Source organism: Pristis pectinata, chromosome 7 (genome assembly GCF_009764475.1).
Source record: "Pristis pectinata isolate sPriPec2 chromosome 7, sPriPec2.1.pri, whole genome shotgun sequence".
In the NCBI taxonomy this organism is placed as follows: Eukaryota; Metazoa; Chordata; class Chondrichthyes; order Rhinopristiformes; family Pristidae; genus Pristis; species Pristis pectinata.
In genome coordinates, this window is record NC_067411.1 from 7,184,323 (window position 1) to 7,328,501 (window position 144,179).

A 144,179-nucleotide genomic window follows, 5' to 3' on the forward strand; every position below is an offset into this window, starting at 1 on the left:
AGCGTATGCTGCAAGAACAGAGCAGTAAGAATAAGCTCATGTACCACTCTTTGAATTAATTTAAATATTATTAAGATTTACTTGTTTTGAACCTTTAAATCTTAATTAAATCCTTTTTCAGCACTTTATTTTTAATAACTTTTGAATATATTTTGAATGTCATTGGCAATCAGAAACATCCCTGATTTTCAGAGGTTTGACAGCTGGCTAAGCTGGAAGGGAATGAGAGGACAAGAAGGAAAGACTTGGCTTTTAAACTGGTGTCTATCGGACCCCCATTTGTAGTGGAGCCAGGCACACTGTAACCGCAAACTCAGTCTCTGTAGAACTTCATGACCTGTAGCATGTTTCACTCTCTCAGCTCAGAATCCCCACAGGAACTCAATACCCATAGTGTGAAAAGAGCTCTTAATCCATATCTCTCTCGCTGGGAGCCTGCTGACTTTTGGAATTATCCCTGTTAATTTTCTACATATGCCAAATGACGGTAATGTACACCCATAAAAGGAGATTTTTGCTTATAGGCACCTGACCGACTTATAGGGTCATAGAGTCATAGCAGTGGAGGGAAATGGACAGTCGACGTTTTGGATCAAGACCCTTCATCTGGACTCGACCCAAAATGTCGACTGACCATTTCCCTCCAAAGGTCCTGCCTGACCCGCTGAGCTCCTCCAACATCTTGCTTTTTGCTCCAGATTCCAGCATCTGAGGTGTCTTCCGTGAAAGGAAGCTGACTGTGAGGTGTATCTCAGTGCCCTCTTGGTTTGGCCTTCCATCTTTCAAGTAAGAGGTCAGCTCATCCATTTAATTATTCTTTCATTGAGTGTAGCTTTCAGGCAATTCCACCATTAACTGTCCATCTCTAACAGCCTTTGAACTTGAGGAAGCAGTTAAGAGTCAACCGCATTGGAGGGTCTGGAGTTCCATGTGGGCCAGGGTGGGTGAGGATGGCAGATGTTCTTCCCTGAAAGATTGTAAGATAAGATATCTTTATTAGTCACATGTACATCGAAACACACAGTGAAATACATCTTTTGCGTAGAGTGTCCTGGGGGCAGCCCGCAACTGTCACAATGCTTCCGGCGCCAATGTAGCATGCCCACAACTTCCTAACCCATACGTCTTTGGAATGTGGAAGGAAACCAGAGCACCCGGAGGAAACCCACGCAGACACGGGGAGAATGTACAAACTCCTTACAGACAGCGGCCGGAATTGAACCCGGGTTGCTGGTACTGTAATAGCGTTACGCTAACTGCTACACTGATGACAATCCACTAGTTTCATCATAACCTGGATAGAGTGGATGTGGAGAAGACGTTTCCAGTAGTGGGAGAATCTAGGATCTGAGGGCACAGCCTCAGAATAAGAGGTCCCTTTAGAACTGAGATGAGGAGGAATTTCTTCAGCCAGAGGGTGGTGAATCTGTGGAATTCATTGCCACTGACGGCAGTGGAGGCCAAGTCATTGGTGTACAAGGCAGAGATTGATAGGTTCTTGATTGGTAAGGGGGTTAAGGGTTACGGGGAGAAGGTGGGAGAATGAGGTTGAAATAAAACCAGCCATAATTGAATGGCAGGACAGACGATGGGCCGAATGGCCTGATTCTGCTCCTATATCGTATGGTCATTTTTGGAAAAAAAAGTATTTCAAACTTATTTAATAGCTTGAGTTTAGATTCCCCAGTTGTCATAGTGGGAGTCAAGTTGGGGTGGCTTAGTGGTTGTCCCACAGCCTCAGAGACCCGGGTTCAATCCCGACCTCGGGTGCTGTCCACGTGGAGTTTGCACGTTCTCCCTGTGACTGCTGGAATTTCCTCTGGGTGCTCTGGTTTCCTCCCACGTCTCAAAAACATGTGGTTTGGTAGGTTGGTTGGCCACTGTGTATTAGTGTGTAGGTGAGGGGTAGAATCTGGGTGGAGTTGATGAGAATGTGGGGAGAATAAAATGGGATTATTATAGAATTAGTGTAAATGACCAGCTTCAACTTGGTCATCTGAAGGCCCTGTTCCCCTGCTGTCTCTAAGACCCATGACTCTGAGTTTGTATCTCTGGATCTGTAGTCCAGAGCTTCAGGCCCAGTAACTTAACCACTAATCTACCCTACCCATGTACTGTATCTCACATGTCCTGCTCACCTGTCACCCATATACTCACTGACCTCTTGACACCTAGGACGATATGACCTTTTAAACCTTAAAACTGCAGTGGAAACTACTGCTGTAAATAATGTGCTTTTAAGCCATTTAAATGAATTAAGCAATCCTAGGAGCCTGAGACAGAGCCGACAGACTCGGCCGAACAGACCACCCGGAAGGCAAGCACACAGCATCTGGAAACATCGGGGAGGTCTCCACGGTGTCAGGAAACGTGGTCGCCGAGGAGGACTTAAGGCAAGACTGAAGCGTTGGGTCCTAAGGCCCCTCCCTCCCGAGCATCCTTTTGGCCAATGCCAGAATCAGATTCAGATTTATTATCACTGACTTATATGATGTGAAATTTGCAGAAATTTGTTTTGCAGCAGCAGTACAGTGCAAAGACATAAAATTACTATAAATTACAAAATAAATAAACGGTGCCAAAAAAAAGGAATAATAAGGTTCATGGATCGTTCAGAAATCTGATGGCGGTGGAGAGGAAGCTGTTCCTAAATCATTGAGTGTGGGTCTTCAGGCTCCTGTACGTCCTCCCTGATGGTAGTAATGAGAAGAGGGCACGTCCCAGATGGTGAGGGTCCTTGGTGATGGATGCCGCCTTCTTGAGGCACCGCCTCTTGAAGATGTTCTCGGTGGCGGGGAGGGTTGTGCCTGTGATAGAGCTGGCTGAGTCTACAACCCTCTGCAGCCTCTTGCAATCCTGTGCATTGGAGCCTCCAATGATTGTGTCCTCTACAATCATTAGAAAACAAGATTGAGGATCTCAGAGCAAAATTGCTTTATCAGAGGGAGATGAGGGACTGCTGTGCACTCTGTTTCACAGAGACATGGCTCACCCCCAACTCTCCTGACACAGTGCTCCAGCCCGAGAGGTTTATGATCCCCTGCATGGATTGGACATCAATGTCAGGTAAGAGAAAAGGTGGTGGCGTCTGCTTCATGACAAACTCGTTGTGGTGCGTGGACGTGGTGGTCTTCTCCCATTCCTGTTCCCCCAACCTGGAACACCTGGCAGTGAAGTGCCGACTGTTCTACCTACCACGAGAGTTCTCCGCTGTCATCCTGACTGCAGTCTACATCTCACCTCAGGCAGGTGGGGCAGGCACGGTGGTGTAGCGGTTTGCGTAACACTATTACAGCGCCAGCGATCCAGGTTCAATTCCGGCCGCTGTCTGTAAGGAGTTTGTACGTTCTCCCCGTGTCTGCGTGGGTTTCCTCCGGATGCTCCAGTTTCTTCCCACATTCCACAAACGTACGGGTTAGGAAGTTGTGGGCATGCTATGTTGGTGCCGGAAGCGTGGCGACACTTGCGAGCTGCCCCCAGAACGCTCTACACAAAAGATGCATTTCACCATGTGTTTCGATGTACATGCGACTAATGAAATCTTCTTATCAAGCTGGTATTCGAGGATCTAAGTGCTGTAATCAACGAGTGAAGCAACGTACCCCGATGCCTGTCACATTGTGGTGGGAGACTTTAATCAGGCGAGCTTGAATAAGTCTCTGCCTCACTATTACCAACACATCACCTGCAATACTAGAGGACCCAACACACTCGACCACTGCTGTACCACCAGTCTGACGTCCATTTCTCGCCCGCACTTTGGTAAATCCAACCACCTGGCTGTGCTCCTTCTGCCTGCGTACAGATGGAGACTGAAGAGCGCAGCACCAGTGAAGAGGACAATGAAGAACTGGACAGCAGAGGCGGAGGAGCGACTTAGGTATTGCTTCGAGTCAGTGGACTGGACCACATTCGTGGATCATCAGCAGACCTAAATGAATATGCCACGGTCGTCACCGACTTCATAAGGACATGCATGGATGAGTGTGGACCCACTAAAACTTCCCCAACCAGAAGCCCTGGATGAACCAGAAGATTCGTAATCTGCTGAGGGCTGGATTTGTAGTATTTAGGGCTGGCGACCCAGAGTCAAATAAGAAGTCCAGGTACGACCTCCGGAAGGCCATCGCAAACGCAAAGAGACAATTTCGGACTAAACTGGAATCACAGATGGATGCTCGACAGCTGTGGCAGGGTTTGCACAATATTACTTCCTACAAGACAAGATCGGGCAGCGTAAGTGGCAGCGACCCATCACTCCCGGATGAGCTCAATGCCTTTTACGTGCGCTTTGATAAGGAGAACTATGACACACCCACACGAGCCCCTACATCTCTGGATGACCCTGCAATCTCCGTCTCTGAGGTTGACATCCGGGCATCCATCAAGAGGGTGAACCCACGAAAGGCGTCTGGTTCAGACGGTGTACCTGGCTGAGTACTAAAGATCTGTGCGGACCAACTGGCTGGAGTATTTACGGACATATTCAATCTCTCACTTCTGCGGTCTGAGGTTCCCACCTGCTTCACAAAGGCATCCATTGTACCAGTGCCCAAGAAGAGCGTGATGACCTGCCTCAATGACTACAGTCCGGTAGTGCTTACATCAACCGTAATGAGTGTTTAGAGAGATTGGTTATGGCGCGAACCAACTCTTGCATCAGAGATGACCTAGATCCGCTCCAATTTGCCTACCGCCACAACAGGTCAGCAGATACGATTTCTCTGGCTCCTCACTCTGCTCTGGACCATCTGGACAACAGGAACTCATTATCAGGCTGCTGTTCATTGGCCACAGCTCAGTGTTCAACACAGTCACCCCATTCAAACTCATCATCAAGCTTCGAGACCTGGGCCTCTGTACCTCCTCCCTGTGCAATTCGATCCTTGACTTCCTCACTGGCAGACCTCAAATTCGTGAGGATCAGTAACAACATCTCCTCGCTGACCATCAACACGGGTGCACCTCAAGGCTGCGTGCTGAGCCCCCTGCTCTGCTCTCTGTACACACATGACTGTGTGGCTGAGCACAGCTCCAATCCATGTACTAGTTCGCTGACAACACTACTGTTGTTGGACAAATCACAGGTGATGATGAGTCAGTGTACAGGAGCAAGAGAGGACACCTGGGTGAGTGGTGGTGCAACAATGACCTCTCACTCAAAATCAGTAAAACTAAAGAGCTAATTGTTGACTTCAGGAAGGGGAAAGAGGGTGAATATGCACCAGTCTGCATTGGGGATTGGTCGTGGAGAGAGTCAGCAGCTTGAAATTCATGGGCGTTAACATATCGGACGACCTGTCCTGGGCCCAGCACACAGATGCAATCTCAAGGAAGGTGCTCCGGTATCTTTCCTTTCTTAGGTTAAGGAGGTTCAGCTTGTCATCGATCACTCTAACAAACTTCTACAGATGTACTGTTGAAAGTATCCTGACTGGTTGCTTCATGGTCTGGACAGCAATTCGAATGCACAGGAACGTAAGAAGCTGCAGAGAATGGTGGACTCAGCCCAACACATCACCGGCACATCCCTCCCCACCATTGGTAGTATCTACAGGAGACGCTGCCTCAGGACGGCAACATCTATCACCAAAGATCCCCACCATCTGAGCCATGCCATCTTCTCGCAGCTGCCATTGGGCAGGAGGTACAGAAGCCTAAAGTCCCACACCAGCAGGTTCAGGAACAGCTACTTCCCTTCAACCATTCGGTTCTTGAACCAACCAGCACAACCCTAATCACTACCTCAGTACAGCAACGCTATGATCACTGTGACCACTTTGCACTACAATGGAGTTTATTTTTTGTTCTAATTGTGTTCTTTCTTGTATAATTTATGTTTAATTTATGTTTTTCTTGTGAATGTTGTGTATGTAATGCTATGTGCCTGTGATACTGCTGCATGTTTTTCATTGCACCTGTGCATACACGTGCTTATGCTTAGGACAATAATCTCTACTGTGACTTTACTTCGACTCTGACTAATTTAAATTTATGTTAACTTTTGTTTGTCGTGTTTGTAATGTACTGTGCTACTGCTGCAAAAAGCGAATCTTCATGGCATTTACGCCCTGGGTATTTATGCCTATGACAATAAACCTGAACTTGAACTTCTGAAAAAATTGAATTGTATTTTACACAGTACTGTAGTAGGCAGGCACGGTTGTGTAGCGGTTAGCGTAACGCTATTAAGGTAAGATAAGATAACTTTATCTTTATTATCTTTATTAGTCACATGTACATCGAAACGCACAGTGAAATGCATCTTTTGCATAGAATGTTCTGGGGGCAGTCCGCAAGTGTCGCCATGCTTCCGGCGTCAACATAGCATGCCCACAACTTCCTAACCTGTACGTCTTTGGAATGTGGGAGGAAACCGGAGCACCCGGAGGAAACCCATGCAGACACAGGGAGAACGTACAAACTCCTTACAGACAGTGGCCGGAATTGAACCTGGGTCACTGGCGCTGTAATAGCGTTACACTAACAACCTGGGTTCAATTCTGGCCGCTGTCTACGTTTTCCCCGTGACTGTGTAGATTTCCTCCAGGTGCTCCGCTTTCCTCCCACTTTCCAAAGACGTACGGGTTAGGAAATTGTGGGCATGCTATGTTGGCACTGGAATCGTGGCGACACTTGTGAGCTGCCCCCAGAACACTCTACACAAAAGATGCATTTCACTCTGTTTCGATGTACATGTGACTAATATAGATATCTTTGATCTTAATCTTAAAGGAAAAAGCTCACATCTCTTTTCCCTCAAAACATTGACCTCAGACATCAGAAGTCTACTGGTTTTTAATAGAAAGATGAAGCCAGCCCTTTAGATTTGAAGAACTCAAATAATTATGAATTGTAAAATCTTGTCCAATTTTTTTTATGATGTGTTTGAAGTGTATGATATTGCAGTGTTAAATTTTAAAGCATGGAAAACCTGTTGTTCCAAAGATAATATATGGCATAAATTGAAAGATGACTGAAAAATTAAATGGTGAGAAGTTACTATGCATACATACCAACGATGGTGGTGTGTATTTAACTTGTAGTCACGCCAACAAGCTTCCAGGCAATAATGGTGTATAAGGCAATGTCCTTCCATTTGACATTCCACCTCTTTGATTAAGGGTTGGGTCTCTCTTTTGTGTCCTGTCTATCTTATTTAATGATGGCTCTGTGAAGGACTGAGGGACATAGTCTGCATTAAATGTGATTTGTTTCTGCTGATGCGTCACTGGCCAGTCACAAGGCTTTCAGAAGCTTCCTATCCTGCTTATCAGATGACATATCACTCCAAAGGTGAATGGGATAGTTCTGATGTTGACTTATCTCAAACGGTGGCCATTTTCCTTGCTGTTTAGTTAATGATCAATGCCACTATTGACTGCAGGACACAAACTCCAGTAGAACTTCAGTCGTAGCGGTGTTGAGGTAATTTTGGCGAGGGGTGGGGACGAAGTGAGGTCAAATAACCATTTAATGTTTGGATGTTAGAAGTTTACATCAGCGTGAGGCTAAACAAGCGCCGATCTGTGTCCAGGGCACCATGCTGGTACTCTACCCAGTGGTCCTTGTCTGCTGCTCTCTTGTAGGTGGAATGGCAAAGCAGGTACGTTTGCTTTTGTCCTGTAGCAGGCTTGCAAAGAGTTAAGCACCCTTGGCCAGTTAAAGCTGCACATCGTGAGGGCCCGGCTTTTAGTGGCCTTTTGGCTGCACAGGTTGACAGGGCGGTAAAGAAGGCATATGGCATTCTTGCCTTTATTTGTCGAGGCACTGTGTTCAAGAGTCAGGAAGTTACGTTGCAGCTGTATAAAACTCTGGTTAGGCCGCACCTGGAGTATTGCATTCAGTTCTGGTCACCCCATTACAGGAAGGACGAGGAGGCTTTGGAGAGGGTGCAGAAGAGGTTCACCAGGATGCTGCCTGGATTAGAGGGTTATCTAGTTCTTAGAACAGTACAACACAGTACAGGCCCTTCAGCCCGCGATGTTGTGCCAACCTGTATAAACCTACTCCATGATCAACCTAACCCTTCCTTCCTACACTGCCCATAACCCTCCATCTTTCTTACATCCATGTGCCTATCTAAGAGTCTTTTACATGTCCCTATCAGTCTCTACCACCACCCCCGGCAGTGCATTCCAGGCACACAACACTCTCTGTATATTCCCCACCTGACTCCATCTGCCAATCACCCCTCCCCATCTGGATCCATGTATCGCTTGACAGTGTTTGCCCCACCCCCTCCCCCTCACCTCTTTATACTGACTGTCTCCCCTCTACTCTCAGTCCAGATGAAGGGTCTCAACCCGAATCGTTGACTGTCCATATCCCTCCACAGATGCTGCCTGACCCGCTGAATTCCTCCAGCCACTCATTTTAACTTAGACTTATTAACTTAGTCTTTAGCTATAAGGAGAGGTTAGAGAGTGAAAAACTTGTCTTGCACACCGTTCATACAGATCAATTCATTACACAGTGCATTGAGGTAGTACAAGGAAAAAGCAGTAACAGAATGCAGAGTAAAGTGTAACAGTTATAGAGAAAGTGCAGTGTAGGTAGACAATAAAGTGCAAGGCCATAGTGAGGTAGATTGTGAGGTCAAGAGTCCATCTTAGTCTACTCTCAGTCCAGATGGGTGTCTGGAACGTGCAGCCAGTGGAGGTGGTGGAGGTAGACACGATACTAATGGTTAAGAGGCTTTGAGACAGACACAGGAACAGGCAGACAAAGGAGGGATTTGGACCATGTGCAGGCAATGAAATTAGTTCAAACTGGCATTATGTTCGGCACAGACATTGTGGGTCGAGGGGCCTGTTCCTGTGCCGTACTGTTCTGCGTTCTATGTTCTAAGTAACATCCCTCACAAACCCAGGACATCTCAGTCTGCTTTACAGCCAATGAACAGGGGCCACTGTTGTAGGGAGTGTGGTAGCTAATCTATGCACAGCAAGATCTCACAGGTCACTTGCTATATTGTCTGTTGTCACTTGCTCTGTTGTAAAGACTGCTGATGGATAAATATTGGCCTGGATTCCTCTGAAAACCTCCCCTAACCCCAACTCTACTTCTTCTCAATGGTAACTGTGATATCTGGAACGCGCTGCCTGAGGGGGTAATGGAGGCAGAGACTCTCACAACATTTACGAGCACTTGAATGGCCAAGGCATCGAAATCTATGCACCACGTGCTGGTAAATGGGATTAGTGTTTATGGGTGGTTGATAGCATGGATGTGATGGGCTGAAGGGCCTGTTTCTGTGCCATGTGATGCTACCTTTCTTGAGATATTAAGTTCTGTGTGCCAGAAGATCCGTTCAAAGGAGATAACTTTTGGGAGTGGTGCTGGGTGTGTACTGGGAGAGAGTAAAAGATTTTTCTCATACCAAGGCTGGATTGTGGGACATGTTACAGCTGGGGGCTGGCAGAGCTCAATAAATCTTAGAAATATTCAACATTAGGGGGATTGGACACAGATGGACAAGGAGTGAGATCAGAATTGGTAGCACTGATGTAAATTATTAAGTGTTAAGGCAGAGGTAGTTGTTCGGTCTATCAAGTCATTACTGAGCAATCCTATCATCCTTTAAGAGTCTAAATAACTTCTATGTTACTGCACTACTAATCTAGAGACCTGGGGTAATACTCCCAAATCATAAGTTCCAACCATACCATGGCAAGTGTGACAAATTATTCCTCCTAAACTTTTCCTGTGGCTGTAAGATCTGCTACACAATGGCACGAAAGCCATGATCTTAACCAACCGTTCATAACAGACCCAATCTCAGTGCAAGGGGCTGTCCAAGTGTCTTTTAAATGCTGTAATTGTACCTGCCTGAACCAATTCCTCTGGTGGCTCGTTCCATACACCCACCACCCTCTGTGAAGAAGTTGCCCCTCAGGTCCCTTTTAAATCTTTCACCTCTCACCTTAAACCTATGCCCTCTAGTATCTAATTCCCTATCCCCGGGAAAAACACTGTGTGTATTCACCCTATCTATGCCCCTCATGACTTTATACACCTCTATAAGGTTCCCCCATCCACATTCTCAAAGGTCCTGTTTCGGATCTTCATTGTCAGTGTCAGACCTTTGTTATACAGTGGAGGAAGGTTGGTAGAGGATGTTTTGTGGGTGTTGAGTGTAAGACCCCTCCTCTCGCACCCTTCAGGGAACAAGTTAACAATGGCTTGGAGCTTGGGTTCCAAACATGTGCCACATGTGCACCGCGGGTTGATAACTGAAGATGGGGTGTCCTTCTTTCTGGAGTAGACACAATGTAGATTGAATAATTTCCTCTTTGTCCTTTAGATTAGCTGCACTCCAGCAGGAAGCTTGTTGGAGATGAGGAATAAGAATGTGGTGAGCAAGGTTGAAGAAAGTGTTCAGGTGATGACTTGGAGACACAAGAGATTCTGCAGATGCTGGGATCTGGAGCAACCCACACAAAATGCTAGAGGAACTCAGCAGGTCAGGCAGCATCTATGGAGGGGAATAAACAGTTGACGTTTTGGGTCCAGATGAAGGGTCTCGACCCGAAACGTCGACTGTTTATTTCCCTCCATAGCTGCTGCCTGACCTGCTGAGTTTCTCCAGCACTTTGTGTGTGATGCTTGTTTGACACCAGGCTGCACTGAGATTGGATAAAATCAAAACAGAAAATGCTGGAAATACTCAGCAGGTCAGGCAGCGTGTGTGGGAAGAGAAACAGAGTTAACAATGAAGACCCTACATCAGACCCTTGCACTGAGATTGGGTCTGTTATGAACTGTTGGTTAAGATCATGGCTTGCGTGCCATTGTGTAGCAAATCTTACAGCCATGAAATTTCTTTTGTAGTTCAGTCACGGTTTTAGCATGGGGAGACCAGCAACCAATCTATACACAGAAGGTCTCACAAGCACTGTGATGATGAGGTGCGGGACAGTGGTGCTGAATAATGAGGGTCGGCTCTGTGATGTGGAGATTCAGCTGGATGAAGCAGGAAGTGACTGGGACCTGGGTTTGGAGGGTTAGCTATCTGGGTCACCGGAAGCCAAGTTGGACAGGCTGCGGAGTTACTGGAAGGAAATAAGATATCTTTATTAGTCACATGTACATTGAAACACACGGCGAAATGCATCTTTTGCGTCCAGTGTTCTGGGGGCAGCTCACAAGTGTCGCCACGCTTCCGGCGCCAACATAGCATGCCCACAACTTCCTAACCCATATGTCTTTAGAATGTGGGAGGAAATCAGAGCACCCGGAGGAAACCCACGCAGACACGGGGAGAACGTACAAACTCCTTACAGACAGCGGCTGGAATTGAACCCAAGTCGCTGGCGCTGTAATAGCATTACACTAACTGCTACACTACCGTGCCTGCCCCTCAGGACTACCAGGCCAGGACTCCAGGAATCAGGACAAAATCAGACCCTTGGACTTCTAGTTCAGGACTGTCCCGACCAAATAAAGATGGGTGGTTGCTCGCTCTGAAGGCGCAGCTCCCCTTTACCCATCTGATGAGCCTTGGTCCCACTCCGAATTTTTTTTCATTGCACCTGTGCATACATGTACTTGTGCATATGACACTAAACTCGACTTTGACTTTGAATATCACCACCTCAACAGGATCGAGTCACACTTCTGCTGTCTTCCACGCCAATAATTTTACATAGAACATAGAACACTACAGCACAGTATGTGCCCTTCGGCCCACAGTGTTGTGCCGACATTTTATCCTGCTCTAAGATCTATCTAACACTTCCCTCCCACATAGCCCCCTATTTTTCTATCATTTATGTGTCTATCTAAGCGTCTTTTATATGACCCTAAAGTATCTGCACCCACAACCTCTGCCGGCAGTGCATTCCACACACCCACCACTCTCTGTGTAAAAAACTTACCCCGACATCCCCCTTATACCTTCCTCCAATCACCTTAAAATTATGTCCCCTCATGTTAGCCATTGTCGCCCTGGGAAAAGGTCTCTGACTGTCCACTCCATCTATGCCTCTTATCATCTTGTACACCTCTATCAAGTCACCTCTCATTCTCCTCCTCTCCAAAGAGAAAAGCCCCAGCTCACTCAACCTATCCTCATAAGACATGCTCTCCAATCCAGGCAGCATCCTGGTAAACCTCCTATGCACCCTCTCTAAATCTAAAACATGCTTCCTATGAGGCGACCAGAGCTGAACACAATACTCCAAGTGTGGTCTGACCAGAGTTCTATAGAGTTGCAACATCACCTTGTGGCTCTTGAACTCAATACCCTGACTAATGAAGGTTAACACTCCATACGTCTTCTTAACAACCCTATCAACCTGCGCAGCAACCTTGAGGGATCTATGGACGTGGACCCCAAGATCCCCCTGTTCCTCCACACTGCTAGGAGTCCTGCCATTAACCTTGTATTCTGCCTTCGAATTTTCAGCACCAGGTGTGTAGTTTCTAGAATTATTAAATTGTTATGGCATTTAAGGAGGCCATTTATCCCTTCAGCCTATGCTAGTTGCTTGTGGAGCACTTCCTTTCTCCTGCTCTTTCCCCACACAGCGAATAATGTCCTCTCAAGTGAATGCACAGTCGTTTTCCTTGAATGCACGCAGTCTTTTTCCCAGGGAAAGGGAACCAAAAACGAGAGGGCATAAGTTTACAGTGAGAGGGGAAAGATTTAAAAAGGACTTGAGGGGCAACTTCTTCACACAGAGGCTGGTGCGTACATGGAATGAGCTGCCGGAGAAAGTAGATGAGGCAGGTGCAGAAACTAGTTGAGAGCAATTCATAATCCTGGCAGATGATCTTAATGGACTGTTTCTTTATATTCTCCATGACATAATATTACAACTTCTGCAAAAAACAAACTGCTGGAAGAACTCAACAGGTCAAGCAGCATCTATTGGTATTGGTTTATTATTGTCACATGTACCAAGGTGCAGTGAAAAACTTGTCTTGCATACCGATCGTACAGGTCAATTCATTACACAGTGCAGTTACATTGGGTTAGTACATTGAAGTAGTACAGGTAAAAACAATAACAGTACAGAGTAAAGTGTCACAGCTGCAGGGAAGTGCAGTGCAATAAGTGCAAGGTCACAAGGTAGATCATGAGGTCAGAGTCCATCTCATCGTATAATGGAACTGTTCAATAGTCTTATCGCAGTGGGATAGAAGCTGTCCTTAAGCCTGGTGGTACGTGCCCTCAGGCTCCTGTATCTTCTACCTGATGGAAGAGGAGAGAAGAGAGAATGACCTGGGTGGGTGGGGTCTTTGATTATGCTGGCTGCTTCGCCAAGGCAGCGAGAGGTAAAGACAGAGTCCAAGGAAGGGATGCTGGTTTCCGTGACGCACTGGGCTGTGTCCACAGATCTCTGCAGTTTCTTGCGGTCTCAGGCAGAGCAGTTGCCATACCAAGCCGTGATGCATCCAGATAGGATGCTTTCTATGGTGCATCGATAAAAGTTGGTGAGTCTCGCCCATCTATCTGCCTCTGCTAATCGTATGATTGCCTTTGTTACATTAATGGCCAAACGATCCATTTTGCTTAAATGGAAGGATCCAATACCCCCTACTACTTTTCAATGGCTCTCTCAAACTATATCATGTTTAAACATGGAAAAATTAGGAGTGGTACTGTTGATCCTTCGCTTAAATTTGAGGAAGTTTGGAGTCCATTTATTCAATATTTTCACATGATGTAGATCCCCTTATAATAACCTTTCAATTTAGAGGAACGGAGTTGATGACATAATATTGCTCTGTTTCTATTTGAGAAATTTTAGCCCAGTTTTTAAAAATTTTTTTTTCTTTAGCTTAGTTTGGTTTGATATATTGTTTATAATTTTTCTTATTGTTTTGGGGATTTTTTTTCTTTTATATTTTATAATAAATCTTTTTCTTTTATATTATATTCATTCATGAACAGATCATTGGATCTACAGTTTTTTTAATACTTTATTGTTCTTTATGATTATCCATGTCATGATTGTTCTCCTGATCTCTTTGTATTACATGTATAAACATTGATATATTAATCTTTATTAATTTGAAAACTAATAAAAAGATTGAAAAAGAAAAGTTGATGAGTCTCAAAGGGGACACTCCAAATTTCTTTAGTCTCCTGAGGAAGTAGAGGTACTGGTGAGCTTTCTTGGCCATGGCATCTATGTGGTTGGACCAGGACAGGCTATTGGTGATGTTCATTCCTAGGAACTTGAAGCTGTCAACCATCTCGACCTCAGCACCATTGATTTTGACAGGTGCATGTACACCGCCCCCTTTCCTGAAGTCAATGACCAGCTCTTTTGTTTTGTTGACATTGAGGGAAAGGTTGTTGTCATAACACCACGCCACTAAGCTCCCTATCTCCTTCCTGTACTCCGACTCATCTTTGTTTGAGATTTGGCCTACTATGGTGGTATCATCTGCAAACTTGTCGATGGAACATCTGTGGAGGGAAATGGACAGTCAATGTTTCAAGTTGAGACCCTTCATCTAGACTCATGAAGAATAATAATAATATTTATTTATTAGTCACATGTACATCGAAACACATCTTTTTGCGTTAGTGAGAATGTGCTGGGGGGCAGCCTGTAAGTGTCGCCACTCTTCCGGCGCCAACATAGCATGCCCACAACTTCCTAACCCGTATATCTTTGGAATGTGGGAGGAAACCGGAGCATCCGGAGGAAACCCACGCAGACATGGGGAGAACGTACAAACTCCTTACAGACAGTGGCCGGAATTGAACCCGGGTCGCTGGCGTGGTAGTAGCGTTACGCTAACCGCTACACCATCGTGGCACCCACACATGTCCAGATGAAGGGTCTCGACCCGAAACATCGACTGTCCATTTCCCCCCACAGATGCTGCCTGACCCGCTGAGTTCCTCCAGCGGTTTTTTGCTCCAGATTCCAGCCTCTCTTGTGTCTCCAAGTTACAGGGGGATATAGTTTATAATCTCTGGAGCCTGTGTGCAGACCTGAGAATGTGAGTACCAACTTCCAACACCTTTTGTATTTGGATTCACAGGGTGCAGTATCTTCCAAATCAGGGGTTCCCAGGGATGGGCATGAGGATCAAGGCCCCCCGCACCTCTTGCGACACCACCGCACAGGTAAAAATTCAGGGCTACCTTCAACCTGAGGTTTGTTCTATGGTCACTCTGTGTACTGAGATATGTGGTGGTTGGTGGGAGGAGGGAGAAGCTGGGGATGGAATGGAGAGTGTGAAGTTCCAAATAGCCATAGGGTGGTGACTCTTTGCAAGATACTCTCAGCAGGTCTATTTATTATAATCATTATTAAATCTAAATTCTATGTCTAAGAATTCCTCATCATGGACATTTCCACTGTACCGTCCTCCATCTGCCTATCACCCCTCCTCACCTGGATCCACTTGTCAGCTCTTGGTCCACTCCTGCCCCTCACCTCTTTATATTGGCTATGGAGCCCTCCTACCCCAGTCATTCTCTCTTCTCCTCCCTTCCACCATCGTGGACCTCAAGAGGCGGCGCCTCAAGAAGGCGGCATCCATCATTAAGGCCCCTCACCATCCGGGACATGCCCTCTTCGCATTACCACCATCGGGGAGGAGGTACAGGAGCCTGAAGACCCACACTCAATGATTCAGGAACAGATTCTTCCCCTCCGCCATCAGATTTCTGAACGGCCCATGAATCCGTGAACACTACCTCATTATTCATTTCTTTTTGCACTATTTAATTATTTTGTAATTTAATAGTAATTTTTATGTCTTTACACTGTACTGCTGCTGCAAAACAACAAATTTCATGACATATAAGACAGTGATAATAAGCCCAATTCTGATTCCATCAGGCAGAAGGTACAAAAGCTTGAGAACACACAGCACCAGGCTCAAGGACAGCTTCTATCCCGCTGTTATAAGACTCTTGAAAGAACCTCTTATATGATAAAAATGATCTCTCAATCTATCTCGTCATGGCCCTTGCACCTCATTGTCTGCCTGCACTGCACTTTCTCTGCAACTGTAACACTTTATTCTGCATTCTGTTATTGCTTTTCCCTTTGTACTGCCTCGTTGTACTTACAGTTTGTGTGGAGTGATCTGTCTGGATTGCATGCAAGCAAAGCTTTTCACTGTATCTCAGTGCATGTGACAAAAATAAACCGATTACCAATTACCAAGTTCGGATAAGACCATAAGACATAGGAGCAGAATTAGGCCACTCAGCCCATCGAGTCTGCTCTGCCATTTGATCATGGCTGATTTATTTTTCCCTCTCAACCCCATTCTCCTGCCTTCTCCCAATAACGAACCTATCAACCTCCACTTGAATATACCCAATGACTTGGCCTCCGTAGCCGTCTGTGGCAATGAATTCCACAGACTCACTGCCTTCTGGCTAAAGAAATTCCTCCTCATCTCTGTTCTAAAGGGACATTCTTCTATTCTGAGGCTGTACCCTCTGGTCCTAGACTTTCCCACTAGTGGAAACATCCTCTCCACATCCACTCTATCCAGGCCTTTCAATATTCGGTAGGTTTCAATGAGATCCCCCCTCATCCTTCTAAACTCCAGTGAGTACAGGCCCAGAGCCATCAAACACTCCTCATACGTTAACCCTTTCATCCCTGGGATCATTCTCTTAAACCTCCTCTGGACTGTCTCCAATGCCAGCACATCCTTCCTTAGACATGGGGCCCGAAACTGCACACAATACTCCAAATGTGGTCTGACCAATGCCTTATAAACCCTCAGCATTAAATCCTTGCTTTTATATTCTAGTCCTCTTGAAGTTAATGCTGAGATTGCATTTGCCTTCCTTACTACTGACTCAACCTGCAAGTTAACCTTTAGGGAATCCTGCACTAGGACTCCCAAGTCCCTTTGCCCCTCCGATTTCTGAATTCGCTCTCCATTTAGAAAATAGTCTACACCTTTATTCCTTCTACCAAAGTGCATGACTGAACACTTCCCTACGCTCTATTCCATCTGCCACTTCTTTGCCCATTCTCCCAACCCGTCCAAGTCCTTCTGCAGACTCCCTGCTTCCTCAGCACTACCTGCCTATCATTGTATCTACTTATCATTGTATCATCCGCAAACTTGGCCACAAAGCCATCAATTCCATCATCCAGATCATTAACATATAATTTGAAAAGTAGCGGACTCAACTTCAACCTCTGAGGTCACTGAGCGCCACTCGTCCCTGGCAGCCAACCAGGAAAGGCCCCCTTTATTCCCACTCTTTGCCTTCTGCCAGTCAGCCAATCTATCCATGTTAGCACCTTTCCTGTAATACCATGGGCTCCTATCTTGTTTAGCAGCCTCACTGGCAGCACCTTGTCAAAGGCCTTCTGAAAATCAAAGTGAACAATATCCACTGACTCTCCTTTGTCTGTCCTGCTTGTTACTTCCTCAAAGAATTCCAACAGATTTGTCAGGCAAGATCTCCCCTTAAGGAAACCATGCTGACTTCGGCCCATTTTATCATGAGATTCCACATACCCTGAAACCTCATCCTTAATAATGGACTGTAACATCTTACCAACCACTGAAGTCGGGCTAACTAGCCTCCCTCCCTCCCTTCTTAAAGAGTGGAGTGACATTTGTGATTTTCCAGTCCTCTGGAACCACTCCTGACTCTAGTGATTCTTGAAGGATCACAACTAATGCCTCCAGAGGGTGAGGGGGAGTGGGGGAAATGGGACAAGTGATGGGAAATGGGCTGTTTCTTAAGAAGGGCTTCAGTTGTACGGAGAAATTGTGCAGATTTCCTTCGAGCAACCTGAGAAAGGAGAAACTGGCTTTGGGTGGGCGCAGCTTCGCCAGAAATGGTACCAGTGGGTCAACTGATCTTAGGATAGTAGAAGGTTTATAATGCAGGAGACCATCCTGTTCACCATATCTGCTCTGGTCAAAGAAGAGCTACCCAACCTAATCCCTCCTTCCAGCATTGGGTCCGTGGCCCTGTGGGTCACAGCTATTCAAATACACATTCAAGTACTTTTTGAACATCCACCTCCATCTGCCCATCACACACTGGGTCCCCTCCCCCACCGTTCCCCTCTGCCCTCCCCATCCTCCCTTATTTTGTTCCTCGCTCCACCTTCCTCTCTGACAGCCCTTTGTCACCTCCACCCGTCACTCTCCCCTCCTCCATCTGCCTCTCACCCCTCCTCACCTGGATCCACCTATCCCCTGCCAGCTCTCGCTCCACCTCTGCATTCTGACTACCTCCCCTGTACCTTTCAGTCCAGATGAAGGGTCTCAACCTGAAAGGTCGACTGTCCATTTCCCTCCACAGATGCTGCCTGACCCGCTGAGTTCCTCCAGCAGTTTGTTTTTTGCTCCAGATTCCAACAGCTGCAGTCTCCTGTGTCTCCACTTTTTGAATGTGATAGTTTCTTCCATTCCACCCTTCCAAGCAGTGGGTTCCAGACCCCTACCTCGCTCCCTCATCTCCCCTCTATTCCTACCAATTACACTAATGCTCCCTAGTTTTTGACCCATCAAGGAGATTAGGCCCCTTCCAATTTACACTAACAAGAACACTCATGTATTTACATACCTCCACAGACCTCCACAGGAGTTCAGTCTCCTCTGTTCCAAAGAATACAACCCTAGCTTTTCAAGAAACTGCAGTTTTCCACCCCAGGGTTTCTCATTCTCAGGCCAATACTTATCCCTAATCAACATCACTAAAAACCAATACATATTTGTGGGATCTTGCTGTGCACACATTGGTGCCACATTTCCTACATTGCAAGAGTGTCTTCGCTTCAAACTTAATTCATTGGCCATTAAGCACCCTGATGTTGTGAGAGATACCGTCTACATTTGTTACAGACGGCAATCTCTTGCCCAGACAAGGGGCAAGATCATGGCTCATCGGTGGTGTGATGTGTGATTGAATGCCAGTAAAAATGCAAGGGTTGGGAGCAAGCTGATCGAGAGGCTGCAGTCAGAGGTTCTCAGTGAAACCTTGAAGACTCGAACCCTCAATGATGATCAAACCATGTATGTGTCTCCCCCTGGTGGTCTAGCTGCCTGAAGTGCAGAGATCAGACCTGGGACAACAAACAATCTGCTGGAAGAATTCAGCATGTCAAGCAGCACCTGTGGGAGAAAGGGAATTGTCGACATTTTGAGTCAAAATGTCGACAATTCCTTTCCTCACTGCTTGACCCGCCGAGTTCCAGATTCCAGTATCTGCAGTCTCTTGTGTCTCCAGAGACCAGACCTACACCAGCTCCAGCCTGGCTGGCTGATCTCAGCCGGGGCCAAGCTCTAATTGATCTCAGGATCCTCAGAGTTGAGCATTTCCTGCTCTCCATTCAGCCGTACCTGGAGGAAGCACATTCCCAAGAAGATTCTCTCACATCAACCCACCTGCCTCTGTCTCCCAACTCCACCACTCCCCCTCCCCTACCTGACTCGACCTGCCCGTCATCCTCCACCCCTCCTCAGTCCGCCAATCACCTCAGGCTCCCGTCTCACCACTCCCCTTCCCCTCTGTATACCGGCCATCTCCCCTCTCCATTCTCAGTCCTGATGCAGGGTTTCGACCCGAAACGTTGACAACTCTTTCCCCCCCCTCCCAACAGATGCTGCTCAGCTCACTGAGTTCCTCCAGTAGATTGTTTGGTCCTCCACTAGTTACCTCCCACCAGTCTGAAAAGGACACATTTATCCCAACTCTCTCTTTTCTATGAGACAGCCACTTTTCAATCCATTCTAACATACTTCTTTGATACCATGGGCTTTTAATTTACGCACCAGCCTCCTATGTGGCATCTAGTCAAATAACTTTTGGAAACCTAAATACATTATATCTACAGGTTCCCCTCTATCAACTCTCCCTGTTACACCCTCAAAAGTTCAAGCAAATTTGTCAAACATGATTTACCTTTCATAAAACTACGTTGACAAGGTTTAATTACATTCAGCTTTCCTAAATGATTAGCTATTTCCTCTTTGATTATTGACTCCAGAGTCTTGCCAATAGTAGCTGTTAAACTCACTGCCCCGCAGTTCCCTGCCTTTATTGAACAAGGGAGTCACACCGGCTGTTTCCCCGTTCCTCTCCTAGTGCCTCACAGCTTCAGGGACCCAGGTTCGATCCCGGCCACTGATGCTGCCGGTGTGGAGTTTGCAAGTTCTCTCCATGACTGCACTGGGTTTCCCCAGGTCTCCAGTTTCCTCCCACATCCCAAGGACTTGCTGGTTGGTAAATTGGCTGTTGTGAACTCCCTCCTTGAAGAGGTTAATGAGAAGAAGAGTTAGTGGGCACGTGAGCGAGGATAAGTTGCAGGGATACGGGGAAATATGGGGAGCGGGTGTGGGACTAATGGGACTGATTCCCTGGGAGACAACATGGACCCAATAGGCCAGGTGACATCCTTAGAACATAGAACATGGAACAGTACAGCACAGGAACAGGCCCTTCGGCCCACGATGTCTGTGCCAATCTAAATTAGTCCCATCTGCCTGTGCATGGTCCATATCCCCCAATTCCCTGTCTGTTCATGTGTCTGTCTAAATGCCTCTTAAATGTCACTGTCATATCTGCTTGCATCACCTCCCCTGGCAGCGTGTTCCAGGCACCCACCACTCTCTGTGTGAAACAAAAACTTGCCATGTAGATCTCCTTTAAACATTCCTCTAGTGTTTGAAATTTCCACCCCGGAAAGAATCTTCCCTATCTATTCTTCTCATAATCTTATATACTTCTGTGCTATGCTGCTTAATATAGGATAATGCTGAAACCTGTGATTATAGATTTATATTTAACTTACTCATTCACAGACTTGCTGGTATACCTGGCTATTATTGTCTGTACCTAATGACCCCTTAGCTGAGGAGGTAGCTAGGAGTCTGGAGTCAAGTATAGGCCAGACTGGGTAAGGACGGCGGATTTCCTTTCCTGAAGGCCATCAGCGATCCAAGTGGACAGTCCAGCAGCTCTTGGAATTGGAATTGGTTTATTATTGTCACACGTACCGAGATCAGACAAGACAAGATTTCTTTATTAGTCACATGTACATCGAAACACACAGTGAAATGCAACTTTTGCGTAGAGTGTTCTGGGGGCAGCCCGCAAGTGTCGCTGCGCTTCTGACGCCAACATAGCACGCCCACAACTTCCTAACCCGTACATCTTTGGAATATGGGAGGAAACCGGAGCACCCGGAGGAAACCCATGCAGACGTGGGGAGAACGTACAAACTCCTTACAGACAGTGGCCGGAATTGAACCCGGGTTGCTGGTGGTGTAATAGCGTTACGCTAACCGCTACACTACCATGCCGTGCTGATACAGTGAGAAACTTTTGTTTGCATGCCTTTCAGCCAGATCATGCCCTGCATAATTACATCGAGGTAGTAAAAAGAAAACAGAATGCAGAATATAGTGTTACAGTTACAGAGAAAGTGCAGATAGACAAGTAAAGGTCAAGAGCCTTGACAAGGTAGATTGACAGATCAAGCGTTTTTCTTTGGTGAATGAGATGTCCGTTCAAGACTCTGATAACAGTGAGATAGAAGCTGTCCTTGAGCCTGGTGGTACATGCTTTTGGATCTTCTGTCCAACAGGGAAGGGGAGAAGAGAGAATGACTGGCAAAACCTCATCATTCAAGGAGTGCGGAGTGTAGAAGCTACAGCGAAAGTGCAGTGCAGCCAACTTGCTGATGCTGGCTTTATTTTTAAAGAAAATTCCACATCTATTTAATATCTTGGATTTGAAGCTGCTCACCTACCAAGGTGGGATTTGCGCACACGTCTCTAGGTAAATGGGCAAGGTATCAGGATAGAGACACAAGAGACTGCAGGGGCTGGAATCTGGAGCAACAGACACGGTAGTGTAGCGGTTAGCGTAACGCTTTACAGCACCAGTGACCTGGGTTCAATTCCGGCCGCTGTCTGTAAGGAGTTTGTACGTTCTCCCCGTGTCTGTGTGGGTCTCCTCCGGGTGCTCGGGTTTCCTCCCACATTCAAAAGACGTATGGGTTAGGAAGTTGTGGGCGTGTTATGTTGGCACTGGAAGCGTGGTGACCTTTGTGGGCTGCCCCCAGAACACTCTACGCAAAAGATGTATTTCACTGTGTGTTTCAATGTACATGTGACTAATAAAATATCTTATCTTATCCACCTCTTTATACTGGCTATCTCCCCTCTACCTTTCAGTCCAGAGGAAGGGTCTCGACCCAAAATATCGACTGTCTATTTCCCTCCTTGGACCCGCAGAGATCCTCTAGCTTTTTGTGTGTTGCTCAAGGTACCAGGATAGGTGCAGCCAGCCGGTGTCAGGGGAGACTGTACTGGGCCATGAGTGTGTTGACCTGCCAATCTGGATTTTACGCTGACTTGAATCTAACCTGTTCAGTCTTCACAGAAAGCGGGTCGATCTGCACCTTTCCCTTCCGGTATGGAGGCAAACTGTATCGGACTTGTGTGCTGAGCAAGCAGACGGGTAAAAAATGGTGAGTGCAAACTCCCTCTGCCTTTGGTCTGTCTGCTGGCAGGATAATGGGCTCAGGAAAATCTTGTTGGAATCTGTGTCAAGTTGCCCCTTTAATTGAATCATCGAGTAATACAGCACAGAAACAGGCCCTTCGGCTCAACTGGTCCATGCTGACCAAGATGCCCATCTAAGCTCATCTCATTTGCCTGCACTTGGCCAATATCCCTCTCAGCCATCCCTATCCATGTACCTGTCCAGGTACCTTTTAAATGTTGTCGATGTACCTGCCTCAACCACTTCCTCTGGCAGCTCATGATACACACCACTCTCTGTGTGAGGAGGTTGCCACCCAGGTCCAGAATTCATGCTCACCTTGCTGTACCTCTTGGTGTTGGAGGCCCCTACAAGAATGCTTAAAGAGCATCCTAGCACTATGCGCATCCCAGAGGAGACATTTCCATGTTGACATGCTTGATGATCCATTGAAGGGGTCATCAAACAGCATCCCAGAACATAGGCTGAGAGTTTCTTACCTCTCTCAGCGACACTCTACCAGCAGGGCTGTACAGTCAGGCATCTGAAAGTTTAAAAAAATCTGCAGATTTTGAAAAGCTGAAATAAAAACAGAAATGCTGAAAATTCTCAGCAGGTCAGGCAGCATCTGTAAGAGAGAGAGAGAGAAAGAGAGATTAACATTTAGATCAATGATCTTAACATTAAAACAGCCCTGTTATAAAAGATCACTGCCCTGAAACATTAGTAATAAAAACAGAAAATGCTTGAAATACTCAGCAGGTCAGGCAGCATCTGTGGAGAGAGAAATATAATCAATGTTTCAGGGTAGAAAATCTGGAAATGCTCAGCAGGTCGGGCAGACCTGGATGGAGAAGCAGAGTTAACGTTTCAGGTCAAAGGCCTTTCATGTTTTAATTATTACAAATATAGAACATAGAACATAGAACATAGAACACTACAGCACAGTACAGGCCCTTCAGCCCACAATGTTGCGCCGACATTTTATCCTGCTTTAAGATCTATCTAACTCTTCCCTCCCACATAGCCCCCTATTTTTCTATCATTCATGTGTCTATCTAAGAGTTTCTTAAATGTCCCTAATGTATCTGCCCCCACAACCTCTGCCGGCAGTGCGTTCCACATACCCACCACTCTGTGTAAAGAACTTACCCCTGACATCCCCCTTATATCTTCCTCCAATCACCTTAAAGTTATGTCCCCCTCCTGTTAGCCATTGTCACCCCGGGAAAAAGTCTCTGACTGTCCACTCGATCTATGCCTCTTATCATGTACACCTCTATCAAGTCACCTCTCATCCTCCTTCTCTCCAAAGAGAAAAGCCCTAGCTCGCTCAATAATCAATAATAAAAACAGAAGACCAGAAAGATTAACTCTGTTTCTCTCTCCACAGATGCTGCCCGACCTGCTGGGTATTCCCAGCATCGCCTGTTTTTATTTCTGTGCAACCAATGCTTTTGTTCTATTTCAGGTGTGCCACCACCCCTAATTACAACAAGGACAAGCAATGGGGCTATTGTGAAGGAATCCAGCCTCTAGCACACGGTACAGTTCCCTCTCTCGTATGAATGGAGGTGATTTCAATGCAAGAGAGAATTGGGCAGCCTGGAAAAAATTGCTGCTGAGTTTAGACTTGAGTTGGAGGCAGTCCAGAGAAAGTTCACTGGGTTCATTCTGAGAAGAAGTGGTTGTCGAATGAGGCAAGGTTGAGCAGGTTGGGACTATTCTCAGTGGAGTTTAGAAGAACGAGGTGAACGTGAAGCATTCTGAGGGGCTCAAGAAGATAGATGGTGAGACAGCGTTTCCTTCTGATGGGGAAATCCAGAGCTACTGATCTGAATCTCAGGATAAAGGTGCAAGAAGGAAAGGAAACAGGACATGGAAGGATGCTGAGAGGTGTGCAGGAACAGAGGGACCCTGGAAGGTTGTGTGACAGGCCAATAAGTTGGTTAAAAATGTACATGAATCATGGAGCCATGGAGTTATAAAGCACAGACACAGGCCCTTCAGCACCGCTTGTACGTGCTGACCATAATGTCTGTCCGAGTTAGTCCCATTTGCCTGTGTTTGGCCTATATCCCACTGAACCTTTCCTCAGAGTCACAGAGTCATACAACACAAAAGCAGGCCCTCCGGCCCAGCTGGTCCGCGCCAACCAAGATTCCCATCTAAGCTAGCCCCATTTGCCTGCATTTGGCCCATATCCCGCTAAGCCTTCCCCATCCATGTACCTGTCAAAGTACCTTTCAAATGTTGTTATTGTACCTGCCTCAACCATTTCCTCTGGCAGCTCGTTCCATATGCTAACCACCCTCTGGGTGAAAAAGTTGCCCCTCAGTTTCCCATCAAATCTCTTCCCCCTCACCTAGTCCTTGATTCCCCAACCCTGGGAAAAAGACTGTGCGCATTGATCCTATCTATACTGGAGATGGGATTCGGTGGGGTGTCTCTTTTTAGACTACAGACGCAATGTGCCAAATGGTTTCCTTCTGTGTCATTAATTTTAGATTAGATTGGATAAGATTTCTTTATTAGTCATATGTACATCGAAACACACAGTGCAATGCATCTTTTGTGTAGAGTGTTCTGGGGGCAGCCCGCAAGTGTTGCCACGCTTCCGGCGCCAACATAATATGCCCACAACTTCCTAACCTGTACGTCTTTGGAATGTGGGAGGAAACCGGAGCACACGGAGGAAACCCACACAGGCACGGGGAGAATGTACAAACTCCTTACAGAAAGCTAGGGCAGGGCTGAGTGGCTGTGGAGCCTAATTATGCTCCTGCTTCCTGAAGTTCCTGTTTTAATTGAGTGCATTGTGATTTTAAATTAGTGTTTAGGACTAGAAGGGCCGAATGGCCTGTCTTCTGTGCTGTAGTGTTCTATGGTTCTAATGTTGTAGGCAAATATGCTGTTTATTGTAAGAACGTCAAGTGACTTAAGTAAACTGCTTTAAGTATCATTGTTTTGCAGTCTAACCAATTTAGTATTCATTTGACAGATTATTGTCAGGACCATGCTTGCTGGCATGGAGGTGTCTGTGTTAATAATCCCAGCAACCAGAACTATACGTGTATATGCACCGATCCGTTCACAGGAGAGTTCTGTGAGAAAGGTGAGTCATAAGAACATTCTCACTGCTAAAAGCTTTGAACACAAGAAAATAGGAGCCACCAAGCCCCTCAGGCCTGCCCCACCATTCAATATAATTGTGGCTGATCTGACCCAGGCCTCGACTCCTCCTGCGCCAGTTCCCCATCGTCCTCAATCCCCCTGATCTTTCAAACATTTATCCACCTTCTTGTGAGCTAGCCTCCACAACCCCTGGGACAAAGATCTCCAGAGATTCACCATCCCCTGTGAGAAGAGACTTTGGTCCAGAACAATCTTGAAGAACGTGGCAGGGAGGAGACAGTCAGGTCCTGCTGTCCGTGGTACCTTCTGGTAACCCTGAATCCCATTGTCCGGAAGGAAGTTATCGAGTTTCTCTGGAAGCTCAGATCAGCCATGAGTTGATTAGATGGTTACCACTGACCAGAAACTGAACAGGAGTAGCCATGTACACAGTGTGGCTACAAGAGCAGGTCAGAGGCTGGGAATCCTGTGGTGACTAACTCACCTCCAATCTCCCCAAAACCTGTCCACCATCTGCAAGACTCAAGTCAGGAGTGCGATGGGACACTCTCCACTTGCCTGGATGAGAGCAGCTACAACAACACAAGAAGCTCAACACCATACAGGACGTGGCAGCCCATTTGACAGGCACCCCCTCCACACCCACTCACTCACTCCACCACTGATGCACAGTAGCAGCAGTGTGTACCATCTACAGGATGCACTGCAGCAACTCACTGAGACTCCTCAGACAGCACCTTCCAAACCCACCACCTCTACCAGCGAGAAGGACAAAGGCAGCAAACACACGGGGAACACTACCCCCTGGGAGTTGCCCTCCAAGCCACACACCATCCTGACTCACCCGTTCCTTCAGCGTCCCCAGGTCAAAATCCTGGAACTCCCTCCCTAATGGCACTGTGGGTGCCCCCACACCTCAAGGACTGCAGCGTTCAAGACGGCAGCTCATCACCACCTTCTCAAGGGGAGCTAAGGAAGGGTAATTAAATACTGGCTCAGCCTGCGAAGCCCACACCCCTTGAATGAACACATAAAGAAAGCACCTTGCTCTTGCTTCTATGTTCTTGTTGATGAAGCATGTCAGAGCATTGAATGGTCTCACGCCACACAAAAGCTTTTCACTGTATCGCAGTACATGTCACAATAATAAACCAATACCAATACCAATACATAGAGACACACACACACACACACACACACACACCCACACACACACACTCACAGACAGACACACACACCCACACACACACTCACAGACAGACACACACACCCACACACACACTCACAGACAGACAGACAGACACACACACACTCACACACACACACACACACACACACACACACACTCACAGACACACACACACACTCACACTCACAGACACTCACACTCACACACACAAACACACACACTCACACACACACTCACAGACACACACACACACTCACAGGCACACACTCACAGACAGACACACAGACACTCACATATACACACGCACACACGCACACACACATCCAAGGCCTCTGAAGTGGCTGTACCACATCCATCTCTTCTCCAAAGATCTCTTGCCAGTCATCAACCCAAGGGCATGCCCAGGAGCCCCTCGAGCCGCTGTGTCCCCCCTCCTATACAAGGTTTAGCCTGATATTTTCTCCCAGGTTTTCACTCAGTGTTAGTCACTGTTACACTCAACACCACTTCAAATGCCACTGGGCAAGGTGGAGTCCTTGTTCGGGGACCAGGTGGAGAGAGGGGTTTGGTTGTGGGTGGAGTCTTCCATAAAGTCATAGGAGGGGATTAGCTGGGTTTCTCCTTACTCTGTGAGTTGGTATGAAGTTGTACTTTGATGGAGCATTAATCTGTATATCAAACCAGCAGAAATGAACAGACATTAGAATCTGCTGTGGCTTCTAGCATTTATCCCTTCTGATCCAAACCACCCAACTGCCCACTGGGTGCACGGAGACACATCTGGGAAGAGGAACCGTGAGCGATCATTGGCTGTTTCTCGGACCTCCGGGAGACTTGCAGTGTTGTTCCCACAGATTCCCCAAAGGACTAGAACATAGAACAGTACAGCACAGGAACAGGCCCTTCGGCCCACCATGTCTGTGCCGACCATGGTGCCAGTCCAACTAATCTGCCCTCATGTGGTCTGTATCCCTCCATTCCCTGCCTGTTCATGTGTTCTGTTAAAATGCCTCTTAAGCATTGCTATCATATCTGCTTCCACCACTTCCCCTGGCAGTGCATTCCACACACCTACCCCTCTGCAAAAAAACTACTGATTTTGATAAAAGTTAATGGCCCAGAATTTCCATGTTAATGGGCTGCTTACACGATCCACAAGGAAAGATCATACTTACCTAGTGCGGACCTGGGCGGTGGAAAAAGATTCGATATGAAGCCAAAGGGATGAAAAACACGATGATGCTGGAGGAACTCAGCAGGCCAGGCAGCCTCTGTGGAGAAAAGCAGGCGGTCAACGTTTCGGGTCAGGACCCTTCTTCACGACTGAAGATAGGAAGAGGGGAAGCCCAATATATGGGAGGGAAAAGCAGAGCAGTGATAGGTGGACAAAAGAGGGGAGGAGGGGTGGGCACAGGGAGGTGATAGGTAGATGCAGGTAAGAGATAGTGATGGGCAGGTGTGGGGGGGGAGGGGAGAGCAGATCCACCGGGGGATGGGTCAAAGGTAAGGAGAGAGAGGAAAAAAAGGTAGAAAAAAAGAGGCTAGGAAAGGGAAGAAGAAGCGAAGAAGCACAGTGGTGGGGGGGGGGGGTGGTGTTGTGGAGAAGGGGGGTGGGGATTACTTAAAGTGGGAGAATTCAATGTTCATGCCATTAGGCTGCAAGGTTCCAAGATGGATAATGAGGTGCTGTTCCTCCAGTTTGCACTTGGAATTCTCCTGGCAGTGGAGGAGGCCGAGGACTGACATATTAGTGATGGCCGAACGGGATCTACCTATCACCACCCTGTGCCCACCCCCCCTCCCCTCTTTTGTCCACCTATCACTGCTCTGCTTTTCCCTCCTATATATTGGGCTTCCCCTTTTCCTATGTGAAGAAGGGTCCTGTCCCGAAACGTTGACCGCCTGCTTTTCTCCACGGATGCTGCCCGCCTGCTCAGTTCTGCCAGCATCATCGTGTATTTCATCTAGATTCCAGTATCTGCAGTCCTTTGTTTCTCTGAAACCAAAGGGAATTGGATAAATATTTACAGGAATGTGGGAAAGAGCAGGAAATGGGACTAAGAGGATTGCTCCTTGAAAGAGCCAGCATGAACTCAACGTGCAGAATTGCCTTTGGGGTGTACTATTTTAAAATTCTGTGAAGAATGACCACTTTCCTTTATATTTAGAGAAGTGTTTTGAAAGACGACATCTGAGGTATTACAACATTGGAGAAACATGGACTCGAATCCTTCACAATGACGTCGAAAGATGTTCCTGTACTGAAGATGGGATTCATTCGCAAGTCTTGAACTCAAAAGGTTTCTGGAAAGAAGTTTATAAAATGTAGAGCACAGTGTGCAATTACCGTTGGGACGGATAAACAGGAAGGGGACACAAGAATTCCTGGGCTTTGTGTAAGAACAGCAGGCTACACTTGAAGGTTACAGGTAGTGGGGTGGGCAGATTCTTTGGTACTTTTACTCAGTATTTATTGTAAACATTGCCAGATAATCTGTTTTACTTTTACCAATTAAGGGAAATATGTTGATCAAGATGGGGCTTAAATGAGAGGGAATGAAAGGTGGGACATTGATTGGATGGGTACCAGACTGGACGAGATTGATTGGATGGAGTCAAGTCCTTGTTAGGGGAAGAGGGCTGGGGGACTGGATTGGTTGGTGAGGTGAGTTTTATTAGGGGAGGGGGCTGTGGGATGTGATTGGTGGGAAAGAATGGAGTCCTTGTTGGGGAAGAGATAGAGTGGACGTGGAGAGGATGTTTCCATCAGTGGGAGAGTCTAGGATCTGAGGGCACAGCCTCAGAATAAAGGGACGTCCCTTTAGAATTGAGACGAGGAGGAATTTCTTCAGCCAGAGGGCGGTGAATCTGTGGAATTTGTTGCCACGGAGGACTGTGGAGGCCAAGTCACTGGGTGTATTTAAGGCAGAGATTGATAGGTTCTTGATTGGTGAGGGGGTTAAGGTGGGGAGGAGAATGGGGTTTAGAAAAGAAATCAGTTGATCGAATGGTGGAGCAGACTCGATGGGCCGAATGGCCTAATTCTGCTCCGATATCTTATGAAGAGGGCTGGGGGAAGGGATTGGTTGGTGGGGTGAATCTTTGTGTGAGGAGAGGGCTGTGGGAGGTGGTTGGCTGGGTGAGATCAAATTCTTGTTAGGAGACCAGGCGGAGAGAGGGGTTTGGTTGTGGGTGGGGTCTTGCTTAGGGAACAAGGTTGTGGGAGGGGATTAGCCTGGCTTCTTACTCTGTGAGTTTGTATGAAGTTGTACTTTGATGGAGTGTTAACCTGTATATCAAACCAGCAGAAATGAACACACATTAGAATCCCAGTGGGCACCAATGCGCCCACTGTGGATACTGACACTTTCCCAGTGATCCAATCCACATGACCACCCACTCTCTCTGTTATGCCTTAGAGGCTCCCATGGGCAAAGGCACCAGTGAGCAGTCCAGGGGTGATGCCTACAGTCTGACTAAAAAAAAGTTTCAAAGTCAAGTTTATTGTTATAAACACAAGTGCATGCACAGGTGCAATGAAAAACTTACTTGCAGCAGAATCAGATTCAGAGTATCGTTATCACTGGCATATAATGTGGAATTTGTTGTTTTGCGGCAGTAGTACAGTGCAAAGACATAAAATCTATAAACTACAAAAATAAATAAATAGTGCAAAAAAAAGGAATAATGAGGTAATGTTCATGGGTTCATGGATGTTCAGAAATCTGATAGTGGAGGGGAAGAAGCTGTTCCTGAATCGTTGAGTGTGGGTCTTCAGGCTCCTTACTACTCCCCAACGGTAGTAACGAGAAGAGGGCATATCCCGGATGGTGAGGGTTCTTATTGATAGATGCCACCTTTTTGAGGCACCATCTCTTGAAGATGTCCTCGATGGCGGGGAGGGTTGTGCCCATGATGGAGCTGGCTGAGTCTACAACCCTCTGCAGCCTCTTGCGATCCTGTGCATTGGAGCCTCCATACCAGGCTGTGATGCAACCAGTCAGGATGCTCTCCACCGTACATCTAGAAAAATTTCTAAGAGCCTTTGGTGACATAACGAATCTCCTCAAACTCCTAACAAGGTAGAGCCGCTGGCGTGCCTTCTTCATGATTGCATCAATGCGTTGGGCCCAGGATAGATCCTCCTCACTGTTGATGCCCAGGAACTTGAATCTGCTCACCCTTTCCACCGTTGATCCCTCAATGAGGACTGGCATGTGATTTCCCAACTTCCCCTTCCTGAAGTCCACAATCAGTACCTTGGTCTTGCTGACGTTGAGTGTGAGGTTGTCGTTGTGACACCACTCAACCAGCTGATCTACCTCACTCCTGTACGCCTCCTCGTCGCCATCTGAGATTCTGCCAGCAACAGTGGTGTCATCAGTGAATTATAGATGGATAGATGATATACAGTAGATGGTATGTACAGATTTATAAATAGATAGCAGCATAACAGGCACAGAGCATCAGGTATACAACATTCACAAGAAAAAAAATGTTAGTTATACAAAACTATACAAGAAAGAACACAATTAGAACAAAAATCAAAGTCACCCATTTTAGTGCAAAGTGATCAAAGGGGTCATAGTGTTGCTGTACTGAGCTAGTGATTAGGGTTGTGCAGGTTGGTTCAAGAACCGAATAGTTGAAGGGAAGCAGCTGTTCCTGAACCTGGTGGTGTGGGACTTCAGGCTTCTGTACCTCCTGCCCGATGGGAGCTGCGAGAACATGGCTTGGCCCGGATGGTGGGGACCTTTGATGAGGGATGTTGCCTTCCTGAGGCAGCGCCTGTAGATACTTCCGATGGTGGGGAGGGATGCGCCCCTGATGTATTGAATGGCTGAGGAAAGAGGATTGAGAACAGGGCAGATTCACCAGCCAACTGATTCCCATTGAGAGTCGCAGCCGGTTTGCTGAGGAACTGATGCAGTATCTCAGACAGTAACTCTTCCTTCTGATTCACAGACTGTGGGACAAACCCATGCCTCAACGGTGGAATGTGCCGGGAAATTCAGGCCACTGGGGAGAGAGTGTGCTCCTGTAGTGATGGCCATGCGGGGAAGAAGTGCGAAATAGGTAAAGTCATGCCACAGTAGTGCATGGTTATTTCAGCCAAGCATTCACAACTCGTGTCACGGTGCAGAGCGCCTCGACTTTCAACTTCTCTTGACTTGACCCTTTAACCCTTTGGTCCTGTTAGACCTGACCTGACCTGAAGATCCTCAGTGAGATACTGCCCTCTTCCTGGGCTAGTATTGAAAATGTTTTTACTGAGAGACCTCCTTATAAGTCAGGCAGAATTGGAGGCAAGACTGTGTTACAGGGCACGGATGGGGATCCGGTGGGTGAGATGCATGGGTCATTGCTGGATGGAACCAGGAGGGCGAGGGGTGAAGATGGATGATGGGGGACTGGGGGGAGGGTGTTTGGGAACAAAGACGAGAGGACTGGAGGTGGATCAGAAGGAAAGGGAGGAAGGAACATAGAAGATAAAGGTGACCTGAAATTGGAAAATTTGGTGTTCACAGCATTGGGTTGTAGACTACCCAGACGAAATACGAGGAGTTGTTCTTGCCGTCGACAATTCTTTCTCCCCCACAGATGCTGCTCGACCTGTTGAGGTCCTCCAGCAGATTGTTTGTTGCTCCAGATTCCAGCGTCTGCAGTCTCTTGTCACTCTCTCTGTCTCTCCCCCTCCCTCTCTCTCTCTTTCTCTCTCCCTCCCTCTCTCCCTCTCTCTCCCTCTCCCTCTTTCTCTCTCCCTCTCTCCCCTCCCTCTCCCTCTCCCTCTATCTCCCTCTCCCTCTTTCTCTCTCTCTCTCTCTCTCTTTTCCCCCCTTTCTTTCTCTGTCTCTTTCTGTCTGTCTCTCACTCTCACTCCCTCCCTCTTCCTCATATATCCACACAGACCAACAATCCCAGAGGGTCAGCTATGTTGGGGAATAAACTTCCAGAATTAACTCTTTGTTATTTAACATCTGCAATGTTTGATGTCCAGATTCTGCCTCTGACTGCTACAAAGACAATGGGAGCTCCTACCGAGGGACGGCAAAGCAGACTGCCTCAGGGACCGACTGCCTGCATTGGTCGTCCAACTTCATAAGCCTGGAGTTTGACCTCAGAAGCCTGGAGGACCCTCTCAGCTTGGGTGTGGCTGACCACCCTTACTGCAGGTCTGAGAAATACACCTTAGAAGAGCAACATAACCATGAGCATGGCTCGCAGTCGGCAGGGACAGAGTAGTTCCCCAGCTCCGTCCTTCCTTTTCCTGATGGAGGCAGATATTGTGGTCCTTTGGTTCCTCACACAGCTAGTCACTCCATATCATAGGAATAGCTCCCTTCGGCCCACTTCATCTGTGCTATCCATGATGCCTAGCCACGTTAATCCCATTTGCCCGCATGAGGCCCATACCCTTTGATGCCTTTCCTTTCCAAGTACCTGTCTGAATGTCTTTTAAGTGTTGTAGTTGTACCCACTTCTACCATCTCCTTTGGCAGCTTCTTCCATTAACACACCATCCTCTGTGTGAAAAACTTACCCCTCAGATCTCACCTGTGCCCTGTCAGTACAGACTCCCCTGCCCTAGGGGAAAGGACTATTCCCCTCATAACTTTATAAACCTCTATAAGGCCCTCCTAAGCCTCCTATGCTCCAGTGAGAATAAACCCAGCCTCAGTCTCCCAGAAACCAGCCCATAATAAACCCAGCCTGTCCGATCCCTCCTCATAACTACAGCCCTCCATTCCAAGCAATGTTTGAGTGAGTCTCTTCTGCACTCTCTCTATTGCTACCACATCCTTTGTTGGTGACCAGAACTGTACACAATACTCTAACTCTAACCAATGTTTTGCACAGCTGCAACATGATGTATTGGTATTGGTTTCTTATTGTCGCTTGTACCGAGGTACAGTGAAAAACTTGTCTTGCATACCGATCGTACAGGTCAATTCATTACACAGTGCAGTTACATTGGGTTAGTACAGAGTGCATTGAGGTAGTACAGGTAAAAGCAATAACAGTACAGAGTAAAGTGTCACAGCTACAGAGAAAGTGCAGTGCAATAAGGTGCAAGGTCACAACAAGGTAGATCATAGTCCATCTCCCAACATTTACACTCAATTCCTCGGCTTACCAAGGCAGGCACACCAAATATGTGAACCTTGGCAGAAAGTACCAACACCCTCCGGCCAGCTCCAAATCCTGTGCTCTCTCTTAACTTCACTTAGTTCAAAACACTGTTGTTCCTTTCCTGGCTCCAATAAATAATAACGCATGCTCTACTTGAAGAGTTGCTGGGAAGCTATCTCGCAGAACACATAAAGTTTCCATTCACTTTCCATTCACGTTGTTGTTTGTTGGATATTGGCATAGAGTGACTGCTTCAGTAAAGCAGTTCTCCAGGTATCCAGGTGAATCTCTTCTGCACTCTCTCTGGTGCTACCACATCCTTCCTGTAGTGTGGCGTAATTCCAGGACCTGGATGTACTGGGGTAATAACAGCGAAACTGTCAGAAGTATCCAGTGTAGCTCAACTCAAGTTTCGGATTTCTCCGCACGGGTAATCGAGCCAGGGAAATCTGAAAGTTGCTTTGTGTCATGTGCTGATGTTGCTCTAGTGTTGAACTCCTGATGAAATTCACTGTGGGATTAGGAAGTGCAGGTAACTTCTCTTAACCAGGGTGAGAGTAATAACTGTCTTACCACTTTGGTGGTATTGCTAACATTTACCCCACTGACCCTCACCAACTTTTATCGATGCACCATAGAAAGCATCCTATTCAATGCATCACAGCTTAGTATGGCAACTGCTCTACCCAAAACTGCAAGAAACTGCAGAGAGTTCAGTGGACACAGATCAGCACATCACAGAAACCAGCCTCCCCTCCACGGACTCTACTTCTCGCTGCCTCGGTAAAGCAGCCAGCATAATCAAAGACCGCCCCTACCCCAGACATTTTTTCTTCTCCCCCCTCCCATCAGGCAGAAGAGACAAAAGCCTGAAAGCATGTACCACCAGGCTCAAGGACAGCTTCTATCCCACTGTTATAAGACTATTGAACAGACCTTTTATACGTTAAGATGGACTCTTGACCTCACAATCTACCTTGTTATGACCTTGCACCTTATTGTCTGCCTGCACTGCACTTTCTCTGTAACTGTAACACTGTACTGTAATTTCATAACATCAGTGCATCGAGGTAATGCTTCTGTTGTGATGTGGTGAAATGATCTGTGTGGATAGCATGCAAAACAAAGTTTTTCACTGTACCTCAGTACGTGTGACAATAATAAACCAGTTACCAATCACCACACCACAGTGGTCCATGTTGGCTTACTCACAGCTCTCCCTTTGCCAATGAATTCTCTGCTAGGTTGAGGAAATGTAGATGCTGGCTATGGATGGGTCTGAGAGTTGGGGGCTACTACTCCCCGGCCCTGGTGTGAGAGGGAGCGAAGCAGCTGTTGATCCCAGGACCCCTCACACAGCTTGGTCCTCACCGAAGAGTTATAGCAGACAGCTGAGGAGGGGCGGCAGCATGTAGGATGCACAAGACATCACCCTTATTAGCAGGGATAAAATGTATAAACAGTGTTTGTGCAGCTTAAGCTGTTTATACCCCCAGAAACCAAACTGCATACTGTCTTTTGCAAATTATTGCAAAGTTAATATCCATAGTTTTGTCCGTCTTGTCCACAGCACCACTGCAATTTTTGAAGTTTGTCATGCACTTTTGGTAGAATTTTACATATTATTGAGAGGCAAATCACTGAGTCCTCTCTAGTGGCCACTAATAACTTTGATTTATTAACTGGGTAAAGCTCAGGGGAAGCAGTGGGGTTTCAAGTGGACAGGAGTTTTGGCCCATGACTGAGTTGCCTGTGTGTTTGTTTCAGAAACTTAGACAATGACGAGAAGCCGTGGTGTTACACGCTGATGAATGACACTGTCTCCTGGGATTATTGCACAGTTCCACAATGTCCAGTACAAGGTGCGTGATTTAAATAGTCCTTTTATGGTTGTGATGTCAGGGGCTGCCCAGTGGCGCAGCTCGTAGAGCCGCCATCTCACAGCACTGAGACCCAGGTTCAACCCTAAGCTCTGTGTGGCATTTGCACATTCTCCCTGTGACCGCGTGCGTTTCCTCGGGGTGTTCTGGTGTCCTCCCACATGCCAAAGATGGGAGGGTTGGCAGATTAATTGGCCGCTGTAAATTGCCCCTAGTGTGTAGATGAGTGGTAGAATCTGAGGTGACTTGATGGGAATGCAGGGAGAAGAATAAATAGGGTTAATGAAGGATTAATGTAAATGGCTGGTTGATGGTCAGTACAGACTTGGTGGGCTGAAGGGCCTGCATCTGTGCTGTATCTCCTTATGACTCTATGACGTTATCAAGCACATTAAGAGGAAGATCTGCAGTTTCCTGGTGGACCAATCTTCTAGAGGACTTCTGCTGAGATTTATAAAAACTGGAGAGTCGGATAGCACGTGATGCTTCGGGAAGCAAGGAGTATAGGCACTTGAGGAGGAAGGAATCATCAGCCATATCGATGGGGTGAGATGGTGGGAGAAGGTCCACGTAGAGCAGAGACACCAGCATGGATATTAGGGCGAAATGGCCTGATTCTGCACTGTAGGTTCAGGGTAACTTGATGTAACTGAGTGTCTGATGACTCAGTTAATAGCTAGTGATTGCTGTGGAGGTTAACTGGTCATCACTATGTTACTGCATAAGGAGCACCTCACCTGTGTAGTGTCCGTCTGGTAAGATGGACGTTCTTCCTGCCAGGAATGACGGGTGATGAATGCTAAACAATGTGGCGTTGAACTGTGAAATATAGTAATGTTATAGAAATTCTTCATTCAGTGCATTACCTTCCTCCTGGGACATGAAAATGTTTTAAATTAATTGCAAAATTTACTGTGAAAATTGTGAAGTTGTGTTAATACACAGAACATAGAACAGTACAGCAGAGGAACAGCCCTTTTGCCCACGATGTTGTGCCAAACCAATTAAACTGGTAATTAAATGCTTAACTAAACTAATCTCTTCTGCCTACACAATGTCCATATCGCTCCATTCTCTGCACATTCATGGGCCTATTCAAGACCATTTTAAATGCTTCTATCATATCTGCCTCCACCACCACCCCTGGCAGCACATTCCAGGCACCCACCACTCTCTGTGTAAAAAACTTGCCCCGCACATCTTCTTTGAACTTTCCTCCCTCACCTTAAATGTATGCCCTCTGGTATTAAACATTTCGACCCTGGGAGAAAGATACTGGCTGCTTACTCTACCTATGCTCCTCATAATCTTATAAACCTCTATCAGGTCTCCCTTCAGCCTCCAATGCTCCAGAGAAAATAACCCAAGTTTGTCCAACCTCTCCTCATAGCACGTGCCTTCTAATCCAGGCCGCATCCTGGTGAACCTCTTCTGCACCCTCTCCAAAGCCCCCACATCCTTCCTATAATGGGGCGACCAGAATTGAATGCAAAACTCCAGACGCATCCTAACCAGAGTTTCATAAAGCTGCAACATAACTTCCTGACTCTTGAACTCAATGCCTTAACTAATAAAGCAAGCATGCCATACACCTTCTTTATCACCCTATCAACTTGTGCAGCCACTTTCAGCAAGCTATGGATTTGGGACCCAAGACCCCTCTGTCTGGACTGTAGACCCAGTGACACTGAAGGATCAGTGATACTTTTCCAAACCAGGATAGCGTGCACCTGAAAGGGGAACCTATAGATGGTGGTGTTCCCATGCACTCGCTGCCCTTGTCCTGCTTGCTGGTATTGGTGGTGGGTTTGGGAGGTCCTGTCAGACTGGCCCAGGCAAGTAACTGCAGTGCATTTTGGAGATGGTACACAATGCAGCCACTGTGTGCCAGTGGTGGAGGGGGTGAATATTTTGGGCGGTCGATGAGGTGCTGATCCAGTTTGTCCTGGATGATGTCGAGTTTCTTGAGTGTTGTTGGCAGTGCTCTTGTCCCTTCAGGTGGGGAGTGCTCCTGTTGGACCTTGTGAATGGTGGACAAGCCTTAGTGTGTCAGGAGTTGAGTCCTTCACTGCAGCATACCCAGTCTGTGGTCTGCACATATAGGTATGTGGCAGGTCCAGTTGAATTTCTCATCACTATTGACTCATCACTAAAGATGGTGGGAGATTTGTGATGGTGATGCCATTGAATGTCAAAGGTAGCTGGTTAGACTCTCTTGTTGGAGAAAGAACACATTCAGCTGTCTTAATCTTAGAAATAATCCACTGACGAGCTCGAGCTTTGCAGAGGAGAGGTTAGCAGGCTGATTCTAATTACCCCTGAAGTGTGGGGAACTGACACTGATCTTAAACGGGTTATTGTAACAGATGGATGAATAAACCCGAACTCTTAAACTCAAAGGGTGGTGGAAGCAGAGTCTTTGAATATTTTTCTGACAGAGGTCGATGGACTCTCGGTAAGGTGGTGAAAGGTTATGGTGAGTGGGTGGGAATGCAGAGCTGAGGTCAGAGTCGGATCCGCTGCGATTCCATTGAATGGAGGAGCAGGTTTAAGGGGCTGAGTGACCTACTTCTGTTCCCATTTTGTAGGTTCACATCCTCCTGCTGAGGGCAGGATGGCTCTACAGATGTAGAGTAGCATGGCTGGGCTATATTATGGGCCAGAGCAGGGGATCTCATTGAAAGGTACAAAATTCTGACAGGGCCTATCAGAGTGGGTGCAGGGACGATGTTTGCCTTAGCTGGGATGTTCAGAACTGCTGCCATTGTAAAATACTCCAAGGGAGAATTAAGATGTGATGTATCTTGCCTTCAGCAAGATTACTGTGGCCACAGCTTGGATACTGTAACCCCTTTGCTTTGTTCTTTTCAGATCCCTGCCTTTCAAATCCCTGTCAAAACAGAGGGACTTGCATCAGAGATACTCGCCAGAAATCTTACTACTGTCAGTGCAGAGTTCAATTCTCAGGGGTTAACTGCCAGGAAGGTAAGCAAGTAGCATTGCAATCCACTCATGTCTGAGGCTGAGGTACAATATCGCTACAACTTTGTAGGTCCAATGGGAGATATCAGTAGAAGCCTGCTAGGGTGGATAGACAAAATTGGTTGGTTTGGAATTGGTTTATTATTGTCACTTGTACCGAGGTACAGTGAAAAACTTGTCTTGCATATGGATCGTACAGGTCAATTCATTACACAGTGCATTGAGGTAGTACAAGGGAAAACAATACAGAATGCAGAATAAAGTGTTACAGCTACAGAGAAAGTGCAGTGCAGGTAAACAATAAGGTGCAAGGTCATAACAAGGTAGATTGTGGGGTCAAGAGTCCACCTCATCATACTACGGAAACGTTCAATAGTCTTATAACAGTGCTTGAGCCTGGTGACACGTGCCTTCAAGCTTTTGTATCTTCTGCCTGATGGGAGAGGGGAGAAGAGAGAATGTCCAGGGTGGGTGGGGTCTTTGATTATGTTGGCTGCTTTACCGAGGCAGCGAGAAGTGTAGACAGAGTCCATGGAGGGGAGGCTCGTTTCTGTGATGTGCTGTGTCCACAACTCTCTGCTCTTTCCTGCGGTCATGAGCAGAGCAATTGCCGTACCAAGCCATGATGCATCCAGATAGGATGCTTTCTATGGTGCATCGATAAATATTGATGAGTATCAAGGGGGACGTGCCAAATTCCTTCAGCCTCCTGAGGAAGTAGAGGCACTGGTGAGCTTTCAGGGGCAGAGGTCTAAAATCTGCAGCTCTCAGGAGGAAAGTTAAAAGAGTGGTGAGAATTTGGAACCTGATTCCCCACTAGCAGTTGATGCACAATCAATTGCTGATCTTAAATCCAAAACCGATGGATTTTTATGAATCAAATGTATTACAGTGGTGTAGCTAGCAGGGTCGATTCATAGCACTGGAGACCGGGTTCAACATGTGGAGTTTGCATGTTCCCCCTGCCATTAGGCGGACTTCCCTCCAGTGCATTAGTTTCTTCCCACATCCCAAAGATGGGCAGTTTGGTGGGTTAATTATTAGATTCTACCACTCACTTACACACAAGGAACAATATGGAGTAATTTGCTCCTAAATGTGTTGCTGATTGGTAGAATCTGGGGGGAGTTAATGGGAATGTGGGGAGAGTAAAAGAACGGGGGCAGTGTAGGATGGTGTTAGTGGATGGTCAATGATCAGCACGGACTAATGGGCTGAAGGGCCTGTTTTCATTCTGTATCTTTCTATGTGTTTATTAATGAGAAAAGTAGAGCAAATGGACCTAGTCCCTCGCCCCTACATCAGCTGTGATCTCATTGAATGGAGGAGCAGAGTGGCTCTCTCCAGTTTCTATGGTTCCTTCCTTCCTTCCTCGGTAACGGTCATTTTACTGGGTGGGTGATCCAGAACCCAGGGCTGTGGTTTGGAAACACACACTGAAATCTCAACGTGGGCGTTTGGGAAGTTGAATTTCAATTCGATTGTGCAGTGCAGATGCACCAATTGCCACAGCGGTGTAGCAAGTAAAGCTGCTGCCTCACTGGTCCAGTGACCCCAGGTTCAAACCTGACCTCCGGTGCTGTCTCTATGGAGTTTGCACCCCCTCCCTGTGACCGTGTGGGTCTCCCGTGGATGCTCTATTTTCCTCCTATGACCCAAAGACGTGCGGGGTTGGTATCAACTGTAAATTGTCCCTTGCGTGTAGGTGAGTGGTAGAATTTGGTGTTGATAAGAATGTGGGATTATATGTAGGATTATAGTGTAAATAGGAGATTGATCAGTCAGTGCAGACTCTGTGGGCCAGAAGTCCTTTTTCCATGCTGTGTGAATTGGGGACCTCCAATTATTTTCCCTTGTGTTTCAGAAGCGTGCCTGGAGAATACCCACCACAGGTACTTCCGCATCGGAGAAAGATGGAACCGATTTGTCAACGACAAAGTTGAAAGCTGTGTGTGTGCCGAGAGTGGGCCAGAGTGTCAAAGCGTCGCATATAAAGGTGTCAGTCTTTAGACTTCCCCTGTTCTGTTTGAAATACGGGCCAATCATTTGTCTTGCTCTGACAGCTTTGTTGACACCATCTTCTCCAGTGCCTAAAGTTCTTCTTGCAACCGAGTTGAGTAAGATCCTAACTGGAGAAGTTGGGGTTGTTCTTCCTTGGCTTGGAGAGGGTTAAGGAGAGATTTATTGGAGCTGATGAAAATCGTGAAGAGTTTTGATGAGGGTAAAAATTCAGAAACCGATTTCTATTGACAGAAAGGCCAGGATCCAATGGACACAAGATTTAAGATGGTTGGCAAAAGTCCCAGGGGAGAAATGGGAAAACTTCAGTGTGTGTGTTTGCTGTGTGTTTTCTTGGCTGCTTTCTCTATATCCAATGAGAACCTCTTAGTCCTTTGCAAAATGCAGTCTGTAACATGGTGTCACCTGGTTATGGTAAGCTGCATATTTTATTTATTTACTGGATGAGGTCATCACTGCCAAGGCCAGCTTTTATGGCCATTCCTAGTTGCCATTGAGAAGGTGGTGGTGAACCATTTTCTTGAACCTTTGCAGTCCTTCCGGTGGAAGTCCTCCCACAATGTTGCTGGGCAGGAAGTTCCAGGATATAGACCAAGCGATGATGAATGGTGATATACTCCCATGTGCAGTTTAGCAGGGGAACCTGCAGATGGTGATCCTCCTGGCAATAGAGGGCATGGTGTTGCGAGGTCCCTTCAGAGTAGCCCAAGGTGAGTAAAGGTAGTGCATTTTGTAAATGGGACTCACTGCAGTCACTCTGGGCTGGAGATGGAGGGAGTGAATGACTAGAGCGATGGGTTGTAAGTGAACTGCTTTGTCCTGGGAGGTGTTGAGCCTCTTGAGAGTTGTTGATGCTTCCTCCCTCAGCAAAGCGGAGAGTATTCCTTCACACTCCTGACTTGTTACTTGTGGAGGTTGGAAGGGCTCTGGGGAATCAGTATTTGGCCACCACATGTTTGGTATTGGTTTTGGTTTATTATTGTCACCTGTACCGAGGTACAGTGAAAAGCTTGTCTTGCATACCGTTTGTATAGATCAATTCATTACCGAGTGCATTGAGGTAGTACAGGGTAAAAACAATAACAGAATACAGAGTAAAGTGTCACAGTTACAGAGGAAGTGTATTGCAGGCAGACAATAAGGTGCAAGGTCATCACAAGGTAGATTGTGAGGTCAAGAGTCCATCTTATTGTATAAGGGAGCCATTCAATAGTCTTATCACAGTGGGATAGAAGCTGTCCTTGAGCCTGGTGGTACGTGCCCTCAGGCTCCTGTATCATCTGCCTGATGGAAGAGGAGAGAAGAGAGGATGACTCGGGTGGGTGGGGTCTTTGATAATGCTGGCTGCTTCACCAAGGCAGCGAGAGGTATAGACAGAGTCCATGGAGGGGAGGCTGGTGTCCGTGATGTGCTGGGCTGTGTCCACAACTCTCTGCAGTTTCTTGTGGTCCTGGCAAGTTTTATGGTGTAACAAGCAATGTGCTGGAGGAACATAGCAGGTCGAGCAGCATCTGTGGGGGGGGGAAAGGAATTGTCGACATTTCGGGTGGAAACCCTGCATCAGGATGTGAGTGGAGAGGGGAGATGGCCAGTATACAGAGGGGATGGAAATGGTGAGACAGGAGTGTGAGGTGATTGGTGCACAGAGGAGGGGTGAAAGGTGACAGGTAGGTAGCGCCAAAGAGAAAAAAAAATGAGAGGCAGATGGAGCGAGGTGGGGAGGGAAGTGTGAGGGTCGGAGACGGCTTCTTTCCCCTCTGTCTGCCTCTCGCTTCTCCACCTGCCACCCGTCTCCCAACTCCACCTCCCCTCCCCTGCCCTACCTGGTGCAACCTGCCCGTCACCTTTCACCCAACCTCAGTCCACCAGTCACCTCGCTCTCCTGTCTCACTGCCCCCCTCTGTATACCGGCCATCTCCCGTCTCCACTCTCAATCCTGAGACGTCAATTCCTTTCCCTCCACAGATGCTGCTCGACCCGCTAATTTCCTCCAGCAGATTGTGTGTTGCTCCAGATCCCAGCATCTGCAGTCTCTTGTGTGTCCATATTTTATGGTGTGTTCTGCTGGCTGTGCCTTCTTTTACCAATTCTCTTTTTCCTCTCAGATTGTGAGGTCAATCCATGCCTCCATGGTGGTGAATGTCGATCAGTCCAGGGCACTGGAGAGGTCATTTGTGGGTGTCGCAATGGCTTTGTGGGGAAATACTGTGACATAAGTAGGTACCTCGGAGAGAACCAGTTCTCACGTCAATAAGTGCTTTCGTCTATCCCACAATTGGAATATCGGGGATCTGAAATAAACACAAAAACCGGTGAAAATACTCAGCCAACAATGTGAATGCAGGGAGAATGAAGATTGGAGAGAGGACAGGAAATGCTGTAAACACTTAGCAGTAATCACGTATTAATCATCTCAGACCTGCTTGTCCCTCCGCAGATGCTGTCTGACCTGCTGAGTATTCCCAGCATATCCTGTTTATAACAGTACAGCACTGGACAGGCCATTTGGCCCACGATGTTGTGCCAATCTTGATGCCAATTTATACTAAATGTCCTCCTCCTGTGTTACATCCACATCCCTCCATTCCCTTCATATTCACGTGTCTATCTAAAAGCCTCCTAAACACCACCAAACTGCCTGCTTGCACTGCTACCCCTGGTAACCCATTCCAGGCACCCACCACTCTCTGCATAAAAAAACTTGCCCCTCATGTTGCCTTTAAACTCCCCCCCCCCCCCAACCTGAAAAGCATGTCCTCTGGTGTTTGACATTTCTACCCTGGGGAAATGATTCTGACTGCCTACATGGTAGTGTAGCAGTTAGCGTAACGCTTTACAGCACCAGCGACCCGGGTTCAGTTCCGGCCGCTGCCTGTAAGGAGTTTGTACGTTCTCCCTGTGTCTGCGTGGGTTTCCTCCGGGTGCTCCGGTTTCCTCCCACATTCCAAAGATGTATGGGTTAGGAAATTGTGGGCATGCTATGTTGGCGCCAGAAGCGTGGCGACACTTGTGGGCTGCCCCCAGAACACTCTATGCAAAAGATGTATTTCACTGTGTGTTTCGATGTACATGTGACTAATAAAGATACCTTACCTTACCTTACCCTGTTCTACGTCAGATTTCCAGTATCTGCAGTTTTTTAAATTTTCATTTAGGGGAAGATGTGTAACAGTGGGAGGCACAGGGGCTCAGTGACAGAGGAGTGATAAGCAAAAAGAGAGAAGCTGGTCGTGAGACATACAAAGAAACAGCAGCTGGGTCCAAGGTGCTGTAAATGCAACATCTGTTGATTTCTGTTTAAACATTGCTCAGCTCTTGTTTCTGAAGTCCATAGCTCCCTGTAGGTGGCCTCACAAGTTGATAGGGTGGTAAAGAATGCGTATGCCATGCTTGCCTTTACTAGTCGAGGCACTGAGTTCAAGAGTCAGGAAGTTACATTGCAGCTTTATAAAACTCTGGGCAGGCCGCATCTGGAGTACTGCATTCAGTTCTGGTCACCCTATTATAGGAAGAACGTGGAGGCTTTGGACAGGGTGCAGAAGAGGTTCACCAGGATGCTGTCTGGACTACAGGGCATGTTCTATAAGGAGAGGTTGGACAAACTAGGGTTATTTTCTCTGGAGCAGTGGAGGCTGAGGGGAGACCTGATAGAAATTTATAAAATTATGAGAAGCATAGACAGAGCAGACAGCCAGTATCTTTTTCCCAGGATCGAAATATCTAATACGAGAGGGCATGCATTTAAGGTGAGGGAGGGGGAAAGTTCAATGGAGGTGTGGGGCAAGTTTTTTTGTACAGAGAGTGGTGGGTGCCTGGAATATGCTGCCTGGGGTGGTGGTGGAGGCAGATACGATAGAGGCGTTAAAAAGGTTCTTAGATAAGTGCATGGATATGCAGAGAATGGAGGGATATGGACCATGTGCAGGCAGAAGTGATTAGGTTTCATCAGCTTAATTAGTTCAGCACAACATGGTAGACAGAAGGGGCTGTTCCTGTGCTGTACTGTTCTGTGTTCCTTTGCTGTCCTCACTGATGCTGACTCCTTACAGCATTTTACATCAAAATCCTGCCCAGATGGAATTCCAGCTTCAATGCCATGAATAAAAATGGAGGGCGCCTCGCCTATCAATCTGTTTGGGTTGAAGTTTCATTGGATACCAGTCACCATGAGGTTACAATGATCAGAGGCAGGCAGCTGACTCTTTTTGTCACCTAAATTATAAGCTCCCTCTGAGAGTCCAAACCATTGCCAACAAGTGCACCTGTATTAATGCCCAAAGCTGTCCTTGAACCAAACTACCACTGCCCCTTTCTCACTGGTGATCTAGTTTACGACCCCTCCCTCAAGTGGAAATATTTTCTTTACACCAACAGTTTTTGATTTTAAAAACTTATATTTTATCACCTCTTTGCTTTTCAAGGGAAACAAGTCCAGCACTCTTTGGTATTGTAAGGTTCCCCATGTCCCAGTGTCCAAAGTCAACAACGGTTGTGTGTGAAGCCAATGTTGGAAATCTAGTCCAGGTGCAGGGGCTGGACCATAAACGTCCACTGTGCATTTCCCTCAACAGATGCTGCCTGACCTGCTGAGTTCCTCCAGCAAAATGAAGACACAAGAGAGACTGCAGCTGCTGGAAATCTGGAGCAGCACACAAAATGCTGGAGGAACTCAGTGGACCAGGCAGCATCTGTGGAGGGAAATGGACAGTTGACATTTCAGGATGAGACTCTTCATCAGGACCAGTTCTGACTTTCATCACCAGTGCTGATGAAGGGTCTTGACCCAAAACGTCGACTGCCCATTTCCCTCCATAGATGCTATCTGACCCGCTGAGTTCCTCCAGTTTTTTGTGTGTTACTCCAGATTTCCAGCATCTGCAGTCTCTTGTGTCTCCATTAGAAATCTACTGGCTCTGCACCATCCAGAATTGTTATCAATGACAGAATATCCACCTAATGCTCTTGCTTTCATCTAGATAAGAACAAACACTGTTATGAGGACAATGGGAGGACTTATAAAGGCACTGAGGACAAGAGTGAAACAAACATCGAGTGCATGCCTTGGAAGGAGGACTTCATGCGAAACAAGTTGAACATCAGTAGCTTGGAAGAGGCTCTCCAGTTGGGACTGGGTGACCATTCCTACTGCAGGTGGGGAATGGGGAACGAAGGAATGTACTTGTGTTAACTGATTGCCTCGAAGCTGGTCTCAAATCAATTCATAGTCATTAAAATCATGCAGCTCAGGGGCAGGCCTTCTGGGCCACTGAATCTGTGTCAATGATCTATTATCCCACACATACACTAATCCCTCTTTATTCTCCCCACATCCCCATCAATTCACTTCATCTGCAGGCAGAGTTGCAGTTGTTAATCGTTGGTAACGTGAAAAACTCATCTGTGCACAAACTAAAAGGCTCTCCCCATGATATCCGTCCATCTCATAGTTTCATACAAAATGGAAACAGGCCATTCGGCCCACCACATCCACACTGCCCAGTGGGCACCCGTCCATATTAATCCTATCTTCCAACACTTGGCCCATAGCCTTCAATGCACAGGCCATCCAAGTGCTTGTCAGAATCAGGTTTATTATCACTGATGTATGTCATGAAGTTTGTTGTTTTGCTGCAGGAGTACAGTGCAGGATATAAAATTAGATCCATCAAGACTATATCAACTTTCACAGTGATCCCATTCCCCATTACTTTTCCTTGTAACCTAATCTACCCACATCCCCATCAAATGCCCCCAGATCTTACCATGCACCTGCACACTGGGGGTAATTTACAGCGGCCAATTAACCCACCAACCCCCTCAGCTTTGGAGTGTGGGAGGAGACCGGAGCACCTGGAGGAAAGCCACGCAGACACGGGGAGTAAGATTAAGATAAAATATCTTTATTAATCTCATGTACATCGAAACACACAGTGAAATGCATCTTTTGCATAGAGTGTTCTGGGGGTAGCCCGCAAGTGTCGCCACGCTTCTGGCACCAACATAGCATGCCCACAACTTCGAGTATCAAAAACAAGAGGGCATAGTTTAGAGTGAGCAGTAGGAGTTTTAAAGGGGATCTGAGGGGTAAGTTTTTTCAGCTGGAGTGGTTGATATCTGGAACACGCTGTCAGAAGAAGTCACTACGTTTAAGAGGCATTTGAATGGACACTTAAACAGGCAAGGCATAGAAGGATACAGACCTAATTGCAGGCAGATAGGATACGTGTAGATGGACAAAAAGGTCAACATGGACATGGTGGGCTGAAGGGCCCCTTTCTGTGCTGTACAACTCTGTGACTCTATAACGTGCAAACGCCACATAGCTCCGGAGGTCAGGATTGAACCCACGTTGCTGGAATTGTGAGGCAGCTGCTTTACTATTTATTGTCCAGCCCCTGAGGCTGTGAAGAGTCAACACACAACACACAAGGACGGTTTCTATCTTGCTGTTATAAGACTATTGAACGGTCCCCTAGTACGATAAGATGGACTCTTGATCTCACAATCTACCTTGTCATAGCCTTGCACCTTATTGTCTGCCTGCACTGCACTTTCTCTGTAACTGTAACACTTTATTCTGCATTCTGTTATTGTTTTCCCTTGTACTACCTCAATGTATTTAAGTTATGAAATGATCTGTATGGATGACATGAAAAACAAAGTTTTTCACTGTACCTCGGTACATGTGACAATAATAAACCAATTACTAATTACCACACTGATGGGTAACATTGGTAAATTGGTTTATTATAGTCACCTGTACTGAGGCCAGTTGGGGTAACAATGGCAGATTTTCTTTCCTGAAAGCCGTCAGTGAGTCAGATGTTGTCTTATTGACAGAAAAATGATGGTTTAGACTAATTTTATTTAGTTACTTGAATGTGCATTCCTCAGTTTCCTGTGTCAATGCAAATCTTTTCTGTTTTATTCAATTCTCCCATTCACCTCCCACTCTCCTGTCTATACATTGCTTCTGTGATTTGTTGTCATGGAAATGAAACGCACAATGCAGAAAAGTTGAGCCATTATCCATTTATCTTGTATAGAAACCCAGATGGGGATAAAAGGCCCTGGTGCTACATAAAGTTGGACAACCATATATCCTGGGAGCACTGTGACATCCCAAAGTGTGGTACAGTAAGTGAGTATCAGGGTTTTTAATTTTTTTACATTATTATGGGGGATACAGTTATGCATTATTATCCTTCATCTGAGCCCACAAAACCAGAGTGGATGTAAATCATTCCCTGTAAAGATCAACCTTCTTTAAAAGCCCTGCAACATGTAAGTCCCTAGCTCCCTGAAATTGGAAACACGTGTACATAGGGCGGTGAAGAGGGCGTATGGCGTGCTTACTCTCATTGGTTGGGGCATTGAGTTCTAGAGTCAGGAAGTTGTTTTGTAGCTGTATAACACTTTGGTTAGGCTGCACTTGGAGTATGTGTGCAGTTCTGGTTGCCCCATTACAGGAAGGATGTGGAGGCTTTAGAGAGGGTGCAGAAGAGGTTCACCAGGATGTTGCCTGGATTAGAGAGTATTAGCTATAAGGAGAGGTTCAACACAATTAGATTATTTTCTCTGGAGTGCTGGAGGCTGAGGGGAGACCTGATAGAAGTTTACGAAATTATGAGAAGCAGAGGTAGAGCAGACAGTCTGTTTCCCAGGGCAGAAATGTCGAATATTGGAGGATATTACTAAAGGAACACTACAGATCCTGGGACGAGGTGGAAATGAGGACTGCCTCATCCCAATTAATCACACCCTTTGATAATACACAACAGTCTCTGGAGTGTTGGAGGCTGAGGGGAAACCTGATTGAAGTTTACAAAGTTATGAGGCACAGATGGGGCAGACAGTCACAAACTTTTCACTGGGGTGGAAATGTCAAGTATTAGAGGAGATGCATTTAAGGTGAGGGGACGGAAAGTTTACAGGAGGTGTGCAGAACAAGTTTTTTTACATAGTGGTAGGTGCCTGGAATGGGCTGCCAGGGGTGATGGTGACATTTAAGAGGCTTTTAGATAGACGCATGAATATGCAGCGAATGGAGGGATGGGGATCATGTGCAGGCAGAAGAAAGTTAGTTTAATTTGGCATCGTGTTTGGCACAGAGATTGTGGGCTGAAGGGCCTGTCCCTGTGCTGTACTGTTCTATGTTCTATTTTCTATGTTCTAACTTCATCATCTTCCCACTGGAGCATCTAGATTTTTCATAAATAATGCCAGAGTTTTGTGTTTAACTGTCACTGTTGCTCTCAGCATAAAGACGTGTATCCTCAGCTCCAGTTCTTAGAAAGTAAACAGGAACAGATCCAGCTACACAGCTTCATGGTTCTCCTTCATCACTTCATAAAATCCTGCTTTACCTTCTGTCTGAACTTTCTTGTGCTTTCCCTCCCAAGATCTGAAACCTATGTCTTCAGTTTTTTCTGAATGCATCAGTCAGCACCTACAATACAGGCATAGACAGGGTGAAAGTACAGAGTCTTTTTCCCAGGGAGGGGATGCTAAAAGCAAGAGGGGCATAGGTTTAAGATCAGAGGCGAGAGATTTAATAGGGGCATCAGGGGCAGCTTCTTCACCCAAAGGGTGGTGCGTATTTGGGAATGAGCTGCCAGAAGTAGTGGTTGAGACGGGCACATTAGCAACGTTTAAAAGCCATCTGGATAAGTACATGGATAGGAGAGGTTTAGAAAACCTACAGCACAATTCAGGCCCTTTGGCCCACAAGGTTGTGCCGAACATGTCCCTACCTTAGAAACTACTAGGCTTACCCATAGCCCTCTATTTTTCTAGTTTCCATGTACCTACCCAAAAGTCTCTTAAACGTCCCTATCGTATCCACCTCCACCACCGTTGCCAGCAGCCCATTCCACACACTCTGACTAAAAAACTTACCCCTGACATCTCCTCACTTTAGTTTAGAGGGCTATGGGCCAAACGCGTGCAGCTGGGACTAGCTCGCTGGGCAACACGGTCGGTACAGACAAGTTGGGCCGAAGGGCCTGTTTCCATGCAGTATGACTATTAAAAACCAGCAAATAAGACACCCTGGTGTATGAGCAGCAAATGAAGCGTCTTTGATTTGAAACAATAACTCTATTTCTTTTCCCACAGATGCAGCCTGACTGGCTGAGCAGTTTCTGTTTTTATTCAAGCTGTTCCTTCTTTTGATGGCTTTTAGGAAAACACCTTCCTTGAGGTTAATCAAAACGTTTAGCTTTTCCACTGTTTGTTCCAGAAATAATGTTCTGCCTTACATTTTAGAATTTCATTGCTTCATGTGGGTTAGGAAAATATAAACAAACATGAAATTAGATCGACCTGTAGTATTTCGAAAAAAAAAGCATCAAATTCTATCAAACCTAATGTTATGAGACAAGCACACAAGTTTACCTGCAATACAGGTCATCATCCTTTGGAGCTCCTTTGAAAATTCATCGATTTATACAATAGTTCCTTCATACTATTGCCTATCACTTGGCATCTCTGTTAGAGTGAAGGGCAAGGCTGGCAGGACTAGGGAACCCTGGATGATGAGGGTTATAAAGGTTCTGGTCAGGAAAAAGAAGGGAAGCATGGGTCAGGTACAGGCAGCTGGGATCAAGCGAATCCCGGGAAGAGTATAGGGGTTGCAGGAGTGCACTCAAGAGGGGAATCAGGACAAAAAGGGGGCATGAAATGGCTTTGGCAGAGAAGATTAAGGAGAATTCAAGGAGATTTTATGTATATTAAGGGAAAAAGAGTAACTAGAGAGAGAATAGGACTCCTCAAAAGATGAAATTGGACATCTTTGTGTAGAGCCGCAGGAGGTGGGCGAGATCCTCACTGAGTATTTCTCCTCTGTTTTTACCGTGGAGAAGAACATGAAGACTTCGGACCTTGAGATAGTTAATGGGGAGGTCTTGGGGATAGTCTGCATTACAGCAGAGGAGGTGTTGGATGTCTTAAAACATATGAAGGTAGATAAATCTCCAGGACCTGATCAGGTATGTCCAAGAACACTGCAGGAAGCTAGAGAGAATATTGTGGGAGGCCTGGCTGAGACAGATGCATCATCGTTAACGATGGTCGAAGTTTGCTTGGAATTATAGTATTGAAAGCAGAGCTGTAGTCAATAAACAGTAGGCTAATGTAGGTGTCTTTACTGTCCAGATGCTCTAGAGATGAGTGTAGGGTCAGGGAGATGGTGTCCGCAGTGTACATGTTTCAGCGGTAGGTGAATTGCAGTGGGTTGAGATTGTCTAGGAGGCTGGATTGATGCGTGCCGTGACCAGCCTCTTGAAGCACTTCATGATGGTGGATGTCAGAGCCATGGGGCAGGTCGTTAAGGCAAGGGAGTTGGATCGCCAGAGTTCTGCTCCCGTCCGCTGTGGGCGCTGGTCTCAGTGCACAGCTGGTGACGTGCTGGGTTTGCCCCCTTGTCTCCGCAGGCATTCTCCCGAGGAGACCTCCTGCAGTTGCGAGGCCGATGACGACGAGCCTTCTGAGGCGACAACCCTCGTGCGGGGAACGGCTCCGCAAGGTCTTCATTCCGAGGGTTGTCAAAGGGTCCGCAGCGATGCGAGGTTCTCACCCTTGGATTGCCGCCATTTACATGGGCAAGTCCTTCTGCGGTGGGACTCTCGTAGCTCCATGCTGGGTCGTCTCTGCCGCCCACTGCTTCCTGCACAGGTAACCAGACAGCTCTTTATGTGTTTCCTTATGACAGACATTCAGACCACTGAATCTACGCCGTTTCACAAAGCAATGCCCCTACTCACTAATTTTCCCTGCAACCTATTTTTTCCTTGTTCCCATTAACTCTCCCCAGATTCTACCATTATTGGTTTGGTTTATTCTTGTCACTGGTACAGAGGTGCAGTGAAAAACTTGTCTTGCATACCGTTCATACAGATCAATTCATTACACAGTGCATTGAGGTAGTACAAGGTAAAACAGTAGAGAATGCAGAGTAAAGTGTCACAGCTACAGAGGAAGTGCAGTGCAGGCAGACAATAAGGTGCAAGGTCATAGCAAGGTAGACTGTGAGGTCAGGAGTCCATCTTATCGTACTAGGGGACCATTCAATAGTCTTATAACAGCAGGATAGAAGCTGTCCTTGAACCTGGTGGTACATGCTTTCAGGCATTTGTATCTTCTGTCTGATGGGAGGGGGAGAAGAGAGCATGTCCCGGGTGGGTGGGGTCTTTGATTATGGTGGCTGCTTCACTAGAGTCCATGGAGGGGAGGCTGATTTCTGTGACGTGCTGGGCTGTGTCCACAACTCTCTGCAATTTCTTGTGGTCCTGGGCAGAGCAGTTGCCTTACCAAGCAGTGATGCATCCAGATAGGTTGCTTTCTATGGTGCATCAATAAAGGTCGGTGAGTGTCAAAGGGGACATGCCAAATTTTTTTTAGCCTCTTGAGGAAGTAGAAATGCTGGTGTGCTTTCTTGACCATGGCGTCTATGTGGTTGTACAGGATGTTGGTGATGTTCACTCCTCGGAACTTGAAGTTCTCAACACTCTTGATCTCAGCACCATGTGCACTGCCCCCTTTCCTGAAGTCAATGACCAGCTCTTTTGTTTTGCTGACATTGAGGGAAAAGTTGTTGTCATGACACCAAGTTACTCTCTCTACCTCCCTTCTGTACTCTGACTCATCATTATTTGAGATACAGCCCACTATGGTGGTATCATCTGCAAACTTGTAGATGGAGTTAGAGCAGAATCTGGCCACACAGTCATGAGTGTATAGGGAGTAGAGTAGAGGGCTGAGGATGCAGCCTTGTGGGGCACCAGTGTTGAGAATAATCGTGCCGGAGGTGTTGCTGCCTATCCTCACTGATTGCGGTCTGTTGGTCAGGAATTCAAGGATCCAGTTGCAAAGGGAGGTGTTGAGTCCCAGGTCTCGGAGTTTGGTGATGAGTTTGCTTGAAATTATAGTATTGAAGGCGGAGCTGTAGTCAATAAACAATAGTCTAATGTTGGCATCTGTCCAGATGCTCCAGAGATGAGTGTAGGGCCAGGGAGATGGCGTCTGCTGTAGACCTGTTTCATTAGAGATAAAACTGGTAAAAATTGGTTTATTATTGTCACATGTACTGAGGTACAGTGAAAAACTTTGATTTGCATGCCATCTATGCAGATCATTTCATCACATAAGTACATCGAGGTAGTACAGGGGAAAAGCAATAACAGAATGCAGGATATAGTGTTACAGTTACAAAGAAAGTGCAGTGCAGGCAGACAATAAGGTGCAAGGCCATGACGAGGTAGATTGTGAGGTTAAGAGTCCATCTTATTGTACTAGGGGACCGTTCAATAGTCTTATAAAAGCAGGATAGAAGCTGGCGAGTCCGGTGGTACGTGCTTTCAGGCTTTTGGATCTTCTGCCCAATGGGAGAGGGGAGGAGAGAGAATGTCCGGGGTGGGTGTGGTCCTTCCTTATGCTGGCTGCTTCTACGAGGCAACGAGAAGTGAAGACAAGAGTCTATGGAGGGGAGGCTGGTTTCTGAGATGTGCTGAGCTGTGTTCACAACACCCTGCAGTTTCTTGCAGTCTTGGGTAGAGCAGTTGATAGGCTGCTATTAATGCCGTGATGCATTGGATAGGCTGCTTTCTATGGTGCATCTATATAAGTTGACAAGGGTCAGCAGGGTAAATTGCCAATGTTAGCAATACCACCAAAGTGGTAAGACAGTTGTTACTCTCACCCTGGTTAAGAGCAGGTATCTGCACTTCCTAAACCCACAGTGAATTTCATCGGGAGTTCAACACATGAGGTCAATTTATTACACAGTGCATTGAGTTAGTACAAGGTAAAAACAATAACAGAATACAGAGTAAAGTGTCACAGCTACAGGGAAGTGCAGTGCAGGTAGACAATAAGGTGCAAGGTCAAACAAGATAGATTGTGAGGTCAAGAGTCCATCTCATCGTATAAGGGAACTGTTCAATAGTCTTATCACACTGGGATAGAAGCTGTACTTGAACCTGGTGGTACGTGCCCTCAGGCTCCTGTATCTTCTGCCTGATGGAAGAGGAGAGGAGAGAGAATGACCCGTGTGGGTGGGGTCTTTGATTATGCTGGCTGCTTCACCAAGGCAGCGAGAGGTAAAGGAGGGGGGGCTGGTTTCTGAGATGTGCTGGGCTGTGTCCACAACTCTCTGCAGTTTCCTGAAGTCCCAGGCAGAGCAGTTGCTGTAGCAAGCCGCGATGCTTCTGGATAGGATGCTTCCTAGAGGGCGATCAACACGTGCATCCTTGGGAATGTGGGAGGGAAGCCTGAGCACCCAGAGGAGACCAACACGGTCAAGGGGTGCAAGCTCCCACACAGGCAGCACCAGAGGTCAGGAGTGAATCCAGGTCGCTGGAGCTGTAAGGCAGCAGCACTACCCGGCACACAGTGCCATCCTAAATATTAACCACGATTGGGGAGGCTGTTCATAAGGAGACACTCATTAAGACTGGCCACATTTGGAATACTATGTATGGTTCTCGTCACCCCATTACAGGAAGGATGTGGAGGCTTTGGAGAGGAAACAGAAGAGGTTCACCAGGATGCTTCCTGGATTAGAGGGCATGTGCTAGAAGGAGAGGTTGGACAAACGTGTTGTTTTTTCTAGATTGTCGGAGGCTGAGGGGAGACATGATAGAAGTTTATAAAATTATGAGGGGCATAAATAGGGTAGACAGAGTCTTTTTCCTAGGGTGGAAATGTCAAACACTAGAGGGCATAGGTTTAAGGTGGGAGGGGGAAAGTTTAAAAGGAATTTATTAGAAAATTTTTTTACACAGGTCAAGGTCAAAGTCAAAGTAGAGTTCATTGTCATATACACAAGTACACGTATGCACAGGTGCAATGAAAAACTTACTTGCAGCAGCATCACAGGCACATAGCATCAGATAAGCAGCACTCACAAGAGAAACATGAATTAACCATAAATTATACACAATTTTTACAAGAAAGAACACAATTAGAACAACACAAAGTCCATTTTAATGCAAAGTGATCAAAGTGGTCATAGTGTTGCTAAACTCTAGTGATTAAAACTTTAAAACTGTATTTATACAGCACGGTTACAGGCCCTTCTGGCCCAATGAGTCCGCGCTGCCCATTTTAAACCCAGTTTAACCTACCCATACGTCTTTGGAAAGTGGGAGGAAACCGGAGCACCCGGAGGAAACCCACGCAGACACGGGGAGAATGTACAAACTCCTTACAGACAGCGGCGGGAATTGAACCCCGATCGCTGGCGCTGTAATAACGTCGCGCTAACCGCTGCTGTGCCACCCCAAAGGTTAGGGTTGTGCCGTCAGGTGTCTGGAATGCGCTGTCAGAGAAAGTGGTGGAAGCAGATAGAGCAGCAACATTCAAAAGCACTTACACAGACACACAAATGCGCAGGGATTAGAGAGAGATGGACCTGGTGCAGGCAGATGGGATTAGTTTAGATTAGCATCATGGTGGGCTGAAGGGCCTGTTCCTGTGCTGTACTGTCCTGTGTTCTATGTTGTATTTCAGAAATTCCTTTATTCATAAAATATACGCTGGAAATACATCATGATCGGTGCATTTCTTTCTTTACATTCATTGTGCCTTCAATTCAATACATTCTCTTACAATGTGCCAATGTCACAATATTCCCTCTTTAAACAGAGAACACAGAACAGTACAGCACAGGAACAGGCCCTTCAGCCCACGCTGTCTGTACCGACAATGATGTTAGACCAAGATAAGATATAAGATATTTATTTATTAGTCACATGTACATTGAAACACACAGTGAAATGCATCTTTAGCGTAGAATGTTCTGGGGGCAGCCCGCAAGTGTCGCCATGCTTCCGGCACCAACATAGCATGCCCACAACTTCCTAACCCGTACGTCTTTGGAATGTGGGAGGAAACCGGAGCACCCGGAGGAAACCCACGCAGACACGGGGAGAACGTACAAACTCCTTACGGGCAGCGGCAGGAATCGAACCCAGGTCGCTGGCACTGTAATAGCGTTATGCTAACCGCTATGCTACCGTGCCACCCCTGCCTGCACGTGATCCATATCCCTCCACATTCACATGCCTATCTAAAAGCCTCTTAAAAGCCCCTATCCGCCTGCCTCCACCACTACCCCATTCCAGGTACCCACCACTCTCTGTGTGAAAAAAACCGAGGTAATTCAGCACAATGGTGCCACAGCCGAGGTGTTCCTTCTCCAACCTCATCTTTTAGTTAAAAGGATACTCTCAGAAGTAATTCCTCAAGGAAATAGTTCTCAACTGCATTTTTGCTTTAATAGGAATTATTATCAATAATGACCCATATATTCAAACAGCATAGAACAGTACAGGCCCACGATGTCTATGCCGACCATGATGCCATTTTAAACTGGTCCCATCTGCCTGCACGTGGTCTATATCCCTCTATTCACTGCCTCTTCATGTGCCTGTCTAAATGCCTCTTCCTATTAATATAGAACATAGAACAGTACAGCACAGGAACAGGCCCTTTGGCCCACCATGTCTGTGCTGAACATGCTGCCAAATTCTCTTCTGTTTATGGTCCATATCCCTCCATTCCCTGCATGTTCATGTGTCTGTCTAAATGCCTCTTAAATGCCACTGTCATATCTGCCCCCACCACCTCCCCTGGCAGTCGTTCCAAGCACCCACCGCTCTCTGTGCAAAAAAAATTTACCCTGCACACCTCTTTTAAACTTCTCCCCTCTCACCTAAAATGCATGTCCTCTAGTATTTGACATTTCTATCCTGGGAAAAGGATTCTGACTGTCTACCCTATCTACACCTCTCATAATTTTATAAACCTCTATCAGGTCTCCCCTCAGCCTCCGACGCTCGAGAGAAAACAACCTAAGTCTGTCCAACCCTCTCATGCCCTCTAATCCAGGCAGCATCCTGGAGAACCTCTTCTGCACCCTTTTCTAAAGCCTCCACATCCTTCCTGGAAAATATACGCCTAACAGAAGTTTTATATAGCTGCAACATGACTTCCTGACTCTTATACTCAATGGCCCGATGCACCAAAGAACTTTTTGAGAGGCTGTTACACAAGGCCTGGCCCTCAATGTACAGAAGCACCAGAAGACGAGATTGTCCTTCCCCCACAGAGCCTCTGTGCTGGTTGCACCGAGCTTCAGTGCATCCCTCAGCACATACTCCTGCACCTTGGAATGTGCCAGTCAGCACCATTCCCTTACAGACATCTCCTTACACTGGAAGATCAACAAGTTTCGATGGGACCAAAGTCTGTGTTTCACCGAGTTGAAGATCTTCCAGTGGCAGTTGTCTGACTTGGGACGTATCCCCAGGAACAGTCCGTAGGCTAGAGAGCCCTGTGTAACACAACTGCTTGGATGAAACTGACAAGGATCACTGCATTCTTTCCTGGACCTTCTTGGCCAACACACAGTCCATAAGGAGGTGGCCGATTGTCTCCCCTGCATAGCAGCCACCTGGAGGACAGTGTGTCTTGGGAATGAGACTATGACCGTTCAGGAGCGATCTGACGGGAAGTTCGCTCTCACTGCCAGCTAGGTGAGGTGTACATTGGTGAGTTCTTGTGATGAGACATTCTGATAAACGGCTTTGATAGCCGCACTCTAACCGCTCTCAGAGGAAGAATCACTCCTCTGGACAAAGCACCGAGACTTCCTGACACATTGGTTATGAAACCCTTCTGTGTTTGGTGATACTAAGGCCTTTCAGGTGGCGGAACACAGCCTCCATTGGCTGTGTACTCTGCGCTGACATCGGGGTTACACCTGTCTCTCTGTGGCCAAAATTTCCACGTGTCTTGCTGACCCAGAGTTTGCTTTGGAACCTGGCTAATTTTCATAAATCACTGGTGATTCTGAAACATCTCAGAAACTTCATTGGAATGTAAATACAGATGCGTGGACTTTCTCTGTAGTGAGATTGCATCGACCAGAAATTAATGTATGTTTTGGAAAAGATTTGTTTCTGATTATTGTTTCCCTGTGTTGAAATCTGACCAGTGAACTCTTATCTGACTGCTTTCTCTAATCTGACCAGTATTCTTTTTTCTTTTAAGTCCACTGGAGTCATCCATCCGAATTGTGTTGGGCCAACAATATTTTAATAAAACTGACAAGAACACTCAGGAATTTGAAGTCCAGAAATACATTTTACACCACGACTACACTGCGTATGAAGAAAATGTACACGATATAGGTAAAATGGCAAATATATCCTTGTCTATTACCTTGGAGGAAGTCTGAGTTTTTAATTTAAATGGCTGTGTGTGTGTGTGTGTGTGTGTGTGTGTGTGTGTGTGTGTGTGTGTGTGTGCGCGCCCACACATGCATTGGTGCACGTATGTTGATGTGTCTGAGTAGCCATATGTCAGTGTGTGCATTAGTGTTTGCATGTGGCATATATACTGTATATATAGAACACAGAACAGTGCAGCACAGTACAGGCCCTTCGGCCCACAATGTTGTGCTGGACTATATGTACACCTACTCCACGATCAATCCCTTCCCTCCTGCACAGCCCATAACCCTCCATCTTTCTTACATCCATGTGTCTATCTAAGAGCCTTTTAAATGTCCCCATTGTATCAGCCTCTACCACCACCACCGGCAGTGCGTTCCAGGCACCCACCACTCTTTGCGTAAAGAACCTACCTCTGACATCTCCCCTGAACATTCCTCCTCTGACCTTAAATGGATGTCCTCTGGTATTGGCCATTGCCACCCTGGGAAAAAGGTGCTGGCTGTCCACTCTATCTATGCGTCTCATAATCTTATACACGTCTATCAAGTCATTGGGATGTGTGTGTTAAAATAAGTATCGTCAGTGTGTGTATACTGTCAGTATGTGCGTGTGTGGTAGTATGCTTCAACCATTTGGTTCTTGAACCAACCGGCACAACCCTAAACACTACAGTTTAACAACACTATGACCATTTTGCACTGAAATGGACTTTTTCTTTTGTTCTAATTGTGTTCTTTCTCGTAAAAATTGTGTATAATTTATGTTTAATTTATATTTTTCTTGTGAATGCTGATTATCTGATGCTCTGTGCCTGTGATGCTGCTGCAAGTAAGTTTTTCATTGCACCTGTGCACACATGTACTTACGCATGTGACAATAAACTCGACTTTGACTTTGTTAGTGTGTGTAGTGTCAGTGTACCTGTGTTATAGTGTGTATTGTCAGTGTGTGTAGCTGTTGGTGTGTTTATGTGGGAGTCTGTGTGTGTGTGTGTGTGTAGTTATATGTACCTTTTATCTCCTAGCCCTTATCAAACTGAAGAAGGTGTCAAATCAGTGTGCAATCAAGTCACGCTATGTGCGGCCATTGTGTCTACCAAGTGCAACCGACATCTTCCCAGCAGGCTCCATGTGCCAGATCGCTGGATGGGGACACACCAAGGAAGGTAAACAACACTGTGGTTCTAATGCTCCTTGTTGGAACGGGAAAGGGCAGAAGGTAATAACCAAAGCCAATCTAATATGTGTGTGTGTGTGTGTGTGTGTGTGTGTGTGTGTGTGTGTGTCGGAGGGGAAAATGTGGACAAGTAACCCACCAAAAACACAGATTAACACTTGAGACGGAGTGCCACAAAGTGTCAGTAGCACCCTTGCCTTTAATGTGAGAAAACGAGGAGAGATTTGGTTGCCAGCACTACACGCGCAGAGGGGTACCAGTCACTAGTGCTGCTGGCCTCTGTTCCACTGAGAGGGTGGTAGTGAGCCACTGTGCACTGGAAAGTACCTTTATGTCTCAGCCCCGTAAAGAACGAACAGTGCAGAGGGTAGGTAAGGAGTCCACCACATCTCTAGTCGTCTGGAGTTACAACAGCTGAGGTTGGAGGTAACCGGTGATCCAGTAGTTTGTGTGTGTGTGTGTGTGTGTGTGTGTGTGTGTGTTTGTGCGCGCATGCGCGTGTGTTTGTGCGTGTGTGTGTTTGTGTGTGTGCATATGTGTGTCTGCATGTGTGTGTCTGTGTGCATGTGTGTGTTTGTGTGTGTGTCAGTGTGTATGTTAATGTGTGTGTAGTAGTGTGTGTGCATGTATGTGTTAGTGTGTGCATGTGTGTGTGTTACTGTGTGTTGTTAGTGTGTGTGCATGTATGTGTTAGTGTATGTTAGTGTGTGTGTCAGAGTGTGTGTGTTAGAGTGCTTGTTAGTGTGTGTGTATTTGTGTGTGCGTGTTAGTGTGTGTGTGTGTGTCTGTTAATGCATGTATTTTCAATGTGTGTGATAGCGTGTACTACCAGTGTGTCTGTTAGTGTGTGTATTGTCAGTGTGTGTGCCCGTTGATGTGTTGATGTGGATATCTGTGTGTGTATATTTTTATGTACCACAATCTTTGACTGGCTAATAACTAGTTATTGTTCTAACTATCCACATTATTAATTACATTCCACAACCACCAAAGTTTCACATCTGTGTCTTGCTACCCTAGGCTATAGGTTGACAAGTTTGGTGACTTAACCACTGCTGCTCCACAGACGCTCTGCTTACAGACAAAACGTGGAGATTTTTGACCATGCAGGACAGTTGATCCAAGGAGCCAGCAGGGACACAGTGGGCCAGATGGCCTCGATGTTCTCCATGCTTCTGCCGTTCTGCAGATTCCCTCTGTTCACTTCATTCCTTTTCCAGGTGCTTCTGAATACGCCAAGATTTTGCAGGAAGCCTCGGTCCCCATCATTTCCCATCAGCAGTGCATCAGCAGCCTCGACTATGGCAGTGAAGTGACACCCAACATGATCTGCGCTGGAGACCTCAATAAAGGCATCGATACCTGCCAGGTAGAGAGGCAGCACTTACCTGTGAGGTAGCAAGTAACTCTGAGATCTTGCTGTGTGCAGATTAGCTGCCAGGAGAGGTTGGACAAACTTGTGTTGTTTCCTCTGGAGTGCTGGAGGCTGAGGGGAGACCTGATAGAAGTTTATAAAATTATCAGTCAGTCAAAGTCAGAGTTTAGAACAGAGAACATAGAAGATTACAACACAGTACAGGCCCTTCGGCACACAATGTTGTGCCGACATTATATCCTGCTCTAAGATCTATCTAATCCTTCCCTCCCACATAGCCCCCCATTTGTCTATCATTTATGTGCCTATCTAAGAGTCTCTTAACTGTCCCTAATGACCTAGAAGGAAAATCTGGCAGCACACACAAAGTCCCTGACTTTCCTTTTCAGGCACAGGTGCAGTGCACTGTGTACCTTGGATTTCTATCCTGACTATGCAGGGCACCAGAGTGTCTGGCAGCACCTTCCCTCCTGGATCATCCAGTTGTGAGTTCCAGCCACACGCTGGGACCTGAGCACAAGAACCCTAGGCTGGACCTCCAGTGCAGTACTGTGGGAGTGCGTCACTGCTGCCTCAGACGATATGAAAGGACCCACAGCAATGTTCAGAAGAAGATCAGAAAGCGTCCTTGCTTATTTTCTTGGCAAATACTTATTGCTCAGCCCTAAGCAACACACACACCAAGTGCTGGAGGAACTCAACGGGTCAGGCAGCATCTATGGCGGGAAATGAACAGTCGATGCTTCAGGCCGAGACCCTTTATCAGAACTAGAAAGGAAGAGGGCAGAAGCCAGAATAAAAGGGTAGGGAGAGGGGGAGGAGCACAAGCTGGCGGGTGATAGGTGAGTCCAGGTGAAGGGGAAGGTAGGGAGGTGGGGGAGGGGAGTGGATTGGGAATGATGCGAGAAGCTGGGAGGTGATAGGTGGAAGACGCAAAAGGCTGAAGAAGATGGAATCTGATAGGAGAGGACAGTAGATCATGGAATAAAGGGAAAGAAGTGGGGACCCAGGGGAAGAAGGTGTGGGGGATGGGCAGGTCGTGAGGGCAGGGGAGGAGAAAGAGGGGTGAAGGGGCCAGAAGGATAAGGGAAAACAAAGGGGGGGGGGGGAACAGAGGGGAGTGGCTACCGGAAGTTAGAGAAATGTGTTAGTGTTGCTCCATCTTTCCAGCATCTCCAGTCTCTCTTGTATTGCTCAACCCTAACTGGCCACAGGAGTAGTGCCAGATGATTGGAGGGTGGCAAATGTTGTTCCTTTGTTCAAGAAAAGATTACCCTGGGAATTACAGACCAGTGAGTCTTACTTCAGTGGTGGGAAAATTACTGGAGAAAATTCTTAGAGACAGGATTTATGGGCATTTAGAGAAGCATTGGCTGATTAGGGACAGTCAGCATGGCTTTGTGAGGGGCAGGTCATGCCTCATGAGCCTGATTGAATTCTTTGAGGATGTGACAAAGCACATTGATGAAGGTAGAGCAGTGGATGTGATGTACATGGATTTTAGTAAGGCATTTGATGAGGTTCCTCGTGGAAGGCTTATTCAGAAAATGAGGAGGTATGTGATCCAGGAAAGCTTGGCTGTGTGGATTCAGAATTGGCTTGCTCATAGAAGACAGAGGGTGGTGGTAGATGGAGTGTATTCTGCCTGGAGGTCGGTGAGCAATGGTGTTCCGCAGGGATCTGTTCTGGGACCACTGCTCTTTGTGATTTTTATAAATGACTTGGATGAGGATGTGGAAGGATGGGTTAGTAAGTTTGCTGATGATACAAAGGCTGGTGGTGTTGTGGATAGTATAGACAGTTGCTGTAGATTACAACAGGATATTGATAGAATGCAGAGTTGGGCTGAGAAGTGGCAGATGGAGTTCAAACCGGAAAAGTGTGAAGTGATACACTTCAGGAGATCGAATTTGAAGGCAAAATACAAGGTTAATGGCAGGACTCTTAGCAGTCTGGAGGAACAGAGGGATCTTGGGGACCACGTCCATAGATCCCTCAAGGTTGCTGCGCAGGTCAATAGGGTTGTTAAGAAGGTGTATGGATTGTTGGCCTTCATTAGTCGGGGTATTGAGTTCAAGAGCCACAAAGTGATGTGGCAGCTCTATAGAACTCTGGTTGGACCACACTTGGAGTATTGTGTTGAGTTCTGGTCGACTCATTATAGAAAGGATGTGGGAGCTTTAGAGAGGGTGCAGTGGAGATTTACCAGGATGTTGCCTGGATTGGAGAGCATGTCTTCTGAGGATAGGTTGAGTGAGCTAGGGCTTTTCTCTTTGGAGAGGAGGAGGATGAGAGGTGACTTGATAGAGGTGTACAAGATGATAAGAGGCATAGATCGAGTGGACAGTCAGAGACTTTTCCCCAGGATGACTATAGCTAACACAAGAGGACATAATTTTAAGGTGATTGGAGGAAGATATAAAAGGGATGTCAGGGGTAAGTTTTTTTACACAGAGAGTGGTGGGTGCATGGAACGCACTGCCTGCAGAGGTTGTGGGGGTAGATACATTAGGGACATTTAAGAAACTCTTAGATAGACACATGAATGATAGAGAAATGGAGGGCTACGTGGGAGGGAAGGGTTAGATAGATCTTAAAGCAGGATAAAATGTCGGCACAACATCATGGGCCGAAGCACCTGTACTGTGCTGTAGTGTTCTATATAACCCTGGATTTGTGGAGTCTTGCTGTGCTGACTGTCATGTCACAGTGACTAAATTGGTGTAAAATTTCTGAGGTTGTGACTTATGCAATATTTTTTTTCCTTTAATGTACTGTTACCAGAATAAGGAGAGGCTAGAGCTCTATTACACCTACAGTGTATTTAAAATGTGTTCTAACCCCTTGTTGTCTGTGGTGATCTGGACAGGGAGACTCTGGAGGACCACTGATGTGCCACAAGGACCACATCGGCTATCTGTATGGAATCGCCAGCTGGGGAGAGGGCTGTGCTGTGAAAAATAAACCAGGTGTCTACACAAAAGTGCCCAGATATGTCGACTGGATCTACAGTAAAATCAAAAGCAGGCCAAAATACACCAAAGGCTGAAGAAACTGAGTCTGCACTTTGCTGAAACAATGAATCTAACTACATTCTCCCTCACCCCCCCCCCCCCCAACATTTCTGTGAAACGAGTCCATGAAATTACTTTTATTGCTTAATTATTCAAATCTGAAGCTTGGAGCAGACACTGGCAAATTAAATTTTAATTCCATGCTGGACTGGGGTTGCTAATGGGACTGGGGTCTTTGGGAATTAAGGAATCGATGTCCAAACCAAAGCCACAAATGCATTTTAGGAGAAAAGTTATAGAATAATTAAAAATATTTTTTCTTGGAATACTTTTGTTTTATTTTTTACTAAAAATATTGGGAATGGGAATTAAAACACCATCTCTGTGATTAAAACCAATTTGAAAATAAAAAAGATACTGTAGATACTGAACTAGAAAAAGAAAATATTAAAAACACTCAACAGGTCAGTCAGCATCTGAGGAGAGAAATGGTTAATGTTTCAGGTGAAAGACCCTTTGTCAGAAGTGGTCAGGTCATTAACTCTGGTTCTCTCTCCACTGATGCTGCATGATCTGCTGAATGTTTCTGAGTGCTGACACCGAGTTTCAACCCAAAACGTCGACAATTCCTTCCGCCCCCTCCCACAGATGCTGCTTGACCCCCTGAGTTCCTCCAGCAGATTGTGTGTTGCTCCAGGTTCCAGCATCTGCAGCCGTTTGTGTCTCCATTTTCTGCTTTTGTTTAAAGTAACTTGTTTTCCTCCGCCGGTTGTTGACCTGAAACATTAACTCTGTTGCTCTCTCCACAGATACTGCCTGACCAGCTGAGTGTTTCCAGCAATTTCTTTTTTTATAATTTCAGATGTCCAGCACCTGAATTTTAAAATTTTTTTAACACAAGCTGGGTTGTTTTGATGTACTGCTTGGTGGGAGGCAAAAGTTACGAAATACAACCTCCAGGAATACATGTGACCAAGATAAAGTCAAAGTCAAGTTTACTGTCATCTGCACGAGTCCATGTGTGCAGAGGTGCAATGAAAAACTTACTTGCAGCAGCATCACAGGCTCATAGTGATTACACAAGTGGTGGTATCTATGTAGAATGAGCTGCCAGAGGAAGTGGTTGAGGCAGGTACAGTGACAACTTTTAGAACCATAGAACCATAGAACAATACAGCATAATACAGGCCCTTCAGCCCATCATGTTGTGCCACCCTTCAAACCACACCTAAGACTAACTAACCCCTTCCTCCCACATATCCCTCTATCTTAAATTCCTCCATATGCTTATCTAACAATCTCTTGAACTTGTCCAATGTACCTGCCTCCACCACCACCCCAGGCAGCGCATTCCATGCACCAGCCACTCTCTGGGTGAAAAACCTCCCACTCTCTGGGTGAAAAACATCACCCTTGAACTTTGCACCCAATACCTTAAAACCATGTCCTCTTGTTTTGAGCATTGGCACCCTAGGAAAGAGGCGCTGGCTGTCCACTCTATTTATTCCTCTCAATATCTTGTATACCTCTATCATGTCTCCCCTCATCCTCCTTCTCTCCAACAAGAAAAGCCCTAGCTCTCCTCATAATCCATACTCTCTAATCCAGGCAGCATCCTGGTAAATCTCCTCTGCACCCTCTCCAACGCCTCCACATCCTTCCTATAATGAGGCGACCAGAACTGGACACAGTACTCTAAGTGTGGCCTAACCAGAGTTTTGTAAAGCTGCATCATCACTTTGCGGCTCTTAAACTCGATCCCCTGATTTATGAGAGCTAACATCCCATAAGCTTTCTTAACTACCCTATCCACCTGTGAGGCAACTTTTAGTTTGAAAGACAGTTGGGCAAGTACATGGATTGAAAAGGTTTAGGAGGTTATGGGCCAAATCCTGGCAAATGGGACCAGCTTGGATGGGGCATCTTGGGGTCAGCAGGAACCGGTTGGGCCGAAGGGCCTGTTTCTGTGCTGTATGACTCTATCACTCTATGACTCATAGCATCAGATAAGCAGCATTCACAAGGAAAACATAAATTAAGCATAAATTATACACAACTTTTACAAGAAAACATGATTAGAACAAAAATAAACAAAGTCCATTTTAGTGCAAAGTGATCAAAGTGGTCACAGTGTTGCTATACTGAAGTACTGATAAGGGTTGTGCCGGTTGGTTCAAGAACCAAATGGTTGAAGGGAAGTAGCTGTTCTTGAACCAGGTGGTGTGAGACTTCAGGCTTCTGTACCTCCTGCCCGATGGTAGCCGCGAGAAGATAACATGGCCCGGATGGTGGGGATCTTTGGGCATCTTTGATGATGGACCTCTATGATTGAGGTAAACACAGTGACGGTGGTGGACATGGTTTGAGGGGCTACAGCAAATTGGAAACCTGCAATCAGGTTCTCCACACAGCATATACTGAGGGACAGGAGTCCTTATATGGATGTTTTCCTTCATTTATTCAAGGGATGTGGCTTCGCAAGTTGAGCCAGCTCACCTTCGCAAGGTGAGCTGCCTTCTTGAACTTCAGCAGTCCGCGGTGTGGGTACGCCCACAGTGCCGTTACAGAGGGAGTTCCGGGAATCTGACCCAACAACGGTGCAGGAATGGCGATATATTAAAAGACACTTGGACCGTTACATGGACAGGAAAGGTTTAGAGGGATATGGGCCAAACACGGGCAACTGGGATTAACTTTGATGGGCATTTCGATTGGCATAGACCAGTTAGGCCGAAGGGCCTGTTTCCATACTCTATGACTCTCTATTTCCAAGTCAGGATGGTGTTTGGCTTGGAGGGCAACTTCCAGGTAGTGGTGTCCCAGAGGAAAATTAGAGAAGTCGACGACTTGGCCCATCATGTCTATGCTTGCACCTATGAAGAGAAGTTCCTCCACCTCCCACTCCTCTGTTTTTTCCTCATATTCTTCAAGTTTTCTCCAGTCCCCAATGAGGAAGCTTTCAATGAATCTGTTTCCACTCTTCTTCAGGCAACAGTTTCCAAATTTGAACCACTTCTTGCACAGAAAGGTAGTCCTCTTGTAGCCTCTGATTGCCAGTCACTCAGCTGCTGGAAGCAATTTCTCTTTCTAAACCCTCTAGGTCTTGGATGCCTCTCTCCACCCTCCTCTTGGCCTCCTTTGCAGAGAGAATACCCTCAGCTTCTCCAGTGTCACTGCAATCTCTCCTCTGGAATCGCACTAGGAGAACATAGAGAACATAGTACAGCACAAAACAGGCCCTTCAGCCCATCTTGTCTGCGCCTACTAATCCCACCTGCCTGCACATGGTCCATATCCCTCCATTCCCTGCCTGTTCCTGTGCCTGTCTAAATGCCTCTTGAACTAAATGCCTCTTGAACATCTGCCTCCACCACCACCCCTGGCAGCCCGTTCCAGGCACCCACCGCTTTCTGTGTAAAATAAAATCTCACAAATTTCGTTTAAGCTTTCCCCCTCAGATTAAACTGCCCTCTCGTATTTGACATTTCTGCTCTGGAAAAAAAGACTATTTATCCTATCTATACCTCTCATAATTTTATAAACTTCCTTCGGGTTACCCCTCAGCCTCCAACACTACAGATAAAACATCTAAGTTTGTCCAAGCTAATCTCTTGGACTTCTTCCAAAGCCCTTGTGTCCTTCCAAGATACTCCATCTGGGGCCGAACCAGTTAAAGGGAAGTTCGGCATGAAATTCTCGTTGTACAAGTATAGTTATAATGCACTGGATCCTGTGTTCTTTACAAAATGTGTTTTGTAATTTACATGGAATGTAAACGTTGTGTAGGCCTAGCTCTGCGGGGGCATTACTACAGGTTTGTTTTTTTAGTAGCTCAGGAGAGGCATATGAAGATGGAGATGGAATCCAGATCTTGCAATCCAAGAATTTAGGAGATCCTTCTCCAATGCGTACAAAATGACATTGAGCCACATCATGGTTGGCAAAGACATGTTGGACCAAATGGCCCGAAAATCAGAGCAGATGCTGGAAATCTGAGAAACAAACAGGGAATTCTGCAAACACTCAGCAGGTCAGGCCATATCTGTGGGAAGAGAACCAGAGTCAACATTTCAGGTCAAAGAACGTTCACCAGAACTGAAAAGAGGACAACAGGAGGTCGTTAAACTGCAGGGACGGTGGGGGACGGGGGATGTCTCTGATTGGACGAAACCAGGGGGACCATGGGGATGAGCTGTAAACAAGCGAGTGAGTGGGAGCAGTTAGAGACTGAGGACATGGACAAAAGAAGGTAGGAGTTGTGAAATGCAGAGCAGGGGGACACGCCCGGCAGGTCAGGGTGAGTATGTCCTCTACTCCTAGAGAGAAAGAAAAAAGGGAAAAAAAACAAGGTGATCTAATGTTACAGCTGGACAATCGATACAGGTCAAGAAATCAGGCTACCAGAAGTTGTAGAACTCAACATTGGTATTGGTATTAGTTTATCATTGTTACTTGTACCGAGGTACAGTGAAAAACTTGTCTTGCATATCGTTTGTACAGATCAATTCATTACACAGTGCGTTGAGGTACTACAGGGTAAAACAATGACAGAAAACAGAGTAAAGTGTGAATGAAAAACACGATGATGCTGGAGGAACTCAGCAGGCCAGGCAGCATCCGTGGAGAAAAGCAGGTGGTCAACATTTCGGGTCAGGACCCTTCTTCAGGACTGAAGATAGGAAAAGGGGAAGCCCAATATACAGGAGGGAAAAGCAGAGTAGTGATAGGTGGACAAAAGAGGGGAGGCGGGGTGGGGCCAGGAAAGTGTGTGTGGGGCGGCTGGTTTGTAGGGAAGAGGGTGGGGATTACCTAAAGTGGGAGAATTCAATGATCATGCCATTAGGCTGCAAGGTTCCAGGATGGAAAATGAGGAACAGTTAGGAACAGCACCTCATTTTCTGTCTTGGAACTTTGCAGCCTAATGGCATGAACATTGAATTCTCCCACTTTAGGTAATCCCCACACCCCTTCCCCACAACCACCCCACCCCCCCACCCACCGTGCTTCTTCTCTTCTTCCCTTTCCTAGCCCTTTTTTTCCTCGCTCTCCTTACCTTTGACCCATCCCCCGGTGGATCTGCTCTCCCCTCCTCCCCCACACCTGCCCATCACTATCTCTTACCTGTATCTACCTATCACCACCCTGTGCCCACCCCTCCTCCCCTCTTTTGTCCACCTATCACTGCTCTGCTTTTTCCTCCTATATATTGGGCTTCCCATTTTCCTATCTTCAGTCCTGAAGAAGGGTCCTGACCCAAAATGTTGACCGCCTGCTTTTCTCCACGGATGCTGCCCGGCCTGCTGAGTTCCTCCAGCATCATCGTGTTTTTCATCTAGATTCCAGCATCTTGTTCACCAAGCCAATTTCCCTTGGGAAAGCCATTATTGAATCTGCTCCACTGCCCTTTCTGAGAACTTGTTTGTGATCACAACAAATTACTTGAAAACAATCCTCCTTCCACCCTTTGTATAAGTTACACGGACAGTTTCAAAAGTGGAACTTAGGATCAAGCCATCCAACTTGCTTGTGGATCCGGCTGACAATATTTGCCTTAGAACTTGGTGCATTAAAGAGATGCCTCATGTCGTTCTAGTGACCTGCAGAACATTGAGAACTTGGTAATAAAATCTATGCCAGTGGTTTAATAGAGCATTGAGGGGGTTCCATTCTGTTGGAGATATTACCTGCCAGAAGATGAGAGGGGGAAAGTTCAAAGGAGATGAGTGGGGCTAGTTTTTTTATACAGAGAGTGGTAGGTGCCAGGGGTAGTGTTGGAGGCAGATGCGATAGTGGCATTTAAGAGGCTTTTAGATAGACACATGAAGGAATGGAGGGATATGGATCACGTGCAGGCAGAAGAGATTTAGTTTGATTTGGCATCATGTTTGGCACAGACATTGTGGGCCAAAGGGCCTGTTCCTGTGCTGTACTGTTCTGTGTTCTATGTAAGTGTGAAGTGGTGCATTTTGGAAGTTAAACCAGGACAGGCCATAAACAGTGAATGACAGGGCACTGGGGAACGTTGTAGAACAGAGATCTCAAGTACATAGTTCTCTGAAAGTGGCGACACAAGATTGTGAAGGAGGCATATGGCACTCGTACCTTCTTCAGATGAGGCATTGAGGTGGCACATCATGTTACAGCTGTACAAGATGTTGGTGAGACCACATCTGCTATATTCTCTGTGGTTCTGCTTGCCATACTGTAGGAAGGATCCCTCATGATTTTATAAGCCTCTATAAGGTCACCCCCTCAGCCTCCTTCGCTCCAGGGAAAACAGTCCCAGACTGTCCAGTCTCTCCTTATAGCTCAAGCCCTCCAGTCCCGGAAAATTAACACAAGAACACAAGAAAATGGGAGCAGGAGTAGGCCACTCGGCCCTTCAAACCTGTCCCATCATTCAAGATGGTCGTGGCTGATCTGTGATGGCCTCAACTGTGATGATGATCATCTGTGATGGCATGCATTTAAGGTGAGAGGGGGTAGGTTCAGGATAGACGTGAGGGGTAAGTTTTTTACTCAGAGAGTGATGGATGCCTGGAATGCGTTGCCTGATAGGGTGGTGGAGGCAAATTCACTGGGGGCTTTTAAGTGGAGGTTGGATGGGCACATGAATGAGAGGAAAGTAGAGGGATATGGGCATTCTGTAGGTAGGAGGGATTAGCTATGTCAGCGCAACATTGTGGGCCGAAGGGCCTGTTCTGTGCTATACTGTTCTATGTTCTATGTTCTAACTCCTCTTCTGTGCCAGTTCCCCATAACCCTCAATCCCTTGACCTTTCAAATACTTATCTATCTCCACCTTGACCAAGGTTAATGGCAGGACTCTTAGCAGTGTGGAGGAATGGAGGGATCTTGGGGTCTACGTCCATAGATCCCTCAAGGTTGCCACGCAGGTCGATAGGATTGTTAAGAAGGTGTATGGTGTGTTGGCCTTCATTAGTCAGGGTGTTGAGTTCAAGAGCCACGAGGTGATGTTGCAGCTCTATAAAACTGGTTAGACCACACTTGGAGTATTGTGTTCAGTTCTGATCGCCTCATTATAGGAAGGATGTGGAAGCTTTAGAGAGGGTGCAGAGGAGATTTACCAGGATGTTGCCTGGATTAGAGATCATGTCTTATGAGGATAGGTTGAGTGAGCTGGGGCTTTTCTCTTTGGAGACGAGGAGGATGAGAGGTGACTTGATAGAGGTGTACAAGATGATAAGAGGCATAGATCGAGTGGACAGTCAGAGACTTTTTCCCAGGGTGACAATGACTAACACGAGGGGATGTCATTTTAAGGTGATTGGAGGAAGGTATAAGGGGGATGTCTGAGGTAAGTTTTTTACACAGAGGGTGGTGGGTGCGTGGAACGCACTGCCAGCAGAGGTTGTGGGGGCAGATACATTAGGGACATTTAAGAGACTCTTACAAACATGAATGATAGAAAAATGGGGGGTTATGTGGGAGGGAAGAGTTAGATAGATCTTAGAGCAGGATAAAATGTCAACACAACGTTGTGGGCTGAAGACCATGCACTGTGCTGTAGTGTTCTATGTTCTCTGTTAAGTATATCTAATGCTCTGGCCTCCACCTCCCCCGGGGTACAGAGAATTCCGGAGATTCACTGCCGTCTCAGAGAAGTTGTTTCTACGCACCTCAGTTTTAAATGACCAGCCCCTTATTGTGTAGCTATGTCAGGGGTAGTGGCGGAAGCAGATACGATACTGGCATGAAGAGGCTGTTAGAGAGACGAATATGCAGGGAATTGAGGGATGTGGATCACGTACAGGCAGAAGGGGTTTAGTTTAATTCAGATTCCTGTTCGGCACCAAAGGGCCTGTTCCTGGTGCAGTAGTACCTTTCTTTGTTCTGCGTAAACGCGAAGTGGTGCATTTTGGCAAGTTAAACCAGGGCAGGACATAAACAGTGAGTGAACAGGGCTACGTTCTACATTCATGACTCTCCCACTAGTGCGAACCAAAGCAGCAACCAAATGGGTGAAAAGGGGAAAAGCACAGAATACAGTTTGGAAGAGTCATTCTCCTTTAAGAAGAGTGTTCTCGCTCGCACGTGGGTCTCCGGGGGAGGCGGGGGTGGAGCAGCTCGATGGGGAGAGGCGTCAGTGAGCTCTGGCTCCTCTCTGGAGCGGTCAGGGCTGTGGGATCTCAGCTCATGCGAGCTATTTTGAAAGTGACCCTGAAAGTTTGCAGCTGTTTACGACCATGACTGAAGATGACGGATTCAGTTGTCGCGGAAGGCCAAGTAAAACTGAGAGACGGAAAAAAGGTTTGTTGGATCCGCTGTAGCGAAAATTAAAGTTGTTGGCGTCAAGCGGTTTGTAGACTGAAGGATATGTGCCGGACTGATTTGTTAACTCAGTGTTGTATTGTATTTTACATGAACCTCCAGTGGAAAAATAGATGGCTGGTGCTTCGAAAACCTTCTCCTGTAGCAGGTACGTGTCTGTACTTTTACTCACTGACTATATTTGACTCTCTAGGGGAACTGAAGCTAGGAAACCGATGGCTCATTCGATAGTTTGTGGGGGAACTTTTATGTGCTCTTAAAGGAGTTATAACATCTCTTATTATAAGAGATTAGAGATGTTATAAAGCAATTATAACAGCTCTAGTTCCTTATTTAGACCGGTGTGTAGTACATCTCTTTCGGAACTGTGTTCTTGTCCTCTCTAACATCAGTTGCTCTTTTTACAGAGAATGAATTAAGTGCAGGAGGAGGACACTTTGACCCTTGAGTTTGCTCCCCCCCCCCCATTCAATCAGATCAATGCTAATCTCATTGTAACCTCACCTCTGCATTGCTACCTCCCCACATTAGTAGAACACATGGGGATAGATACATGGACGGGAGAGATCTGGAGGGTTATGGACTGGGTGCAGGTAGATGGGACTAGCGGAATAAAGTTCCATCATAGACTAGAAGGGCTGAATGGCCTGTTTTCTGTGCTGCAGTGTTCTATGGTTCTAACATAGAAGGAACAGACCCTTCTGCCCATAATGTTGTGCTGAACTAATCAAAACTAGTAATTAAACACCTAACTAAACTAATCCCTTCTGCCTACACAACGTCCATATCTGCCTAAGAACCTCTCAAATGCCTCTATCATATTCACTTCCACTAACACCCCTAGAAGCGCATTCTGTGTAAAAAAAAAACCTGTGTAAAAAAAAATCTTTTGCCCCCTTTGCTTATCGAGAATCTGTCTACCTTTGCCTTAAAAATGATCAACAATTATGATTTCTTTGCCCTTTGAGGAAGAAAGTTCCAAAAACTCACAACCCTCTGAGACAATATTTTTTTAAACCTCATTTCTACCTTAAATGGGTGTCCCCTAATTTTTAAATGGTGACCCCTGCATTTAGATTCTCCCAGAAGGTGAATCGTCCACAGGCACTCTGTCAGGACCCCTTCAGGAACTTTGATGTTTCAATTGTTCTTCTTAAACTTCAGTTGATTCAAGTCTAGCCTTTCCTCATTGGACAACTCACCCATTCTAGGTTACGGTGACACTTGCTGTTTTATGTAGACTACTGTATTGGGTGGAGGACAACAACTGGGCTGAAACATCTTGATCAGTTCAGATAATAGTGACTGTCTGATCATGTCTGTAGAGTCATAGAGTTAAACAGCACGGAAACAGGCCTTTCGGCCCAACTCGTCCATGCTGACCAAGATGTGTACATGAACTAGTCCCATTTGCCTGCATTTGACCCATGTCCCTTTAAACCTTCCCTACCTACGTACCTGTTTAAATGCCATTTAAACATTATAATTGTACCCGCCTCTACCATTTCCTCTGGTAGCTTGTTCCACACACCCACCGCCCTCTGTGTGGAAAAACCTGCCCCTCAGATTCCAATTTAAGAGCAGGGAGGTTATGCTGCAACTGTACAGGGTACTGGTGAGGCCGCACCTGGAGTACTGTGTGCAGTTCTGGTCTCCTTACTTGAGGAAAGATACACTGGCTTTGGAGGCGGTGTAGAGGAGGTTCATCAGGTTGATTCCGGAGATGAAGGAGTTAGCCAACGAGAAGAGAATGAGTCGCCTGGGGCTATACTCACTGGAATTCAGAAGAATGAGAAGGGACCTTATAGAAACGTAAAATTATGAAAGGGATAGATAAGATAGAGGCAGGAAAGTTGTTTCCACTGGTAGGTGAGACTAGAACTAGAGGACATAGCCTCAAGATTCAGAGTAATAGATTTAGGATGGAGATGAGGAGAAACTGCTTTACCCAGAGAGTAGTGAATCTGTGGAATTGTCTGCCCAGGGAAGCAGTAGAGGCTACCTCATTAAATATATTTAAGACACAATTAGGTAGATTTTTGCATAGTAGGGGAATTATGGGGAAAAGGCAGGCAGGAGGATCTGAGTCCACGGCCAGATCAGCCATGATCTTATTGAATGTCGGAGCAGGCTCGACGGGCCAGATGGCCCACTCCTGCTCCTATTTCTTATGTTCTTTAAATCTTTCCCCTCTCACCTTCAAATCTAGTTTTAGACTTTCCTACTCTGGGAAAAAGATTGTGACCATTCACCTAAGCCCCTCTTGATTTTGTGGTAAGCACTTTAAAGTCACCCCTCAGTCTCCTGTGCTCCAGGGAATAAAGCCCCAGCCTATTAGTTTCTCCTTATAACTCAAGCCCTGCAGTCCAGGCAATATGCTTGTGGTAAGATCTTTTAGAACTGCCCCACAACCCCAGATTGGTAAGTTTCTTCCTATTCAAAATGCTCCGCCATTCAATAAGATCATGGCTGATCTGGCCATGGATCCTCCTACCTGCCTTTTCCCCATAACCCTCAATTCCCCTACTATGCAAAAATCTAACTATTTATATTTAAGTCCTGAGTTTTGAGTAGGTTGCTTCTTTTTTCCCTCCCGTGGTGTTCTGTTGTGAACTCAAACCTCATTTTCGGTGTTACCAAAGGTGTATCACACTATCAGATATGTGGCCTTTTAAACAAACCACTTACTCTCCCAGGTGGATAAAGCTAAGGCTTTATGAGGCATTGGTCAGACCACGTTTGGAATATTGTGAGCAATTTTGGGCTCCGTATCTAAGGAAGGATGTGCTGGCCCTGGAGAGGGTCCAGAGGAGATTCACAAGAATGATCCCAGGAATGAAAGGGTTAACATACGAGGAGTGTTTGATGTCTCTGGGCCTGTACTCGATGGAGCTCAGAAGGATGAGGGGGAATCTCATTGAATCCCAGCGGTTACTGAAAGGCCTGGATAGAGTGGACGTGGAGAGGATGTTTCCATCAGTAGGAGAGTCTAGGATCTGAGGGCACAGACTCAGAATAAGGGGACGTCCCTTTAGAAGTGAGCTGAGAAATTTCTTTAGCCAGAGGGCGGTGAATCTGTGGAATTCGTTGCTACAGAGGGCTGTGGAGGCCAGGTCATTGGGTGTATTTAAGGCAGAGATCGATAGGTTATTGATTAGTAAGGGGGTTGAGGGTTACAGGGAGATTGGGGTTGAGAAAAGAGAAAAATCAGCCATGATCGAATGGCGGAGCAGACTCGATGGGCTGAATGGCCTAATTCTGCTCCTATGTCTTATGGTCTAATGGCCTTATGGTCGTAAAGTGTTTAGAGGGTGAGATGGAGAGGGGTATAAGGAAGCTTGTGAGGGACATAATCTTCAGACTGGCCCTGTTGGGCTGAATGGCCTGTTCCTAATCCATGGACGGAATTGTGTTTCATTTGGCTCCTTTAGAGGTATCCCCCCTTCCTCACCCCCTGCAGCTTTCCGGAGGCTGCTTTTTGACTGAGATTGCTTTGAAAGGGATTTTTAAAAATCAATTAAAAGCAGAAGAAAGACTTCAGTATTTTATTGATTGTGTGTAACAGGACAGTGCGTTGAATATAGGGGCTCCAGGACTGAGCTGGTGTGTGATGCCAAGTTGCCCCAGGTTCTCTTGTTAAAGGTGGCGTTAATATCAGAAACAGGCAATGATGTTAATTAAACCAACGTGTGCAGGGGCATCACTCGTCTCTGGAGTGTCCGGTTGCGGACTTTAACCTCCCGCTGAGCGCAGTATTTAAGATGACACTGTCGGTGCGGTCTGTTAAATAAACTGTTTTCTCTGCCAGGTGAACTTGCAATACCCTGAGCCCCAATTCTGAAATGAATCAAGGGATTCTCTCCATTGTCCTGGGTTACTTATCCTAAAAAGCACAAGAGTGTTGTTGTGTTTTCCTTGCTGTTTGTGGGAGCTTGCGGTACAGAGATGGCCTGTTGTATTTCTCAGAGCAGGAGTAGGCCACTCGCTCCCTCAAACCTGCCCCGCCGTTCAATATATTCGTGGCTGAGCCATTCCAGGCCTCAACTCCTCCCTGTGCCAGCTCCCCGGAGCCATCAATTTGCTGATTTTCAGAAGTTTATCTCCCTCCTCTTTAACTACCTCCAATGATCCAGACTCCACAGCTTCCCAGGGTAGAGAGTTCCAGAGATTCACCACTCTCTGTGAGGAGAAACTCATAACACCTCAGTTTTAAATGATCACCCTATAATCTACTAGCAGTTTTAAATGATCACCTTATAATCTAGTAACTCTAGAACATAGAACATTACAGTAGAAAGGCAGCACTTACCTGTGAGGTAGCGCATAACTTGCTGTGTGCAGATTAGCTGCCAGGAGAGATTGGACAAATTTGGGTTTTTTTCTCTGGAGCATTGGAGGCTGAGGGGACACCTGTTAGAAGTCTACAAAATTATCAGTCAGTCAAAGTCAGAGTTTAGAAATAGAACATTACAGCACAGTACAGGCCCTTCGGCCCACGATGTTGTGCTGACATTTTATCCTGCTCTAATATCTATCTAACCCTTCCCTCCCACATAGCCTTCCATTTTTCTGTCATTCATGTGTCTGTCTAAGAGTCTCTTAAATGTCCCTAATGTATCTGCCTCCACCACCTCTGCCGGCAGTGCGTTCCACGCACCCACCACTCTCTGTGTAAAAAAAACTTACCTCTGACATCCCCCTTATACCTTCCTCCAATCACCTTAATATTATGCCCCCTTGTGTTAGTCATTATCGCCCTGGGAAAAAGTCTCTGATTGTCCACTCGATCTATGCCTCTTATCATCTTGTACACCTCTATCAAGTCACCTCTCATCCTCCTTCTCTCCAAAGAGAACAGCCCTAGCTCACTCAACCTGTCCTCATAAGACATGCTCTCCAATCCAGGCAACATCCTGGTAAATCTCCTCTGCACCCTCTAAAGCTTCCACATCTTTCCTATAATGAGGTGACCAGAACTGAACACAATACTCCAAGTGTGGTCTAACCAGAGTTCTATAGAGCTGCAAGATCACCTCACGGCTCTTGAACGCAATACCCCGACTAGTGAAGGCCAACACTTCACATGCCTTCTTAACAGCCCTATCGACCTGCGTGGCAACTTTGAGGGATCTATGGACGTGGACCCCAAGATCCCTCTGTTCCTCCACACTGCTAAGAGTCCTGCCATTAACCTTGTACTCTGCCTTCAAATTTGATCTCCTGAAGTGTATCACTTCACACTTTTCTGCCACTTCTCAGCCCAGCTCTGCATCTGGTTTCTTGTTTGCAAGGGAACTCTATGTTCCCTTGTTTGCAACCCTCCCACTAGTGGAGACATCTCAGAATCAGGTTTATTATCACTGACGTTTGTCGTGAAATTTGTTGTTTTGCAGTAGCAGTGCAGTGCAAGACTTAAAAATTACTATAAGTTATAAACATAAATAAATAGTGCAAAACAGGAATGATGATATTAAGATATTTAAGATATTTATAGATTCATAGAGATATACAACATGGAAACAGGCCCTTCGTCCCAACTCGTCCATGCCGACCAAGGTGCCTACCTACACTAAACCCATTTGCCTTTATTTATTAGTCACATGTACACCGAAACACACAGTGAAATGTGCCTTTTTGCATTACTCAGAGTGTGCTGGGGGCAGCCCACAATGAGGTGGTGTTCATGGGTTCATGGACCGTTCAGAAATCTGATGGTGGAGGGGGAAGAAGCTGTTTCTAAAACGTTGAGTGTGGGTCTTCAGGCTCCTGTACCTCCTCCCCATGGTAGTAACGTGAAGAGGGCATGTCCCGGATGGTGAGGGTCCTTGGTAATGGATGCCACCTTCTTGAAGCACCGCCTCTTGAAGATGTCCTCGATGGCAGGGAGGGTTGTGATGGAGCTGGCTGAGTCTACGTCCCTCTGCAGCCTCTTGTGATCCGACATATTGGAGCATCCATACCAGGCGGTGATGCAACCAGTCAGAATGCTCTCCACCGTACCAAATCTCTTCAAGCTCTACCCTGTCATAACCCCTCAGGATCTTTTGTTTTAATAAGATCAGCCCTCTCCAAAACTCCCAAGAACACAGATCCAACCTCTTTAGCCACCCATGGTTGGGTACCCTTCTCACTCCAGAATTAGCCTTGTGAATTTCTTTCCTCTAAGTCACACCTCATCAACATATTGCTTGAAGGTTACACATCGAGAGAAAGCTCGACAAGAAAGCTCTTTGGGATCGAAAAATGCCCTATATAGTAGGTTAAAGCCAATTCCCATCCGAACCAAAGGAAGTATACAGACTCAGTGGGGTTGCTCTACCCAGTGTTTATTGGACACTCTCTGTCCTGCTGTACACACCAGTGAGCTGCAGTTGTGGAGGACCTCTCCGAGAGTGGTAGACACCACACAGGCTGGGGTGTGGGGTGGGGGTTGTTGTCTGGTAGCCCCCGATGGAGGGCAGTGTCTGTTAGAGAGCAGGTGAAACTGAGCTGCAGCGAGAGTGAAACTTGTGAATGGATTAGAAATCTTTGAAGTTGCTGTTTTTGCAGCTGTCTGTGTGGCAGCTGATGTCCTGGTCTGCGAGCAGGCGGGGAAATCAACTCCTGTCAGTCAGCACCGGCCGGGAGGAGGGCTGCAGAGGGGGGGGCTGAACGAGAGACAGAGGAAGGAAAGGAACACGGGGGGGGGGGGCTGCAGACGAAGGAGCGAGAGGGAGACTGGGGGAACAGGGGGAGGGAGGGGGCACTGATGGGGGGGCAAAATGAGGGAGAGGGGAATGAAATGGGGGGGGGACAGAGAGGGAGAGGCTGACCAGGCAAGGGGGGGCAGAGGGAGGTAGTTAGAGGGGGACTGAGGGAGGTAGGTAGAACGGGACTGAGGTAGGTAGAGCGGGACTGAGGGAGGTGGGGGAAGAGGGGGAGGGAGAGGGGGGACAGGATGGGCAAAGGGACTGAGGGGGGTGACCAGGGGAGGGCAGACCAGAGGAAAGGAGAACAGAAGGTGGGAGGAAGGGGATAACCTGGGGAGGAGGAACAGGCAGAGGGTGACTGATGGAGGAGGGGGGGGAGAGAGAGAGAGAGGGAGGGAGAGGGGGACCAAGGGAGGGGGGGGTCAGAGATGGATCAGACTGAGGGGAGGAGGAGAGAGAATTGTTCGAGGAGAGGCAAAGGAATGATTGTTAAGGGGGGCGGGGAGTGGTATTGTAAGGGACAGTAGAGACAGGAATGGGACAGGGGCTGGTTGAGTTTCGGTTTAGCGTGAAAGGTGAAATATATGAGGGGAACCTGAGGGGAAACTTCTTCACTCAGAGGGAGGTGCGAGTGTGGGATGAGCTGCCAGCGGAAGTGGTAGATGCGGATTCAGCTGTAACACTTAAGAGAAGTTTGGATAGGTACATGGATGGGAGGGGTTTGGAGGGATATGGTCCGGGTGCAGGTAGATGGGACTCGGCAGAAGATCAGGTCGGCATGGACTAGATGGGCCGAAGGGCCTGTTTCTGTGCTGTAGTGCTGTATGACTCCAAACTGTAAAACCTGGCCCCCTCTCACACGACGCTGGTCAGTATTTCTCCCTCCCCCTTGTCCCATCACACACCTCCCCTTATCCCAATATGTACCACAAGGCCCTGGTGTTTAGTGGGCTTCTCCTGTGAGTGGCATTCTTCCTCATGATACAGCCCAGTCACACTTTGATATCGCTACCCAGTGAACCTAATCCTTTGCGATAAACAAATCGCTGGAGGAACTCGGCGGGTCAGGCAGCACCTGTGGAGCGATGTTTCGGGACGGCATGGATGAAGGGGTCTTGACCCAAAACGTTGACTGCCCATTTCCCCCCACAGATGCTGCCCAACCCGCCGAGTTCCTCCAGCAGATTGTTTTCTGCTCCAGATTCCAGCACCTGCAGCCTCTTGTGTCTCCAAAGCTAATCCTTTGCTCTCTCTTTTCATTCTTGAAGAGCCACACTCAACGATTCAGGAACAGCTTCTTCTCCCTCAGCCATCAGTTCATGAATCCATGAACGCTAGCTCGTTCTTCCTTTTTTATTGCACTAGTTATTTATTTTTGTAATTTATAGTAATTTTATGTCTACACTGTACTGCTGCTGCAAAACAAAAACTTTCACGTCATACAAGAGTGATGATGAATCTGATTCTGATTCCTTGTTCTTTGTATTTCCTCTTTTTACTCTCCATTCTCCCTTTTCACTTTTTTTTTGTTTCATCCTCATGCTCCTTTTGCTCGCTTTTTCCTCTCTTCTTGACTCCTTCCCCTTGTTTTACCTCTCTTGCCTGCTTGTGACCTGCAGGCCTAGTCCTGTTGAGACATAGAGTTCATGTGAATGGATCATGTGCTTCTTTGTGAATACACAAAGAGTCATACAGTACGGAAACAGGCCCTTCGGCCCAACTGGTCCATGCTGACCAAGATGCCCATCTAAGCTAGTCCCATTTGCCTATGTTTGACCCACATCCCTCTAAACCTTTCCTATCCATGTACCTGTCCAAGTTCCTTTTAAATGTTGTTAATGTACCTACCTCAACCACTTCCTCTGGCAGCTCGTTCCATATACTGACCACCCTCTGGGTGAAAAAGTTGTCCCTCAGGTTCCAATTAAATCTCTCCCCTCTCACCTTAAACCTGTGCCCTCTAGTTCTTGATTCCCCAACCCTGGGAAAAAGAGTGTGCACATTGACCCTACCTATACCCTCATGATTTTATACAACTCTGTACGATCACCCCTCATTTTCCTACGTTCCAATGAATAATGTCCCAACCTGCTTAACCTCTCTCCATAACTCAGTCCCTTGAGTCCCGGCAACATCGTCATAAACCTCCTCTGCACTCTTTCCAGCTTGATGCCATCTTTCCTATAGGAGGGTGACCAAAACTGAACACAGTGTTCCAAATGTCTTGTACAACTGCAATGTAACATAGAAACCATAGAACCAGAGAAAAATACAGCACAGTACAGGCCCTTCGGCCCACCATGTTGTGCTGACCTTCTAACCACACCTAAGACTATCTAACCCCTTCCTCCCACATATCCATCTATTTTAAATTCCTCCATATGCTTATCTAACAATCTTTTGAACTTGACCAACGTATCAGCCTCCATCACCACCCCAGGCAGCGGGTTCCATGCACCAACCACTCTCTGGGTGAAAAACCTCCCGCTGACATCTCCCCTCCCATTACCTTAAAGCCATGTCCTCTTGTTTTGAGCATTGGTGTCCTGGGAAAGAGGCGCTGGCTGTCCACTCTATCTATTCCTCTTAATATTTTGTACACCTCTATCATGTCTCCTCTCATCCTCCTTCTCTCCAATAAGTAAAGCCCTAGTTCTTTTAGTATCTCCTCATAATCCATACTCTCTAATCAAGGCAGCATCCTGGTAAATCTCCTCTGCACCCTTTCTAACGCCTCCACATCCTTCCTATAATGAGGCGACCAAAATTGGACGCAGTACTCTAAGTGTGGCCTAACCAGAGTTTTGTAAAGCTGCATCATCACTTTGCGGCTCTTAAACTCGATCCCCTGATTTATGAGAGCTAACGTCCCATAAGCTTTCTTAACTACCCTATCCACCTGTGAGGCAACTTTCAGTGATCTGTGGATATGAACCCCTAGATCCCTCTGCTCCTCTACACTGCTCAGAATCCTGCCTTTAACCTTGTACTCCGCCTTGGAGTTTGTCCTTTCAAAGTGTACCACCTCACACTTCTCCGGATTGAACCCAACTTCTATACTCAGTGCCCTGACTGATGAAGGCCAGCCCGCCAAAAGCCGCCTTCACCACCCTGTCTACCTGTGACACTACTTTCGAAGAAACATATACTTGTTCTCCGAGGTCCCTCCATCCTACAACACGCTCTAGGGCCCTACTGTTCACTGTGAAGGTCCTACCCTGATCTGCAACACCTCACCCTTTTGTGAATTGAACACCATTTGCCTTTCCTCGGCCCACTTTCCCAGATGATCGAGATTCCCCCTGTAATTCCTGACAATCATTTCCATTGTCTAACTGTATTGTTTACTGCCTTGTTTTCAGATTGCTTGCTGATGTTGGTGTTCAAAGACAAGTCTGAAAAAAGCAAAGGGCATAAGGAACGGGACAGTGTGACTCTGGAGGATATATGTGGCTTAGAGCCTGGCCTCTCATTTGAGGGAGTGAATCACATCCTCGCAATAATCTGTCTGGGGCAAACTGTGCTGCTGGCGTTTGAGAACAAGGAAACCATGTGTGCTTGGGACATTCGGACCCGCTATAGCCTCGGAGAAGGTAACTGAGTATCAGAGACACCAGCACCACAATCTAGGCTGAGACTTCAGTACTGAGGGAATGCTGCTCTTCTGAAAGGGCCTCGTATTAGAAAGAGCATTTGAGGAAGATCAGGGGAGTTCTATTGGTGTTCTGGCCAATATCTGTCCCTCAAACAAAACCGATATCTTAGTTGTTTTCACACTGTCATTTGTGGGAGCTTGCTGTGTACAAATTGGCTCCCTTGTATGCTACATTATGACTTTCATCCCTTTTTACTTCATTGGCTGTAAAGTGCTCTGTCGCAGGATGGGAAAGATGCTATAGAAGTGCAGGTCTTTCTTCTTTTAAGGAGGTTTTATTTTTGATGGCTTAGGATTTTCCAGCTGAAGAGTTAAGGGATCTGATTGACCATAAGATGATAAAATATAGGAGCAGAATTAGGCCATTTGGCCCGTTGAGTCTACCCTTCTATTCAATTATGGCTGATTTTTCTTTTAACCCCATTTTCCCACCTTCTCCCCATAACCTTTAACCCCCTTACCAATCAGGAACCTATCAATCTCTACCTTAAGTACACCCAATGACTTGGCCTCCACAGCCCTCTGTGGCAATGAATTCCACAGATTCACCACCCTCTGGCTGAAGAAATTCCTCCTCATCTCAGTTTCAAAGGGACATCCCTTTATTCTGAGGCTGTGCCCTCGGATCCCAGACTCTCCCACTAATGGAAACATCCTCTCCACGTCTACTTTATCCAGCCCTTTCAGTATCTGGTAAGTTTCAATGAGATCCCCCTTCATCCTTCTGAACTCCATCGAGTACAGGCCCAGAGACGTCAAACGCTCTTCATAGGTTAAGCCTTTCATTCCTGGGATCATTCTTGTGAACCTCCTCTGGACCCTCTCCAACACTAGCACATCCTTCCATAGACACGGGACTCCAAATTGCTCACAATATTCCAAATGTGGTCTGATCAACACCTTATGAAGCTCTGATTGGTTAGATAAGGAGAGACAGTATTTGTCCTGAATGCTGGGACTCCTGAGCAACGTGAACATAACCCAAATTTTGAGCCTTTTAGGGTTCTGTCACCTCCTACCCTGCAGCACGGTGGGAGCACCTTCTCTGGAAGGACTATAGTGTTTCAGCTCACTACCGCCTTCTCAAGGGCAGTTAGAGATGGGCAGTAAATGCTGGTCTTGCCAGCAATGCCCACATCTTGAACAAAGACAAAACACAGAGGCTCAATAAGTATCAAGGCTTGCTTGTAATTGGAACATTTTGAAAACTTGCATCAAAAGGATTCTCTCAGGCAAGGATATTGAGGATAATGCAAACTATTGATAGGCTTAATGCAAATCATCTACGACAGAATAGTAGACAGGATAGAAGGGCTGAATGGCCTCCTTTCATTTCAATGCAATCATAGTCATACAGCATAGAAACTAGCCCTCCACCCTCTGAGTTCACGTTGACCGTTAACCATTTACACCAATTCCATCTTTATTTTCTCTCACACATTCCCGTTAACTCCACCCTGCTTCTCCTATCACCTACCCACACCGGGGGCAATTCACAGTGGTCAACTCGCCTCCCAAACCAGAGAACCCAGAGAAAACCCACGCTGTCATGGGGAGAACGTGCAAACTCCACACCAACAGCAGCTGAGGTCAGGGCTGCACTGGGTGGCTGAAGCTGTAAGGTAGCTCCTCTGCCAGCTCCCCCAGTGTGCCGACCAATTATAGCACATAAAGAAATTGGTAAATTAGTTTATTATTGTCACATGTACTGAGGTACAGTGAAAAACTTGTCTTGCATACCGATCGTACAGATCAATTCATTACAACAGTGCATTGAGGTGGTACAATGTAAAACAATACAGAATGCAGAGTTACAGTTACAGAGAAAGTGCAGTGCAGGTAGGCAATAAGGTGCAAGGCCATAACGAAGTAGATTTTGAGATCAAGAATCCAGGGCAGGCATGGTAGTGTAGCAGTTAGCGTAACGCTATTGCAGTGCCAGTGACCTGGGTTCAATTCTGGCTGCTGTCTGTAAGGAGTTTGTACGTTCTCCCTGTGACTGCATGGGTTTCCTCCAGGATTTCCGGTTTCCTCCCACATTCCAAAGACGTACGGGTTAGGAAGTTGTGGGCATGCGATGTTGGCACCGGAAGCGTGGCGACACCTGCGGGCTGCCCCCAGAACACTCTACGCAAAAGATGCATTTCGCTGTGTCTTTCAATGTACATGTGACTAATAAAGATATCTTATCTTATTGTACTAGGGGACCATTCAATAGTCTTATAACAGCAGAATAGAAGCTGTGCTTGAGTTTGGGGGTACGTGCTTTCAGGCTTTTGTATCTTCTGCCCGATGGGAGAGGGGAGAAGAGAGAATGTCCAGGGTGGGTGGGGTCTTTGATTATGCTGGCTGCTTTGTTGAGGCAGCGAGAAGTGGAGGGGAATAGAAGCAGGAAGTGCTGCCATCTATGGAGAGAGAAAGAGTTAATGTTGTGGGTCAGTGACTCCTCATCAGATGTCCTGTAGCAGTATTATTTTGCTTCTGAACTAAAATTATGAGGGGTATAGATAGAGCAGACCACGTGAAAATTTTCCCCACATCAGCAGTTGATAGAACTGGAGGACATGTCATCGGGGTAAGAGATTTAGAGGGGATTTGAGGGGAATCTTCACCCAGCACTAATGTCCAGAACGAAAATAAAGCAAGACATTTTTGATCACGAAGTTTGTAGCAATGGCTCAACAATCTATGGCACCCATCTTGACACATCTTTTAGTGGCACTAAATTCCTGGACTTTTGTTGGACAAGAAATTAAAAGTTTTAGAACCAAGACAGACAGATGATGAACATAAAATCTTGAGGGGCATGGATCGGGTAAATACACAGCCTTTTTACCCCAGGCAAAGGGAACCAAAAACTAGAGAGCGTTGGTTTGAGGTGAGAGGGGAGAGATTTAAAAGCGACCCAAGGGGCAACTTCTTCATGCAGAGGGTGGTGTGTATATGGAACGAGCTGCCAGAGAATGTAGTTGAGACGGATACAATAATGACACGTAGAAGACCTTTGAATAAGTACATGGATAGGAAAGGTTTAGAGGGATATGGGCCAAACACGGGCAAATGTGACTAACTTAGGTGGCCGCCTTAGTTGGCGTGGACCAGTTGGGCCAAAGGGTGTGTTTCCGTGCTCTACGACTCTGACCCCAGAGGGTGGCGAGTACCTGGAATGCACTGTCTGAGAGACTCACTGGGAGCATTGTCCAGACGAGCACTTGAATCGCCCAGGCACAGGTGGCTACGGGCCAAGTGCTCAAGATGAGACTAGCATGAATAGGTGCCCAGTGGTCAGCATGGACGTGGCGGGCCGAATGGCCTGTTTCCATGCTGTACGGCTCTATGATTCTAATGGCCTTCACTTGGGCACTAGAAAGGCAACACCACATGCAGCTCATGATGAAGTCAGTCTGTTCCCCGATGGAGCCTCCTTTAACCAATCGGTAAATTGGTTCACTATTGTCACATGTACTGAAGTTACAGTGAAAAACTTTGTTTTGCATGCCATCTATACAGAAAATTTCATCACATCAGTGCATTGAGGTAGTACAAGGTTAACCAATAACAGAATGCAGAATAAAGTGTTACAGTTACAGAGAAAGTGCAGTGCAGGCAGACAATAAGGTGCAAGGCCATAATGAGATAGATTGTGAGGTCAAGAGTCCATCTTATCATACTAGGAGATTGTCCGATAGTCTTATAACAGCGGGATAGAAGCTGTCCTTGAGCCTGGTGGTGTGACCACATTTTTGCCCTTTGTTGGGAGATCGGATTCATGTGGATGGGTGCCTGCTGGTCAGTGTGGAGGTCGTGGGCCGAATGGCCTGTTTCTATGCTGTATGACTTTATGATTGTAAAAGGCTTGAATTTATATAGCATCCATCACAACTTCAGGGTGTCCCAGACATTCAGATAGAAAATGGCTCACCCTTTTTTTTCTCCATTTTCACATCCTGGTTCAGTTGTTTTGATATTGATTCCTGGCCTTTAATAGTTTGGGATGGAAACTTACTCATTTCCACTTTCATTTGGTGAAATATTTTTCCTAATGGAGGGAATCTGAGAGAGAATTCTTTCATTCAGAGGGTGGTTGAAATCTGGAACTCACTGTCTGAGTAACCGGTGGAGGTAGAGACTCTCACAGCAGAGCAACATTACAACAACGTTACAGAAGAAGTGCTCGTGGTCTTAAATCATATTAAGGTGGATAAATCCCCAGGGCCAGACCAAATGTCTCCGAGGATGTAGGACGTTAGGGGAGGAATTGCAGAGGCCCTAGCGGAGATATTTGTATCTTCCATAGCCAAGTGTTAGGTACCAGAAGACTGGAGGGTGTCTAATGGTATTGATATTGATATTGGCTTATTATTGTCACTTGTACCAAGGTACAGTGGAAGACTTGTCTTGTATACGGATTGTACAGGTCAATTCATTACACAATGCAGTTACAATGAGTTAGTACAGAGTACATTGAGGTAGGACAGGTAAAAACAATAACAGTACAAAGTGTCACAGCTACAGAGAAAGTGCAGTGCAATAAGCTGCAAGGTCACAACAAGGTAGATCGTGAGGTCAGAGTCCATCTCAACGTATAAGGGAACTGTTCAATACTCTTATCACATAGTCTTATGTTGTGTCTTTGTTCAAGAAAGACTCCAAGGAACCGTAGGCCGGTGAGCCTAACATCAGTGGTGGGAAAATTACTGTAGGGGATTCTGAGGGACAGGATCTACCAGCATTTGGCAAGGCAAGAAGTGTCTAGGGAGAGTCAGCATGGCTTTGTGTGTGGGAAATCCCGACTCACAAATTTGATTGAGTTTTTTTTGAAGAGGGCGGTAGACATGATTGACGTAGACTTCCCAAGGCTTTGGTGTGGTGTATGGTGTGGAATGGGATCCAGGGTGAGCTAGCCAGTTGGATACAAAATTGGTTTGGTGGAAGGAGGCTGAGGGTGGTAGTGGAGGGGGGTTTTCTCAGACTGGAGGCCTGTGACCAGTGGTGTGCCGCAGGGATCACTACTGGGTCCTCTGTTGTCTGTCATCTATATTAGTGACTTGGATGACAATGTCGTTAACAAGGATGACACCAAAACTGGTGGTGTAGTGAAGTGGGTTATCTAAGTTTACAAGGGGATCTTGACCAACTTGGGAAAGTGGGTCAGAGAATGGCAAATGCAACTTTACTCGGACAAGTGTGAGGGATTGCATTTTGGTAACTTCAACCAGGGCAGGACTTAAACAGTAAATGGTAGGGCCCTGCAAAGTGTTATAGAACAGAGGGCCCTAGGGGTACAGCTACATATCTCCCTGAAAGTAGAGACACAAGTAGACAGAGTGGTGAAGAAGGCGTTTGGTGCGACTGCTTTCATCAGTCGGGACATTGAGTACAAGAATTGGGATGTCATGATACGACTGTACAAGATGTTGGTGAGACTGCATTTGGAGTACTGTGGGCAGCTCTCGTCACCTGAGTATAGGAAGGGTGTCATTAAGCTGGGAAGGATGGAGAAAAGATTCACCAGGATATTAGTGGGACTGGAGGGCTTGAGTTGTAAGGAGACTGGATAGGCTGGGGCTTTTTTCCCTGGAGCGAAGGAGGTTGAGGGGTAACCTTATAGAGGTATATAAAATCATGAGGGACATAGATAAGGTGAATGTTCAGGGTAGGGGAGTCTAAAACTAGAGGGCATAGGTTTGAGGGGACCCGAGGGACATGTTTTCCATATGGAGGATGGTGGGTTGGGGCAGGTACACTTACAACATTAAAAGACATTTGGACAGGCACATGGATAGGACAGGTTTTTTGCCTGCATTTGGCCCCTATCCCTATAAACCTGTCCTATCCATGTGCCTGTCCAAATGTCTTTTAATGTTGTAATTAGTATAGATAGCATCTTGGTCGGCATGGACAAGTTTGATGGAATGGCCTGTTTCTGTGCTGTGTAACTCTTGAGACTCAGCGGCAAAGAGAATTGAATCCAGAGGACTGTGAGGAAACAAGGCAAGTGAACATGCAATAAATGAGAGAATATTTCAGTGCTGGGGAGGAACAATTGGACCGTGAGGTGTACACCCGCAGGTCCTTAAAAAGATCAATACGTTGTTTAAAAAGAAATAGAGGACAGTTCTTTACTTATTGAGTGGGCCAAAGGGCCTCTTCCTGTGCTGTACTGATCTTTGTTCTTATTACGACAAAGGTCATCAGGTGTTAGAAAACAATCCCATCCCTACACATTTCCTTGTACCCTTTAATGTATTCTCTCACAGACCCATTAACTCCCCTTGTTGATTCTTTTTGCCGCCTACCTACTTCAAGGGGTAATTTGCAGCAGCCAATTAACCTACAAGCACATCTTGGGTATGTGGAAGGAGCGCCCAGGGGAAAATCCTCACGTGATCACAGAGAGAGCGTGCAAACTCCACACAGGCAGCACCCGAGGTCGAGATTGAACCTGGGTCCCTGGAGCCGTGAGGCAGCGGCACTACCTGCTGTGCCAATGTGCCATCCTCCTTTATTAGCTGAGGTGTGGAATATAAGAGCACAAGAGTCACAGGTGTACAGCACAGAAACACGCCCTTCGGCCCATCGTGTCCATGCCACACATTGTACTGATCTATACCAGTCCCATTTACCCGCATTTGGTCTGTAGCCGCCTGTGCCTTGGTGATTCAAGTGCTTGCCTTAACCTTGAGAGGTTAGAACATAGAACATAGAACAGTACAGCACAGAACAGGCCCTTCGGCTCACAGTGTTGTGCCGAGATAGCCATCCCCTCCTACCTACAGAATGCCCATATCCATTTTCCTCTCATTCATCCAAGCCCCTCTTAAAAGCCCCCAATGAGTTTGCCTCCACCACCCTATCAGGCAACGCATTCCACACATCCACCGCTCTGAGTAAAAAACGTACCCCTCACGTCTGTTCTGAACCTACCCCCTCTCACCTTAAATGCATGCCCTCTGGTATTGGATCGCTCAATAATGGGAAAAAGATATTGCTTGTCCACCCTATCTATGCCCCTCATAATTTTATACACTTCCAACAGATCACCAGGTTATGCTGGAACCATTAACTAACAAGGATGTGAGAGAGAAAGCAGAAAACTACAGACTTGTCAGCTTAACATCTTTGCAAGGAAGATGTTCGAAACTATTCTTAACAATGTTATAGCAGGGCAGTTAGAAACAAAAATCAAGGTAATTGGGCAAAGTCAGCACAGTTCTGTGAAAGGGAAATAATGTTTGACCAATTCATTGGAATTATTTGGAGGAGAGCCACTTGATTTCCTAAAGATGCCCTGTTGAAGATCATTGCAGAAAGTATAAGCTCAAGGTGTAGGAGGTAACATATTGGCATAGATTGAAAATGGGCTGTCTGGAGAGAGTAGAAAGTCGGTCTGGTTCTGGTCGGTAAGATGTAACAAGTGATGTGCGACAGGATTTGTGCTGTGGCCTCAACCTTTCTCAATTTATATCAATCAAGAACTAGAGGGCATAGGTTTAAGGTAAGATAAGATAAGATAAGATATCTTTATTGGTCACATGTACATCGAAACACACAGTGAAATACATCTTTTTGCATAGTGTTCTGGGGGCAGCCCGCAAGTGTCACCACGCTTCCGGCGCCAACATAGCATGCCCACAACTTCCTAACCTGTACGTCTTTGGAATGTGGGAGGAAACCGGAGCACCCGGACGAAACCCATGCAGACACAGGGAGAACGTACAAACTCCTTACAGGCAGCAGGCGGAATTGAACCTGGGTTGCTGGCGCCGTAATAGCATTACGCTAACCTGAGAGGGGCAACTCTTTTTACACAGAGAGTGGTCAGTATATGGAACGAGCTGCCAGAGGAAGTGGTTGAGGCAGGTACATTAACAACATTTAAGAGGCACTTGGACACGTAAATGGTCAGGAAAGGCTTACAGGCAAATGGGACCAGCTTAGATGGGCACCTAGGTCAGCATGGACCAGTTGGGCCGAAGGGCCTGTTTCCATGCTGCATGACTCTATGACTATAACGATGATTTGGATGAAAGTACAAAAGGTTTGGTTGCTAAATTTGTTGATGGCACAAAGATAAGCAGGTAAGTAAATTATGAAGAGGAAATAAAGAGGCTACAAAGGCAGTCCCCAGGTTACGACAGGATTCTGTTCCTAAACTGTTCATAATCCGAAGTTCGTAAGTCAGAAATGAACCAAAACAGTGTGAGGGAGAGGGTCACAGAGGCAGTTGTGATGGGAGAGCGAGCAGGCACGGGAAGTGTGGTCGCCAGCCGGCCTCGCTGACTCAATAAGCGAGTGAGTCTGCTCAGCGGCACGCTGCTCTGCTTGGCTCCACCCACCCCCTGACTGTTTCAGGTTACGGGGGAGAGAAGGCACACAGAAGTGCCCCGTTCCCACCCGGCAGAAGATGCCTGCAGCCTGCGGCAGCTAGCAAATCCATCCCAACTCGTTCGTGTGTACTGGGTGTGCATAAGGCGAGTGTTTGTAACCCAGCGAGGACATGTAGATAGGTTAAGTTGGTGGGCAAAGATCTGGCAAATGGAGTATAATGTGGGAAACTGTGAAATTGTCCATGTTGGCAAAAAAAAATTAAAAATGAAGCACATTATCTAAATGGTGAGGGAGTGCAGAGCTCTTAGCTGCAGAGGGATCGTGCTTCCTACAGCAGGATTCACAACAGGCTAGTATGCAGGTCGAGCAAGTAACTCAGTGAGCTAGCAGAATGTTATCGTTTGTTGTTAAGGTGAATTAAATACAGAGGTAGGGAGGTTAAACCAGTTACCTAGGGCATCGGTGAGACCACATCTGGAGTCTTATTTAAGGATGGATGTAAATGCATTGAAACAGTTGAAAGAAAGGCTACTAGATTGATACCTGTAATGGGAGGGTTGTCTTATAAGGAAAGGTTGGATAGACTGGGGTTTAGGAAAATAAAAGGTGACTGTATTGAAACCAATAAAATCTTGAATGACTTGATAAGACGGAGGTGGAGAGGATGTTTTCTCTTGCGGGAAGATCTAGAAACAGGGGTCACTGTTTAAAAATAAAGCAGAAATGAGGTGTAAATTTTTCTCTTGGATGGTCATTGGAACCCTCTATATCTAAAGGTGGTGGAAGTAGAGCCTCTGGAGACTTTTAATCAGAGGTAGGTAGATACTTAATGAACTAAAAGGGTGAGAGGTTACTGTGGGTAGGTAGGAAATGCAGAAACGAGATTACAGCCGGATCAGTCATGATCTTATTAAATAGTGCAATGAGTCTGAGGGTCTGCGTGACCTACTCTTGCTCTTACTTCCTATTTATGAATGCAACACCAACACAACCTGAGTGCTGTGTACAGTTCTGGCCACCACAATACAAGAAAGATGTGATTGTACTGGAGAGTGTGCAGAAGAAAATTCGGAGGATGTTGTGAGGACTGGAAGATTGTAGCCAGGAGAGATTGTGCAAGCTGGATTTATTTTCTTTGGGACAGATTCAGATTAGTTTATTGTCACATGTACCAGGATGCAATGAAACTCCATGTTGGTGTGAAGTTCACAGAGTAAACAGTGTACATACAATATAAATAAGTACAAAAACAATGGAATCGTGCAAAGTATAGTCGTGCAAATTGAGGTAGTGCAAAAAGAAAATACTAAAGTGACAATAACAATGGAAGAGGTAGAGTTAGGAGTCTGAGAATGTGGCATCCGGGAAGGGGATGTGACAGAGGTGATTTGTTCAGGAGTCTGACAGCAGTGGGGAAGAAGCTGTTCTTGAGTCCGGACGTCTGGGCTTTCAAGCTTCTGTATCTCCTCCTGGAAGGTAGAAGCGAGAAGGGAATGGCCAGGGAGACAGGCATCCTTGACGATACTGTCAGCCTTCCTGAAGCAACGCACCGTGAAGATGGACTGGATGGAAGGAAGAGACGAGCCTTTGATGGACTGGCCAGTGTTTACCACTCTCTGCAGGTTCCGTCGGTCCACAACAGAACAGTTGCCGTACCACGGAGGAGACCAGCTGTAAAATTATGAGGGATCTCGACAGCTTAACCGGAAAGGACTCTTTTCCCTTAGCAGAGTGGTCAAAAGCCAGGCGCATGGTTTAATGGTTAGTCGTAGAAGGATTAGACAGAAGAAAAAGAAATATATTTTTATTTTACCTAGAGGATATTAGGGGTCTGGAACTCACTGACCAGAATAAGACTGGAGGTGGAAATCCTCACCACATTTAAACGTACTTGAATACCCATTTGAAGACTGATAGAAGGTGGGGTTAGATTAGTTAGCAACTTTTTGGGTAGCATCGATACAATGGGCCAAATGTCCTCCTCTGAGGCATTCATTTAAGAGTCATACATGGAAACAGACCTGTTGGCCCAACTTGTCCATTCCAATCGAGTTGCTTTCCTGAGCTGGTCTCATTTGCCTGCATTTAGTTCGGATCCCTCTAAACCTTTCCTGTCCATGCACCTGAATCTTATTACTCTATGGAGACACAAGAGATGCTGGAACCTGGAGCAACAAACAATCTGCTGGAGGAACTCAGCGGGTTGAGCAATGTCTGTGGGAGGGAAGGAACTGTTGAAGTTTCAGTCCTGATGCAGGGTTTCAACCTGAAACGTCGACAATTCCTTTCCTCCCACAGATGCTGCTCGACCCGCTGAGTTCCTCCAGCAGATTGGCCAGTTCCAAGAGGTTGGCCAGGCTAGGTCTTTATTCCTTGGAACGTAGGAGAATGATCTTAAAGAAGTGTTTAAAATTATGAGATGCATAGATCAGAGGGAGGGTAGGGGCATCCAAAACTAGGGGCAGTTGTTTAGGGTGAGAAGGGGAAAGATTTAAAAGGGACCTGAGGGGCAACATTTTCTCGCAGAGGGCGGTGAGTATATGGAACGAGCTGCCAGAGGAAGTGGTTGAGGCAGGTACATCAGTATCATTTAAGGAGCACTTGGATAGGTACATGGAGGGGCGGGGCTTGGAGGGATATGGGCCGAACACAGGAAATTGGGGCCACTGCGGTTGGCATGGACTGGTTGGGCCGAAGGGCCTGTATCCATGCTGTATTGTTCTATGACTCTATGAAAGGGAATGTCTCAGTGCTCTGTGCTGGTTAACTGTTAGTTGGTTAAACGCCAGCAGTTTTCCTTCCAAAACTCTCACCAACCTGGTTTTGCACTAATGGTCAAGTTGACCTTGGTGCTGCTCTTTGTGAGTCAAACCCAACTTCGAGAGTGGTTCCAGGGAAGAGGGATTTCATGCTTAGAGTGGAGAAGCTGAGGTAGTTACCATTGGAGCACAGAAGGTTGTGAGGAGGTGTGATGGAGATGGGCAAGGTCATGACTGGTTTGGACAGGGTGAACCGAGGAAGATCTTTCCCCATTGGGACGGGTCAAAAGCTGCAAGGAGGGATTCTGAGCAAAATTGAGGTAGTGCAGAGCAATGATAAACTGTAGCTCAGTACCCATATGGGCTTTCAAAGGGAATTAGATAGATAACCGAGAGAGAATGATTTGTCGGGCTTTGGGGGAAAAGTGAGGAAATGGAATGATGGTATTGTTCCACAATAAGCTGGCATAGAGTTGATGGGCCAAATAGCCTCCTCCTGTGCCTTTAAAGTGTATGAACCTGTGGTTTCAGCTGTCTCTCCGGCTCCTCAGGGAACTTTTCTCATTGACAGCCGGCTATGGGTAAAACATGAGAATATCCACGGGAAGGGCTGTGGAATTTAACACTCCGTCATTGGTGGGTGTGTCTTCTCCCGAAGTTTGGAACCTACATTCTAAGATTTATGCAGCAGGGAAACAGGCCCTTTGGCCCAACTCATCCATGCCGAACAAGATGTCTATCCACACTAACCCCATTTGTCTGCATTTGGCCCATATCCCTCTAAACATTTCCTATCCACGTACCTGTCCTAATGTCTTTTAAAGGTTGCAGTTGTACCCGCCTCTACCACTTCCTATGGCAGCTCGTTCCATGTAGGCACCACCCTCCATGTGGAAAAACTTGCCACTCAGGTCCCTTTTAAATTTAAACCCATGCCCTATAGTTTTAGAATCCTCTACCCCAGGAAAAAGACTGGCTATCTACCCTATCTATGCCTCTCATAATTTTATAAACCTTTATCTAGTCCCCCCTCAGCCTCCTTCACTCCAGAGGAAAACAGTACCAGCCTATCCAGTGTCTCCTTATAACTCAAGCCCTCCAGTCCCAGCAACATCCTTGTAAATCTTTTCTGCACCCTCTCTAGCTTAATCACATCCTTCCTGTAGTGTGGTGACCAGAACTTCACACAGTACTCCAAGTGTGGCCGAACTAATGATTTGTAAAACTGTAACAAAACGTCCCAACTCCTATACTCAGTACCTCAGCTGATGGAGGCAAGTAGACCACATACTTTCTTCACCGCTGTTACCTGCATCGCCACTTTCAGGGAACTATGTTCAATAGCACTGTGTATGTCCTGGTCTGGTTTATCTTCCCTTGCCCACTTTCCCAGTTGATCTAGATCCTGCTGTAACCTCAGACAACCTTCACTGTGCATTATACCGTCAATTTTCATTGTCCATTATACTGTCATCTGCAGACTTACCAATCATGCCATCTACATTCTCTTCCAAATCATTACTATGTAAGGTGGACAATAAAGGACCCAGTGGTCCTTGCAGCACACCACTGGTTACAGGTCTCCAATCTAAAATAAGAAGATAAGATGAGATTTCTTTATTAGTCACATGTACATTGAAACACACAGTGAAATGCACCTTTGCGTAGAGTGTTCTGGGGGCAGCCCACAAGTGTTGCCACGCTTCCGGCGCCAACATAGCATGCCCACAACTTCCTAACCCGTACGTCTTTGGAATGTGGGAGGAAACCGGAGCACCCGGAGGAAACCCATGCAGACACGGGGAGAACGTACAAATTCCTTACAGACAGTGGCCGGAATTGAACCTGGGTCACTGGCGCTGTAAAGCGTTACGCTAACCGCTCCACTACTGTGCCTGCCAACCCTCCATTACTGACCTCTGCCTCCTACCCCCAAGCCAATTTTGCATCCAGTTTGCTCTGCTACCCTGGATCCCATCTATCCTAACCTTCCGGACCAGCCGACCACGTGGGACCTTCTCAAAGACTTTGCTAAAGTCCATTTAAATAACATTTACCACCCTGCTCTTGTCAGTCCACTTGGTTACCTCTGCAAAGAACTCAATCAAGTTTTTAAGACATGATCTCCAACGAGCAAAGCCACGCTGACTATCTGTAATCATTCTTTGCCTTTCCAAATGCAAGTAAATTCTGTCCCTCAGAATCCCCTCCAGTAACTTTCCCACCGCTGACGTCAGACTTAACCGGCCTGTAGTCCTCTGACTTGTCGTTGCAGACTTTCTCGCACAAAGGCACAACGTTAGCCACCCTCCAGTCTTCCAGAACCATGGCGAACAAAGATACAAAAATCTCTGCCAGCGCTCCAGCAATCTCATCCCTTGCTTTCCACATGGTCCTAGTATACGCCTGGTCAGGCCCTGGGGATTTATCCACCTTTATGTGCTTCAAGGCTGCTAATGCCTCCTCCTTTGTAATGTTTATATGCTTGAGGATATCACTGCTCCCTCTCCAGAACTCACCAGCTTCCATGTCCTGCTCCACAGTAAACACAGACAAGAAGTTTTGATTTCAGACCTTGCCCATTTCCTGTGGCTCCACACATAGATTACCACACTGGAGACACAAGAGACTGCAGATGCCGGAACCATCTGCAAGAGGAACTCAACCGGTCGATCAGCATTTGTGGGAAGAAAGAAGTTGCCAATTGGAGCAACCATCAATCGTCCGAAAGGACTGTAGGTTACCACACTGATCCTTAAGGGGACCTACTCTCAAAATCCTTCCTTAACCACTCACCCTCTCCTCCTTTTAGATAGCTCCTCAAACCCTACCTCTCTTGGTTAACCCATGCTCCTTGGGATGTGTTACCTTGCGGTAGGTGCTACATAAATGCAAGCTGGCTTGCGCAGACCATTTCTCTCTGCCTTCGCTCACTCCTTACCTATCTGCTCTCCCCAATCCTGGCTTTCCCAGCTGCACGAGAAGGTCTTCCTGTGTGATCAAAGGCGTTGAGAGCTGCTACACATTCTGCACATGAGCAAAGTGTTGCTTTCTGGAAAATCCCTGGTGTACTCAGTAAATCCGGAGCGCCATGCTGTGATGACAGGCAGCCAGTCATGAGTTGAATGATAAAGGCATCACTGGTGAAGCCATCAACACAATTACATTCCAGCATGACGTGTGGATCTGGATTTCAGTACCAGTGGTCACTCACTGCGGACATTTTGATGCTTTGCTGCCCTCTCCTGTTAGAGACATTCTCTATCCCGAATACGTGGGTTATGTGTCTTGATAATTACACCCATTTATTGTTCAAAAAAACAAACTGCTGGAGGACCTCAGCGGGTCAGGCAGCATCTGTGGAGGGAAATGGACGGTCGATGTTTCGGGTTGAGACCCTGCATTTTCAGAAGTCAAACCGGAGTGGGACTATCACAGTGAAAGGTAGGGCCCTGGGGAGTCCTATAGAGCAATACAACAGGGATACAGGCCCTTCAGCCCAACCAGTCCATGCTGACCACGGTGCCCACCCAGCTGGTCCCAACTTCCTGCGTCTGGCCCATGTCCCTCCAAGCCCCATCCGTCCATGTACCCATCCAAGTGCTTCTTAAATGATATTATTGTACCTGCCTCACCCACTTCCTCTGGCAGCTCATTCCATACACTCACCACCCTCCGTGTGAAGAAGTTGCCCCTCAGGTTCCTTCCAAACTTTTCCCCTCAGGTTCCTTCCAAACTTTTCCCCTCTCACCCTAAGCTGATGCCCCCTAGTTTTGGACTCCCCTACCCTGGGGAAAAGACTGTTACCATCCACCTTATTTAAACCTCTCATAATTTCAAGCATTTCTACGCCCCTCATTCTCCTACGTTCCAAGGAATAAAGACCCAGCCTGGCCAACCTCTCCCTATAACTCAGGCCCCCTAGTCCTGGCAACATCCTTGTAAATCTTTTCTGCGATCTTTCAAGTTTAACCACATCTTTCCTATAACAGGGTGACCAACACTGTACACAGTACTCCAAGTGCATGCAGTGTTGTAGAACAGAGGGACCTAGGAGTACAAGTACATGGTTCCCGGAAAGTGGCGTCACAGGTAGACAGGGTGGTGAAGAAGGCATTTGGCACGCTGGCCTTCGTCAGTCAGGGCACTGAGTATAGAACGTTATGTTGCAGTTGTACAAGATGTTAATGTGACTGCACCTGGAATATTCAGAATCAGATTTATTATCACTGACTTGTTTGACGTGAAATTTGTTGTTCCAGTTTTGTTGTCTTTATTTATTGTGTTCTGTTTTGGTTACCTTGTTACAGAGAAAATGTCATTGAGCTGGAAAGAGTGCAGGGAAGATTCATGAGAATGTTGCCAGGACTCGAGGGCCCGAGTTATAGGGAAAGGTTGGGCAGGCTGGGACTTTATTCTTTGGAGAGTAGGGTGACCTTATAGAGGTGTATAAAATCAAGAGGGGCGTAGATAGGGTAAATGCACACAGTCTTTTTCCCAGGGTTGGGGAATCAAGAACTAGAGGGCAGAAGTTTAAAGTGAGAGGGGAGAGATTTAAAAGGGACCTGAGGGGCAACTTCTTCACACAGAGGGTGGTGCGGATATGGAACGAGCTGCCAGAGGAAGTGGTTGGGGCAGGTACAATAACAACATTTAAAAGACACTTGGACAGGTCCATGGATAGGAAAGGTTTGATGTGGGTCAAACATGGGCAAATGAGATCAGTTTAGATGGGCATCCTAGTCAGCATGGACAAGTTGGGCTGAAGGGCCTGTTTCCGTGCTGTATGACTCTATGCAGGGTCTTGACCAGATACGCCGATTTCCATTTACTTCCACAGATGCTGCCTGACCAGCTGAGTTCCTCCAGCAGTTCCAGCATCCAGCATCTGCAGTCTCTTGTGTCCCCGTTTATTGTTCCGCTAATTGCCAAGATGGATGGATTTCTATTATTCACTTTTCAGAATACTGCCCGTCCCTAATTGCCTTTGAGAAGGTGATGGTGAGCTGCCTTCTTGAACTGCTACAGTCCTTCTGGTGAAAGTGCTCCCACTGTGCTGTTGGGTAGGGAGTTCCAGGATTTAGATGCAGGGGAAGGAGATGTTCAATCCTTGTGTGACTCCAGAGCTGTAGGTCTAGAATCGCATAAAGACTGAACACCTCCATCCCTGAAGGATATCGGTGAATTAAACCTTGAAACTTATTCTGGGAACTTGAGGTCTGCCATTAGATTTGAACTTGTCACCACCAGAGTGTTAGTCTAGGTTGTTGAACTTCTCGGCCAGTGACAAAACCACTCTGCTCTACGTAGAGGTGGATGCAAAATCACCCAATCGCCAATTACTTATCAAATCACTGATAGAAGGTGTCAGAGTCGTTCCAAAATGCTACATGGGAGGGCAATCAGGACAATGTTAGTGCTGAGCTGAGCAGGTGGATCATCATGGAGTCAAGGATAATTTAAAGACAGGAGGGGGCTATTCAGCCCATTGTTTCTGTCCTGGAGTGGAGTGAAGAATGTGCGTGAAACTGCTCGTTATCCAGCCTCAAATAGTTCAGCGGAAAGAACGGTTCGGCTTGTGAAAGGTGGACTGAGAAAGGTGAGAAATCCCCGAGGGGGATAAAATTATCACAGAAATCATAGAAGGTCTGCAACATAGGAGCAGGACATTCAACCTGCGCTGATGAAGGAGAGTTACCCAGCCTAATCCCGCCTTCCAGCACGGCGTCCATGGTTCTGAAGGTCACAGTTACACAGAACAGAGAACAGCACAGGAACAGGCCCTGCAATCCATGCTGTCTGTAGTGACCATGATGCCAAATTAAACCAAACCTCTCTGCCTCCACCTGATCGCTATCCCTCCATTCCCTGCATGTTCATATTGGTGTTGGTTTATTATTGTCACTTGTACCGAGGTACAGTGAAAAACTTGTCTTGCAAACCGATCGTACAGGTCAATTCATTACGCACTGCACTGAGGTGGTACAAGGTAAAACGATAGAGAATGCAGAGTAAAGTGTCACAGCTATCAAGAAAGTACAGTGCAGGTAGCTAATAAGGTGCAAGGTCATAACGAGGTAGATTGTGAGGTCAAGAGTCCATTTTATCGTGCTAGGGGACCATTCAATAGTCTTAGAACAGCGGGATAGAAGCTGTCCTTGAGCCTGGTGGTATGTGCTTTCAGGCTTTTGTATCTTCTGTACAATAGGAGAGGGGAGAAGGGAGAACGTCTGGGGTGGGTGATGTCTTTGATTATGCTGGCTGCTTTCCAGAGGAAGAGAAGTATATTCAGACAGAACGTGCCTGGCTAAAAGCCTCTTAAATGTTCCGTTGTATCTGCTTCTGCCACCTCCTCTGGCAGCACGTTACTCTCTGTGTGGAAAAAAAAACTTACCTTGTAAATCTCCTTTAAATTTTCCCCCTCTCACCTTAAAGCTACGCCCTCTAGTATTTGAGGATCTAGTACTTGGAGTACTGTGTACACTTTTGGCCACCCTGTTATAAGAAAGACGTGGTTAAATTGGGAAGAGTGCAGAGAAAATTTACGAGGATGCTGCCAGGACTAGATAGTGTAGACAGGCACAGTCGTGTAGCGGTTAGCGTCATGCTTTACAGCGCCAGCGACCCAGGTTCAATTTCCACTGCTGTCTTTAAGGAGTTTGTACGTTCTCTCCCCGTGTCTGCGTGGGTTTCCTCTGGGTGCTCTGGTTTCCTCCTACATTCCAAAGATGTACGGGTTAGGAAGTTGTGGGCGTGCGATGTTGGCGCCGGAAGTGTGGTGACACTTGTGGGCTGCCCCCAGCACACTCTATGCAAAAGATGCATTTCACTGTGTGTTTCAATGTACATGTGACAAATAAAGATATCTTATCTGAGTTATAGGGAGAGTCTTTATTCCTTGGAGCATAGGAGGATGACCTTATAAGTGTTTAAAATTCTGAGGGGCATATATAAGGTGATGGTAACAGTCTTTTCCCTAGGGTCATGGACTCCAAAACTAGGGGGCATAAGTTTAGGGTGAGAGGGAAAAGGGACCCGAGGGCAACTTTTTCACACAGAGGGTGGTGAGTATATGGAACAAGCTGCCAGAGGGTGGTTGAGGCAGGTACAATGGCATCCTTTAAGAAACACTTGGATAGGAATATGGAGGGACGGGGCCTGAAGGGATATAGGCTGAATGCAGGAAATTGGGACTAGCTGGGTGGGCACAGTGGTCGGCATGGACTGGTTGGGCCAAAGACCCTGTATCCATTTCTGTACTGCTCTATAATTCTACTCAAGTACACCTCCAGGTACTTGTTTCCCTGTGAGGATGGTTTCCACCTCTACCACCCTTGCAGGCAGTGAGCTTCACACCATATTATCTGCTGGGTGAACTTTTCTTTCCCCATTTCATCTCTAGTTACATGAAATCCATGCGCCCTCCCCCCCCTTGACCCAGCTGTTCTGGGAATGCAGAGAAGTGGGAGGTTTTCGGTGTGGAATCCGAGCCTGTAGGTCTGCTGATGGTGGGGCGAATGGGCAGTTCGTGTTGGAGGTCTTGAATGACACTACAGTCGTCCTGTGGAGAATGAATGGTGATCGATGGCCTTTCTGATAAAGGATTCTCAGAGGCACTTTTGCAATGTGTGACAAGTCCCTTAACATTGTTCTGTGTTTCCAGTTCACAGATTCCATGTCACTGTGCTACCTGGTACCAAGCTGGAAAGCGGACCTGCCACCCTCCACTTCTGCAACAGTATCTTTGTGTTGGTGCGGGATATTCCCCCAACCATCATTGGCCACTGGAAGCTCTCCGACATGAGGCGCTACGGTGCCATTCCCAATGGATTCGTCTTTGAAGGGGGCTCACGTTGTGGCATCTGTAAGTACCTGCAGATTCTCAGATCCTATTAGAAGTTGTCATTCTCTAACTGTAGTTGCCAAGAGTTTAATGAGTCTTAAAAGCCTAACGGTAGCCCCAGTTAGAAAATAAGTTTTTGGTTTATTTGTAGAGAACCATTCTTGCAGATCAAGACCCTTTGGCTGCATTGTGCTGGGTGGGATGCAGTAGTGTAATGGTTAAGTTAACGGACTAGCAGCCAGCCATCTGCATCATTGATCCAGAGAGCGAGTTCGAATCTCACCATGGCGGCTACTGAAGTTAAATTCAGTTAAGCTAGGCTAGAAATGCAAAAAGGCTGGTTTTAATAAAGGTGAAGACACACTTGGTGACCACTATGGTCACCCTGCTAACAGGAAAGATGCTGTTAAGCTGGAAAGAGTACAGAGGAGATTTATGAGGATGTTGCCGGGACTCGAGGGATTGAGTTATGTTGGTCAGGTTGGGACTGTTTTCATTGGAGCGTTGGAGAATGAGGGCTGATCTTATAGACGTGTATAAAATCATGAGGGGCATAGATAGGGTGAATGTGCACAGTCTGTTTCCCCAGGCTTGGGGAATCAAGACCTAGAGGGCAGAGGTTTGTGAGAGGGGAAAGATTTAGTAGGAACCTGAGGGGCAACTTTTTCACCCAGAGGGTGGTCAGTATATGGAACGAGCTGCCAGAGGAAGCGGTTGAGGCAGGTACATTAACAACATCTAAGATGTACTTAGACAGGTACATGGATATGGAAGGTTAGAGGGATGTGGGTTAAACACAGGCAAATGGGACTAGCTCAGATGGGAGTCTTGGTCAGCATGGACCAGTTGGGCTGAAGGGCCCTTTTCTGTGCTGTCTGACTCTATGACTTTCTATGACCTGGTTCACTAATGTCCTCCAAGGAAGTAGCCTGCCATCTTTACCTGCCCTGGCTCATGTAACTCCAAACCATTGAATTTAGTTCCATAGAACATAGTTCATCGAACAGCACAGGAGCAGGCCCTTTGGCTCACCATGTCTGAGCCAACCTTGAAGCTGAATTAAACTGTCTCTTCTGCCTGCACATGATCCATATTCCTCCGTTCCCTGCATATTCAGGTGTCCATCTAAGAGGCTCTTAAATGCCACTTTCGTATCTGCTTCCACCACCGCCCCTGGCAGCCCGTTCCAGACACCCACCGCTCTCTGTGTGTAAAAAAAAACCTGCCCCGCACATCCCCTTTAAACTTTCCCCCTTTTACCTTAAATATATGTCCTCTTGTATGTGACATTTCTACCCTGGGAGAAAGATTCTGACTGTCTACTCTAACCATGCTCTCATAATTTTATAAACTTCTATCAGGTCTCCCCTCAGCCTCTGATGCTTCAGAGTAAACAACCCAAGTTTGACCAACCTCTCAGAGCTCATAACCTCTAATCCTGATAAACCTCTTCTGTACCCCTTCCAAAGCCTCCACATCCTTCCTGTAATGGCACGACCAGAATTGCACACAATACTCAAAAGTGCGGCTTAACTAAAGTCTTATATTTTTATTAACTGTCTTGGTTTGGGGACTGCTGGGGATGGACAATCAATGCTGATGTTGACGTCATGTGAATGATTCAAGATGCAGTATTTTGGAATGAAATCAAAGCTTTGACTACCCTCTGGAGTGGGTGTATAAGATCTCAGACCCTTTGTCCTTTGACATAAATGTTTTAACGGCAATGTTAAGGGTCAAACTATCGGTAAACCAGATGTGAGCTGCCTCATTGAATTACACTGGAACTGCTGTATTTCAGTCAAGGAGGGTGGCTGTGTGAACTGACCCATGTATTGACAGTGAGCGGCAAACATCCCAGGCAGCATCAACATGCCTTCTGTTTATAGGTTGTGAAGTCACTATTTAGCTAGATCACCGCTCTGTCTTTTACTGATCTTCAAAGTAAGGCCTTCCAAGAGTTTAATGAGAATTAAAAGCCAGGCTTGTGAACTTTCAGAGGTTGACCCTCTCTTGAGTATGCACTGCCCTGCTGGCTGGCATGTTCTTAGTTGCTTGGACCTCTGGAACTCTCTCCCTAAACCTTTCCTCCTTCGACACCCATTAAAACCCACCTCCTCTTTAGCCATCAGCCCTGGAATAACTTTACGTGGTTCAGTGTTAATTTATGTTTGATAATGCTCTTGTGATGTTTAATTGTGTTAGAAAGCTATATAAATGCAGGTTGTTTCAAATGGTGCAAAAACTACTTTGAGACAGTCTTGATTGGTTTGGTCCTTAACGAACTGTAAACTGGCTTCACACTTCTAAATTGGCTTACCGTGGTAAATAATTCAACCCCCACACACATGCATGTACACATACTCTATCACACCTAGTAATGTACACACACACATACATTTCTGTGTGCACTAAGCATGCACACAGAAATATAAACTCAAACATGCATGCACACTCTATCACATACAAATGTGCGCACGCACACACTTGACACACACACACACTTGATGCACGCACACTTGACGCATGTGCACACGCATGCACGCACACATGGATACGCACATGTACGTGCACACGCACATGCACACACATGCACACGCACGCACACTTGACGCACACACACTTGACGTGCACACGCACATGCACTCTCGACGCGTATGCACACTCTTCCCATGCGTGCATTCACACCGTTGCCACAGTCACTGATACCCGCATCTTGTTCCACTTTTTTTTTATTTTAAACGCTCAGATTTCATTAACCCAGCTGCCACAGCAGGTTTAAACTCATCCCCGGAATCATCAGTCCAGGCCTTAGGATGCAAGTCCCATAACCTAACCACTGTGAAACCAGACCCTGTTGTGACCCAAGGGCAGGGAGGTCAGAGGCAGAGCAGGGCAGGGGATTAAAGGTTCGGGTGACTGGAAGCTCAGAGTCATACTTGTAGGCTGACAGCGGTGTTCCACAGTCAGTCTGTGCCCGCCAGTATATGGGGGAACACAGTGAGGGCAGGGTTCTGCATTGAAAGGGCAGGGTTCTGCATTGAAAGACGGACAAGTAATTCACCTTCTTCCTTCCACGGACATTATTCTTGTTACATTCAGTCAGGCTTAGCTGTAGAAATGCTGAACCTACTTCAAAGCCTCCACTGCTTTCCTGCACTGGTCATTAAATGATGAAACTATATTTAATGGCCTGCCAGCATTGCTTTGCCTCTCACCCCTCCTCCCTGTCTCCATGGGCTTTGACTCTCAGCCGATAAACAGCTGCCTGGCATTCCTGACGTTCCAAAGACTTGCTGAGTGACCAGGGTTGGGGAGTGAGCTGGGAGGTGTTGGTGTGCTTGGAACCCGGCCAAGCGGACTGTGGCTGTGCTGTCAGCCTTAAAGCCGTTTTCTAGGAAGAGTATGAGTGAGGCAGCGACTGGAGGCACGCGTCAGACACACCGGGCCGTCAATCTCCAATGCCTGGTCCTTTGCTCTGCTCTCATTCAATGTGGCAGACTGTGCAATGCACCAAACCCTTTCCCGGAAGGAAGGCTCGGCCTTGTGGCCATGCTGGTGGTGCAGAGGTTAAGTTACTGGACTGGTAACTCAGACCCTGGACAAGTCTGAGTTCAAACCCCACCAGAGCAGCTGTGGAATTTCAATTCAGTTGTAGATTCACACAGCACAGAAACAGGCCCTTCAGCCCAACTGGTCCATGCCGACCAAGGTTCCCATCTAGTCCCATTTGCCTTTGTTTTGCCCACCTCCCTCTGAACCATGGACCTGTCCAAGTACCTTTTAAATGTTGTTTCTGTACCTGCCTCAACCACTTCTTCTGGCAGCTCACTCCATAATGAACACTCTCTGGGTGAAAAAGTTGCCTCTCAGGTTCCTTTTAAATCTCTCTTCCCCCATCACCTTTGAACCTCTGCCTTCTGGTTCTCGATTCCCCAACCCTGGGAAAAAGACTGTGCGCATTCACTCTATCTATGCCCCTCATGATTTTTTACACCTATCAACCCAAATTTGTCCAACTTCTCCTCATAGCACATGCCCTCTAATCCAGGCAGCATCCTGATAAACCTCTCTGCACCCCCTCCAAAGCCCCCACATCCTTCCTATAATGGGGCGACCAGAATTGAATGCAATACTCCAGATGCAGCTTAACCAGAGTTTTATAAAGCTGCAACATAACCTCCTGATTCTTGAACTCAATGCCTTGACTAATAGCATGCTATACGCCTTCTTTACCACCCTATCAGCTTGTGTACCCCAAGATCCCTCTGTACATCAGCACTGTTAAGGATTCTGCCATTAACTATGTATTGTCCCTTTACATTTGATCTCCCAAAGTGCAAGACCTCACACTTGGCCGGATTAAACTCTATCTGCCGTTTTGCCACCCATATCTGCAACTGATCTATATCCCGCTGAGTCCTTTGGCAAGGCCACCAATCTTTGTATTGTCACACACTTACTAACCCACCCATCCATGTTTTCGTCCAGGTCACACACATCTATCACAAACAGCAGATGTCCCAGTTCGGATCCCTGCAGAACACCACTAGTCATACAGCACGGAAACAGGCCCTTCAGCCCAACTTGTCCATGCCGACTGTGTTGCCCAGTGAGCTAGCCCCATCTGCCCGCGTTTGGCCCATAGCCCTCTAACCCTCTCCTACCCATGTACTTATCTAGATGGCTTTTAAAAGTTGCTAAAGTTGCCCGCCTCAACCACTATTCCTGGCAGTTTATTCCAAATATGCACCACAATGGGCAGGCACGGTAGTGTAGCGGTTAGCGTAATGCCTTACAGCGCCAGTGACCCAGGTTCAATTCCCGCCACTGTCTGTAAGGAGTTTGTATGTTCTCCCCATGCCTCCAGTTTACTCCCACATTCCAAAGACGTATGGGTTAGGAAGTTGTGGGCACGCTATGTTGGCACCGGAAGCGTGGTGACACTTGCGGGCTGCCTGCAGAATACTCTACGCAAAAAAAGATGCATTTCACTGTGTGTTTCGATATACTGTACATGTGACTGATAAAGATATCTTATCATTTGTGTGAAGAAGCTGCCCCTGATGTCCCTTTTAAATCTCTCGCCTCTGATCTCCCCTCTTGTTTTTAGCACCTCCTCCCCGGGAAAAAGACTCTGTGATTTCACCCTGTCTGTGCCCCTCTTGATCTTACTGTATATACCTCTGTCTCCTACGTTCCAGACCTCCAGCCAGAATAAGTCCCATACCAAGCTGTGATGCTTCCAGACAGGATGCTTCATCCCATGTGCATGAATAAACGTGATGATACCTTGTGTGTTTGTACGGCAGGGGCTGGCGTTTTCTTCCTGTCCTGCGCTGAGGGCGAGCGGATCAGCTTCCTGTTTGACTGCATCGTCAGAGGGATCTCGCCGACTAAAGGGCCCTTCGGACTGAGACCAGTGCTACCAGGTTAATGCAGGGAGGGGGGGCACGCAAGGAAAGGGACGGAAGTTGGGTGGGGGGGCGCGCGTGAGTGGAACAGAGGGAAAGGAGCCAGAATACTGAAGGGGAGGAAGATAGAGGAGGAAAGGGACAAAGAGAGGTGGCAAGAGGGATATGGAGGGAAGGGACGGGAGAAAGGGACATGAAGATGGGGAGATTGGAACTGGTTTATTATTGTCACGTATACCGAGATACAGAGAAAAGCCTTTGTTTGCATCCAATCCATGATCATTCTGTACGTAAGCCCACTGAGGTAGTACGAAAGGAAAAGAAAAAGCAAGATAAAGCATTACAGTTACAGAGAAAGTGTGGTGCAGGTAGGTATATAAAGTGCAAGAGCCACAATGAGGGCAGGCACGGTAGTGTAGCAGTTAGCGTAACGCTATTACAGAGCCAGCGACCTGGGTTCAATTCCGGCCGCTGTCTGAAAGGAGTTTGTACGTTCTCCCCGTGTCTGCGTGGGTTTCCTCCGGGTGCTCCGGTTTCCTCCCACATTCCAAAGACGTATGGTTTAGGAAGTTGTGGGCGTGCTATGTTGGCGCCAGAAGCGTGGCGACACTTGCGGGCTGCCCCCAGAATATACTACACAAATATGCATTTCACTGTGTGTTTCGATGTACACGTGACTAATAAAGGAATCGTATCTTAGGTAGATTGGGAAATCATCTTTTAGTGTATGGGGTGCGTGGGGAGTGAGTGGTTGGGGAACAAGGAATTCTGGAAAGGGACAGATGCAATATTTTCATTTTGACATTTTGATTCTGTATTTATGTTGCATTGTGTGTGGGGAATTGTTGGCTTTGCAAGCCAAATATTTTAAAAAAGAATTAATCATCCTGGTTTTCCATCAAGTTTAAATGAAACAATGCTGAAGCTAGGTTTCTGGATGGTTTATATTTATTTAAGGCTGTGTATCTTCACAATGCTATGCCCAGCCAGAGTAGAGGTGTTTGGGTAATGTTCCTTTAGTCAGGCTTGGTGACCAAGTCAAGCCAAGTTGAGTTTATTGTCATGTGCACAAGTACGGTGAGGTAAAGGTGAAATGAAAATCTCGCTTGCAGCCAAATCACAGGCATATAGGCACAGACAACACACATAACATAAATTATACATAAATGATCCCAGTATTTTTTTCCCAAAATTAGCTTGCTTTTACCGGGAGAAGTTCTGTGGTTTGTTTTATCCTACTCCTTAAATAGATTCTGACAAAATTGACTTTGTTTGCTACTGAATCAACTGTTTTACATAGAACACAGAACAGTACAGAACAGGAACAGGCCCTTCGGCCCACCGTGTCTGTGCTGAACACGAAGCCGAATTAAACTAAATCTCTTCTTCCTGTACATGATCCACATCCCTCCGTTCCTGCATTATTCATGTGTCTACCTAACAGCCTCTTAAACACCTTTTCTCACAGCCCCAATTACGTCTCATTTGGTTGATGTGCCGTTGCAAAATACTGTTTCTCAACCCCCATGTACCTTCCCCTTTTAATCACCACTGTTTCAGATGGTCACAGTGTGAGGCACCCATGAATGCACTGGTGTGTGGGAGTCAAGCAAGGAGGGAATTAGATCCGACTGAGATTGCCCTCACTAAAGCCCTCACTCCGCTTCCAGTAAGAGTGTGTACAGGAATAAAACGTTCATAGGCACCTGTGGAAGGCTGTCCCAGACTCATCACTGTTTCTGCAGCACATGTTCCCCAACACTCACTCCCCACTCCTTTTCCCCTTCTCCATTCCCCTCCTAGTCTCTCCCTTCCTGCTCCCATTTCTCCCCCGCCCATATCCCTCTCACCTCCTTTTGTCTGTGTGGTGCTTGCAAGTTCTCCCTGTGTCTGCTGTGTTTCCAGTGGGTGCTCTGGTTTCCTCCCACTTCTCAAAGACATGTTGTCGGAAGGTTAACTGGTTGTCCCCAGTGTGTAGGTGGGTGGAAGGAAAATTAGGATTGAGTTGATGGGCATGTGTGAGAGAATGGGTTACAGGGAAATAAATGGGGAGGGTTGGGACTGATGGAACTGTTCTGAGAACTGGCATAGACTTGCTGGGCTGAATGGTCTCTTATGCGGAAATATAAGAACATAAGAAATAGGAGCAGGAGTCGGCCATCTGGCCCGTGGAGCCTGCTCTGCCATTCAATAAGATCATGGCTGATCTGGCCGTGAACTCAGCTCCATCTACCTGCCTTTTACCCATAACCCTTAATTCCCTACTATGAAAAAATCTAACTGTGTCTTAAATATATTTAATGAGACAGCCTCTACTGCTTCCCTGGGCAGAGATTTCCACAGATTCATTATTCTCTGGGAAAAGCAGTTTCTCCTCATCTCTGTCCTAAACCTATTCCCCTGAATCTTGAGGTTATGGCCTCTAGTTCTAGTCTCACCTACCAGTGGAAACAACCTTCCTGCCTCCATCTTTTCTATCCCTTTCATAATTTTATATGTTTCTATAAGATCCTCTCTCCTGAATTCCAGCGAGTGTAGTTCCAGGTGACTCAATCTCTTTTCGTACACTTAACCCCCTCATCTCCGGAATCAACCTGGTGAACCTCCTCTGTACCTCTTCCAAAGCCAGTATATCTTTCCTCAAGTAAGGAGACCAGAACTGCACGTAGTACTCCAGGTGCGGCCTCACCAGTACCCTGTACAGTTGCAGCATAACCTCCCTGCTCTTAAATTCAATCCCTCTCGCAGTGAAGGCCAACATTCAATTTGCCTTCTTAATAACCTGTTGCACCTGCAAACCAAACTTTTGCGATTCACGTACAAGCACTCCCAAGTCCCTCTGCACAACAGCATGCTGCAATCTTTCACCATTTAAATAATAATCTGATCTTATATTTTCCCTTCCAAAGTGGATGACCTCGCATTTACCAACATTGTACTCCATCTGCCAGACCCTTGCCCACTCACTTAACCTATCTATATCTCTCTACAGACTCTCTGCATCCTCTGCACAATCTGCTTTTCTACTCAATTTAGTATCATCAGCAAACTTAGATACACTACACTCGGTCCCCTCTTCCATATCGTTAATGTATATTGTGAACAGTTGCAGGCCTAGCACCGACCCCTGCAGCACCCCACTCACCACTGATTGCCAACCAGAGAAACACGTTTATCCCAACTCTCTGCCTTCTATTGGTTAACCAGTCCTCTTCCATGCTAATACATTACCCCCAACTCCATGCATCCTTATCTTATGGATGTCTTTTATGAGGCACCTTATCGAACATCTTCTGGAAATCCAAGTATACAACATCCACCTGTTCCCCTCTATCCACTGCTCTCATTATATCCTCAGTAAGTTTGTCAAACAGGACCTGCCCTTCCTGAATCCATGCTGTGTCTGCCTGATGGAACCACTTCTATCCAGATGTCTCGCTATTTCTTCCTTGATGACAGAATTGGCAAATGTTGTTAGACCCTGGGAAGGAATAGAAGGATTTGGTGATAGAACATAGAACAGTACAGCACAGGATAAGATAAGATAAGATATTTTTATTAGTCACATGTACATCGAAACACACGGTGAAATGCATCTTTTGCGGAGAGTGTTCTGGGGGCAGCCCGCAAGTGTCGCCACGCTTCCGGCGCTAACATAGCACGCCCACAACTTTAGTCTTTCGGCCCATGATGTCTGTGCCAAACACGATGCCAAATTAAACTAATCCTCCCTGCCTGCACATGGTCCATATCCCTCCGTTCCCTGCATATTCATGAGCCTGTGTAAAAGCCGCTACTATATCTGCTTCCACCACCACCGCTGGCAGCATGTTCCAGGCACCCACCACACTCTGTGTACATCTCCTTTAAACATTCCTCCTCTCTCACTTAAAGCTACGCACCCTCAAGTATTTGACATTTCTACCCTGGGAAAGAGATTCTAACCATCTAATCTACGCCTCTCATCATTTTATAAACTTCTATCAGGTCTCCCCTCAGCCTCTGACACTCCAGAGAAAAAAATCCAAGTTTGTCCAACCTCTCCTTATAGCTCTAATCCAGGCAGCATCCTGGTGAACCTCTTCTGCTCCCTCTCCAGAGCCTCCACATCCTTCCTGTAATGGGGCAACCAGAACTGCGTGCAATAATTCAAGTGAGGCCCTAGTTTTATACAGTTGTGGCAGGATAGGTTGGGATGAAAAGAGATGGGTGAGTTGTGTGGAGACCAACTGCGCCAGATGGTCTGTTCCATTGATGTAGACGGTATGTCCACGCCATGTCATCCCACTAAGTACCCCAGAGACTGGTTTCCTTGCAACACATTACATTGCTGCTTGTGCAGGGGGCATAAAGCTCAGCATTGTTCCTTCTGTGTCACGTGCCCTTGGTGAATGGGTTTGCATGGTTGGCCAAGATGATGGCAGCCTACCATAAGACCATAAGATATAGGAGCAGAATTAGGCCATTCGGCCCATTGAGTCTGCTCTGCCGTTCAATTGTGGCTGATCTTTATTTCAACCCGCCTTCTCCCCGTAACCCTTAACCCCCTTACCAATCAAGAACCTATCAACCTCTGCCTTAGATACACCCAATGACTTGGTCTCCACTGCCCTCTGTGGCAACGAATTCCTCAGATTCGCCACGCTCTGGCTGAAGAAATTCCTCCTCATCTCAGTTTTAAAGGGACGTCCCTTTATTCTGAGGCTGTGCCCTCGGATCCTGGACTCTCCCACTGATGGAAACATCCTCTCCACATCCACTCTATCCAAATGTTTTTTACCTGTTGTTATTAAGCATATTATTTCTGTGAATGCATTTTCAGACAAATTAAAGCCTTTTGACCTTTGGGAGTGAGCGTTGCAGAGTGGGGAATGTTTGTGGGGATGATGGGGGTGGGGAGGATTGGATATTGAATTGGGATGGGGAGTATCTCAGTAATCAGGCCACTGACACCTTCAGCTCTCTGCACCATCCAAGTTATTTTCTACATGCTGTGTTCTACAGAAGAGTTCTCAGAAGGAGCATCAGTCTGACATTTCTGTCCCTCTAAATATACCGTGAACTTTAACTTTTAAAGAAATAGGATTAGTTGAGTTTGGTGGTGGGGTTAGGGGAGAATATTTATGTATTCATCTCCCAGGAACCATGAATAAAATGACTCTCCCCAGTCTGAATAGGTTAGATGGAGAGGAACAGGAAGATGTTTCTGTGGAAGATCAGTTCAGCTGTATGAACCACTCCAGTAGATCTGTGCACGGGACGGAATTAGGATAAGTGATAGGATAACAGAGAGAAACTACTTCAATTGGTGGGAGCCTGGGACCAAATGTTATAGATTAAAAACCGTAGCCAGGCCTCTATTTGCAGAGTTTGGAACTCTCTCGAACAAGCAGCAATAGGGATGTCAAATGTTGATTTTGATTTATAAAGGTGTTGAGGAGTAGGGGCAAGGCGGGTGTGTAGAGTTAGGTCACAGATCCGCCATAATTTTATTTAATGGTGGAATAGGCCAGGAGGGTGTGTGGCGTCCTTGTGTTGCTATCCTTCTGTGGTGCAGTTTGACTTGAGATTGAAGGTGTGATCTCATTGCTGTGCGGAAAAAGCTTCAAGGGTAGCAACTATTTCCTCTCGTGCAGGAACCTAGATCAAACAGGTCATGAAAGAACCTTTTCAAACAGAAGTTGCAAGAAACTTAAAATTCACTCAAAAGGCTGTGGGTTTTGGGGGAGCTTTGGAGATGTTAACACTATGATCAACAGCCAACTATTACTGGAGGCATGAGAGAACTGCAGGTGCTTGAATTTGGAACAACAAACAAGATGCTGGAGGAACTCGGCAGGTCAGGCAGCATCTGTGGAGGGAAATGGTGGATGGTTGACGTTTCGGGTGGAGGCCCTCCATCTGGACCACATCTGGATTGAGTCCAGATGAAGGGTCTCGACCCAGAATGCCGACTGTCCATTTCCCTTCACAGATGCTGCCTGACCAGCTGAGTTCCTCCAGCACCTTGTGTCTTGCTCCAGCCTACTGTTACTGACGGGTGTCAAGGTGAAAGGAGCAAACGTGGGCCATCATATAACTGAGGAACTGGATAGAACATAGAACACAGAAAACCTACAGCACATACAGGCCCTTTGGCCCACAAAGTTGTGCCGAACATGTCCCTACCTTAGAAATTACTAGGCTTACCCATAGCCCTCTATTTTTCTCAGCGCCATGTACCTATCCAAAAGTCTCTTAAAACACCCTATTGTACCCGCCTCCACCACCGTTGCCGGCAGCCCATTCCATGTACTCACCACTCTCTGAGTAAAAAACTTACCCCTGACATCTCCTCTATACCTACTCCCCAGCACCTTAAACCTGTGTCCTCTTGTGGCAACCATTTCAGCCCTGGGAAAAAGCCTCTGACCATCCACACAATCAATGCCTCTCATCATCTTATACACCTATCAGGTCACCCCTCATCCTTCGTCGGTCCAAGGAGAAAAGGCCGAGTTCACTCAACCTCTTGGCCGCCTCGTTCCTAATGACCCAATCTTGGCCCAATCCCATTCTCCTAGTCCAAATCCTCCTTTCCTGACCTAATCTGATTCTTCTACTGTACTCCTGCTCTCACAGCTCGATCCCATTCTCCTGCCTAAATCTCATTCCCAGGCCCCAACTCATTCTCCTTGTCCAATCTTGTCCTCCTATCCCAGCACTTCCCTCAGCGCAATTCATCCTCTGTTCCAGTCCCATATTCCTATCCCAAACCTGTTCATCCCTCACACATTTTACAGGCCGTCCCTAGGTTAACAACACCTGACTAACAGACACCCGTATATAAGAACAAGCTCCCATAATATTCTGAAATTAAAAAGTCTGACGTACGTACAACATTCATTGTTATGAACGGCAGAACTGGTTTCCCCTCGCTCTTTCTCCACTTTTAGTAATTGTTCTTTCTTATCAGTCTTGTGAGCTTTCGATGCCATTCATTAGAGCACTGTTGAGGTATGGTGACCAAATTGTGGTCAGCATACGTTACCAGCTGCGGACAAAGTCGACTGAAGGGCATCAGTAAAAACGGAACCCATCCGTTACTCAGAGATGGCCGTTATTTCCTTCTTCCAAGCAAATGCCTGATCTTTGAAAGAATTCACGGGCACGTCTCCCAGAGAGAAGACGGTAGCTTGAGGTAGCTGTGGACCAGACTATCTAAAGGTGTGGGCTGTTTCAGGGGTAGTTGGTTAGTTTCTGGTGAAGGGAGGAAACGTCTATCGTTTATTGCGATTTTGAACTTTCATGCTGTCCGAGTGGATTGTCTCGTTCTTTTCCACCTTGTCTATGCCGTGAAGGTGGCTTTGACACTTCGTCTTGAGCTGGTGAAACAGGGCACACTCACTCACACCTCTGAGGAAGAAGATTGCGGGTTTGAGCCCCATTACAGAGACCTGAGTCCAGACTGACCTTCCCTGTGCAACTACCTGACAGAACTTTATAAAATTATGCAGTCAGAATCTTTCTCCCAGGGTAGAAATGTCAAGAACTAGAGGACATGCATTTAAGGTGAGAGTGGGAAAGTTTAAAGGAGATGTGTGGGGCAAGTTTTTTTTACACAGAGAGCGGTGGGTGGCTGGAACTTGCTGCCAGGGGTGGTGGTGGAAGCAGGTATGATAGTGGTGTTTAAGATAGACACAGGAATATGCAGGGAGTGGAGGGATACGGATCACGTTCAAGCAAGAGATTTAGTTTAATTTGGCATCGTGTTCGGTGCAGACATATTGGGCCAAAGGGCCTGTTCCTGTGCTGTACTGCTTTATGTTCTGTGTTCTAAATGTTCTATGCTCAGAGGAATGTCACACTGCTAGAGGTGTTGGCTTTAAGATGCCCCCAAGGTGTGTAACTCTCTCTCAATGTGTAGGGGAATGCCAGCATTACTTTGAGACAAAGTGGGGGGATTTCTCCCAAATGAACAGGTCGGTGTTGTTTATCCCTCAGTTCATTGGCTTTAAACAGGTTGTCACCTCATGGTTGTTTGTGAGACCTTGCTGTGCTTGTAGTGTTTCCTGCAATGTACATGGACTGGGCTTCAAAAGTAACTTGGAGGGCTTGAGTCATCAGGAGAGATTGGACAGGCTGGGTCTGTTTTCCCTGGAGTGAAGGAGGCTGAGGGGTGACAAGAGGTATTTAAAAATATGAAAGGTATAGAAAGCCAGTGTCTGTTTCCCATGGGAGGGGGGTCTAAAACTAGAGGGCAAAGGTTTAAGGTGAGAGGGAGGAGGTTTAAAGGGGATTTGAGGGGTAAATTCTTCATGGTATCTGGAATGAGCTGCCAGAGGAGGTAATGGAGGCAGGAACAGTAAAAACATTTAAGTGGCATCTGGACAGGTACCTGAATGAGCAGGGCAGAGAGGGATGTGGAATTAATGCAGGCAGGTGGGATTGGTATAGATAGGCATGGGGGTTAGCATAGACTCAATGGGCTGAAGGGCCTGTTTCTATGCTGTACAGCACTGTTACTGATCTCTGTCTGCAGTGTAGGGGTGCCACACAAAGGCAGGTCTTTATTTCTTGTCCAATGCTAGCTGTTGCATCAGGAAAGATTCCTTTGAGGGCAGGGACCTCTCTGTGGGGAGGGGGTGGGAGGGGGCAGAGTAGTGGTCACCTGGTGCGCAGGCCCGGAGCTGCTTGGTGAGCTGATGAGGTGCAGTGGGGTCCGGCAGTGGTAGGGACCAAGTGCCAGTCATTGAATTCTTCAGGGTGAGAGGGCAGGAGCCCATCTTGTTGAATGAACCAGTGTGTGATTGATGAATTTGTCTGCAGCTAGGGGTTGTATCCTGAGGTGTTCTCAGTGTAACCTTGTAAGCTGAATCTAACTCCCTTAGAAAGGCTCGGAGTGAAATCGGATCGGGCTCTGGAATGTGCATGGATACCAGGAGGACTGTTTCCGTAGCTGGTCTGCGACAGCTGCCCACTTTTCTTTACTTCTTCAACAGCAAACATCCCAGTCCATCAGAGTAGCTCAGCATGGAATCATCCCAATATTCCCGCATTTACTTTCCAAACTAAACTTCCTCAAAACCCATCCTCTGGACTTACTATAAGGTACCCAGTGGCTCAAGTGTCAGAGGGGAAACCTCAAGTGTAATTGTTTTTTGCTACAACTGTTACAGGGCAGTTGTGAGACTGCACCTAGACATTATAGAGTCATACAACACTGAAACAGGCTCTTCGGCCCATCGAGTCCAGACCAAACATCAACCACCCAGTTACACTGATCCCAGTTCAAGTCGAGTTCATTGTCACGTGCACACGGAGGTACAGACAACACACAGAACATAAATTATACCAGATAGTGAAAATAAAACTCTGTAAAGCAAGATATTAGTGCAAACAAAAATAGAAACAATTCATTCTCCTCACATTCCCATCAGTGACCCCAAGACTCCAACACTCACCTACACGTTAGGGCAGGCACGGTAGTGTAGCGGATAGTGTAACGCTTTACAGCGCCAGCGACCTGGGTTCAATTCCGGCCACAGTCTGTAAGGAGTTTGTACGTTCTTCCTGTGTCTGCGTGGGTTTCCTCCAGGTGCTCCGGTTTCCTCCCACATTCCAAAAGATGTACAGGTTAGGAAGTTGTGGGCACGCTATGTTGGCGCCGGAAGCGTGGTGACACTTGCGGGCTGCCCCCAGAACACTCTACGCAAACGATGCATTTCACTGTGTGTTTCAATGTACATGTGACCAATAAAGAAATCTTATCTTAAGGCAAGTTTATTATTGTCACTTGTACTGAGGTACAGTGAAAAACTTTTGCATACCAATCGTACAGGTCAATTCATTACACAGTGCAGTTACATTGAGTTAGTACAGAGTGCATTGAGGTAGTACAGGTAAAAACAATAACAGTACAGAGTAAAGTGTCACAGCTACAGAGGAAGTGCATTGCAGGTAGACAATAAGGTGCAAGGTCACGACAAGGTAGACCATAAGGTCAAGAGTCCATCTCATCGTATAAGTGAATCGTTCAATAGTCTTATAACAGTGGGATGGAAGCTGTCCTTGAGCCTGGTGGTACATGCCCTCAGGCTCCTGTATCTTCTGCCCGATGGGAGAGGGGAGAAGAGAGAATGACCATGGTGGGTGGGGTCTTTGACTATGCTGGATGCTTCACCAAGGCAGCGAAAGGTAAAGACAAGAGTCCATGGAGGGGAGGCTGGTTTCCGTGATGTGCTGGGCTGTGCCTACAATTCTCTGCCGTTCCTTGCGTTCCTGGGTAGAGCAGTTGCCGTACCAGGCCGTGATGCACTCTGGACCCTGTGCCCAGCCACACACCCACCCACACTCCAGACACCAGTGTTCCTGACCCTGACTCTGGCCCACACCTCCAGTCACACACAGCCAACTTGGTGAGTACTTAAGACCATAAGATATAGGAGCAGAAATAGGCCATTTAGCCCATCGAGTCTGCTCCGCCATTCAATCATGGCTGATTTTTTTCTCAACCCCATTCTCCTGCCTTCTCCCCGTAACCCTTAACCCTCTTACCAATCAAGACCTTATCGATCTCTGCCTTAAATACACCCAATGACTTGGCCTCCTCAGCCCTCTGTGGCAACGAATTACACAGATTCACCACCCTCTGGCTGAAGAAATTCCTCCTGACGTCCCTTTATTCTGAGGCTGTACCCTCAGATCCTAGACTCTCCTACTGATGGCAACATCTTCTCCATGTCCACTCTATCCAAACCTTTCAGTATTTAGTACGTTTCAATGAGATCCTCCCTCATCCTTCTGATCTCCAGCGAGTACAGGCCCAGAGACATCAAACGCTCCTCATACATCAAACCTTTCATTCCTGGGATCTTTCTTGTGAACCTCCTCTGGACCTACTCGGGTCCACACATAATGGGGACAGTGCAGTAATGATTGAGTCAGATACAGATCCACTGGGATCTCCAGACGATCAGTTACCGTATTATTGGCATCTTACTGTACTGCGCACCCGGTCTGGCACAGCTAGGGAGTCTTGAAGGTTGATGAGCTGGTCATGGTGTAATATTCCCAGGAGATGCTAAAATGTTAACCAAGGCCAGTTGATTGAATTTGATTCTTCCAATGGAGACATATCCTCTCCCATTGCATTGTAGATCCCAGTATGAGCCTGGCCTCCATCGAGGAGAGGATTAGCCATGAGGCACTGGAGTTGGAGAAACGATTAAGTCTTCTGTCACAGTCCAGTCGGCATAGCAGTGGAGGTAAGAACATAGATCGTAGAACCTTGGTTGGCATGGGTGAGCTGGGCCTGCCATAGAACGGTACAGCACAGGATCAGGCCCTTCAGATGTTCAGTAGGATGTAACTGGGTGATCAGTAGTCGGCACAGACACAGTGGGCTGAAGGGCCTGTTTTTGGGTTGTCTGCTCCTAATATTTATCCTCACAGACACATAATCTGGCTGTTATCACAGTGCTGTTTGTGGGAGCTTGTTGAACAGTAATTAGCCTCTTTCCCTGTGTTACAGTGGTGACCATGTCTCTGAAGCCCTTCATTGTCTGTGGGCTTTGGGAGACAGAGAGATACAGCAGGGAAACGGGCCCTTTGGCCCATCGAGTCCGCACTGACCATCAACCACCCATTTACACCAATCCTACACTAATCCCTTTTCATTCTCTCCACATCCTTGTCAACTTTCCCCAGATCCTACCACTCAACTACACACTAGGGGCAATCTACAGTGGCCAATTACCTACTAACCTGCACGTCATACCAGTGTAGGAAGTCAAACCAGGGTAGGACTTGTACAGTGAAGGGTCGGGCCCTGGGGAGTGTTGTGGAACAGAGGGACCTAGGAGTACAGGTACATAGCTTGCTGAAAGTGGCGTCACAGGTAGACAGGGTGGTGAAGAAGGTGTTTGGCACGCTGGCCTTCATCAGTCAGGGCATTAAGTAGAGGAGCTGGGACATTGTGTTGTACAAGGCGTCGGTAAGACTGCTCTTGGAGTATTGTGTACCATTTTGGTTGCCTTGTTATAGGAAGGACATCACTAAACTGGAGACAGTGCTTAGAAGATTTACGAGGAGGATGGCAAGACTTGAGGGCCTGAGTTATAGCTAGAGGTTGGCCAGGCTAGGTCTTTATTCCTTGGAGCGTAGGAGACTGAGGGGTGACCTTATAGAGGGCATAGATAGGGTGAACGCACACAGTCTTTATTCCAGGGAAGGGAAACTAAAATCTAGAGGGCATAGGTTTAGGGTGAGAGGGGAAAGGTTTAAAAGGAGAGTGAGAGAGGATATGATGAATTTGGACCAAACATGGGCAAGTGGGACTAACGGTGGGCACCACAGTCAGCATGGACCAGTTGGGCCGAAGGGCCTGTTTCCATACTGTATTACTCTGTGGGATGTTCGGATGGAGCAGAGCACCTGGGGGAAACTCTCACAGTTACAGGGATAAACTCCACACAGACAGCGCCGGAGGTCGGGATTGAACCCGGGTCTCTGGCGCCGTGAGGCAGCAGCTCTACCCGCTGCACCACGGTGATCCTGAGCTGCAGAAGGCGGTCAGGAAATGGAAGCCTTTCCACAGGGGGTCTGGGTTGGTGGGGGGGGGGGAGGGTGGGCGTTGGTGGGCAACAGACAATGTGCTGGAGGAACTCAGCGGGTCGAGCAGCATCTGTGGGGGGGAAAGGAATTGTCGACATTTTGGGTTGAAACCCTGCATCAGGACTGAGAGGGGAGGTGGCCGGTATACAGAGGGGAAGGGCAGCGGTGAGAAAGGATCCTGAGGTGAGTGGTGGACTGGGGAGGGGTGTTAGGTGACAGGCAGGTGGTGCCAGGGAGGGGAGGGGAGTGGAGTTGGGAGACGTGGAAGGTGAGGGATGGATGGAGGCAGACAGGGAGAGAGAAAAGGGAAAAAAACAGATGGAGCGAGGTGGCAGGAGGGTGAAGGTTGGAATCAGCTGCTGGAGGGAGATGAGCAGGAACACAAGGGATACCAGGGCTGGAACCTGACAAGTAAATGAGGTGAGAATGGGAACCGTCAGGGGAGAGGTGAACGTCAGATGGAACAAGATGGGGGGGGGGGGCGCGAGGGGGGGGGAAACCTGTGTGTGAAGTGGGTGGATGGAGCCAGGGGGCGGTGGGGAGGGGGGGAATGGGCGAGTGGGCAAAACAGGGAGAGGGGGAAAGTGGGGAGGGGGAGAAAAGGGGAGAGGAGAAAGGGGGAGGGAAGAGGGGAGAAGGGGAAGGGGAGAAAGGGCGAGGGGGGAAAGTGGGGGAAGGTGTGAAAAATTGGGGACGGAAAAAAGGAGGGAAAAAGAGGGAGATGGGGGAAAGGGGGAGAGGGGACAAAAGGAGGGGGACAAAAGGGGGAGAGGGGGGAGAGAAAAAAGAAAAGGGGGGGGTTACCCAAAATTGGAAACCTCAATATTCATACCATTGGGTTGTAGACAACCCAGGCAGAATACAAAGTAATATAATGTGGGGGTGGGGGGCAGTCTGTCTTTCCCACCCCCCGCCCCATTACCCTGCTGCTCTCTGGGCTGCAGCTGACATTCCTTTCTCTCTCTGTCTGCCCATTCCAGGGGATGACCGCAGCCTGTCGAGCTCGACCGAGTCCTCGGACACCAGCCAGTCGGACAGCGCCAGCGTGGGGAGCCGGCTGACCCTGTGGCCGGAGCAGCTGGGGGCTGGCAGCCTGCAGGAGACGCTTGCCCCGGCTCCAGTCTGCAGGCCGCCGGGCCTAGGCCCAGGCCCGGGCCTGGGCCTGGGCCTAGCTGATGAACAGCCTCCCTTGGAGGTGGGCAGGGGGGCCAGGCCACCTCCGCCCAAGCCGCCCCGCTCCCGCAAGCTGCAGGAGGTGGGCCGGCAGAGCTCGTCGGACAGCGGCATCGCCACGGCCAGCCACTCCTCCTCCTCCGGGAGCTTCTCCTCATACGCCGGGAGCCTGGACGCCTGCCAGGCCGACGACTTCGGCTCGCAGCTCAGCCTGCCCTCGGTCCGGGCCCCGTGCTCCTGCCAGGCTGCTGGGAGCCCCGGCCCGGAGTATCGGGTCCCCGCCTCTGCCTACCACCACTATGACATCCCTCGGAGTATCCTCCTGCCTGCCCCTGCCACCCCCCAGCTTCCTGCCCCCAGGGGCCAGGGCGCTGCCCGTCCCGAGGAGGCTGACGGCCAAAGGCCGGGCGCAGACAAGGCCGCGGGCCCAGAAGTTGCCGGGGAGATGGGTGCCGAGCTCTACGCAGATTTCCTGACGGCGTGGTCACGGTTAAAGCCCCCAGGGCAGGCCGAGGAACCCAGACCGAGCGACTGCTCTTCCCTCCTGTCAGCGGCAGTACTACCCCCGGACCCTTGCGCCGTCTGTGAGCCTTTCCTGGGGACGGGACAGACCTTCCTCACCGCCTGCCTGACCTGTGGAGGGCTAAAGGTAATCTCGGATATCTGTGGTAACACAGGCGCGTAGTAATTGACTTATTTTCCTTTTCCAAAGGTGGTTTACTCAGTAATTATAAGATCACATTAACACAATATTGGAATTGGTTTATTATTGTCACTTGTACCGAGGTACAGTGAAAAACTGGTCTTGCATACTGATCGTACAGGTCAATTCATTACACAGTGCAGTTACATTGAGTTAATACAGAGTGCATTGAGGTACATAGAACGTAGAACACTACAGCACAGTACAGTCCCTTCGGCCCACAATGTTGTGCCGACATTTTATCCTGCTCTGAGATCTACCTAACCCTTCCCTCCCACATAGCCCCCCATTTCTCTATCATCCATGTGTCTATCTAAGAGTCTCTTAAATGTCCCTAGTGTATCTGCCCCCACAACCTCTGCAGGCAGTGCGTTCCACGCACCCACCATCCTCTGTGTAAACTTACCCCTGACATCCCCCTTATACCTTCCTCCAATCACTGTAAAATTATGTCCCCTCGTGTTAGCCATTGTTGCCCTGGGAAAAAGTCTCTGACTGTCCGCTCGATCTATGCCTCTTATCATCTTGTACACCTCTATCAAGTCACCTCTCATCCTCCTCCTCTCCAAAGAGAAAAGTCCTAGCTCGCTCAACCTATCCTCATCAGACATGCTCTCCAATCCTGGCAACATCCTGGTAAATCTCCTCTGCACCCTCTCTAAAGCTTCCACATCCTTCCTATGATAAGGCAACCAGAACTGAACACAATAACAGGTAAAAACAATAACAGTACAGAGTAAAGTGTCACAGCTACAGAGAAAGTGCAGTGCAATAAGGTGCAAGGTCACAACAAGGTAGATTGTGAGGTCAGAGTCCATCTCATTGTATAAGGGCCATTCAATAGTCTTATTACAGTGGGGTAGAAGCTGTCCTTAAGTCTGGGGTACGTGCCCTCAGACTTCTGTATCTTCTACCTGATGGAAGAGGAGAGAAGAGAGAATGACCCGGGTGGGTGGGGTCTTTGATTATGCTGGCTGCTTCGCCAAGGCAGCGAGAGGTAAAGACAGAGTCCAAGGAGGGGAGGCTGGTGTCCGTGACGCACTGGGCTGTGTCCACAACTCTCTGCAGTTTCTTGTGGTCACGGGCAGAGCAGTTGTCATACCAAAACGTGATGCATCCAGATAGGATGCTTTCTATGGTGCATCAATAAAAGTTAGTGAGTGTCAATGGGGACATACCAAATTTCTTCAGCCTCTTGAGGAAGTAGAGGTGCTGGTGAGCTTTCTTGGCCATGGCATCTACGTGATTTGACCAGGACAGGCTATTGGTGATGTTCACTCCCAGGAACGTGAAGCTCTCAACCCTCTTGACCTCAGCACCGTTGATGTAGACAGGAGCATATCCACCACCATCTTTCCTGGTCAATGACCAGCCCTTTTGTGTTGTTGACATTGAGGGTAAGTTTGTTGTCATGACAACATGCCACTATTACAGTACTTCATGATTCACACTATTTACAGTTTCAAATTACAACACGGTCATCTCTATCCGGAACGCACTCGGGCCTCTGTGGCGCCCACTGGTCCCGGAAATCCCCCATTGTACCTGTGGATAACGTGTGCTCCTTCTCCAGGGGGCACAAGGGCACCAACGTTATCTGAAGGGGCTGCTGCTCAAGTTCTAGCTGCACTTCATCCCGACGCTGCTGATCTACGGTCACTTGGTGCAGTGGGTGGTGGGGGGGGGGGGGGGGGGGGGGGTGGTGTGGGTCGTTTGGTGGGATCTTCCGGTGGGTCTTCTCCTGGACCTGGCCAAGCTGGCCATCCACGGGTCCAGGCGGCGGGCGGCCGAGGGTTCCATCTAATCCAGGAAGCTTTCTGGTAAACCTCTGCACCTTCTCCAAAGCCTCCCCAGAAGTACAAAAGGAAGACAAAACAGAGTAGAGTCATACAGCACAGAAACAGACCCTTTGACCCAACCGGTCCATGCTGGCCAAGATGCCCACCTAAGCTAGGTAGTTCCCTTGGGAGTGTTGATGAACAGAAGGACCTTGGGCTACAAATCCATGAATCGCTGCAAGTGGCAGCACAGTTAGGTAAGGTGGTGAGGAGAACATGTGAGATGCTTGAGTTCATGAGAAGGTAAGAGCATGGAGGTTATGGTACAACTTTATAAAACTTTGGTTAGGCCACACTTGGAGTATTGTGCGCAGTTCTGGTCACCACACTATAGGAAGGGTGTGATTCCACTGGAGAGAGTGCAGAGGAGATTCACCAGGATATTGCTTAGATTAGTGCATTTCAGTTATAGAGTCACAGAGTCATACAGCACAGAAACAGGCCCTTCAGCCTAAGCCAGTCCCATTTTCCCCTGCTTGGCCCATATCCCTCTAAACCTTTCCTATCCATGTACCTGTCCAAGTACCTTTTAAATGTTAATGTACCTGCCTCAACCACTTCCTCTGGCAGCTCGTTCCACAAATGGACCAATCTCTGGGTGAAAAAGTTGACCCTCAGGTTCCTATTAAATCTCTGCCCTCTCACCTTAAACCTGTGACCTGTTCTTGATTTCCCCAACCCTGGGAAAAAGATGTGTGCATTCAGAAGATAGTGCTCCAGTTCGTACAGAGAAAGTGCAGTACACGTAGATGAATAAAATGCAAGGGCCACAATGAGGTAGATTGAAAGATGAAGAGTTCATCTTTAGCGTATGAGAGGTCTGTTCGAGAGTCTGATAACAGTGGGACAGAAGCTCTTTCTCTGCTGTAAAGTTGAGGAAGGGAGATGTGTAACTTGAAGGAACATTTGAAAGGGATGGGATGCACCTATCTACATCAATGGTGCTGAGGTCGAGAGGGTTCAGAACTTCAAGTTCCTGGGAGTGAACATCACGAATAGCCTGTCCTGGTCAAATCACGTAGATGCCACGGCTAAGAAATTCGGTATGTCCCCTTTGACACTCACCAACTTTTATCGATGCACCATAGAAAGCATCCTATCTGGATACCTCACAGCTTGATATGGCATCTAATCTGCCCAGGACCGCAAGAAACTGCAGAGAGCTGTGGACACAGCCCAGCACATCATGGACACCAGCCTCTCCTCCTTGGACTCTGTCTTTACCTCTCGCTGTCTTGGTGAAGCAGCCAGCATAATCAAGCCGTTGTTGTGATGTGTGGGTTCAACAGCTAGAGTGCCACAGCAATTGGATGTGACTGCACTGGAGAAGGTGCAGAGGAGATTCACCAGGATGTTGCCTGGGACGGAGTGTTTCAGTGATGAGGAGCGACGGGAGAGGTTGGGTCTATTTTCCCCGGAGTAGAGGAGATTTGAAGGAGACTTGGGGGGTGGTGTTGGTGGGGAACCTTCACACAGAGGGCGGCGGGTGTATGGAACAATCTGCCAGAGGACGTGGTAGAGGTGGGTACAGTTACAATATTTAAAAGATAGGTCCACAGATAGGAAAGGTTTAGCGGGATATGGGCCAAGCACAGGCAAATGGGACTAGCCCAAGTAGACGTGGACGTTGGACTGAAGGGCCTGTTTCCGTGCTGTATGACAGACTCTATGGCTGAAGTATATAAAATTACAAGATAAAATAGGATACCTCTATTAGTCACATGTATATCGAAACACACAGTGAAATGCATCTTTATGGGTGGTGTTCTGGGGGCAGCCCGCAAGTGTCACCACGCTTCCGGTGCCAACATAGCGTGCCCACAACTTCCTAACCCGTACGTCTTTGGAATGTGGGAGGAAACCGGAGCACCCGGAGGAAACCCACGCAGACATGGGAGAATGTACAAACGCCTTACAAACTCCTTAAGGGAGAGTGTGGTGGCAGCAGTCACTGACAGCGTTTGAGAAGTGTGTAGTTGAGCACTTGAATCGCTAAGGCAGGGAAGGCTACAGCCGAAGTGCTGGAAGGTGGGATTAATTAAGGATGGGAGCCGAGAGGTCAGCATGGACATGGTGGGCCGAAGGGCCTGCTTCCCTGTTGTGCAACTCTGTGAATCTACGGCTTTGCAGAACTGTTGTGATCTGGCCGGTGGCGGCTCTGCAGCCAAGGCGCTCATCTGGCTCAGCAGCACCACCTATTGGTAGTGATGTGTTCAGCAGGGCTGTCCTCCCAATCCTGTAAACACCTGCAGACACAAGAGACCTGGAACCGACAGCATAAAAGCAAGACTGCTGGAGGAAGTCGGCAGGTCCAGCAACATCTGCGGAGGTGGTCGCTGTTTCAGGTCGAGACCCCGCATCAGGACTGGTGCAGGTGGTGGCCCGAAACATCGACTGTCTCTTTGCCTTCACAGATGCTGTTTGACTCGCTGACTTCCTCCAGTGGTTTGTTTTTTCCTCTAAGTACCTGCACTAAATAGCCTAAAGACCCACACTCAACGATTCAGAAGCAGCTTCTTCCCCTCTGCCATCAGATGTCACAACAGTCCATGAACGCTACCTCGTTATTCCTTTCTTTTGCACTATTTACTGATAGAACATAGAACACTACAGCACAGTACAGGCCTTTCAGCCCACAATGTTGTGCCGACATTTTATCCTGCTCTAATATCTATCTAAACCGTCCTTCCCACATAGCCCCCTATTTTTCTATCATTCATGTGGCTATCTAAGAGTCTCTTAAATGTCCCTAATGTACCTACCCCCACAACCTCTGCCGGCAGTGCGTTCCACGCACCCAGCACTCTCTGTGTAAAAAAACTTACCCCTAATATCCCCCTTATACCTTCCTCTAATCACCTTAGAAATATAGAACCATACAGCACAAAACTGGCCCTTCGGCCCACCATGCCCCCTTGTGTTAGCTATTTTCGCCCTGGGAAAATGTCTCTGACTGTCCACTTGATCTATGCCTCTTAATTTGTAATTTATAGTAATTTTATGTCTTTGCACTGTACTGAGGCCGCAAAACAACAAATTTCACGTCATCTAAGCCAGTGATAATAAATCTGATTCCGATTCTCAGCTCAAATCCTACCAGCAAACCTATTCTACATAAATATCTTCCCGCAGTTATCTTCCCTAATATATGTGGCTGCAAGGTTAACTTACAGGTGTGGTAATGTACTGATTAGGAGTCACAGAGTACCACAGCATAGAAACAAGAGCTTTTTATACTTTGATTTTATAATTCCCATCCTCGTCTTTAAACCTCCCTTGCACTTCCCCACCTTCCACTAGGTGGCAGAGTGGCACAGCTAGTCGAGTTGCTACTTCTCAGCACCAGTAATCCAGGTTCAATCCTGACCTCGGGCGCTGTCTGTGTGGAGTTTGCATGTTCTCCCTGCGACTGTGTGGGTTTCCTCCGGGTCCTCCAATTTCCCCCCACATCCCAAAAACAGGCTAATTGGCTGCTGTAAATTGCCACTAGTGTGTGGGTGAGTGTTGGAATCTTGGGGGTGTTGACGGGAATTTGAGGAAACTAAAATATGATTAATGAAAATAGGGGTGTGATGGTCATTGTGGACTCAGTGGGCTGAAGGTCCTGTTTTCTTGCTTTATGACCTTATCCCTGAAATTCCCTGCAGCCTCTAAATCCCACCCCCGATCTCTATACTCCCACCATTCCTTCCACAACTGAAGGTGATGCTCCCTGTCACCTGGGACCAAGGATGAGGCCTTTAGAAGCACTGAGATAAATATTTGAATAGCCAGGGCATAGAAAGCTATGGACCCAATGCGGAGTAGGATTAGTAATGGGGTGAGGGTAAGTGAAAGGTTGAGCTGGTTGGGTTTTTTTGTTGGACTGTAGGAGAATGAGGGGTGATCCTACAGAGGTGTATAAAATTAGAGCGGCGTAGATGGGGCAAATGTGCACATTGTTTTCCATCAGATTGGGGAATCAAGAACTTTAAGGTGAGAGGGGAGAGATTAAATAGGAACCTGAGGGGCAACTTTTTCACCCCAGAGGGTGGTCAGTATATGGGACGAGCTGCCACAGGAAGTGGTTGAGGCAGGTACATTAACAACATTCATAAGGTACTTGAACAGGTACATGGACAGGAAAGGTTTAGAGGATATGGACCGAACACGGGCAAAAGGGACTAGCTTGGATGGGAATCTTGGTTGGCATGGACCAGTTGGGCTGAAGGGCCTGCTTCCATGCTGTATGACTCTATGACTCTAGTATGGATGGATGCAATGGTTGCCATGGATATGGTGGGCCGAAGGGACTGTTTCCATACTGTACAACTCCACGATTACACAGTTGAAGCACTGATGTCATGAGAACCAAAATGGGTCAGCAAGCAGTGTAGTGTCCTGCCTTTAGTGTCCAGGCCGACTAGAGGGAGTGCCATATTAGGTCTAGTTTTAGGTAATGAACCAAGTCAGGTGACAGATCTATCGGTGGGTGAGCATTTGGGGGACAGTGACCATTGCTCCATAATCTTTAGAATTGTCATGGACAGGGATAGGAGCAAAGAGGACGGGAAGATAATTAATTGGGGAAAGGCGAATTATGAGGCTATAAGGCGAGAATTTGGGAGTGTAAATTGGGATGACATTTTTGAAGGGAAATGTGCTATAGAGATGTGGTCGATGTTCGGGGATCTCTTGCAGGATGTTAGGGATAAATTTGTCCCGGTGAGGCAGAGAAATGATGGCAGGGTGAAGGAACCGTGGGTGACAAGGGAATTGGAACAACTAGTTAGGAAGAAGAAGGTAGCATACATAAGGTGTAAGCAGCAAGGATCAGGCAGGGCTTGTGAGGAATATAGAGTAGCAAGGAAGGAACTTAAGAAAGGGCTGAGGAGAGCGAGAAGGGACATGAAAAGGCTTTGGCGAGTAGGGTTAAGGAGAATCCCAAGGCTTTTTTCTCGTACGTAAAGAGCAGAAGGATGGCCAGAGTAAAGGTAGGTCCGATTAAAGACCTTTGTGGGAGGATGTACCTGGAAGCTGTGGAAGTGGGTGAGGTTCTCAATGAATACTTCTCTTCAGTATTCACCAAGGAGAGGGGTCTTGATGATGCTGAGGACAGTATTGGTAAGGGTAATGTTCTAGAGTATGTAGATATTAAGAGAGAGGATGTGTTGGAGTTGTTAGAAAATATTAGGACAGATAAGTCCCCGGGGCCTGACGGAATATTCCCCAGGCTGCTTCGTGAGGCGAGAGCGGAGGTGGCTGAACCGTTGGTTAGGATCTTTGAGTCCTTGTTGTTCACAGGGATGGTACTGGAGGATTGGAGGGTGGTGAATGTTGTCCCCTTATTCAAAAAAGGTAGTAGGGATAGTCCAGGGAATTACAGACCAGTGAGCCTTACATCTGTGGTGGGTAAGCTGTTAGAAAGGATTCTAAGAGATAGGATCTATGAGCATTTAGAGAATCATGGACTGATTAGGGACAGCCAGCATGGCTTTGTGAAGGGAAGATCTTGCCTCACAAGCCTGATAGGGTTCTTTGAGGAGGTGACCAGGAAGATTGATGAGGGTAGTGTAGTAGATGTGGTCTACATGGATTTTAGTAAGGCGTTTGATGAGGTTCCGCATGGTAGGCTTCTTCAGAAGGTCAGAGGCCAAGGGATCCAGGGAGGCTTGGCCGTGTGGATTCAGAATTCAGAGGGTTGTGGTGGAGGGAGTGCATTCAGATTGGAGGGCTGTGACTAGTGATGTCCCACAGGGATTGGTTCTGGGACCTCTACTTTTTGTGATATTTATTAACGACTTAGATGAGGGGGTGGAAGGGTGCGTTAGCAAGTTTGCGGATAACACAAAGATTGGTGGTGTTGTGGATAGTGTGGAGGGCTGTCACAGCTTGCAGAGGGATATTGATAGGATGCAGAGCTGGGCTGACAAGTGGCAGGTGGAGTTCAATCCAGAGAAGTGTGAGGTACTACGCTTTGGAAGGACAAACTCCAAGGTGGAGTACAAGGTAAATGGCAGGATTCTGGGCAGTGTAGAGGAGCAGAGGGATCTGGGGGTTCATATCCACAGATCACTGAAAGTTGCCTCACTGGTGGATAGGGTAGTTAAGGAAGTTTATGGGATGTTAGCTTTCATAAGTCATGGGATCAAGTTTAAGAGCTGCGGGGTAATGATGTAGCTTTACAAAACTCTGGTTAGACCACACTTAGAGTACTGTGTCCAGTTCTGGTCGCCTCATTATGGGAAGGATGTGGAGGCATTGGAAAGGGTGCAGAGGAGATTTACCAGGATGCGGCCTGGATTAGAGAGTATGGATTATGAGGAGAGACTAAAGGAGCTAGGGCTGTTCTCATTGGAGAGAAGGAGGATGAAGGGAGACATGATAGAGGTATACAATATACTAAGAGGAATAGATAGAGTGGACAGCCAGCGCCTCTTTCCCAGGACACCAGTGCTCAAAACAAGAGGACATGGCTTTAAGGTAATGGGTGGGAAGTTCAAGGGAGATGTCAGCGGGAGGTTTTTCACCCAGAGAGTGGTTGATGCATGGAATGCGCTGCCTGGGGTGATGGTGGAGGCTGATACATTGGACAAGTTCAAGAGATTGTTAGATAAGCATATGGAGGAATTTAAGATAGAGGGATATGTGGGAGGAAGGGGTTAGATAATCTTAGGTGTGGTTAGAAGGTCAGCACAACATGGTGGGCCGAAGGGCCTGTATTGTGCTGTATTGTTCTATGGTTCTATGGTTCTATGGTTAGTTTGCCACCAAGTTATACTCTGTCTCCACTCCTTTAGCATTGCCAACTTAGTGTGAACTTCACATTACTGCACCACTGTAGACACTGGAAGATCTTACTGGAATAAAAACAGAAAGTTCTGGAAACTGCAAGTCAGGCAGCGTCTGTGGAGAGAGAAAAACAGTTAATGTTTCAGGACCATGACCCTTCATTCGATCCATTTCATGAACATCTCTTTCCTGGAGCTCCCTCCCCAGCAGCTCTGTGGGTGTACCTTCACTGGAAGGACTATAGTGGTTCATGAGAATGCCTCACTTAACCTTCTCCAGTGCAGATAGGGATAGGCAATAACTGCTGGCCTTGCCAGTGACACAGGTCCCAAAAACCAAATAAATAAACAAAAAGATCTCAACTATTGGAATCAAATTCATTTGGTTTCATTGCTGAGTGATCAGGCATCTCGCTTAAACTAAAACCCAACCCAAACTTGACCTGACCACGACCAATCCAAAGCCAATCTGAGCGTGAGGACTTAGAAATTGTCCCAGACCCGACCTCAAACAAACCAACCATCACCGGCGCTATAACAATCTCAAACACCTAACACTGATAAAGAACAGAGGACGTGTGTGGTAGCATTAGCTGATTGTCCTGAGCTGGATAGAGCACTGAGCTGGGATGGCCCCACTCCAAATGTTGACCTGACCCAAACACCACGCACTGGGGATCCGAGGGGGAGTTTTTTCACCCAGGGGTGGGTTGAAATCTGAAGCTCACTGCCTTAGTGGGTGCTGGAGGCAGAGAATCTCACAATATTTAACAAATATCTAGATGAGCACTCGAATCGCTGAGGCATTTAAGGCTATGGACCAAATGGCAGTAAATGGGTCCAGCATTGAGAGATGGGTCTAGTATGGTCTGTTTGGTCTGTTTGGTCTGTTTGGCCGAATGGTCTGTTTCTATGCTGTATGAATCTATGCCTCTGTGTCGAGCTTGGGTCAGGTGGTCAGACTCAGACTGGAGACACAAGAGACTGGAGACACAGGAACTCTGGAGCAACACACAAAACACTGGAGGAACTCAGCGGGTCGGGCAGCATCTATGGAGGGAAATGGACCCTCGACATTTCGGGTCGAGACCCTTCATCTGCACTGTCCATCTTGATCAGTCCTTGACCCGAAATGCTGACTGTCCATTTCCCTCCATAGATGCTGCCTGACCCAGAGTTCCTCCAGCATTTCGTGCATCAGACAAGCTCTTCTTACTTTATGATTTGCAAAATGGCCTTTAACAACAAATGTTTTATTTGTCGTTGTACAGGGAACAACAGCCTCACAATTGGGAGCCTCGTCTCTCCTCGCTGTCCCAGGTAAGAAAGAGCAAGTCATTACGGTCCCCCTATTTTGGCGTTACATTAGGGGGAGGGAGTGAACAGATTACTGGATGGAAATTATTAGTTACCCATGCAATATTGTTGTGTGTAGGGACTGGCTTTGGTATAATCTCAGCTGATGTTTTTACATATATTGGCTTATTAAATTGGTTTATTATTAATGTCACATGTCCCAAGTTACAGTGGAAAAGCTTTGTTTTGCATGCTATCCATACAGATCATTTCATCACATCAGTGCATCGAGGTAGTACAAGGGAAAACAATAACAGAATGCAGAATAAAGTGTTACAGTTACAGAGACAGTGCAGTGCTGGCAGACAATAAGGTGCAAGGCCATAACGAGGTAGATTGTGAGAATTTATCGTACTAGGGGATTGTTTAAGAGTCTTATAACAGCAGGATAGAAGCTGTCCTTGAGCCTGCTTGTAGGTTTGCAAAGCAACTAGAAGCTCTCTGCTGTTTAGTTTCTGCTCCTGTGTAATTCATGCAGGTTCTTCCTCCCAGCACAGTGTAACAAGACGGTCAGTTCGGCCTTGAGATAACACTGCATGTATTTGTACAGCTGGAAGTCTGACATAAAATCCAACAATGCTGGGAACGTTACGGTTCTGGCAGTATGTAAAACTGGAGGGCATAAGTTGAGGGTAAGAGGTTTAGAGGGGAACTTGGCGGGACTTTGGAGGAATTTTTTTTCACCCAGAGGGTGATTGGAATGTGGAATGCACTGCCTGAGGGATGGTGGAGGCAGAGAATCTCTCAGTATTTCAGAAGAACTGAGGTGAACACTTGAAGGGGCAAGGCAAAGAAGTCTACCGACCAATGCTGGTAATGGGATTAGTACAAGTGGGTGCCTAATGTTGGGCTGAAGGGCCTGTAACTGACACCATGAAAGGTCATTGACTTGCGACCTTAGCCCCGCTTCACTCTCCACAGATGTTGCCTGACCTACTGAGTCTTTCCAGCATCTTCTGTTCTTGTTTCTGCCTTGAGATAAATGTACATGACAACGGAGCTCAGGGTGATAAGTTGCACATTAACTGTTAAACAGTGTGCATATCTGGTGTCTGGTAGGAACTACCTCACTTTGTTCACAGGGAAAGCTGTCGGGGTATAGCAGGGGTGGAAGTAACAGCAATTTCTTACTGGTGTGGTCACATCACTAACATTGTCGATTTAACTCACTTGGATGGATTGTGTTGGCCACTTACTGGTACACAGCATTGGTCTGTACTGGCTTGTTCTAACCTCACGGGTACAATAAACCAGCAAGGACCATGGGCTTGACCACAGACCGATAAGGATCTTAAATTTTCCTTTGCACAGTTGGAAAGAGTGGTGAAGGTCATCTCGATCGGCAGAACTGGGGTAGCTTGGTGGTTGTAACATACCAAGACGCTGGAGGAACGTAGCGGGTCAGGCAGCATCTACGAAGGGGAATGGACAGCTGATGTTTCGGGTTGACACCCTTCATCTGGACTGAACGATAGAGGGGAGATGGCCAGTGTAAAGAAGTGGGGGGAAGGGGTGGGGCAAGAGCTAGCAGGTGATAGTGGATCCAGGTGAGGGGAGGGTGACAGGTAGGTGAGGGAGTTATATCCATACAACACTGTAGTTTAATGGTTACAACTGTTAACAGTAGATCTTTACTCCAGATTTAATGATGTTCATGGCATTGAAATATTTCTATTGTCATGATGAAGACTTGCAATGTTTATTGGGCTACAGGTCCAAGATGGACAAATGGAAGCTCTGATTTGACTGGTGAACAAGGTTGATAGACTGAATGAGTCTACATCCATACTATATCCATTCCCACTTTCCTCCCTCCCTCACTGTCTGTCAACCCCCTCAACAGGAGCAGGTCACTCGGCCCTTCAAGACTGCCCCACCGTTCAGTATGATCATGGCTGATCTGCCCCAGACCTCAACTCCTCTTCTGTGTCAGTTCTCCATCCCCCTCAATCCCTCAAACTTTCCACAATCTACCTCCACTTTACATACGCCTAATGATCCTCCCTCCATAACGCTCAGAGGCAGAGAATTCCAGAGATTTACCACCCGCTGCGAGAAGAAAAATTTACACACCTCAGTTTTAAATAACCGGCCCCTTGTCTTGTAACTGTGCCCCCTCGCTCAAAATTCTCCCACATCAGGACCTTGCCTGTCTCAATAAGGTCACTGCTCATTCTTCTAAACCCCAAGGAACACAGACCCAAACTGTCCAGCCCCACTTGACAGGACAACCCTCTCATCCCAGGAATTGGCCTGGTGACTCTCCTTTGGACTGCCTCCAATGCTAGTACGTCCTTTTTTAGATAAGGAGACCAAAACAGTGCACAGTATTACAGGCGTGGCTTCACCACCAACCTGTACAACTGTGACAAAACCTCCCTGTTTCCAAACACCCATCCCTGTGCAATAAAGGCCAATGAGCCATTTGCTTTCCTAACTACTTGCTGCACCTGCCTTCTAACTTTTTAAAATTAATGCACTGCCACACCTGGATCCCTCTGAACTTCACTCACTTGCAGTCTTTTTAAATTTAGAATATGATCTGTCTTTTGATTTTTCTTACTGAGGTGCATGACCTCGCCAAATACCATTTGCCAGGTTTTTGCCCATTCACATTATTTGTACCCCGTTAAAGAGTCACAATATCCTCATCACAGCTTACCCACCCTCTTGAGGTCTAGTTCCCAAATTATGGAGCCTAGTTTTCCCATAGACATCCAATTAGATCCGTGGAATCTTTTACCTCATTGTATAAAGACATACTTCGTCAGCTCTGTAAATTATGTATAGGCAGTTGCCCAGTAGTTTTTAATGATAGATTTTATTGGATCCCTACATTGTTCTTCCACAGTTCTGATGTTCTCATCATTTGCAGAATTCTTTGGAATTTTTCAGTCCAAAGTAGATGATATCATTTTATCTCCAGAGCCTGGCTAACGATTGGGTTCCATTTTTATAGACGTCCACAAGTCGATTTTGTCCATAACTCAGAAAATACACAGAGATCACTTGATTTTTTTTTTACCAAGGAGTATTTGCCAAGGAGGAGGATGTGGAGGATAGGGGAATCAGTGCGGAGCGTGCTAATATGTCAGGACATTTTGAGATAACAGGAGGAGGTAGTGTTGGGTCTCTTAAAGAGGATTAAGGTGGATAAGTCCCCAGGGCCTGTTGGGATATACCCCAGGTTATTGAGAGAGGCAAGAGATGAGATTGCTGGGGCCTTGACCAAGATCTTCATGTCCTCTCTAGCCACAAGCGAGGTCCTGGAGGACTGGTGAGTAGCTTATGTCGTTCCATTATTCAAGAAGGGAAACAGTGATATTCCTGTTAACTATAGACTGGTGAGTCTCGCGTCAGTGGTAGTGAAGTTACTGGAGAGGATTGTTAAGGATAGGATTTATGATCATTTGGAAAACCATGACCTAATTAGAACAGTCAGCATGGCTTTTTGCAGGGCAAGTCGTACCTTACTAACTTGATTGAGTTTTTTGACGAGATGACGAGGGTGATTGATGAAGGTAGAGCTGTGGATGTTGCCTACATGGATCTTAGTAAGGCATTTGAAAAGGTCCCTCATTGAAGGCTCACCCAAAAGATTAAGATGTATGGGATCCACAGTGAATTGGCCGTTTGGCTTCAGAACTGGCTTGCCTGTAGAAGACAGAGGGTAGTGGCCAATGGGACTTATTTTAGCTGGAGGTCTGTGACTAGTGGTGTTCCTCAGGGATCTGTACTGGGACCTCTGCCGTTTGTGATGTATATAGATGACCTGGATGAAAATGTACACGGGTGGGTTAGTAAGTTTACAGATGATACGAAGATTGGTGGTGTTGTAGATAGCTTGGAAAACTGGCAAAGGATACAGCAGGATATAGATCAGATGCAGATATGGGCAGAGAAATGGCAGATGGAGTTCAACCCGGCCAATCCTTGGGAGATCAAATGTAAAGAGACAGTACACTATTAATGGCAGGATCCTTAACGGTGTTGATGTGCAGAGGGATCTTGGGGTCCAAGTTCATAGCTCCATAAAGGTGGTTGCACAGGTTGATTGGGTGGTAAAGAAGGCACATGGCTTCATTAGTCGAGGCATTGAGTTCAAGAGTCAGGAAGATATGCTGAAGCTTTATAAAAGTTTAGTTAGGCCGCATCTGGAGTATCGCATTCAGTTCTGGTCACCCCATTATAGGAAGGATGTCAAGGCTTTGGAGAGGGTGCAGAAGAGGTTTACTAGGATGCTGCCTGGATTAGAGGGCATGTGCTATGAGGAGAGGTTGGACAAACATGGGTTGTTCTCTCTGGAGCGGCGGAGGCTGAGGCGAGATCTGATAGAGATTTATAAGAATATGAAAGGCATAGATAGAGTAGACAGTCAGTATCCTTTTCCCAGGGTAGAAATGTCTAATACCAGAGGGCGTGCATTTAAGGTGAGAGGGGGAAAGTTCATTGGAGATGTGCGGGGCAAGTTTTGTTACACAGAGAGTGGTGGGTGCCTGGAATGCGCTGCCTGGGGTGGTGGACTATGATAGGGGTGTTCAGGAAGCTCTCAGATAGGCACATGGGAAATAGAAGGATATGGACATTGTGCAGGCAGAAGGGATTAATTTAGTTGGGCATTTTATTACTAATGTAATTGGTTCGGCACAACATTGTGGGCCGAAGGGTCTGTTCCAGTGCTGTACTGTCCTATGTTCTATGGTAACTACGCCTCCACAGTACTGTAATTACTAAATTACAGTACTGTGTACTGTAACACAGTTTAGAACAATTACTAAAAGTGGGGAGAGAGAGGTGAAACTAGTTCTGCCATTCATAGGAACGAATGTATGCATAAATACATCAGGCTTCTGAATTTAATAATGTTATGGGAACTATGTAGGGGTGTCCATAAATTGGGTGTTTGTAACCTGGGGATGTATTGAGAAAAGGTACACCTGGTGTACTGTGCACAGTTTTGGTCCCCTTATTTCAGAAAGGATATGCTGGTACTGTAGAGAGGATTCACCAGGCTAATTCCCGGGATGAGAGAGTTGTCCTATCACAAGAAGCTAAAGAAATTATTTTGTTTTGGAGTTTAGAAAAATAAGATGTGATCTTATTGAAACATACAATATCCTTTTGGGGACGTGATAAGGTCGATGTTGAGATGTTTAAGGGAGATGTTCAGGGTAAGTTTTTTTTACACAGAGAGCGGCGGGTGCCTGGAACACACTGCTAGGGGTGGTGGTGGAGGCAGACATGATGGTGGAGTTTAAGAGTCCTTCAGACATGCTCATGAACAGGCAGGGAATGGAGGGATATTGATCAAGTGGGGGTGGATAGGTTTCATGGGCGGCACAGGTATAGAGGGCCGAAGGGCCTGTTCCTGTGCTGCACTGTTCTATCTTCTATGTTCTAGTGGGAGAGTTTCAAACAAGGGGACATAGTTACAAAGTTAGGAGGTGGTTGTTTAAAACTGAGGTGTATGGGAACTCCTTCTTGCAGAGGGTGATGAACCTCCGGAATCTTCTCCCCTCCAGGGATCTTGTGGAGACAAAATCATTCAGGGTATTTAAAGAGGAAGAAGATATAGTTTTGAAAGATCAAGGAATAGAGGGCCATCTCTCTGGATTTCAGGGCCAATAAAATGACAATGCAGGCAATGCAGTTCCTCAAAGAACACAGAACATAGAACAGTACAGGACAGACCCTTTGGCCCACAATGTTGTGCTGAACTAATTAAACCAATGACTCCTAGTTAATCTAATCCCTCTTCCCCGCACATTGGCCACATCCCTCCCTTCTCTGCGTATTCATGTGCCTATCTAAGAGTGGGTGAGTCTGGAGTAAGGATACTTGGTATGAGAAATTCTTGGCACTACTTTGTGAAGGTCCACCTGTAATGGCGGGAAGACGGGTTGAAGGGTGGTCGGTATTTTGGGGTGGTGACAGGGGAGGTGGTTGGTGGTGGAGGCATTGTTACGTGGCATGGAATGGCTGCTCTTGAGAGGAGCTCTGTAGACTGCGGATGTCACGATTTCTGGCAGGGAATCTCGTGCTCCAAGCCAGAAGGGTGTGGGACTGAACCCCTGAGACTTGAGATTGGTTCTCCAAGGACCAAAACTGAGGGAATGCTGCACCATGTGAAGTCTTTTTGATGAGGAAATCAATACGAGGGCACCTTTTACCCTCCGGTGGATGTAAAGGAACCCACAGTACTGTTTCTAGAAAAGGAACAAGGCAGCCCTTCCTGTCCCATGGTTACTATTCATCCCCAATCAACATCACAGATTATCTCGTTCTTATCCCATTGTGGGAGCTTGCTATGCACAAGCTCGTGCACAGCACCCTTGGAAAAGCCAGTGTCTTTGAACATTTGATGCCCTGGGGCATCCTGCTGAAGGGAGCTCTGGAAATCTTTTATCAGTGTTGGGACAACCTCCCTATGTTGCTAATTGCCCCTTGACATTTTGGAGTGACTTAGATCCAAACACTCTAGGACAAGATGTTAATATATTGTGACACGCAGCCTCTCATGTATCAAAGCCCCTCGTTGAAGGGGACACTTTGGACACATTCCCTTGGCAGTGGACGGCGGTGATTAAACAGAGTAACTTAATCCGATACTTTAATTTGCAGTCCTCTTCCGTCATCTTGTGCTGAGAGTCCTCTCCACGTGGCTGGGTATTTAAATAGATCAAAGGAAAAATGATCGGGATCTCAGGACGTTTCGCCGCTAACAAAAGAAATGCAAGATAACAGTTAGGATGTGGTCCTAATGTGGGCAAATGGGATCAGTATAGATGGGTAAAAAGGTCAGCATGGGCACGATGGGCCGAAGGGCCTGTTTCTGTGCTGTACGACTCAGGATAGGAGAGGTTTGGAGGGCTGTGGGCCAAATACAGGCAGTTGGGACTAGCTCGCTGGGCAACACGGTCGGCATGGACGAGTTGGGCTGTTTCCGTGTTGTATGACTCTATAATGCTGAGGAGTAGAAATCCCTGATTTTAGCGATCAGGGGAATGCGTGTCAGACACCGCCTCTTAATATGGCCAGTGGAATAATTCATTGCCTGGCTAGAACCGTACTGGACCAATGTGGCCTAAAGTTTGTCCCCTGATGAAGTCATTAGAAATGGGAGAGGCAGTTGGACAGACAGCTCGTTGAATCCACTCCACCATTTATTAAGACCTTGACTGTTCCCCCAACTCAACTCTCCTGCCCAATCCCCATCCCCTACCTTGCTCAAAAACCAAAGTTACAGCATAACTTCCTGGATTTTGTACCCAGTGAATGCCACCTGCCCTGTCTGTGTTGTTGGCTTCATTGTGTACCATGTCTTTTGGCGTATAGACTTCCCCTGCAGAATATTCTCCAATCTCTCCACAGTGCTCAGCAAACAAGTCCAAAGATCCTTGAAGGTGGCAATGCAGGTAGATAATGTCGTCAAGAAGGTAAATGGGATACTGGCCTTCATTTGTTGGGGCATTGGATACAAAAAGCCCAATAGGGAGGTTATGCTCCCACTGTATAACACATTAGTCAGACCTCAGTTGGAGTACTGTGTGTAGTTCTGGTCACCACACTACAGGAATGATTTGACAGCACTGGAGGGGGTGCAGAGGAGATTTGCCTGGGATGGATCATTTCAGTTATGAGGACAGACTGGAGAGGCTAGATCTGTTTTCCCTGGAGCGGAGGAGGTTATGAGGAGACACAATTGAGGTAGATAAATTTATGAGGGGTATAGAGAGGGTAGACTGCAGGAAACTTTTCCCCATATCAGAGGTAGATAAAACAAGAGAAGGTAGGTTTAGGGGAAAGGGGAAGAGATTTAGAGAGGATCTGAGGTAGGTCTTTTTCACCCGGAGAGTGGCGAGTACCTGGAATGCACTGCTTGAGAGATAGGGGGAAGCAGAGTCACTTGAGAGCAGTTAAGAAGTATCTAGATGAGCATTTGAATCGCCTGGGCACAGAAGGCTATGGGCCAAGTGCTGGAAGATGAGATTAACATGAATGGGTGCCTGGTGGTCAGTATGGACATGGTGGGCCGAATGACCTGTTTCCATGCTGTATGACTGTTGTGAAACAGATTCGAGGTCTTGAAGGACAAGGACTCTGAACACAGAGATAAATGATTTATTTACAAAGACAAATGCGGGGAAGAGGTAACGGGGGCAACACACACACACACACACACACACACACACACACACACACACACACACACACACACACACTGGTGATGGCGAGCATGGTAAAATTGCGACAAGGGTAAAATGCACACAGGCACACAAAACGAACTGGGTACAGACAATCAAGGAAAATCAATACGATACCTGCCACCCCTTGACTCAGTGTAGGCACAGCTCTATGCTACTGGGAATACCAACTAGAATGCTCCTAACCCTATTGAAGTGCACACCTTACCAACGATCTCTCCAGCGCCGTTCCACGGTTCCTCGGAGCAATCAAAGAGAACGAACCAGGCACATGTGGCACTCTTTATAGTGCTGGAGGGCTGGGGGTTCCAGCCCAGGTAGTTCATAAAGGCCAATGGCCCGAGGCCAAGTACAAAGATGCTTAAAGGGACCAATGGTCAGGTGTGCACCGATGGGTGGGGTGGAGCCAAACCTTGATTGACAGTGGTGTGTCTCTCGACCAGGTAATGGGCAGTGCTGTCATGTGACAGCCATGGACCTCCACAGTACAACGATTCTGATTCTAATGCCCTTCACGCCAACACTAGAAAGGCAACACCCCATGCAACTCATGATGAAGTCAGTCTGTCTCCTTTAACAACCACATGTTCTACCCCTGTTCAGTCCCTTGCCCGTTGGTACCATTGCCTGGAGTGCAATCCTTCAGTGTGTTGCCACTCCCAGCGATCTCTCCTGCTGTGCCAGCTTGAGAGTGGCACGCTCCCTGAAGACTCCCACATTCCCTGCCTCTTCCCGACAGCATCCCACACTATACTGAGCTGGTGGCCGCCTCCTGGAACATACAAGCCAGGAAACTCTCAGCCTCCCTGTTCAACTCTCCAGTGACCCCAGCTGCCTCTCACACTGGAGAGTCAGAGATCACACGGCCGTGGACGCTTCCTATGCATGTGGTCCCAGTGGGCACACGAAGAGTCCTGAGGTTCCCAGGTGGTGCAGAAGTTGCCAGAGATTCCCCCTGCTCATTCATCGTAAATTAAAGAAAAACATTCTTTTAGAATCTAATTAGCAGCTTGTTTAAGCGATTCATCTTAATTGATGGCTCTAGAGCTCTACACAATTTCAGGATCAGGTTTATTATCACTGACAGATGTTGTGAAATTTGTTTTGCAGCAGCAGTACAGTGCAAGACATAAAAATTACTGTATGTTACAAAAATAAATAGTGCAAGAAAGGAATAACGAGGTAGTATTCATGGGTTCACGGACCATTCAGAAATCTGATGGCGGAGGGGAAGAAGCTGTTCCTCAATCGTTGAGTTTCAGCTCTATGAATCAGCAGGTCAGGCAGCATCTGTGGAGGGAAGTGGACAGTCGACGTTTCGGGTCGAGACCCTTCATCCAGTCCAGACCTGATACGTCGACTGTCTACTTCCCTCCACAGATGCTGCCTGACCCGCTGAGTTCCTCCAGCATTTTGTGTGTGTTGCTCCAGATTCCAGCATCTGTGGTCTCTTGAGTCTCTGTCACTACTCCACCTCTGTTGGAGCGATCCAGAAAGCGGGGCTGGAGTCAGTCTGTTAACAGCAAGGCAGTTTACTTCAGAGCTCAATCTAACTGAGGCAGCTGGAGAACGACCCAGAATGTTTTCTGGCCCGTTCTACCTGACTTACAGAGCAGTGGCAATATACACCGTTACGGAGCTTAGCACACACTATTGATGTTCCTTAAACATAATGTTATCAGGAGTCTAACATCTGGCTGCTGAATCCTGTTTGTTCAGCTGTTGCTACTCACAAGGTCACAACAATACATTTTATCGCAGAACTAGAAGTTCACATTGTCCTTGTGCAACCTTAACATTGCTAAACCTAATTACATTAACCTGCCTAATTATATTAACCTGCCTCATTGTCCCTTTTGCAGCCCCGAACCTGCCTGATTATATTATTCCCCTTGGCTGTCCCTTTTACACACTCCGGCCCAAAAGAAAATCTGCGATGCTCGGCGACGAATCACCACCTGCTTCTCTCTGGCAACCCTCTGGATTTTCTTCCTTTTTCACTTCAAAACTTTGACACAGTAAAACTCAGTCTTCCCGCTCCAACACTGTAAACTTCCTCACCCCTTGATATTCTCTGTTTTACCTGTTATCTAGCTATAACTTTAGAACATAGATCATAGAACAGTACAGCACTGAACAGGCCCTTCTGCCCACAATGTTGTGCTGACATAGCTATTCCCTCCTACCTACAGAATGCCCATATCCCCCCTATTTTCCTCTCATTCATGCGCCCATCCAAGCCCCTCTTAAAACCCCCAATAAATTTGCCTCCACCACCCAATCAGGCAACGCATTCCAGGCATCCACCACTCTCTCAGTAAAAAAACCTACCCCTCACGTCTGTTCTGAACCTACCCCCCCCCCCTCACCTTAAATGCATGCCCTCTGGTATTGGATCGCTCAATAATGGGAAAAAGATATTGCTTGTCCACCCTATCTATGCCCCTCATCATTTTATACACTTCCAACAGATCACCCCTCAGCCTCTGCCGCTCCAGAGAAAAGAGCCCAAGTTTGTCCAACCTCTCCTGGTGGCACATGCCCTCTAATCCAGGCAGCAATTTTATCTTTTTCCATTCAATCTTTGGCTGCTCAGTTGTTTAATTATCTTCTTCAATCTATTTGATAATCTGCAATTTTTTTTAATCTTAGATATACTCTTTGAATGATGGAAGGTTGCTTAGATCAGACCCCTACCTCTAGCAGGAAGGGAAAAAGTTACAATACGCATCAGTCAGTCCTCTCATGGTTTTCCTCTGATGAGAAGCTTTGATCTTTTCTCTCTGTTGTCTAAACTTGCTCAATGCATATTCTTCCTGTGGCTCCTGTTCCTGTTCAGGTCTGCTCATTTCACTCGTAGTTCACCCCAAAGTTCTCCTCTGATCTACACTAGTTACCCTGCAGTGGATCGTAGTAAATGGTAGAGCCCTGGAGTGTGGAACAGAGAGACCTAGGGGTGCAGGTACATAGTTCCCTGAAAGTGGTGACAGAGGTAGACAGGGCGGTGAAGAAGGCGTTTGGTACACTTGCCTTCATCGGTCCAGGGATTGAGTTGGGACATCATCTTGCAACTGTACAAGAAGTTGGTGAGACCACACTTGGAATATTGTGTGGCGTTCTGGTTGCCAGACTATAGAAGGGATGGCATTAAGCTAGAGAAGGTGTAGAGGTGTAGAAAACATTCACAAGGATCACAAGATCACAAGACAAGGGAGCAGAAGCAGGCCATTCGGCCCATCGAGTCTGCTCCAAGGAAAGGGAAAATAGAAATGAGGAATGGGGGAAAGAAAGAAAAAAACCATTCTAATCCCAATTTCCGGCCTTATCCCCATATCCCTTGATATCCTGACTATTTAGATATCTACCTATCTCCTCTTTGAACGCCCCCACTGATCTGGCCTCCACTGCTGTACGTGGCAAGGAGTTCCACAAATTCACCACCCTCTGGCTAAAGAAATTTTTCCTCATCTCTGTTTTGAAACTGTACCCCCTAATTCTAAGATTGTGCCCTCTGGTCCTGGACTCGCCCACCAAGGGAAACAGCCTAGCCACATCTACTCGGTCCTTTCCTATCAATATTTTAAATGTCGCTATGAGGTCCCCTCTCATTCTTCTGTACTCCAGTGAGTACAGTCCAAGAGCCGACAAACGCTCCTCATACGTAAGTCCTTTCATTCCTGGAATCATCCTCGTAAATCTCCTCTGAACCCTCTCCAATGTCAGCACATCCTTCTAAGATGTGGGGCCCAAAACTGCGCACAATATTCCAAATGAGGCCTCACTAGTGCCCCATAGAGCCTCATCAACACTTCCTTACTTTTATACACTATACCTCTCGAAATGAATGCCAACATAGCATTCGCTTTCTTTACCACTGATCCGACCTGGTGGTTAACCTTTAAGGTATCCTGCACGAGTACCCCCAAGTTCCTTTGTACTTCCGTGCTTTGGATTTTCTCTTTTCCTAGATAATAATCTGCCCACTTATTTCTGCTTCCAAAGTGTACAACTGCACATTTCTCAACAGGATGTTACTGGGACTGGAGGGCTTGAGTTATAAGGAGACGATCGAAAGGTGGGGACTTTTTCCCCTGGAACATAGGAGGCTGACGGGTGACCTTGTAGATAAAATCATGAGGAAAAGAGAAAAGGTGGACAGTCACAGTCATTTCCCAAGGGTTGGGGATCCTAAAACTAGGGGGCACAGGTTTAAGGTGAGAGGGGAAAGATTTAAAAGGGACTTGAGAGGCAGGATTTTCACACAGATGGCGGTGGGTGTATGGAACAAGCTGCCAGAGGGAATGGTAGAGGCGGGTACAGTTACAACATTTAAAAGGCACTTGGACAGGTACATGGATGAAAAGGTTTAGAAGGTTATGGGCCAAATGGAGGCAAATGAGACGAGCTCAGATAGACATCTTGGATAGCATGGACCAGTTGGGCCAAAGGGCCTGTTTCTGTGCTGTATAGCTCTATAACTCTTGAGAAGGTGGTAACAAGCTTTCTTCCTGAACTCCTGCAGTCCCGGTGGAGAAGGTCATCCCACTGTGCTGTTAGTTTTGTAGGATTACATTGGATAAAACTGACAGGAACAGGCCCTTTGGCCCAACCAGTCCATGCCAGTCTTTATGCTCCATCTGAGACTCCTCCATCTCCCTGCCTTTCCTCACTTATGTGTAAGACAATAGTTAACAGGGAAATAAGTGGAGAAGTAAGATGGATGAGATTGCTCTGAAAGCTGGCACGGACTTGATAGGGTGAATGGCCTCCTATATCATAATGAAGTATGAAAGAATATCAAATCTAAATCAATGAGGGTGACCCTCAATTTGCTTCTGCCTCGTATGCTTGTCCATCCTCCCCTTCAATGGAACCACTCCATGTGGTAATGAGTTCCGTGTTTCTTCTGAATTCCCTATTCCCTGGTGCAGGGAGTTCAAGGATTTCGATGAAGGAATGGCAAAGTA

The 144,179-nt window shown here is 46.9% G+C and overlaps 1 protein-coding gene across 1 annotated transcript; it reads left to right on the top strand.

The window, feature by feature from the left end:
- Positions 1-7,377: 7,377 nt before the first annotated feature.
- On the top strand, positions 7,378-64,824 carry LOC127572623 (hepatocyte growth factor activator). Its single transcript, XM_052020089.1, has 19 exons — positions 7,378-7,606; positions 15,007-15,091; positions 22,343-22,439; positions 23,925-23,998; positions 25,455-25,568; positions 28,946-29,077; positions 31,743-31,853; positions 32,776-32,950; positions 35,676-35,770; positions 38,660-38,773; positions 40,635-40,766; positions 42,895-43,005; positions 45,766-45,940; positions 47,836-47,930; positions 51,223-51,463; positions 57,842-57,981; positions 59,051-59,191; positions 60,423-60,571; positions 63,447-64,824. The coding sequence occupies exons 1-19, from the start codon at positions 7,544-7,546 to the stop codon at positions 63,624-63,626; spliced, it is 2,424 nt and encodes an 807-aa protein (XP_051876049.1). The 5' UTR covers positions 7,378-7,543; the 3' UTR covers positions 63,627-64,824.
- The last annotated feature ends 79,355 nt before the right edge of the window (positions 64,825-144,179 follow it).

Coding starts and splice junctions, on each gene's coding strand:
- LOC127572623 (XM_052020089.1), top strand. CDS start 7,544: ATGCTGGTACTCTACCCAGTGGTCCTTGTCTGCTGCTCTCTTGTAGGT. Junction 38,774..40,634: donor AGGGGTTAACTGCCAGGAAG/GTAAGCAAGTAG, acceptor CTTGTGTTTCAG/AAGCGTGCCTGGAGAATACC. Junction 60,572..63,446: donor AAGGCATCGATACCTGCCAG/GTAGAGAGGCAG, acceptor TGATCTGGACAG/GGAGACTCTGGAGGACCACT.